Genomic DNA, 144,179 nt, shown 5'->3' on the forward strand with positions numbered 1-144,179 from the left:
AGTAATATAATTAAAAAAAAAAGGATTAGCTGAAGATTTTGAATTGTAATCAAATTGATATTTTTTATCAACTTAAAAATTATAATAAAAAAAGGATTAGATGAAGAATTTGGATTGTAATCAAATTAATATTTTTTATCAATTTAGAAATTATAGGATAAGACGATAAAGACAAAAAAAAATTATATCTATTTTTTTAAAAATTCTAAATTTTTTTTTGTAATTTGGTGAAGTCACTTGGCACAATCACGGCTTCTAAGCCCAACTTTTATTATATATAATATGTTAATATGATATGATATGATATATATATATATATATATATATTGCTTCAATCAAGCATATATTTCATGCTAATTTGTATCACGGCTTCCTTATCCCACCTTATCTTTGTATTAAGTTGTGAAATGGAGTTGTAATAAAGTGTCAAAAGTTGGGAATTAAATTTACACTAGAACACGATCACTAATCTTGATGTTTGCAACCCAATTGATAAATGGGGTTGAATAAAAATATGATGATGTGTAATTTAAAAAAAAAAAATAACATGTTTCTACTAGTCCCTTCACACTCCTGTTGCGAGTACTTACAGTCTTTTTAAATTTTTATTTTTTAAATATTACTTTCCATTCATCTTAATTTGAGGTTTATATATGTTTGTTAGTGAGATTTATGTGTTTTTTAATAATCAAAACACCTAGAAGTGTGATATGATATATGTATTTGTGTGTATGTTAATTTTTTTTGATACATCATATCACACTCTAGGTGCTTCGGTTATTAAAAAACATATAAATCACGATAAAAAATACATAAATCCCAAATTTAGATAAATAAAAAGTAATATTTAAAAAAAATAGAAAAACGTTTGAGCATACACCATTTTGGTGGTCTTTTTTATTTTATTTTTTATAGAGGGATGAGGAAGTTGCTAGATTTCTACTATGATTGTTTTTTTTTTTTTGGCGAAAATGTGATTGGGGCCCTTCCAAGTTGTGTGTGACGCGTTACAGCAAAGGAAAAAGCCGATGAATATCTGAAGACTGAAACGGTGTACCTGGAACGTGTCCAAGAAAAATGTAAAGATATCGTTTTTTTGGGCAACGCCACTCTGTACTTTGTTATTCTTTTTCTTGAGGAAAATTTGATTGCAAACCAATTTCTAACCAAAAACTTTGGAACCCAAACCCAAAAGTAAAAAAGAGTAGCAAGAGAAGAGACCAAAGGCCGAAATATGCTAGACCAACCTTTAATAGTCTCAAAGCCAGGTTTCCAGAGGATGATCACGAAGCAAGAACCAAGGAATAATCCAAGAGGTGGTAGTAATAATAGTGCCGGTTTGGATACACACGTTTGCGTTTTCGAACGCGTTTTTTTTTTATTTTTTTTAGGCCGCAGTTAGTGACTTTCAAGAATAAATTACTGTTCATAAACAGTATATATACTGTTTATGCACGGTACATATACTGTTTACATGTTTTAAAAATATTAAAAATGGATTTTCAAGGGACTATTTACCTATTTAAAAATTATTTTACTATAGTATTCTCAGTTTTCAATTTTCAATTTCAACAAAAATAAATTGTATCTAAAGAGACTCATAACAAAAATTAGTTCTCTCTTTTACTAATAAGGAATATTCGTGAACCATCCCCTTGGCAAGCAACAAGATATCAAGACCTATTTATTCATTTTATGGTACAAAATGCTAAATGAATATTTTTTAAACTAGCCCCAAGTTAAAAACTGGTGACTTCAATTATTTTTCTTTTTTAACGTATCCATCATAATCACTTTGTATGTCAAATTTAATTTTAGATTGAACTAATTGAGTGCTTTAAAAAAAAATTCTGAAAAATAGCCATACTTTACACATTTGCTATAATATTTAACAGGTTCAGAGTTTATATCTAAAATGATTATTCATGTGTAATTTTAGTCATAAAACTTATTTAATTAATCATGAGATTTAGGTTACGTTTGGATTCGGCTGAAAAAGCCAGCGCGTTTATGTCTGACATTTTTTTTTTTTGGCATGCGTTTATGGGACAAATTTTATTGTTATAGCTACTGTTCATAAACAGTAGCCATAATATTTGACTTTTCAACCATTTTCAGCACATAATTGGATCCCGTGCACTGTTAACGAAACCCACAAAACTCACTTTTCTGCAATTTTTTCATTAAAAATAGGTCTCACGGTACTATTTATATATTTAAAAATTATTTTGCTACAGTGTTTTTCAGTTTTCAATTTTTAGCTATATTCAAACGGACCCTTAATAAGCATGAATTGTTTTAGGTACTCTTCACCTTTTGGGTTTGAACATTTATTCAGACATCTTAGTTTTAGTCTTGAAAAAATTCTGACATGATGCATGGAAATAGCTGTTTGTAATATTTACAGAGACTATATATATTACTTATTACAAGGTTGAGACGGTAATCTAGCCAGCTTCCAATTTAAATGTATAGAGTATAGACACATTAATTTGGACAGTTACGTAGCTTTATTATTAATTCTTTAGCTGAAAACATAAATAGATAAATACAGTGAAATGCAGGCCTTGCATGCACCATCAGAGCTTTCCAAAAGCAGGCTTTCTTTTCTGGGTGTATGCTGAGATTGCCTCCGTTAAATCATCAGACAACAGCATAGCCGAGTTCCAAGTAGCAACATAATCCAGCCCTTGTTCCACACTCATATCCCTACTTCTTAGTAACACTGCTTTTGTTCCCGTGACAGCTAGGGGAGACTTGGAAGCAATATCTGCCATAAACATTATTAGTACTTAAAGAGTAAACAAATGCCATTTGCTTAAAGAATATTTTAAAGATAATAATACTTCTGGCATTTTGGGAGAGTGACAGAAAAGTATTTTGAGCACTGAGAACGAAATGCTTAGTCTACTCTGCATTACCATATACATCTGTTTCTATTTCATCTTTCCTTTTCTCCTAAACAATGCAAAATTCATTGGAGTTCTGCTGCCTCAATTTCATCTTGTTCTTCCTATTTGCGAAAATAAATGTGCTACTAAGATTTTGAGTATTGCATAAGAGTATAAGACTAACTCAATTGAGGACAAACAAAATTGAACCAAAAGAACTAGCATGAAACTTGAGCACACAAATATTCCCCCAACAGCCAACTCATTGCCATTCCGCACATGATATTCTAATTCTAAACATCTTCTACTAACTTGAAAGAAGCAATTTGATGATTAGTTAACTTTTGAAAGGGCGGTTGGGAACACTAATTAACCATCTATATACATGGCAGATCACATTCATAGAAGTCCATAACTAAGTTTGTTTGATTTTTGTGTGTGTGTGTGTGGGGATAAAATAACCAAGTTTGATATTAGTCCTAAAGATTCTGTTCCTATCCTAATGTATATAACTATGGACATAAGGGATCTCAATTGCGAATTCATATGGTGCTTCAAAATGACAGTAGTAAGTTTCTCATTCCTTACACTAAGCAAAATTTCAGTAGCTAAAACGTTAATTAATGCCTTTTGCTTAAGATTATTACCAAGGGTGATAACTTTGACAATTGGAGTGAGAAAAGTATCTTGAGCAAGAGGCACCCAAACACATATTCTACCCCTCATTTCTATAAAATGTCTTTCCTTTTCTCGTAATCAAAGTAAAATTTATCAAGTAATGCTGCCCTTTTTCATTTTTTTCTACCTGTTTCTAAACAAAAAATAAAATAAAAAAATAAAAAAAAAATAAAAAATGTTCTAATAGGAGCTCTAGATCAAGCCTCACAGGATGAATTTGTAACTCACAAATAAAAAGAAGTGCTAATAGGATTTAAGTTACTGCAAACTAAGATCAACGATGAAAGAACCAAGACCTTATTTCCTATATTGTCAATTAAGAAACATATCAGAAATTTGCTTCTTTCCTCAATTTTCCAAATAACTTTGAAAAATATCCATATCAGAAATAAACTCGATTTTCTAAGCCACTTGGAACAACCACGGCTTCTAAGCTCAACTTTTATTATATATAATATAACATGAAAAAATTAACGTGTGAACAGAAAATCTAAAAAAAAAAAAAAAAAAGTCACGTTGTGTTAAGAGGAAATCCAAAGAATTTAAGTGTTTTATTTAAACACTAAAAGTAGTTACTTATGTAAAATGGCTTTACCAAATTGCTACAATTTTTTCTAAACACGACTCATTTTCACGTTAGCCACAAAATTGTAGATATGGTTAGATTGTATAGATATGGTCAGATTATATAATGCTTATCTAAATAGTTATTGAGCACAAAATATTATAATAATAACAATAATAATAATAATAATAATAATAATGCTAAGAGGAAATCCAAAGGATTTAAGTGTTTTATTTAAACACTAAAAGTAGTTACTTATGTAAAATGGCTTTACCAAATTGCAACAATTTTTTCTAAACATGACTCATTTTCACTTTAGCCACAAAATTGTAGATATGGTCAGATTGTATAATGCTTATCTAAATAGTTATTGAGCACAAAATATAATAATAATAATAATTATTATTATAATAAGAAAAACCAAAACGAAAACATATCAAGTCCGTTAATGTTTTCTCCAAAAAAAAAAAAAAATCGATTAATGGATAATATATATCTACCAAGTACCAATAGAGTGAAAAAAAAAAAAAAAAAAAAAAAAAAAAAAAAAAAAAAAAAAACCCATAGTTCTCTTCACCCATGAATGTTGAGTATGTGGAAATGAAGTAAATTTATGGCTATCCATAAAAGAAATAGTTAATTTGTGGAAAATCTAAAATTTAACAATAATATAATTTATGTAAAATTTTATCATTTAAATTTTAACAGATTTAAATTTTATTCAAATTAAGGGATAAAATTTGAAAATAGTATAATTATGTAAAACTTTTTCATTTAAATTTAAAAAAATTTAAATTGTATTCAAATTAAAAGTCTTTTATAAATTTTTTTTAAACAACCCACATTTTTCCCCTTCAAATTGTATCTACGTGTAGTAATATAATTAAAAAAAAAAAGGATTAGCTGAAGATTTTGAATTGTAATCAAATTGATATTTTTTATTAACTTAAAAATTATAATAAAAAAAGGATTAGATGAAGAATTTGGATTGTAATCAAATTAATATTTTTTGTCAACTTAGAAATTATAGGAGTAGAAGATAAGAACAAAAAAATATATATCTATTTTTAAAAAAATTCTAAAAAAGTTTTTGTAATTTGGTAAGGCCACTTGGCACAACCACAACTTCTAAACCCAACTTTTATTATATATAATATGAAAAAATTAACGTGTGAACGGAAAATCTAAAAAAGAATAAGAAAGAAGTCACGTTGTGTTAAGAGGAAATCCAAAGAATTTAAGTGTTTTATTTAAACACTAAAAGTAGTTACTTATGTAAAATGACTTTACCAAATTGCAACAATTTTTTCTAAACACGACTCATTTTCATGTTAGCCACAAAATTGTAGATATGGTCAAATTGTATAATGCTTATCTAAATAGTTATTGAGCACAAAATATAATAATAATAATAATAATAATAATAAGAATAATAAAGAAAAAAAAAAGTCACGTTGTGTTAAGAGGAAATCCAAAGAATTTAAGTGTTTTATTTAAACACTAAAAGTAGTTACTTATGTAAAATGGTTTTACCAAATTGCAACAATTTTTTCTAAACATGACTCATTTTCACTTTAGCCACAAAATTGTAGATATGGTCAGATTGTATAATGGTTATCTAAATAGTTATTGAGCACAAAATATGATAATAATAATAATAATTATTATTATTATTATAATAAGAAAAACAAAAATGAAAACATATCAAGTCCGTTAAAGTTTTCTCCAAAAAAAAAAAAAGGGTTAATGGATAATATATGTGGAGTGCAATAATTTGTGGCCCTAGCCCATTTTTGCATTGGGGCCCAAGGCTCGAGCCGATGAAGAGTATAGCCGAGGATAGGTAATAAAAGTCCAAATAGTCTTGAGAGACAGCCGAGGATGATTCTGTCCTCGGCATATTCGAGATCCCCCTGGAAGGAAGGGCAAAAAAAGATATAGGAACAGTGCGGGAAAAAAATCTAAAATATCTATGTCAATAAAGAATGAGACGCTGGATAGTATAATGACCAAGGACAAAGGGAAAGCTGCCATTACTGCCATTCAATACTCTGCACCTGATAGAACCATACTCTTCAGCTTTTACAACCACCCCCAACCACTTTGAGTATGGGCTAATGGGACAAATATCAGTCTTGGAAAGTTGAACCTACACGTGGACGCTGGATGAGGGATATAGGCTAGTATAAAAGGAAAAGTAAGCAATCCAGAGCAGTGGCTGGGAAAAATGGCCAAAAACCAGAGTCTCCCAGCTCGCTTCTAGGAGAAAGACTCCTAGAGCGAACACGATGTAATTATATATGAACACCATGGAAAACCACTGTCTTGTGACCAAGGCCTAGCCTTTCAAACCCACGCTCTATAAATGATATTGTTTGGGCCTTTTTACGTGCGTACCCAACATTATTATGGGTCGTTACAAATTGTGTCCTTACAATATATATCTACCAAGTACCAACAGAGTAAAAAAAAAAAAAAAAAAAAAAAAACCCATAGTTCTCTTCACCCATGAATGTTGAGTATGTGGAAGTGAAGTAAATTTCTGGCTATGCATAAAAGAAATAGTGAATTTGTGGAAAATCTAAAATTTAACAATAATATAATTTATGTAAAATTTTATCATTTAAATTTTAACAGATTTAAATTTTATTCAAATTAAGGGATAAAATTTAAAAATAGTATAATTATGTAAAACTTTATCATTTAAATTTTAACAAATTTAAATTGTATTCAAATTAAAAGTTGTGGGGCCCAATAATTCGTGGGCCAGGCCCATTTATTCGTTGGGGTCCAAAGGCCTAAGTCGAGGAAGGTTACGGCCCAGGCTCGGCAATATAAGTACGAAATAGCCTTGGGATACAGCCGAAGACGATTCAGTCCTCGGCATGTTCGAGGTCTCACCGGAAGGAAGGGCAAAAACGGTATAGGACCAACTTGGAAGAGAATTTAAAATATCTGGGTCAATAGAAAAGGATACGTTGGAAAGTATAACGACCAGGGAAAGCTGCCCTTACTGCCATTCAATACTCTGCACTTGACAGAGCCATACTCTTCAGCTTTTACAACCACCCCCAACCACTCTGGGTATGGGCTGATGGGACAAATATCAGTATAGGAAAAGTCGATCCTACACGTGGACGAAGGATAAGGAACGCATGCGAGTATAAAAGGGAAAGATTAGAATCCAGAAAGGGGGCTGGGAAAAATAGCCAAAAACCAGAACCTCCCAGCTCGCCTCCAGGAGAAAGACTCCTAGGGCGAAGATGACTTAACCATGTATGGATATCACGAAAAACCCACCGTTTGGCGACCAAGGCCTAGCCTTTCAAACCCACGCTCTACAAATGATATTGTTTGGGCCTTTTTACGTGTGAACCCAACATTGTTACGGTTCGTTATAAATCGCGTCCTTACAATTGGCGCCGTCTGTGGGAAAGGCTTGTGTGTTGGCATAGACGGTAGGTCGAGACAGTTCCTTTGTCATTTCTAATAGCTGGTTATAGAGTTCTAGTGTAAAGTTTCACTAGGAGCTGTGATTCTTGACTAAGGGCTGCGCTTTGTAGCGTCAATCGCATGTATGGTTCTAGGGGCTTGGCCGAGGAGCTAATTCCCCTAAAGCCAAGGCCCCATATCAAAAATTACTTATCAAAATCAAGTTTTGGACAGAATCAAGGTATTGTATGGTCCTCGGACTCAAACCTATGGGGAAACCAACTACTTAGATGAGAAAACTGAGTTTTGGACAGAACCAAGGTATTGTATGGTCTTCGGACTCAAACCTATGGGGAAAACCAACTACTTAGATGAGAAAACTGAGTTTTGGATAGAACCAAGGTATTGTATGGTTCTTGGACTCAAACCTATGGGGAAACCAACTACTTAGATGAGAAAACTGAGTTTTGGACAGAACCAAGGTATTGTATGGTCCTCGAACTCAAACCTATGGGGAAACCAACTACTTAGATGAGAAAACTGAGTTTTGGACAGAACCAAGGTATTGTATGGTCCTCGGACTCAAGCCTATGGGGAAACCAACTACTTAGATGAGAAAACTGAGTTTTGGACAGAACTAAGGTATTGTATGGTCCTCGGACTCAAACCTATGGGGAAACCAACTACTTAGATGAAAAACTGAGTTTTGGAAGAAAGACTGAGTTTCGTAAGGTCGGCTACTTAATAAAAATTCTAAAGTTACTCAATCCTTGGCTCAAATACCATAAAAGGTTAAAGCTATTAAAGTTGTTAAGAAGATGGTGAAACGCCCTATTACTCAGCAACCTGGAGGGGTTGTTCATTTTTGGGTTATATGTCTTCGGGTGATTACTTCTTGCACCGCACCGAGCATTCAATTGTCATCTCGGCTATTTTTGGGGGTAAGTGTTGTTTCCGTAGGTCGGCATTGTTGTGCCAAACAACTCTATTAAAGTCGTGATAATATCTTTTCCTTAGCAAGAATTTTGACCCTAAGTGTCATTAATTCAAGTCTGTATTATTGTGCCGAACAGCACTCGTAAGTTCATAATAGCGCATTTTTCTTTGATAAGGGATTTCGGCCCTAAGTATTGTGCTCTAAGGTCGGCGGTATTGTGCCAGGCCGCCTCAATAAGTTCATCATAATGTTCCTTTCTTTTTCTTTTTAATAGGGGTTTCAACCCTAAGTATCACTTATTCGATTCAGTAGTTTTAAGTCGGATAGTGTCTATAAACACAGAGTAAGATCTTTTTATTAACTAGGATTTTGGTCTTAGACATCGGTCAAAGTACAAAAATAAAAAGAATTCACAAAATAGTATGTCTATTCACGACATAACCATTTCAGAAGTAAAGAGATAGAATGTGTGAAATAAAGCAATAACGACTTTTTATTAATATAAAAAGGTATTACAACGTACAAAGAAGGGCTTAAACAAGCCTATACAGAAGGTGGATTACAAAAATAATAAAAGGAAAACAACAATAATATAACAAATAAACAGTCAGATGTCTTTTTAAACTCGTCTCCGAAATCCTTCTAAACTCTGCCCCAGTAGCGCCCATATTGAGAGGAGGACCTTCTTCAGAAGAAGATGGAGGAGATGAAGAGAAAGAAGGAGGAGAAGAAGAGAAAGAAGGAGGAGAAAAAGAGGAAGAAGGAAAAGCGCCAGGATGAATCTAGCGGTGGAAAGAAGAAGAAAGAGAGGTAAAATGAGGTATCAGTGAAGAAAGAGAGGAAGAAGCAGAGATGCTTGGTCCCTGCGTCAGTCCTGACTCCTAACACGCTGGTGCCATGTTAGCTATGCTCGCAAGAGAGCGGCTGGTACTGATAATGGGTGACCCCAGCTCAGTCGCGCCAAAAGCCTGACGCGACGAGCCCCTGCTTCGGATTTTGGCTGAAAGGAGGGTGAGAAGTATCTTGAGTTTCTGCTATCCTTGCCCCGACCGAGCCATTTTTAGCTTCAAAAGAACATGGAATTTCTGAGAAGGGTATGGCTCCTTCATTACTTACTCCTACTTCGAACGAATTACAAATTAAAGTATAACTAGTGGGTAAAGTAAACTCTGGAGGAGTCTAAAGGTTTCAGATTTCAGAGGGATTAAAAGGATTTATGTACAGGAGAAATAACCTCTTGCTTCTTCTTTTTATATGAAGGGCGAAACGGAAGGTATTTAATCTGTTCAGATTTCCAAGAAAATCTGTAAACGAGAATATATCCGTTCCACTTCCCCACACCATCAATAACCATTGAATTTAAATGGTCTCGTAAAGGGAAATTATTAAAGGCACGTTTTGGATAGCCAAACGGTATGAACGCGTTGTGAATAAATTCAGAAGAATGTCTCGTAGACCGGTACATTTCTTGGGCAGATGAAGAAACGCCAACATTAATAAAGGGCTGAGTTAAACGAGCTGTAATAAAAGCTCGGTATTACCAAAACCCTCCTCTCTAACCAAGAGGTTGGACAGCAGGGTTTTGAGGGGCTATTGTGGGGCCCAATAATTCGTGGGTCAGATCCATTTATTCGTTGGGGTCCAAAGGCCCAAGCCGAGGAAGGTTACGGCCCAGGCTCGGCAATATAAGTACGAAATAACCTTGGGATACAGCCGAGATCGATTCAGTCCTCGGCATGTCCGAAGTCTCACTGGAAGGAAGGGCAAAAATGGTATATGACCAACTTGGAAGAGAATTTAAAATATTTGGGTTAATAGAAAGGATACGCTGGAAAGTATAACGACTAGGGAAAGCTGCCCTTACTGCCATTCAATACTCTGCACCTGACAGAGCCATACTCTTCAGCTTTTACAACCACCCCCAACCACTCTGGGTATGGGCTGATGGGACAAGTATCAGTTTAGGAAAAGTCGATCCTACACGTGGACGAAGGATAAGGAACGCATGCGAGTATAAAAGGGAAAGATTAGAATCCAGAAAGGGGGCTGGGAAAAATGGCCAAAAACCAGAGTCTCCAAGCTCGCCTCCAGGAGAAAGACTCCTAGGGCGAAGACGACTTAACCATGTATGGATATCACGAAAAACCCACCGTTTGGCGACCAAGGCCTAGCCTTTCAAACCCACGTTCTACAAATGATATTGTTTGGGTCTTTTTATGTGCGAACCCAACACTGTTACGGTTTGTTACAAATCGCGTCCTTACAAAAGTCTTTTATAATTTTTTTTTTTAAAATCCACATTTTTCCCCTTCAAATTGTATCTACGTGTAGTAATATAATTAAAAAAAAAAGGATTAGCTGAAGATTTTGAATTGTAATCAAATTGATATTTTTTATCAACTTAAAAATTATAATAAAAAAAGGATTAGATGAAGAATTTGGATTGTAATCAAATTAATATTTTTTATCAATTTAGAAATTATAGGATAAGACGATAAAGACAAAAAAAAAATTATATCTATTTTTTTAAAAATTCTAAATTTTTTTTTGTAATTTGGTGAAGCCACTTGGCACAATCACGGCTTCTAAGCCCAACTTTTATTATATATAATATGTTAATATGATATGATATGATATATATATATATATATATATATTGCTTCAATCAAGCATATATTTCATGCTAATTTGTATCACGGCTTCCTTATCCCACCTTATCTTTGTATTAAGTTGTGAAATGGAGTTGTAATAAAGTGTCAAAAGTTGGGAATTAAATTTACACTAGAACACGATCACTAATCTTGATGTTTGCAACCCAATTGATAAATGGGGTTGAATAAAAATATGATGATGTGTAATTTAAAAAAAAAAAAATAACATGTTTCTACTAGTCCCTTCACACTCCTGTTGCGAGTACTTACAGTCTTTTTAAATTTTTATTTTTTAAATATTACTTTCCATTCATCTTAATTTGAGGTTTATATATGTTTGTTAGTGAGATTTATGTGTTTTTTAATAATCAAAACACCTAGAAGTGTGATATGATATATGTATTTGTGTGTATGTTAATTTTTTTTGATACATCATATCACACTCTAGGTGCTTCGGTTATTAAAAAACATATAAATCACGATAAAAAATACATAAATCCCAAATTTAGATAAATAAAAAGTAATATTTAAAAAAAATAGAAAAACGTTTGAGCATACACCATTTTGGTGGTCTTTTTTATTTTATTTTTTATAGAGGGATGAGGAAGTTGCTAGATTTCTACTATGATTGTTTTTTTTTTTTTGGCGAAAATGTGATTGGGGCCCTTCCAAGTTGTGTGTGACGCGTTACAGCAAAGGAAAAAGCCGATGAATATCTGAAGACTGAAACGGTGTACCTGGAACGTGTCCAAGAAAAATGTAAAGATATCGTTTTTTTGGGCAACGCCACTCTGTACTTTGTTATTCTTTTTCTTGAGGAAAATTTGATTGCAAACCAATTTCTAACCAAAAACTTTGGAACCCAAACCCAAAAGTAAAAAAGAGTAGCAAGAGAAGAGACCAAAGGCCGAAATATGCTAGACCAACCTTTAAGAGTCTCAAAGCCAGGTTTCCAGAGGATGATCACGAAGCAAGAACCAAGGAATAATCCAAGAGGTGGTAGTAATAGGGTCCGTTTGGATACAGCTGAAAACTAAAAAACACTGTAGCAAAATAAATTTTAAATATATGAATAGTATCGTTGGACCTATTTTTAATAAAAATGTGACTGAAAAATAAAATTTGTGGGTCCGTGAACAGTGCACACCGTGTACTGTTCACGGAAAAAGTCAAATATTACGGTTACTGTTTATAAACAGTAGCCACAACAGTGAATGAACAGTAAAAAATTGGTCTAAAACGCGGAAAAAAAAAAAAAAAAACTGAAAACGCAAAACGTGTGTTTGGGAATAGTGCTGGTTTGAATACACGTTTGCGCTTTCAAAAGCGTTTTTTTTTTTTTTTTTAGCCGTAGTTATTGACTTTCAGAGAAAAATCACTGTTCATGAATAGTGCATATACTATTTATGCGCTTTTCATACACGGTTCACGTATTTAAAAATATTAAAAATGGCTCCTACGATACTATTTACCCATTTAAAAATGATTTTGCTACAGTGTTCTCAGTTTTCAGTTTTTAATTTCAGGAAAAATAAGTTGTATCCAAAGGGACCCATAACAAAAATTGAGTTCTCTCTTTTTCTAATAAGGAATATTCATGAACCATCCCCTTGGCAAGCAACAAGATATCAAGACCTATTTATTCATTTTATGCCCCCTCAAAAAAAAAAAAAATTTATTCATTTTATGGTACAAAATGCTAAATGAATATTTTTTAAACTAGCCCCAAGTTAAAAACTGGTGACTTCAATTATTTTTCTTTTTTAACGTATCCATCATAATCACTTTGTACGTCAAATTTAATTTTAGATTGAACTAATAGGGTGCTTTTAAAAAAATCTTTGAAAAATAGCTATACTTTACACATTTGCTATAATATTTAACGGTTAAGAGTTTATATCTAAAATGACTATTCATGTGTAATTTTAATCATAAAACTTATTTAATTAATCATGAGATTTAGGTTACATTTGGATTTGGCTGAAAAAGCCAACGCGTCTGCGTCTGGTATTTTTTTTTTTGGCATGCGTTTAGGGGACAAATTTTACTGTTATGGCTACTATTCATGAACAGTAGCCATAATATTTGAATTTTCAACCATTTTTAGTACATCAGTGGATCCTATGCACTGTTCACGAAACTCACAAACCTCACTTTTCTGTAATTTATTTTATTAAAAATAGGTCCAACGGTACTATTCATACATTTAAAAATTATTTTGCTACAGTATTTTTCAGTTTTCAGTTTTTAGCTGTATCCAAACAGGCCCTTAATAGGCATGAATTGTTTTAGGTACTCTTCGCCTTTTGGGTTTGAACATTTATTCAGACATCTTAGTTTTAGTCCTGAAAAAATTCTAACATGATGCATGGAAATAGCTGTATGTAATACAGAGACTATATATATTACTTATTACAAGGTTGAGACGGTAATCTAGCCAGCTTCCAATTTAAATGTATAGAGTATAGACACATTAATTTGGACAGTTACGTAGCTTTAGTATTAATTCTTTAGCTGAAAACATAAATAGATAATACAGTGAAATGCAGGCCTTGCATGCACCATCAGAGCTTTGCAAAAACAGGCTTTCTTTTCTGGGTGTATGCTGAGATTGCCTCCGTTAAATCATCAGACAACAGCATAGCTGAGTTCCAAGTAGCAACATAATCCAGCCCTTGTTCCACACTCATATCCCTACTTCTTAGTAACACTGCTTTTGTTCCCGTGACAGATAGGGGAGACTTGGAAGCAATATCTGCCATAAACATTATTAGTACTTAAAGAGTAAACAAATGCCATTTTCTTAAAGAATATTTTTAAGATAATGATACTTCTGGCATTTTGGGAGAGTGACAGAAAAGTATTTTGAGCACTGAGAACGAAATGCTTACTCTACTCTGCATTACCATATTCATCTGTTTCTATTTCATCTTTCCTTTTCTCCTAAACAATGTAAAATTCATTGGAGTTCTTCCTATTTGCGAAAATAAATGTGCTACTAAGATTTTGAGTATTGCATAAGACTAACTCAATTGAGGACAAACAAAATTAAACCAAAAGAACTAGCGTGAAACTTGAGCACACAAATATTCCCCCAACAGCCAACTCATTGCCATTCCGCACATGATATTCTAATTCTAAACATCTTCTACTAACTTGAAAGAAGCAATTTGATGATTAGTTAACTTTTGAAAGGGTGGCGGGGAACACTAATTAACCATCTATATACTGGGGGGGATGAAATAACAAAGTTTGATATTATTCCTAAAGATTCCGTTCCTATCCTAATGTATATAACCATGGACATAAGGGATCTCAATTGCGAATTCATATGGTGCTTCAAAATGACAGTAGTAAGTTTCTCATTCCTTACACTAAGCAAAAATTCAGTAGCTAAAACACATATTCTATATAATTATTGCCTTCTGCTTAAGATTATTACCAAGGGTGATAACTCTGACAATTGGAGTGAGAAAAGTATCTTGAGCAAGAGGCACCCAAACACATATTCTATAAACTGTCTTTCCTTTTCTCCTAATCAAAGTAAAATTTATCAAGTAATGCTGCCCTTTTACATTTAAGAAACAAATCAGAAATCAGAAATTTGCTTCTCTCCTCAATTTTCCAAATAACTTTGAAAAGTATCCATATCAGAAATAAACTCGATTTTCTGCCACATTCAGCCAAAATACTGGTATTCTAAAATCACATACAAATTTACCAGACAGTAAAAAAGTAACTGTGAAAAGAAGAACTTACCCTCAGCGATAAGTCTCACTGCTTCATCCATTTCCTCCTTGGATCCGAAACTCCTAGAAACCAAACCCAACTGCTTCGCCTCCGAACCCGAGAACCTCCGACCCGTCAGAGCCAGCTCCATAGCGTTACCGTACCCGACTATCGCTGGCAGCCTCTGAAGCGTTCCGAGATCGGCGGTTATTGCCAAATCAACTTCCTTCACCGAGAAGAACGCGTCGTCCGTACAATACCTTATGTCACAGGCGGTCACGATATCAATTCCACCGCCAATGCACGCCCCTTGGATACTAGCAATCACCGGCTTCCGGCACAGCTCGATCGCGGTGACCGCGTCCTGGAGGTACTTGATATTTCTCCGGAGCTTCTCTCCGCCGCGCCCGCGGTCATCGGAGTCGGAATTTTCGGAGATCGAGCCAAGGGTTCCGAGGTCGATCCCGGAGCAGAAGTGGTTTCCGACGCCGGAGAGGACTACGACGTTGACGTTAGGGTTTTGGTCGAGGGAGGCGAGGGCTTTGGGGAATTCGGAGAAGAAGTCACGTGAAAGTGCGTTGCGATGAGATGGACGGTTCAGGTAGAGGTGGAAGACGCGGGAGTTTGGGGTTTTCTGCAAGATTTCTAGGGTTTTGAATTTCTCCATTGATGTTTATTGGCTTATTCTCTGTTTGGAAGGTTGGAGAGGCAAAGGAAGCAAAGTGATGGTAAATCGGAGTAGATAAACGAAAAACAGTTCTGGAAAAAGGTTAAAAAATTTTATCAGAAAAAAAAAAAAAAAAAAAAAAAAAAAAAAAAAAAAAAAAGGGGAAAATTATTATTAAAAAGTGAATAATAAGTATTGAGGTCCTACCGGGAGTCGAACCCAGGTCGCTGGATTCAAAGTCCAGAGTGCTAACCACTACACCATAGAACCTCTCTGTTGAAAACATTGTTTACGTTATTATATTTATCGTAGTTTATCGTTATTCAGTTCTTTTGGTTTTGTTTTGTTTTTGTTTTTTGTTTTTTGGAATAAGAGAAACTCTAAACATCTCCCTTAGAAGCATAGAGATTAGAGAGATGCCAATTAAATGACAAAGTTCTTGGCAATTGTCATTATTGTTGTAGCATTAGTTATTGAATTAAGTTAAGAAAGTTGTGTAGGAAAGATTTTAAGTTGAATTATTTTCAATTATCCTTATGTATCTCATTTATGAGACATCACTTAATTATATATCGTTCTATCAATAAGCCGATTCTTGCCAAAAGTCTTGTAACTCAATGAGTCTAAATCTTCTGTCTCATTCTTCTTGCTCCACTATATACTCTACAAATAAAAATATGCCACATGTCCATCTGATTTATTAAATGCTAAATTTATGCATTCTATTATTTCAATTACCTAAATATGATGAGTTATTTATTTATTTATTTTAGGAAATTGAAATAATATAAGACATAAATTTAGCATTTAATAAATTAGATAGACAAGTAGCATGTTTTTATTTGTGGAGTATATAGTGGAACAGGAATAGTGAGATAGAAGATTTGGACTCTAACTCAATAGACACATTTTGGTGATTCCAATTGAGACATTCAAGATTCAAATCTCCTAACTCTCACCAACTATAGAATTATTAAAAAAAAAAAAAAAAAAAAAAGGAAAGGAGGAAGATGATTCTCACTTTGGGGTAGAGTAGACTCTTTTTATAATCCAAAATACTTCATCAACAAATAATGTTATCATAAAAATATTTTAATAATAGGGTAGTGATACTTTACATGAAAGGTTCGAGGTTCATGGCTAAGGTTGTCAAAATTGGGATCCTACATAGGATTGTGGGAGGTAGATAAAATCGTGAATCGTAAAATCCTACTTATTTTCATATTTAAAGCAAAAAAGAAAAGAAAAGAAAGATAGTAACTTTAATTTGTATGTTGAATAATCACGTAATTTATGATTCATCCATAAAAAAACAAATATTTGCATCATATGATGTAATTTGCATAGCATACATCACTATGTTTACACTAACACTAAAGTTTCTAAATATCTAAATATAAATTAGTATACTAATCAAAATTTTTTTAGTAATATCTAAATATAAATTAGTAATTTTAGTAATATCTAAATATAAATTGGTATACTAATCAAACAAATTTAATAATATTATAGCTTTAAAGGTAGCAAAGTCAACATCAAATTCTTCATTTATAAATGATTAAGCGTAACATGAATTGACAATTACAAAGCACTCCTTCATTTTGATTACAAGTGAACTAGAAACTAAAAATCACTTGCCTATAATAACATAATTTTTTTTAAAAAACAAAAAGATATACCATAGCAACATGAAAAAAATAAAAAACCTTAAAACTTTGTCAAAATCATATACACAACAACATAGAATCAAAGTTCAAATAAATGATAATTAAAAAAAAATTATCCAAACGGTAGAAAGCTCATGGCGACGCCTCAAGGAAGCAAGGGCAGCAGCCTACTCTATTTTATCAAGTAATCCCCCATCGAACTTTTTGTAAGAGGAGATGCATGCATGTGTGTATTTAAACCTTAGTTTAGTTCCCGTTTTAGTTTAATTTTGAAATTGCACAATATGTTGAAATTTGATGAAATGGACTAACATTTAAGTATGTTCTTGAGTGAAACTCTAGCATGATGATTATGAAGTGCTTATTTATAAATTGAGAATATAATGAATAGCATGCTAGGGTTAGGTGATAAATGTTATGATGAACATGTTTAATTTTTCCAATGATGCACGATGTGAGGATGAAAGGAATGATTATGTATTTCGTGAATAATATGGCATGATCATTAATTCCTAATATTGTCGACTGCATAACCACCTTGAGGACTTGATCGCCCATCAGTTTTGGGACCTAGCTAGTACTACTGAATAGTGATTAATTGAATACAACTATGAAAGCTGAAGCTTCCCATATTGCAAAAAATTCACATCATGGTTTCCTTATCTTACCTTATCTTTCCTTTCTCAAAAAAAAAAAAAAAAAAAAAAGATCTTACCTTATCTTTCTACTAAGCCTCAAAAGTTGACTAAAATGTGAACATTTGTCTCTTCAAAAACAAAATAGTGAACTAAATTAAAAGGATCACTCGGCATGCTCTTAGAATCAATGCCAAAGGTTGATACTTGATACCCTCACATGCTGCCTTCGTGGAATTGGCCCGGGAGCCAACAGGTAAGGATTCACCATCTTGTTTGATTGATAATTCTTATCTTGATGTCTCAATGACATCATGACGAAATCAAACACCAATTTAGCAGCAAGTGATAAAATGATGAGAAATATTCTTTATTATTATTATTTTTTTAATGAATATTTCTACATTAATTTGTGAAGGCTTCTACGTATAAACCTTTATTGATAAAAATCAAGCATGGAATTTATCAGATATGATGTTGAGAAAGCAGTAGTTCCATGTTCATCAAAAACGAAAAAAATCATAAACAAGATAATTCCATGTTGGGGTGCTGAAGAATAACACAATATATATAATTCATGTCAACTATATGTATACAAATTAAGGATTAAACAGCGTAGAAAATTATAAGACTCCAATCATACAATGATTGTATACTTCCTCCTCTTACAAGAATATTGAGCTCTTCTATATATTTAATTAGTGAAATCTACTATTGTGTGAAAGAAAAAAATAAGTCATTATTTTACACTACAAAATTATGTGTAATTACTTCTTAAAAAAGCCATGAACAAATATTTTTTAAATAGTAAAAATATGTTCATTCATTTAGACATATGGGCACATGATAATTAATACTTAACAGTGGTTCTATAAAAATTGATACATTGCTGATCCATACAGCTCATCTACATTTTGAAAATGATGTGGCTGTTTGTACACTAGATCTAAAAAATAAAATCTAAATTGCAAAATAGACAAAATGAACAGGATTTAAAATGGAAAGGATCCTGTTTTGTTTCATCCCGCTTTGTACCATTCATTTTTTTAGTTTTACAAATTACCTCTTTACACATAATGTCCATAATTTTATGTGTAATATCTCTAAATTTTATTAATGTTCATATTTAAAACGTAAAATAGATTATGTGTAGGGATGATGTGCAATGAGAAGGATGTGTAAATCAATATCCTTAATTTAATTCTTACGTAAATATAGTTTAGCTCAAGAAGATACTATCGAAACTTTGGCTGACTCAAAAACATGAAATTGAAACTTTCCCAAGCGTCTACGACTTTGTATACCTAGTAATCAAAGAATTGTTTTTTCATTAATTTACATGTTCTTGATTTAATGGTACCATTATTGAAAAAATATCAAAGCTGACGCTTCCTGTATTGCTCAAAATCCTCATCATGGCCTCATCAAAAAAAAAAAAAATCCGCGTCATGGTGTTCCTTATCCCACCTTATCCTACTAATTGGACACTAGAACAAGATCATTATTAATCCAGGTGTCTTTGACTAAAATGTTGTACTCTTCTATAACAGGAAAGTGTACCCTATTCAAAGATCATTGGGCTTGCTGAGCCCAGATAGAATTCTAAATATTTTGAACCCAATCAATGGAAAAGGTTGATACCCACCCATGGTGCCATGGTGAATGATCAGGACCTGGAGGTAGCCGATAAAGATTTATTTTTTGTTGTTGATATGTTGGATTGAATGATTGATAATTATTCTTATCTTTGATCTTTCGAATATATGACAAAATCAAGCCAAAAAATAATGAAAAAAACAATTATGTATATATTTATTGCTTCAATCAGGCATATATTTCATGCTAACTAGAAAATTGATTTAATTAGAGCATTTCCATCGAAGTTTTTAAATTTTTTAGCATTTAGCATTTCAAAAAGCCACTTTATCAATTTTAACAACTCATTTTACAATACATCCAACATCAAATGTTCTTTTTTTTACCATTTCATTTAAAATAATAAAAACTACTCATTAAAATAATAAAAAACAACTACACAATCCACATTTTCCACCACAAGCATTAAAATAATAATATTTTTTTAAAGATTGGAGCTACAGTGAGCTTTCAAAGATGAAAGCTCACTGTAGATCAGTTGCTATTTTTTTTTTTTTTTTTTTTTAAGTTTAGTATGTTTGTTGTAGCTTGCTTTTTGGTGCTCTTTACGAACTTGATTTAAAATTTAGCATTTATAGCATTTTGCATTCTTAATGAGAATGTTCTTACAATCACGTATGACAAGTAATAAAATCGTGAGAACAATTTTTCATACCTTTATTAATGAAAAATTTAAGGGAGATTCTTAACAATTATGATGAGAAAGCAATGGTTTCAATGTTGGGTTCTGATATCACCCTTTACACCAAATATATGCGCAAACAAAATATAAGATTAACCCTCTTTAAAAGTCAAGAAAAGCCATTGTTGTGGACTATTTTTTTGAATGATTTTAAATAATGAAAAATTTAAGGGAGATTCTTAACAATGATGATGAGAAAGCAATGGTTTCAATGTTGGGTTCTGATTTAAAATTTAGCATTTATAGCATTTTGCATTCTTAATGAGAATGTTCTTACAATCACGTATGACAAGTAATAAAATCGTGAGAACAATTTTTCATACCTTTATTAATGAAAAATTTAAGGGAGATTCTTAACAATTATGATGAGAAAGCAATGGTTTCAATGTTGGGTTCTGATATCACCCTTTACACCAAATATATGCGCAAACAAAATATAAGATTAACCCTCTTTAAAAGTCAAGAAAAGCCATTGTTGTGGAATATTTTTTTGAATGATTTTAAATAATGAAAAATTTAAGGGAGATTCTTAACAATGATGATGAGAAAGCAATGGTTTCAATGTTGGGTTCTGATATCACCCTTTATACCAAATATATGTGCAAACAAAATATAAGATCAAGCCTCATTAAAAGGAAAGAATTGCCATTGTTGTCAACTATTTTTTTTTTTTTTTGAATGAATTTCAAATTCCCTGACCACATAAAAAAGGTAAACACATATCCTGTTCAGCTTTGCCTATATGATTCACTAATGACATTAGTGGCTCAACAAATTATACATGTCCATGTCATAGCATTATTGGTGGCCAATAAGACGTGAAAGTGCATATTAATTACTTGGTAAGCAATACATCATAAAAATAAGGAAGTGCATCAGAAAGCATCATATTCACCTAAACTAGCCTTTTAAGAAAATTATATATTGCGATTATAAAAAAAAAGGAAATTATAAATTGCATATACTAGTAATTTGCGTCAGTACCCAAACAACTCTTTAAAAGAAGGTGATGACTCTACCAAAAGGCAAGAATTCATATTGTGACTTGGAAAGAAGAAAGAAGACAGATGATGGAGCCATCCCAAGAGGAAAGAATCCCAAGTGGAATGAAGACAGTTGATGGAATTTAAGTTAAGGTGTGACTTAAAAGAATGGGTAATTGTCTTATATTGTTTAAGAAAATGTGTCGTGTATAGTATAATTTGCCTTGCTTTTCTTTAAAAATTACTACGACTTTTGAGTGGAGTTATGATGTGCTTTTGTGTTAGAACCCTTTTCCCTCTTCCTTTTGTGTGTGTGTGCAGGGGCAGAGCCACATAGTGGCTTGAGGGGGCCCCAGCCCTTGCAAATTTATTTTTTTATTTTTCCATTAGAGTAGGTAGAAAAAAAAATTGGGCCCCCCCAATATCGGACAGCCGTCCCCCCCATGGCCCACTCTCAACTATTCTTCCAAGCCCAGCTCAAATATTCTCCTAAGCCCGACTTTAGTTTTAGGCCTTATCACCTTATGTACTCCAAATAAAACAAGCTGACCCGCTCAAGTCCAAACACAAAAAACAAAACTTCACTTTCTCTTCATCTCAAAAAATCCACCCACTGACCCACAAAATCCCTTTCTTTACTTCTTATTCTTTTGTTTTGTCTTCTTTGATACACTTTCATTTCCACTGGTTCCGTTGCCTACCTACCAGCCCCCAAAACTCCAGTCCTTTGTACTCACAATTCAAAAAAAAAAAAAAAAAAAAATCATGACCAATTTTTTCTTTCTTCATCAGCTTTAGTTTTGGAACTTGGTGACTGGTGAGTTTTCTTCTCTTTCTTAATCATTAGACATTCATATCTTTTTAGTGTCTTTTTTTTTTTTTTTTTTTTTTTTTCTCAACTATCTACACCTAAATATTTACATGCTCTTTATATTTTCATAGATTTTTAGAGAAATACATAATTGAAGGCATGGGGAGATTGTTTGTGATGAGTCTTGAAGGGAAGATCTAAAGTTGGAGGCAGTTAGGTAGAGGCAGTAGGCATTACCACACGGGTGACCCATCTTTGCACTTTGTGAAGACAAAATTTCTAAGGTAAAATTGTTTTGATTTATTATCTATTTTTGATTAGTTAGATATCATATGACTGTGGATGTGGCTGTGGGTGTTGTTAAATTGTTTGGTTTATGTTGTGTACCAATACTTGTGTGTTTAATTTTTGTTTTTGTTTGAGGACTTATTATTAATTAAAGTCATATTAAAAATGGATTGTATGTTTAAATTATAGTGAAAATTTTGTTTTTTCTTGAGTATGAATAACATCCATATAACTAAGTAAAAATTTATAATTAAAATTTTATTTTTTAAACTTCTTTTCAGGTTAATTTTTGAGTCATATTCTTAAAGTTAAAAAAATTATAAGCAAATGAAAAACAATTGATGCATTTTTTAAGAAAAAAGATGTTAGCAATTCAAAAATTAGGACACCTGTGGCTGTAGAAACAAATGTTGATACTTCAATGCCTGATGAACACCCTGACCCCTCCAAATGTTCAAGAATTCAATCTGAAGAGATAGATCGTGATCCAGGATCACATAAACAAATATGTGAATTCTCTATTAACAAACAAGATAAAATCCAACGAGCTTATCTCAAATAAGGTCTATATCAACCTAAAAATATAGACTATCCATACAACGATGATACTCATCGTCGTCGATTTCAACCTTCATGATTCGAATCGGTCCCCCCAAGTAAAAATTCCTGGCTACGCCCCTATGTGTGTGTGTGTTGTTTCTCAAAAAAAAGAAGAAGGTTAATGTGTGACTTGGAAAGTTAATTGGTTTTCCTACTTGAGGAAGAAAAAATTAATTTACGTATTTATTTAAGTTTTCTTGGTGTGGAAGGAAAGGCTATCCTTATTAAAGAAGTAATATATGCACTCTCCAAGAGGGAATAGACAAATACTCTTATAAAAAATATAGAGCTTAAAATTAAGAGAGAAAAAAGTCTTACATTGAATAAAGATTGTTGGGTATTAATTTAGATTTCCTTGGTGTGGAAAGAAAGATTATTTCTTATTAAGAAGTAATATATTCATTGTCCAAGAGGGAATAGACAAATAGTCTTATAAATAGACAACGCCGAAAGAAATTTGATTGTTTTGACCCAATGGTCCTTCCTTTAGGGAGAGTGAATATAGAGCTTAAAACTAAGAGAGAAAAAAAAGTTTCACACAAAATAAAGATTGTTGGGTATATATGTGTGAGTACAGTCTCACATTGAATAATTATGAGAAATTAAATATATTAGTTAATATAATAATATAATTAAACTCATACGTATTGGGTTTAAGCCTTTTTGGTTAAGTGTATCTCTATATGTTATAATTGAGCTTATAACTATTGGGCTTAAGCTTTTGAGGTTAAGTGTATTCCTATTTTTGGGTTTACACATCTCCAAGCGTGGAGCTATAGCAAGGCATGGCCCCCTCCAAATTTAAAAAAATTCTTTTATGCTATGTATAAATATTAAAAGCTTTAAATATTTAGTTATAAAAATATAAGTTGTCCCCCAAATGTTAATACCGAAATTTGGCCCCAAACAAAAAATCCTAGCTTCGCTCTGCACATCTCTCCGACATCAATGTTAACTAGCTATTCCTTTCACCTAGCATGCACATTGAACATTGATAAAAAGAATGAGCAATTAAATCTCTATCTCTAAAAGTGTGTTTGGATACCGCTTCTTTTGCTGAAACTGAAAAATTATTGCTGAAAGTACTGTAGATAAAAGTAAAAGTTAGTTGAAATAGTACAGTGGAGTCCATGAATAGTGCCAAAAAATCTGCCATAAATAGTAACAAAATAAACTAAATAGTGAAATTATTTTAATTTTTCATTCTTAAGCTATAAATATTAAAAGCTTTAAATATTTAGTTATAAAATATAAGTTGTCCACCAAATGTTAATACCAAAATTTGGCCCCAAACAAAAAATCCTAGCTTCGCTCTGCACATCTCTTTGACATTAATGTTAACTAGCTATTCCTTTCACCTAGCATGCACATTGAACACTGATAAAAAGAATGAGCAATTAAATCTCTATCACTAAAGGTGTGTTTGGATACCGCTTATTTTGCTGAAATTGAAAAATTATTGCTGAAAGTACTATAGATAAAAGTAAAAGTTAGTTGAAATAGTATAGTGTGACCCATGAATTGTGCCAAAAAATCTGCCATAAATGGTAATAAAATAAACTAAATAGTGAAATAATTTTAATTTTTCATTCTTAAGCTATAAAATATTTAAAGCTTTAAATATTTAGTTATAAAAATATAAGTTGTCCCCCAAATGTTAATACCAAAATTTGGCCCCCAAACAAAAAATCCTAGCTTCGCTCTGCACATCTCTCCGACATCAATGTTAACTAGCTATTCCTTTCACCTAGCATGCACATTGAACACTAACAAAAAGAATGAGCAATTAAATCTCTATTTTTAAAGGTGTGTTTGGATACCATTTATTTTGCTGGAACTGAAAAATTATTGCTAAAAGTACTGTAAATAAAGGTAAAAGTTAATTGAAATAATACAATGTGACCCATGAATAGTGCCAGAAAATCTGCCATAAATAGTAACAAAATAAACTAAATAGTGAAATAATTTTAATTTTTTATTCTTAAGCTATAAATATTAAAAGCTTTAAATATTTAGTTATAAAAATATAAGTTGTCCCCCAAATGTTAATACCAAAATTTGGTCCCAAACAAAAAATCCTAGCTTCGCTCTACAAATCCCTCCTTCCTCAATGTTAACTAACTATTCCTTTCACCTAGCATGCACATTGAACACTGATAAAAAGAATGAGCAATTGAATCTTTATTTCTAAATGTGTGTTTGGATACCGCTTATTTTGCTGAAATTGAAAAATTTACTGAAAGTACTATAGATAAAGGTAAAAGTTAATTGAAATAGTACAATGTAACTCATGAATTGTGCCAAAAAATCTGCCATAAATAGTAACAAAATAAACAAAATAATGAAATAATTTTAATTTTTCATTCTTATCTAAATGCACACTAAACGTGTTTATGTCACTGACTAAAACATTAACTAGCTAATGCTCCACTTAGCATTCCAAAACAAAGCTCAGCCAGGTAAAAAAATAAAACAAAGAAAGAATAAGATCTGAACATCATCATCATCATCATTGTTAATATCTCATCAATTTTTTGTCCTATACCTCCCTCATATAACCGCGTTGATCACAGGGTCCCATAAGATAAATATCAGATATACTCTACCGCACGAAACCTATTGATTTAAATGCAACTGTGCTATCAAACAAAAGCAAGCACAGAAATATTTAATGAAAATGAAGGAATGTTCATAAACGTTCATAAATATCAGAGTATATCTGACATTTACCTTATGTGAGAGCTTTTATTTTGAACATTTAGTTAATATTTAAATATTAGAAATTTATTGTTCTTTCTTTTTAACATGACTAATTCACCTAACGCTTATTTATGAGTTTAAATTTCTATTAAATTTTTTTTTTGGTTTTTTTAAGAGTAAAGGTAAAATACAATATATATTTGAATTTAAAAAAAAAAAAAAAAACTCATTGCCCCACTTTTAGTGTGCCTAAGCCATTGCATTGAGCATAGTACGGACTTTATACTTAATTACTAGTTATATGTTAGTATTTGATAAGAATTTGTTCTCACGCGACTTGGGTGCATGTGGGTTTGGGGATTGCAGTTAAGTGAATGATTTTGTGCTAGGCTTCCTACTAATGCTCCACCTGTCATGCAATGCAACAATACGCACACGCTCTTATTTTTCTCTCTTTTTGTGTGTATAAATGTGCTTATATATATGCAGCTCCATTGAGCCTATTACTCATCCTCACCTCTCTTATTTTTTCTCTCTCTGCATGACATTGTGGGGTTAGCTGAAAGAGAAAGCTAGAGTTTCACTCGTTTCACTTTGAGGCCCTGCTTTTGTTTTATCCATAGAAAGAGAGAGAGAGAGAGGAAGGTTGGGTTTTTCACTGTTTATCTGGGATTTGGCAATCATGATCAGTCACCCCACATTGGCATTTACCTTTGGGATCCTAGGTAACATTACAATAAACTCTCATAATTTTTGCTGCGGCATTCACCTGCTTGGTTTAGTACTTTAATACCAATCGGGTCATGACCAATATTGTTTATAAGTAATTTCGGTATTTCTTTTATGTTGAGGAAATGAGTTTTCATCTCATTTGTTCCAGATTTCTACTTCTTGCGCTCCTGTTTCTTCTTCTTTTTTCTTTAATTAAAATTTATTGTTGATAAATTATTAGTTGCCCAAAAAATTGAAGTTCTTAGAAAATGTGAATCTAATCATTTAAATTTAAACTAATATTCTCTTTTTAATTTGAGCATGGGTTGCTTGACCTGCCCATATTAAGTTTAAATGGGAGGAATGGTGGTGAGGAGGGATTGAACTTAAAAGTTGTTGTTATGATATTATAATAAATTATCATTTGTTCCAAAAATTTAAACTATTAGAAAATAATAAATTTAATTATTTAATTTAAAAATGATCTATGGTCCTTTACTTGTCTAGCTTTGGTCACCTTCTTCATCTTTAGTGAAAGGAGCTTTCAAAAAGATCTTAAAAGGGAAGAAAGAGAAAAACCTTTTTTTTTTGCTAATATGGTAATGGAATTAAATAATTAATAATATGATTGACTTTGAAATTTTAACATACTCCTCTTCTGAAATTTTAACATACTCCTCTATGAGGTGGGACATGGTTTAAATTTATCTTTTAGGTGTCAAAAAATTCTTTGCCTTTTAAATTTTCGGAGAAAGAGCTGTTGATTAGAAGGAGAGTTATAATATTGTTTCTTTAGTTGTATATAACTTGCAGAATTTGAAATGTTTGAAAGTTGTCACATTCACTATTTATTTTTTTCAAACATGCCATTTTTGCAGGTGCTTTCTTTCGTTCTATTTTTTGTTAAAAAAAACTTTTATTGATCGATGTAATTAAATAAACAATTTTTATATTTTCTCATACTTTGTAATTGTTTTAAAGAATTTTGATAATTAAGAAGTTATGTTATATATGTTGTGACTGGAAATTTGTTTAAATTTTTAGACTTTTTCGTTACTATTTTATTTATTATAAATTTACTAGATTTATTTATAACATTATATGAAGCTCCATAGGCCATTTACCTAATCTTTGGCCTTCATATTTTTAAAACCAAATGTGACTATATATATTCTTCTAAAAAAAATTGTCTAATAGATAATGCTCCATAAGCCTATTACCCCTCCTCACCTCTCTTATTTTTCTCTCTGCATGAGATTATGGGGTTAGCTCAAAGAAAAAGCTAAGGCTTTACTTGAGGCCCAGCATTTGTTTTCTCCATAATGAGAGAGAGAGAGAGGTTGGGATTTTTGAAGTTCATGGGACATGGCAGTGATGATCAGTCACCTCATAGGCTCATAGGTTTCACTGCGACATTCTTCTTGGTTGAGTACTTTGTTTGATACCAATTCGGGCAATGACCAATTTTATTTTTAAGTCATTTCGGTTCAGTGGATGAGTTCTCTTCTCATGTATGTTCCAGATTCTTACTAGTTGTGTTACTTAGGGTGAGTTTGGTTCAGCTTTTCAAAATTGGGTTTTTTGAAAAAGTGGGGGTTTTTAAAAAGTACAGTATGAAAAAGTGTTTTTTGAAAATGCTGAGTATTTGGCTAGTACTTATAAAAGTGACGGTTTGAGTGGTAAATTACCAAAAATGACAATGTATATATAAAGTATTGTGAAAGTATTGTGAAAATACTTTCTAAAAAATTATTCTAAAAAGTACTTTCAAATTTTCTAAAAAAATTATTTTTTTCTCACCAATATTAACTAATAATAACCTACCACTTAAAATTTATTGTGAAAATATTGTGATAACATTTCTCATTCTTTATTTTATTTTCCCTTGTTTCTTTACTTTTTTTTTTCATCCATATTTCCTTTTTTCCCCCCCTCTTTTTTTCTCCTCCACACGCGTACTCTTATCTTTTCTTTTCTTTTTTCCTTCTTTCCCCTTTTTTCCCTACCACTTCCTCCAAAACATTCCAGTGCAGAGCTCTTTTTTTTTTTTTTTTTTCCTCTTCCTTTCTCTCTTTTCTCTTACCACTTCATTTGCAAGTTTCTTTCCCTCTATCCCATCAAAACACATAAACTTATAGCTTTGTTTCACATCCTCTAAACTATTACTACAACAAAGGGGAGAGAGTGAGAACTGAGAAAGATCAACAATGACAGAGTTCAACGATGACTGAGAAACCCAAAGAAAATGCCGCTAGGTGAAAGGTCAGGGGACAAGGAATCCCACTTCTGTGGCGTAGAGACGGAGTTTAACGATGACATGCCTCTGCTCTTGTCTCACAATCTCTCTTCCGTTGGCTTCGACTTTGTTGTCGCTACTCTAGTTCGTATAATCGCCCATAGAGATGAAGTTTAAATTATTACCGTAAGGGATTGATTTTTTTTTTTTTTTTTCCTTAGCTGATTTGAGAATTTGTTATTGATTTTTTTGTGTTTGGATTTGAACACAGAGTCCAACAGTAGGATTTATGAACGCATATGGGCTTTTGGAAAATGCTCTGAACAACTCCAATTTTAGAAAGCGCATTCTCTTCGCATTTTCAAAACGCAACTTTTTCTAAAAAGTTGCTTTTTAGACATCACAAATCGCATATATTAAGTTTATGGTTTCAAAAAGTGCTTTTTGGGTTGGGAAAGTGTAAACAAATAGGCACTTATTCCTTTTTGGAAAATCTCATTTATGATATATTGTCTATACTTGTCCACCTTTCATCATCATCTTCCTCTTTGATTAATCCATCCGGAGTCCCGTTTTCACTTGAACTTTTATAAGTTTTTATGCCACTCTTCCCTAACCCCTTTTTTCCCATATTTTTCAAAATAATTTAACTTGTCTATTGCACATATTTAGCATAAGTGAATAGATTGTCCAAATTGTACTTTTAGTTAACTTAACAGGTGGGTACGAACTAACATTTTAAGTAGCAAGCCTAACTTCTACTACACTTTTGTATGAAATTCGTTCTGATCTATTTGTGGATCCACCTTCCTTATTCTAGGACAGAAAATATTAGTAATTTATTTGTTCAAGTGAATATCATTAACTATTAAACTCATTAGCACAGTATGCATGTTCTTGAATTTTGTTCAGCTATATTGTTGCCAGTGAAAAGTTGTTACCCTTGGTTGTTTAGTTGATCACAAAAAAGCAGTAATAGACATAACGAATTTTACTAATAATTTAATTAACTTTTATTCTTTTTACTGCCAGGTAATATTATTTCGTTCCTGGTATTCTTGGCTCCAGTGTAAGTATTAATTTCACCGCTTTCAACTCGTAATGTTTATTATTGTCACTACACCAAAATAAGTCTATTATACCGAATGTTAATACAACAACATTAGTATAGTGGTATTATACAAAATATTGCATCTATAAGTAAAAAATCGTTGCAGTAATAACTTTAAAGTGATAAATTATCGCATTTACAATAATTAGTTACAATAACTTATAATTATCAGTATTACATTAGGAAAATTTGTTGCAACAACTTAAAATAAAGACACCGTTACAATAATTTGATAATAGTTATTTTTGCAATCTATTATGACAAAAATTTCTAAGTGAAATTTTATTGCAATAAAGTCATCATTGTAATTGTTCGATATCAATTATTTTACAATCTATTTCAATAACAAACATGAAACGAATATATCATTGCAATAACATGATATCAATTATTTTACAATCTATTGCAATGGCAAATATGAAACAATTATTTATTACAACGAATATATCGTTGCAATAAATTATTTATTGCAGCATCATATATATTATTGGATCAAAGTTGTCATTAAAATATCTAGTGATTATTGCAATGAATATTTTTGTTGTACAAACTTATTACCTCAAAATTTATTGCAACAACTCGCATCAATTATTGCAATGACTTTGATATTATTGCAATGATTTTTTGTTGTTGTAATAAACATTTTTTTTCTTGAAGTGTGTTGAACAAAAAATCTAGAATTCAAAACCTATCTACATTAAAAATCAATTGGCGTTTTGATTTGATGATAAAGAATAATCATCAAGAGCAGTGTTGAAATTTAATAAAAAAAATAAAATACATCTATGCTTAATTTTTATTTTCTCAATAATGATAAAAAGTAATGTGTATATAATGATTATTATATTGCAGGCCAACATTTTATCGAATTTTTAAAAAGAAATCAACCCAAGGATTTCAATCGGTCCCTTATGTGGTGGCATTATTCAGTTCTATACTTTGGTTGTACTACGCGATGCTTAAAAAAAATGCTATGCTTCTCATCACAATCAACTCATTTGGATGTGCGATAGAGATGATATATATCATCTTGTATATTACTTACGCGCCAAGGGCTCCTGGGGTTAGTATTAATAGTGTATTAATTGAGAAACTGTATGATTTTATTCACCCAATTATATATATGCTCTAACTTAATTAATGTTGAATTTTGACTGCAGAACTTAGCTCTCAAAGTTTTCGTTTCTATGAACATGGGTTTGTTCACCTCAATCCTTCTTGTCACACACTTTGCAGTGAAAGAAAAATTCCGGGTCGAATTTTTGGGATGGGTTTGCGTTGCCATTTCTGTTAGTGTTTTTGCAGCACCCTTAAGCATTGTGGTAAGTAAAATAATTAAAGAATTTGAACTCAAGAGTTTTGGACACTCCCATTTATTTTTTTAAAATTTAAAATTAAATTTTTTTTTTTTAAAGAAAACTACTCGCAAACATTTTACTTTTCTCTCCTTTTTGTAGGCACAAGTAATTCGAACTAGGAGTGTGGAGTTTATGCCATTTAATTTATCATTTTTCCTCACATTGAGTGCCATGATGTGGTTTGCATATGGTTTGTTCCTCAAGGACATTTGTATTGCTGTAAGTAATCTCCATTTGCAAATTCTCTCACTATTTCAGATACTTTCAGCCATTAAATTTCAGCTTAATTTCTTCTTGTTGTCTTAATTGTCTAGATTCCAAATATCGTGGGTTTTTTCTTGGGGCTACTTCAGATGCTGCTATATGCAATATACAGAAACAAAAAGAAGGTTATAGAGGAAAATAAACTGCCGGATCAACAGCTGAAAAATATTGCGATCATATCCACTTTAGGGACTGCTGAAGTGTTTCCAGTTGATATTGAATCATATGCTAATGGTGAGAGTGTGAACAATGATGCAAAGGAGCATGAACAACTAGAGGAGCTTGAGAAAAGCATGGAAACGTAGAGTGACCTCAACCTAGTTGAAAGCCCAGTTTAATTCACATTTACTTTATAATCTAGTTATTCATTAAGTTTACTGTTTAGTGTTCAGGCCAAAAGTGTCTTCCATGTTGCATTTCTTGTTTTCCTCTCTCTTTGCTTGCGTACATGGCACATGTTGGTATTGTAATAGTATGTATATGAATCAAAGAAATTTGTTCATCGTTGTTGATCTTATTCCACATTAACATGCAATGTCCAATTTTAACATGAACTTTATAAGTCACTACAAGAAAAAATTTTTATTACCCAAAAGAAAAAAAAAAAAATTCATTGCAATAACATCAAAGTCATTGCAATAGTTGATGTGAGTTGTTGCAATAAATTCTAAGGTAATAAGTTTGTGCAACAAAAAATTTCATTGCAATAATTACTAGATATTTTAATGACAACTATGATGCAATGATATATATGTTGTTACAATAAACAGTTTATTGCTACGATATATTCTTTGTAATAAATAATTGTTTCATATTTGTCATTACAATAGATTGTAAAATAATACATGCTTGAATTTTTATTTTCTCAATAGTGATATAAGTAATATGTATATAATGATTATTATATTTCAAGCCAACAATTTATTGAATTTTTAAAAAGAAATTAACCCAAGGTTTCCAATTGGTACCATATGTGGTGGCATTATTCAGTTCCATACTTTGGTTGTACTACGTGATACTTAAAAAAAATGCTATGCTTCTCGTCAAAATCAACTCATTTGGATGTGTGATAGAGATGATATATATCATCTTGTATATTATTTATGGGCCAAGGGCTCTCAGGGTTAGTATAAAAAGCATATTAGTTGAGAAACTATATGATTTTATTCACCCAATTATATATATACTCTAACTTAATTAATGTTGAATTTTGACTGTAGAACTCAACTCTCAAAGTATTCGTTTTTATGAACATGGGTTTGTTCTCCTTAATCCTTCTTGTCACACACCCTGCAGTGAAAGAAAAATTCTGCGTTGAATTTCAAGGATGGATTTGCGCTGCTGTTTCTGTTAGTGTTTTTGTAGCACCCTTAAGCATTGTGGTGAGTTAAATAATTAAAACATTTGAGTTCAAGAGGTCAGGATACTCTCCTTTTTTTTCAAAAAAAAAGAAAAAAAAAAAGAAAGATAAAATGAAAATGAAAACTATGAGTAAACATTTTATTTTTCTTTCCTTTTTGTAGGCACAAGTAATTCAAACTAAGATGATATTTTATTGCAACAAAGACATCATTGTAATTATTTGATATCAATTATTTTATAATCTATTTCAATGACAAACATGAAACGAATATGTTATTGCAATAACTTGATATCAATTATTTTAGAATCTATTCCAATGATAAATATGAAACAATTATTTATTACAACAAATATGATTATTGTAACAATATATATAATTGCATCAAAGTTGTCATTAAAATGCCTAATAATTATTGCAATGAAAATTTTTGTTGCATAAACTTATTACCTCAAAATTTATTGCAATGACTTTGATGTTATTGCAATAATTTTTTGTTGTTGTAATAAACGTTTTTTCTTGTAGTGCGTTGAACAAAAAATTTAGTGTTCAGTCCCCACCTACACTAAAAATCAATTGGTGTTTTGATTTGATGATAAAAAATAATCATCAAGAGCAGCGTTGAAATTTAATAAGAAAAAATTACATCCATGCTTTAATTTTTATTTTCTCAATAATGATATAAGTAATGTGTATATAATGATTATTATATTGTAGGGCAACATTTTATCGATTTTTTTTTTAAAAATCAACCCAAGTTTTGCAAACTGTACCTTATGTGGTAGCATTATTCAGTTCAATACTTTTGTTGTACTACATGATGTTTAAAAAAAAAAAAAATGCTATGCTTCTCATCACAATCAACTCATTTGGATGTGTGATAGAGATGATATATATCATCTTGTATATTACTTATGCACCAAGGGTTAGTATTAAAAGCGTATTAGCTGAGAAATTATATGATTTTATTCACCCAATTATATATATGCTCTAACTTAATTAATGTTGTATTTTGATTGCAGATTTCAACTTCTTTTAATCGCAATCTCGACAACTTCTCGATAGCTCCTCGATCCATCGAGAATGTTTCTGTCTCCTCGAAAGTTGCTCGAGAGCTCCTCGATCCATCGAGCTTTCTTTTTGCTGTGGACACCTCTAGACACCTGCTCGATAGCTGCATCTGTTGACCTATTTAAAGCTCGACACCTATTAATTTGTCGAGAATTACTGAGATTCTATATATTCCTTCAGTGTGATTTTAGATTCATTTCTCTTCGATCTCTCTCGATAGCCTCGTCTCTTCACCTCCCAAAACCTCTCTCTCTCACTCCAAACTTCGTCCTCAAGGATTCTTTGGCCTAGATCAAGTTTTTCTTCACTTGGTAAGGGTCCTAATCCTTCTTTTTTCATGCATTTCACCCAACTTTTTGGGATTTTTTTGAAAATTTTGGGTTTTTTCAAAATTGATGAAGTTATTGTGAAGTTTTTGGGATGAGTTTTGTATTTTTGATCTTAAAACATCATGCATTGCATCTCATTTGCATTATAACACTGTTTCATGCATTCTTCGATGTGTGTTTACTTTGTTGTAAACATGTGTGCTGGTAGGATTGGATTGGGCTAAGCCCATGATGTTTTTACTATTGCATATCACATGCTCATGCATTTTCATGCATACGTACTTTGCATTCTCTATATTCTTATATATTGAACTGTATTGGGACTTTTCTAAGTGTTTCTCTCCCTCTCTCTCTCTCTAGTTTACGTTAGTTGCATCATGGCACCTAACCGTAAGTCTACTCCATCCCGGAACCCTCCTAGTTTTGGGGTATCCAATTCTTCTGACCCTACTTCCTCTCATGTCCGGTTTCGTGATGAGAAGGCCAAATCGGACTTCTTTGAGAACTTCTCTAGATGAGGTGTTCATTTGGAATGCCAAGTCATTTTGTCGGACTTCTACGACACTAACCTACCCACTGTCATTCACAGTAGGGGTTGGGAGTCACTATGTGACGTCTTGGTCACTTGTCCATCCGTGTTGATTCAGGAGTTCTACTCCAACATGCATGAATTTGATTATTCAATACCTCTTTTTGTTACTCACGTTCGAGGTATGCGCATTGTGGTCACATCTGATATTGTATTCGATGTGCTCCATGTCCTGAGGGTAGCGCATCCTGACTACCCCGGTTGTGATCATTTGAGGACTGTGTCCAAAGACGAGCTCATATCTTCTTTTTGTGAGTGTCCATCTGTTTAGGGTGATCGTCAGTTCACCTCTTGTACGGCCTTTGCTAAAGGCCCTAGGTTTCTTAACATGGTCATGACCTTTGTTTTGCATCCTTTTTCTCACTATATCTCTATTACCAAGCCCCGTGCTTGATTTTTGCTTTTTCTGTTAGAGCATTTTACTATAGATTTTCCCTCCCATTTCATTCTTTCCATCATAGATGTATATAGGGATACGGCGACCCGTGATAAGCTCATCTTCCCTTCGGCTATCACGAGAATTTTATGCCATTTTTCTATTCCCTTTCTTATTTTCGACCACTTCCATGTTATGTGTGCCATTGACATCGCTACCATTAAATGGAGCAAGGCGCAGTTACATTCGAGGCGGTCTGGGTCGGCAGCTCCTCCCACTCCTTTAGCTCCATCCACCTCCACTCCCTCTTCTTTTGTGGGAGGTATGACTCTTGATGTGATCATGGCGCAGCTTCAGCGCATGGATGCTTGCCTTGATACACTCATTACTAAGATGTATCAGGTGAACACCTGTATCGGCGTATTGCCAAACAGCAGGCTCGCCTTGGTGGCTTTGTGGAGTCTCCCTTTCCTCCTCCCGAGGCATTCGGGGACGACGAGGCATCCGAGGACGATGATGACTCTAATGACGACGATGATGATGAGGATGGAGATGCTAGCTCTTCTAGCAATGACGAGATGTTTACTCGATAGTCTTACCCTTTTTCACTTGTGACAAAAAGGGGGAATAGTTTTTGATATGAGAGTAGTAATACTCGTAGGGGGAGGGTTAGTATAGGAGATTTTTGTTAGGGGGAGTGTATGTTGAGGGATATAGTGAGGATTTGATGTATTTTTTCTTTTCTCTCTATTTCAGATACATTACATCTTGTATATTGGTCTTGTGACCGTTTTGACATACATTGTACTTATATTTGCTTTATATATTATTGATGCATGTTTTTTCACCTATCTTTACATGTGTTGTTTCTTTTCTTTCTTTATACACATGTTTCTTATATATTGTATGCAATCTATTATTTTTGTTTCACATTAAGATGACTTGATGAGTTTTGTTTAAAGTGTTTCAGAAATACAGGTTGTCAAAGTCTACTTGCTGTAAACTCTCTTCTTGCAAAGTTTTTCAAGAGTTTGTGTTAGGATAGATTTTATTGTATTCAACAAGTGAGTATGAGTTAAGTGATTTATGACTTCTTTCATATGTTCATTTGTTTGTTGTAGTTTTGTCACGGATTGCCAAAGGGGGAGATTGTTAGGACATATGTGATTTAATAATAGGAACATATGTCACTTTTTATGTAATTGGCTAATCCTTTGACAAAACGTACTTTACTTGTAATTGAGGAGATCTAGGATGTGTTTAATGCTTCGAGAAACAAGGTTCAAGTTCAAGTCTTAAAGCCATACAAGTCTATGCAAGAATCAACTCAGAAAGTGTAGGATTTTAAAGCTCAACAGCTAGTATCTATTGAGGTTTAAAGAGAGTTGTTTCAGCCTGAGGCTCGACAGCTACTCGACAGATAGGGTGTCTGTTGAGATTTATGAAGTCCTGATTTTCATCCAATCCGTGAATGTATGTTTGGGCTTTCTTTTTTTACAACCCTAAACATATATAAGGATTATTTTAAGGGCCGTAAAAGGAGACACAAGTTGCACAAGAGCACAATTCAATAGTGTGACTGGAAACCTAGTTTGCCCTAGTTCTTGAAGAAGCTGCTGTGTTTGTACACCATAGGACTAGAAAATCCTAAGAGAAAGGCATAAATAACCATTTCACCACTGTTGCCCACCAATCATCCAATCATGAAATGACATTTGTATGCTTCAGCATAGCAAAAGTGGAATGTCAAATGCTTAACATAATTGGGTATTTCTTTTCTTTCTCATGTATGCCCATGTGTGGTTTGCTTAAAAGAAAAATATGCAAAAAAAAAAAAAAAAGCAAAAATAATCAAAATGCTTTATATATGATTGCAAGCGTGTATTCTAGGAGATGTGGGAGTTATAGGATGTACTTCGAAGGTGATAGTTCCTATCAAACAGTTATGATTGTATGTGAGTTAAAGTGATTTTCTTATATCTCAAATCGTCATAACATGTAGACACCTATGCAATCTTGCGATATTTTTCACACACAACACGCAATATTCTTTGCTACTTCTGATATATGTGCAGGTACAATGTAATTTGGCCATCACAAGGAATACATGTGTTAATGTATGCTCACTAAACTGTCTTAATTTGTTTTTGAAATATAAAATTGGTTAGACTTGTTTAGTGTGTGTGTGTGTGTTTTGGATCTAAATGCATGACATTTTTCTTGATTGAGAGATGATTTTGAGAGTTTAAAATATTGTTTGGATCTTTGGTTGAGTAGCATGCTTGATTGCATTCATATCTGTGTTTTTCTCCTCTTTGAAAAACTATTTTTAAGCATCGAGACTAATCTATCGAGACTCTTCAGCTGCTTTTTATTGCATTCTTGATAGCTCTCGATAACTATCTCAATCCATTGAGGAACTTTCGGTTTGCTCGATAGCTCCTTGACAGCTATCTCGATCCATTGAGCTTCCTTTGTGTAGAAACCTTTGGATAGATCCTCGATAGCTCCTCGTAAGTTGTTCAATAGCTAACACACGCCTTGTTAAATATCGATAGCTTTTGATAGCTCTCGATCGATCGAAGATTATGATGTTTCTATAAATTCACGCCTCGCGATTTCAAATCCATTTTCCTTCAATCTCTCTCAATAGCTTCTTTCTTCTCTCACTCCCAAACACCCAAAACTCAATCTTTTCATCTTCCTCACTTCATTTTTGGTATCAAGATCTTTGTTCCTCATCTGGTATGATTCTTTCTCCCTCTTTATCATGCATTCACATGATCTTTGACCTAACTTTCGCGGTTTTTGAAATTATTTGAGATTTTTCAAAACTTTTGAGTTTTTGTTAAAATTTTGGGATGGGTTTTTGTTCAAATGAACTTTAAACTTCATGCATTGCATCACACTCACATTATAACAATATTTCATGCATTTAGATGTGTGTTTACTTTGTTGCTATGTTGTGTGTTGTCATGTTTGGATTAGGCTGAGCCCATGATGCATTTAATTTAGCGTGTCACATGTTTATGCATTTTCATGCATACGCACCTTTCTGTTTTTATCAATTGAGACCGAGGCAGCCCCAGACACAGATGACAGCTCCTCCGATGTCTACCACTCCATCCACCTCCGCTCCTTTGTCTTCAGCGGGTGGAGTGACACTTGAGGCCATCATGGCACAGCTTGTGTGCATGGATGCTCATCTTAACACTCTCAGAGATGAGTTGTGTCAAGTGAACACCCGTGTCAGTCGTATTGTGCGACGACAGGCTGTGATGGGTGTTTACACAGTGGCTTCCTCTCCCGAGGCATCTAAGGATGAGAGTAACGATCGCTTTGGCAGTGCTGATGATGCTGAGGATGATGATGATGGCTCACCTAGTGATGATGAGATGTCTACTTGATTTACTTACCCTTTGTCACTCATGACAAAAAGGGGGAGTCGTTTTGAGATGAAAGTAGTCATACTTATAGGGGGAGGGTTAGTATAGGAGATAGGGTGAGTGTTTATATTGAGGGATGTAGTGAGGATTTTTGTATCCTTTCTTTTCTTTCTATTTTAGATACATTATCTCTTGTATATGGGTCTTGTGACCATTTTGACATACATTTTACTTATATTTGATTTTTATATATATTGATGTATGTTATTCACCTATCTCTCCATGTTTTGTTTCTTTTTTGTCTTTATACACATGTTTCTTATTTATTGTATGCAATTTATTATTTCTTTTTCATACTAAGATGCCGTGATGAGTTTTGTTTAAAGTGTCTCAGAAATACAAGTTGTCAAAGTCTACTTGCCATAAACTCTCTTCTTACAAAGTTTTTCAAGAGTTTGTATTAGGATAGATTTTATTGTATTCAACAAGTGAGTATGAGTTGAGTGATTTATGACTTCTCTCATATGTTCATTTGTTTGTTGTGGTTTTGTCATGGATTTCCAAAGGGGGAGATTGTTAGGACATATGTGATTCAATGTAAGGAACATATGTCACTATTTTATGTAATTGACTAATCCTTTAACAAAATGCACTTTACTTGTAAATGGGTAGATCTAGGATGTGTTTAATGCTTCAAGAAATAAGGTTTCAAGTTCAAATGTTAAAGCCATGCAAGTTTGTCCAAGAATCAAGTAATGAATTGCTGGATTTTAAAGCTTGACAACTAGCATCTATCGAGGTTTAAAAACTATTAAAGCCTGTGGCTCGACAGCTAGCTCGATAGATGGCTATCCATTGAGGTTTATGAAACTTAGTTTTTCTGAGCTGTTTTTCATCCAATCCATGGGTATATGTTTGGGCTTTCTTTCTCACAACCCTAAACATAGATAAGGATTATTTTGAGGTCTGTCAAAGGTTACACAAGTTACACAAGTGTGAAGCAAAGTTTTGTTTATGCAAAATTGTGAAGCAAAGTTTTCTCACAACCCTAGTTCACCTTTCTCTTGAAGAAGTTGCTGTATTTGTACACCGTAGGGTTTTGTGACCAAGGAGCATCGTGTGATGAACTAAAGAACTTTGTAGCCAACATTTTTCTCAAGTTGGTGATTAAGTTGCGTACTAGGATCCGTGCAATTGGTTAGTCATGTACTGGGAGCCTTGCATTGAAAGGAGAGATTGTCACTACAAAACAAGTCTAATTGGGTATTGTGGTAAGAATTCAACTTTAGGTTGGTATAAGATACTAGGATTTTTTTACTTGTAACTGCTTGTTTTGATAATAGTGGATTCTCGAGAGTGGTGACCTTAAAATCACCCGGTGGAGTTTTTGCCGTGTAGGTTTTCCCCATTCGTAAACAAATCACTATGTCAATTTATTTTTTACTACATACTTTAGTTAATTGGTGATTTGTTTGTGCTGGTACATACAATTGCATGTTAATTTGATTAATTAATGAACTTGGCTAATTAATCAATTAATTCATCACAAGGGGTCAATACGTTTTTGGTCTATCAGTTAGTCACGTACTGGAGGTCATGCATTGAAAGGAGAGATTGTCACTACATTACAAGTCCAATCGTGTATTGGGGTATGGGTTCAACTGTAGGTTGGTATTAGGTATTGGGATTCTTTTACTTGTAACCGCTTGTTTTGATAATAGTGGATTTTCGGGAGCGGTGACGTTAAATTCACCTGGTGGGGTTTTGCCTCAGTGCTTTTCCCCATTTGTAAGCAAATCACCTGTGTCAAATTTATTTTCCATTGCATTTAACTTAGTTGGTGATTTGTTTGTTCTACCATGCTTATTGCATGTAATTGAATATAATAATTTCACTTGGTTAATTAATTTGATTAAGTTACCAAAGGGGTCAATACATTCTTGGCCTATTAGTTTGTTTGTTTGTTTGTTTTAAGTATTTTTTTTAAAAATAAATTGTGGGAAATTTAGACCATGGTTGATAGAATTAACAAGTTTTAAACCCAAGTTGTTAATTAGATTTATTATGAATAAACCTTATTAAAACAAACAAACATTAATATCATGTCAATATCATGCACAGTGGAAAAGTAATTAAGACAAGATATGATGACCTAGGAAAACCAATGAAACAAACTAGTTTTACAGTAAAAATCCTAGGGGGAAATCTTCCCGAAAAGCAATCCACTATAATAAAGAGAAGTTTCAGATTTAGTACAAAACCTTTGTCCCTAGACTCTACAATCCTTGTAGATGAACTTACAGTAGAAACCTTCTACTGCTTTAGAACCTCTGAACTCTTCAATATATGAACGCCACCCTTTTGTACGGATTCTAGTATGTGACTAACCAAAGATGCACAGCTCCTAGTACATGACTAACTCACCAACTTGAAGAAGATGTTGGCTGCAAAATTCTCCACTTCATCAACAATGAAGATCAAGAAGCACTTGGTTGCAAGACCCTAAGGCGTAAAGACGCAGTAACTTCTTTCAGAGAGAATAAGCACTCGATCACCTTTTGCATATGTTCTCCTTCTATTCTCTTATGTGACGGCCTTTAAAATAAGCCTTATATATGTCTAGGGTTGTGACAAAAGAAACCCTACACATACATGTCAACATGGGCTGAAAATCAAATCTGAAAATTCTGATTTCGTAATTCTCGATAGATAGTATCTGTCAAGCAGCTGTCGAGACGTCAATAGATAGTATCTGTCAGGAATCTATCCAGGTTTAATGAACAACCCTTCTTCACTTGTTTCTTGGACAGATTTGCATGGCTTCAATATTAGACTTGAACTCTTGTACTTTGAAGTATTAAACACATCCTAGATCTACCCAATTACAAGTAAAGTGCATTTTGTCAAAAGGATTAGCCAATTCTAATTTGACATATGTTTCTAACATCAAATCACATATGTTCTAACACAAATAAAAAAAAAAAGAAAAATCAGAAAAATACAAAAATAGTATGAGTTTGTGTATACTGGTACTTGTGTACCTTGGATGACCTTTGAAATAAAGTTTCTCAACTTTGTATCTTTTGTAGTTTAGATGAGCATCTTCATGCACAACTAAGCAATGTGAGCTTTATGGCTCTTTTATGTGATTTGTATGATTTGGTTGATTTCTTATCTTTCATATTGTAAATCACTCTTTTTGACAGGAAGGACTAGAAAATCCTAAAATAAAGGCATAAATAACCAACTCACCACCAAAACTCGTCAATCATAAGATATCTGTGTGCAATTCATAAAAGCTGTGCTCGGTAAGGTATAGCACTTGCAAAGCAAAATAAGGATATTCAAGCTTAGATAATTGGGTATTTTCTTTTCTCTCTTATATGCCCATACTTGATATGCTTAAAAGAAAAATATGCAAAGAACATGAAAAGCAAAAGGAATAAAAATGCTTTTAATATGTTTGCAAGCATGTTTCTAGAAGATGTAGGAGTTATATGATGTACCTCGAAGGTGATAGTTCCCATCAAACAGTTATGATTGTGTGTGAATATTTTTTGATCCTCCTATATCATTATTGTCATAAGATGAGACACTTATGCTTTCTTGCAAAAGTTTCACACACAACACGCATACTCTTTTCTACTTTTGATACTATTGTACAAGTACAATGTGATTTGGCCATCACAAGGAATACATGTGGCTGTATATGCTCTCTAAATTGTCTAAACTTGTTTTGAAATAAAATTTGGTTAGACTTGTTTAGTGTGTTTTGATTTAGGAATGCTTTGCATCTAGAGTTGAGGTTGTGTTTTTGTGCTTAACATGCTCTTTAAGTGCTTGCTTTGATGGTTATCTTGGTTGCATTTATCTTCTGTTATTTCTCCTTCTTCAAAACTCTTCTTTAGGCTTCTCGATAGATAGCTTGATACCTTCTTGATACCTGCTCGACACCTCCTCGATACAAGCCTCTTTTATCAAGATTTTTGTGTTTCTTCTCGATACCTCTCGATAGATAGCCCGATCCATCTAGCTTCTCAATACCTTCCTCGATCTATCGAGAATTTTTGCCGTCTATACCTCCTTGATACCTCTCGATCTATCGAGATTTTGTTCTAGATAGCAACTCGATACCTTCTTGATCTATCGAGCTGCATTTTCTATATATACTTCTGAGGTCCGACCTGGTTTTGAATCTTTTCAATTATCTCGATCTCTCCCACTTCTCTCTCAACCCAAAAACCTTATTCTCACCAAAATCCCTCCTCCCATCAAGTTTTCGGCCTATTCCTTGTCTAAATCTCTTAGTAAGTGCCCTAAATCTCTTCTTTTTCCCTTTCTTCATGCATTTCATGCATTTTTGTGACCTAGGTTTTAGTTTTGGGAAATGTTTTGGGGTTTTTGTGTTTTTGTCAAAATTTTTTGGTTGGGTTTTGTTAAAATGATCTCACGTGCTCATACATTGCATTCTATGTTCTTTTTAACAATGTTTCATGCATTCTAGGATTGTGTGATTGTTTATACCTTGTGAGTGCTGTTAGGTTGGATTGGGTTTCTACCCATGATGCAATTTACTTTAGCACGTAACATGTTCATGCATTATCATGCACTGCACATTCCTTTTCTTCTTTCTTGTGCCTTATCTTTCGTTGTGACTTAGTGTCTTTCTTCTCTCTCTCTCTCTCTCTCTCTCTCTTATTTAGTCTCCTTATTATGGCACTTAAAAAATCAATTTCGTCTAAAAACATGATTCGTCGTGGTTCTTCTTCTTCTTCATTTCCCTTTGATTCTGTTCGATTCCATGATGAAAAGGAACAAGATGACTTCTTTGAGAACTTCTCTGATAGGGCGATTCATTCAGTTCGTCGGGTCATTCTGTCTGACTTCCTAGAAACTCCTCTACCCAGTGCATTTAGCTCTCAGGGATGGGCTTCTCTATTTGAGAAACCCTCGAGGTGTCCTGACGGGTTCATACAGGAGTTTATTTCCAACATGCACAACATTGATACCCCTATACCTCGGTTTACTACAGTATTCCATGGTACACGTATTGTAGTCACCCTGAAGCTCATTTTTGAGGTACTACATGTCCTTAGGGTGGATTGTCCAGATTACCTTAGTCATTGTCGCCTTTCTTCCATTTCTAGAGACAAGTTGGCTTCACTCTTTTGTGAGAAGGTCGTGTTGTAAGGAGGTACTCTAAATTTCTCCATAACTGAGTTTGCTAAGGGTCCATGAATCCTTAATATGGTGATGACCTTTGTACACACTCCATGGTCTCACTATAACACTATCACTGAGCCTCGTGCTTGTTTCCTTCTTTCCCTCATGAAGGGTCTTTCTATAGACTTTCCATCACACATGATAGAATCTATTATGGATTGCTATCGAGACATTGCCACATGTGATAAGTTCATCTTTCCTTCGGCTATCATGTGCATCCTCACACACTTGCATGTCACCATTCCTTCTTCTTCTCTCTTCTATGTCATGGGTGCCATTAGCAAAGAGTTTATTCGGAGGAGTGCAGCGCAGCTTGCTGTGAAGCGGCCTCGTTTGGAGCCTTTAGATGTAGCCCCTGCAGACCCTGCATCCCTTTCCTCTCGACCCTCTTCCTTATCTGCCCTTTCTTCCTCATCGAGGGCAGCTGTCTCCCTTGCTGACATCATGGAGCAACTTCAGCACATGCGTGCTGATTTTGGTAGTTGTCTTGACCATCCATCCAATGAGATGTGTAAGATGAACACCAGAATTGGTCGCATCGCTCGCTGCCAGTCTCACCTTGGTGTTTTTGCGCCCTCACCTTCACTTGAGCATTTTGAGGAGTCCTCTTCTGGTGGAGATGATGACGATGATGCTTCTGGCTCTAAGTATGATGATGAGATGATGAACTCTCAGTAATTCACCCTTTCACACTCTTAACAAAAAGGGGGAGTAGTTTTGTAGATGAGACTTGAGAGGAGTCTTTTCTTTGGGGGTGAGCTAGCATAGGATATACTAGATACAGGGAAAGTGTTTTGAGGGATGTAGTAAGGTTTTGGTGTACTCTTTTCTCATTACATGTTTCATGTTCTTTGACCATTTTTTTACATACATTGTATTCTTTGATATATATATATATATATATATATATGAGATGATGTATGCTTTCTTTACCTTTGTCTCACATGTGTTGTTTCTTTTCTATCTTTATGCATATGTTTCTTCTTGTATACAACTTGTCTATGTTTCACACCTGGTGCCTTGATGAATCTTGTTTAGATGTTTTAGATAAGACAGGTTACAAGTCTATTATGCCATGATCTCTCTTTTTGCAAAGTTTTCAAGAGTTCGTTGTAGTGTTAGACTTATGTACTATTGTAAATTATGGGATAGTTGTGTTAAGACTTCTCTCATAATTGCTTTTTGTGGTTCTGTCTCGGATTGCTTTTTAGGCTCATACTTTATTGTAATTGGCTAATCCTTTAACAACTACTCGATCTATCAAGAATTACGATTTCAAAATTTCCAGATCTGAAATTCGATCCAGTCTTGTGCAATTGTGTAGGGTTTCTTTTCTCACAACCCTAGACATATTTAAGGTTTATTTTAAGAGCCGTCACACATGGATACAGAGACCAAGAGACTTATTTTCTCTGTGTGAAGCTACTGCATTTGTACACCATAAAGTTTTGTAACCAAGTGCTTCTTAATCTTCATTGTTGATGAAGTGAAGAACTTTGCAGCCAACAACATCTTTTCAAGTTGTTAGAGTTAGTCATGTACTAGGATCCGTGCAAATGGTTAGTCATAAATTGGAGGTTTGTGCATCAAAGGAAAGAAGGCTACTATAAGATCAAGTTCAATTGGGTATTGGAGTGAAGGTTCAACTGTAGGTTGGTATTTCGGGATAGGCCAGGGTAGTTGGTAAGATTCCTTATATTTGTAACCGCTTGATTGTTGAATAGTGGATTCTTAGGAGTGGTGACCTTAAAAATCACCTAGTGGGATTTTTGCCTTGCGAGGTTTTCCATTTGTCAATAAGTCACCGTGTCTAATTTATTTTCCATTGCAATTAGTATTTTTGGTGATTTGTTGGTGCCTTCACAATTTGCATGCAATTGAGCCTAATTAATAAACTTGGGTAATTGAATTAAGTAACCGGGGTTAAGCTATCTTAACCCAACAGGGAGAATGTTAGCCAAGAAGATCCTAAGGATAGGATACTATTTGAATATGATAGAGACCGATTGTGTAGACCTTGTGAAAAGTTGCCATGACTACCAAACACATGCCAATTTGAATCACATACCATCTAGTGAACTATACAACATGACCTTTCCATGGCCTTTCTCAATCTGGGGCATAGATGTGATAAGGAGAATAGCCCTTGAGACCTCAAATGGGTATGAGTACATTCTAGTGGCAATCGACTACTTCACCAAGTGGGTAGAGGCGGCCTTCTACTTCGTACTAAAAGCCAATCATGTGGCACAGTTCATAGAGAATAACATCATTTGCCAAATCAGAGTACCACAAGAGATCATCTCTAATAATGGCTCCCATTTTGAGGGGGAGGTTTGAAAGATCATGGGGTTATACAACATTGAGCATCACAAGTCTTCACCATATTAACCGCAGACTAATGGAGCCATAGAAGCAGCCAATAAGAACATCAAGAATATCCTAGCCAAGATGATGGTGACATACAAAGATTGGGCCGAAAAGCTTTCATTTGCCTTGTGGGGTTACAGGACTTCTATCCATGCATTGATTGGGGCAACCCCTTACTCTTTGGTCTATTGAAGCGAAATGATACTTCTTGTTGAGGTGGAGATACAATCTTTGAGAGTGCTAGTGGAAACCAAGGTCCTAGAGGAAGATTGGATGAAAGAAAGATATAAGCAATTGGCTTTGATAGATGAGAAGAGAGCTAGGGCACAATACCATGCACAAGGGTACCAAAATAGGATTGCTAGAGCATTTAACAAAAAAGTGAAACCTAGAAACCTTAAGGAAGGGGACTTGGTCCTAAAAGTGCTTAGAGATGAAACTTTTGATCTAAGAGGGAAGATGAAGGGAAGATGAAGTCAAGATGGTCTGGGCCTTTTATTATTGAGAAGATCCTGTTAGGAGGTGCTACAAGAATTATCGATTTGGATGGAGAAGAGATGCTTTGCCCAATCAACATGGATAGGCTCCAAAGATATAACATTGAAAATAAGAAGAAAATAAGCCTGCTAGGTTGAAAACTTGAAAGGGCAACCTAGGAAAAAATTAAGGCAAAAGAACCCTGCTAGATTGAAAACCCAAAAGGGTGGTCTAGGCAAAAGATAGGGGAAAAGACCATGGGCATGGCAAAAATTCCTATAAAGACATCATGGGCAAAAATTACATGGCATGGAAAAAAGAAAAGAAAAGAAAAAAAGAAGAAGAAAGAAAAATAATGACAAAAATAAAAGATAATAAATGGATGATTCTTTTATTGCTCAAATTAAAAAATAATAAACTGTTTCCATAGGATATTTGGAACATTCCAATCATTTATTAAATTCAAAAAGAAAAGACGTGAGAATCATAAAGTGTAGAAAAATAAAATTTGGGGCATATTAGGGTGGTCAATCAGCCTTCTTTCTTTTGTTGGACCTTTCTCATCTATATGAACCCACTTCATGTTAGTCTCTAGCCATTTCTTGTACCCTGAAGTTGGATGAAGGAATTAAGGAAAGAGGATGCCTATGGTTACCATCCTTCGCGACTAAGTCTCACAGATTCTGCCCAAGATCCTCTCAGTAAATACCATGGTATGGAAGGAACCATCATCACTAGGAGCTCCTTCATGGTCACCAAATTGCCTTGTAATATGACATGTAGAGTAGAAAAAACAATGGCAGAGCCCAACCAAAGGAACACAGTTATCTTTAAAGCTGCGATTGACCATGCTTGAAATATGCCACCAGTCCACTACCCATTGAATGTCTGAGATTTCAATACACTTCATGAATTTAGTGAACTCATCAAGTTCCATCTCAGTGCGCTTAGGCCTATGGTCATGATAATGCTTGGGGAGATATTGACTGGGAGGAACGAAGGGTGGAGGAAGTAGTCGAAGACTCTCATATAGCCATATCTAAAAAAGAAAAGAGAGAAGAAGAGAAAAAGATAGCATGAGTGAAAGGAAAAAGAGAGAAAAAAAATATATTCAAAGATGATATAAGGAGCCTTGATGGGTTGAAAATCAAAAGGCAATCCATGCAAAAATTAGAGGAACCCCGCTAGGTTCAGAATATAGGTGAGAATTAGGGATTATACTTGAAGAAGGAGAGGACTTCTTGCAAAGATGTTTGCTTCCTTCCTATGAACCGCGCCAAACCATTGAGAGTTTCAGCCAAGATCATGCCCATAGGGCTTCCCATCCTCAGATCGCTAACCACCTAGCTCATCTTTCGATCTATGCGAATTGTTTCATAAATCAAGAAGTATTTGACAAGAAGACACAAATAGAAAGCATTGAGATAATGAGAACGTGACCTACCAGCCACAGGAACAGTCAAGTGAGAGAAGTACGCAAAAACCGAGTGGATGTTCAACTTGTTAAACACACACTAGTGCTGCGCCATGTCAAAAGGAACCCGCTAAAAGGGCTTGAACTAAGGAAATTGTTAGGATTAGTGCCCTAAAATCCTATTGTATGATGCTATGTATTTTATTACGTATGACTTAATGTTGTGATTAATAAAGTTACTTTATTATTATCTAAAATAATGGCAACATGAATACTTGGACATTATCATATAGTCCAGGAGATGCATAGTATGTGATTTATGTGAAAAGTCACAAAAGATATAAATCACAGGTTCTTTGTAAACTCAGAATTTTAGTTCGTAGTCGATGATGAAATTGGCCATTTCATCTGCGAAGACTATAACATATCAACTAAGATGATTTGTCTTGATCACGGAAGTGGAAACTTCTAGTTGACATGTTGATATGTTTTAAGAGTTAAAACATATTGAACTGGACCACTGTGAGATTTATTATTCTCTTAATGACTGTCAAATGAATAATAAATCTCACAACTCCCTTTTACATGAACTCTTAATCTTGAGAGAATAATGGACCTGATCATGAAGTGTAAGTAGCTTTGATATATTAGGAGTGAGATCTAAATTAACGGTCAAAACCTTAGTATGTTGGGCAGCCACATTTAGTGTTGATGGAATATATATTCTCAAGATGGAATTCATAGTCTTTTAACGGAGATACAAAATATTCCCTTGAGATAAGTTTAATGGGTTTGTTATTCAGAATGTTAGGCCTAACTACTTTAGTAAATAGTTACTAAAGTATATATTTATGAAATTGGATTTCATAAATATATAATGAATAACTTAATGGATTAAACCGGGTACTCAAGGATTAAGATGTAGTAATTTACAAAGTAACAGTCTACTTTCATGACTTTGAATAACTACGAATATAGAGTGCAATTATATTTATATAGTGGTATTAAATATAATTAATGGTAACTTTGAACTTGTCAAGAGTTGACAGAAAAGTCAAAGGCCTATTGGAGCTAGTGTTTTATTTGTTCCATTTTGGTCCCACTTCAAGCCACATACTAAAGCCCAATTGGAAAGGCCCAAAAGGCTAGCCCAATTAGATAATCAGTTATAAGGAGAGAAACATACAAAATTTATATAACACATGAAAAGGTTTGTATGAGAGGGTTAAACACTTTTCTCATTCTCCCTAGAACAAACTGATTGAGAGACCACACTTCTTGGGCATAAGTGGAATTGAAGTGAAGATTGAAAGTATTCTTAAGAACTTTTGATCTTCGGTTTTGAAATTCACCACACCAAGGTACACTCTCTTATTCTTGAACACTCATATTTCCATAAGAAATGAGATCCCTGCCAATAGTAGGAAGAATGAGAGTGTTAACCTCAGGTTCACCCATGATCACATTGAACTCTTCAATAGTGGGGCATATTTCTACACCATTGAAGTGAAAAACATGCCGAGTAGGAATCCAAAAGTTGGCAGCAACATGAAGGAGAGGTTCATCCCCCTTAATTTGATGATATGGGAAGATGCAAGAGAGATCGAAAGGATGAGGGCCTCTTTGAAACTAGGGCCAAGCTTCTTGATCCATGCCGAGACCTCTAAAGGGGAGAATTCTGCCATTGGGAAGCCTTGAGGAATGTTTTCTGAGCTTAGAATATGTTTGGTAAGGGTTTGGAGGCCCCCAACAGCTATACTGAAATAAGGCGGCTAGGGATTTTTTGGCCCATGTAATGCCTACGCAGGGTCAAAGCTGCGCGTACAAGGTCAAAACTTGCACACACAAGTGAGCATATGTGCATGCATAAAGTAAGGCAGGGGCGAGTTCCTTTTCCTATTTGAAGTATAATTCCTTCCCCAAGACTTCTCCTATGATTCCTACAACCTAAGGGACTACTTAAGGCACACTCAAGCTCAGATTTTCATGTACCAAAGACCAAGAAAAGCAAAAATTGCATAAAATTGTGCAATTATCTCCACAAGTTGTAAATTAAGTGCATGTTCTAAATAAAAGCATAAATGTAAAAGGTGTTCTTAAAATACAACCTAATGTCTCAAATCATATTCGAATGCAGAAGTGCATGCTAAAAAGGAAAAATGATAAAAAGCAACAAAAAGAAATATGCTATGCTATGTCTGTGTCTGTCTATTTGTCTGTTTATAGTATCACTAGAAACGCCTCTTCCTTAGCTGGTAGCTTAGAGGGGACTTTGAACCGCCACCGCCATCACTACCATCATCATCATCATCATCACCATTGCCCGGGTAGGCCAACCTTCTAGGACCATACATGCTCTTAGAATACTCAGTCAGCCTTATCTCTTTGTTCCAATGGGTGAGATTGGATGCATCACTGGAAAGCACGTAGGAGGTTTTCTTAGTTTTGGACTTGGGTGCCATTGGAGAGGATGAGAGAATATGGGAGAGGGAGAGAGTTTCAGATGAGAGAACATGAGAGGGAAGGATCAGATAATGAAGAAGAATGAGAGAAATGCAGGGTTTTGTAGAGAAAAGATGAAAGTTAGAGAGTTAGAGGGAATGTGAAGAGATGAGGGAGATTAGGAGAATGAAAAAAGAAACAAATAAACGGTTAGTAACTATTGGAGAGAAATGAAGAGGTTGGAATGCATCTGATGGCTAAGCTATATGTAGTTTAGGCCCCCGCTGAACTACGTGTAGTTTAGGCCCCCACTAAACTGTAAAAAATTAAATAAATTTGTCAAATATCCCTTAATGGGTTCTCGGAAGGTAGGAAGTGCAAAAGAAATTTTAAGAATGCATAAAAAAATGATAGAAATACCGTCAGTTGGGTAAAAGACACAAAGACCCTTAAGGCATCCCCAGTGGATTAAAAGCATAAAAAACATCCCTCAGTTGATCAGAAGTCACCAAGGAAACTCCCCCGTGGGTTCAGATCTTCAACCAAATCTCGAATAGAGTACAGTATCATGGAAGGACTTCCTCACGATTCCACGACACAGAGGCAACCCTCTTGTGAGTTGTGAAGAAAATTTCCCCATGGAGTTGATAAAAGCCCCTCGTGGGTAGAATCAACACAAGTTCCCCAGTGAGCCATAAAGAAAAAGAAGGATTTTCCCTTGTGGATTCCACACTACCAAAGACTTCCTCATGGGTCAAAATCACCACCAAACCACTTAGCAAGTTATCTTCCCAAAGTGAACTACATACCAAGAAGGCTTCCTCGTGAGTCACCAACACACTTCTTAGCAGATTATATTCCCTAGTAAGACTTTCATCATCCCCCGTGGATCTTTCACCTAGGACTTCCTTGAGAGTTGGAACACCAAGGCCACTCATGCACATATCCTATGAGAATTGAATATGCAGGCACGGGCCATATACCAGTCAAGCAAGTCAGAATACAGAATTTGTACACATATACTATGGGAATTGAACATGTCTGCACAAACCCTACATGACACAGAACTTGGGCACATATCCCAAGGGAATTGAGCATGTAGGCATAGTAGAAGAGGTAGAGATAGAGACAAAGACCAATGTCACCTTGAGGCAAGAGCCTCACCAGAATAGGTAAAGATAGAGATGGAGAAGACAAGTATGCCTTAGAGATAGACATGGCAAAACGGATCAGAATTTTCTAACCCGACCTTACCCGACCCTAAAAATACTCGACCCGAACCCGATTTTTTTGACCCGAAGCAAAAACGGGTTGACCCGTGACCCGACCCGTGTTTTTGCGGGTCAACCGGACCCGACCTGAACCCGAACCATTTTTTTAAAACTCTTTTTTTGGGTTAAAAAAAAAAAAAAAAAAGTAAAATTAAGACAATATTGGTTTAATTGTTTGTTGTGAGCTTTAAGGAAACAATTGATACATTTACATAACTGTATGTAAATTAATTGAAAGATAAATGGTTGAGCATTCTGTAATGAGTAAAGATTTTTAAATATCAAATAGTAAAGTACATGTTAAGATAATCTAATTACAGTAGAGTTAAAAACATAGATTTAAAATTGTAGACATGTGTGAGAAACATTCACAAGTGTGAAAATAATGAAGCCAAAATATCAAATTAGCATAAATTATGAATGCTTAGACCTATTTTTTTAACAATTTATGTCCAAAATAAATGGCTTTTCAAAATAAATTATGATATTTCCTAGTGTATAAATAAGTAAGCAATCAAACTTTAATGTATATCTCAATTGAAATAGAGTGCCAACCACAATTGATAATAGATTATAAAATTAATTTTGAAGATAGTAAATTTCTTATATGTTTTTATTCTTTATCAAATGGGTTATCCAATAAGTCATTTGTAATTTTGTTTTATATTTTGGAATGTTGATATTGTGTAGAAATAAAACTTGTGTATTTGTTTTACTTATCTTTGTATTAATGTTAGGATTTTTATAATTTTAAAATTATTGAAAAAGTATTAACGAGTTTAACTGAGTTCATTCTTAATATAAGTGGAATTCAAAATAATGCATTTTACATCAAGTAATTAGTTGCATAACTTTCCAAATGGCAAATACATGTTGTTTTCTTTATATATAAAAAAAAAAAAAAAAAAAAAAAAAAAAAAAAAATGGGAAAAATACGGGTCAACCCGACCCAACCCGATTGACCCGAACCCGTTTTTAACCTGTTTAAAATGACCCGTTTTTGACCCATGACCCGTTTGACTTGCAACCCGAACCCAACCCGACGCCCCCGTTTTGCCATGTCTACCTAGAGACGCAAGCCACTTGGAGAAGTTTGAGGCAAGAGCCCTAGATGCACACCACATCTATCTCGATCCATCGAGCTTCTTTATTGTAGAAACCTTTGGACAGATCCTCGATAGGTCCTTGTTAGCTGTTCGATAGCTAACACACGCCTTGTTAAATCTTGATAGCTCTCGATCGATCGAAGATTATGATGTTTCTATAAATTTGTGACTTGCGATTTCAGATCCATTTTCCTTCAATCTCTCTTGATAGCTTCTCTCTTCTCTCACTCCCAAACACCCAAAACTCAATCTTTTCATCTTCCTCACTTCATTTTCGGTCTCAAGATCTCTATTCTTCATCTGGTATGATTCTTTTTCCCTCTTTATAATGCATTTACATGATCTTTGACCTAACTTTTGGGGTTTTTGAAATTGTTTGAGATTTTTCAAAACTTTTGAGTTTTTGTTAAAATTTTGGGATGGGTTTTTGTTCAAATGAACTTTAAACTTCATGCATTGCATCATACTCGCATTATAACAATGTTTCATGCATTTAGATGTGTGTTTACTTTGTTGCTATGTTGTGTGCTAGTAGGTTTGGATTGGGCTGAGCCTATGATGCATTTAATTTAGCATGTCACATGTTCATGCATTTTCATGCATACGTACCTTTTTGTTTTTATCATTTGATATTAAAAACTGCTTGGTACTTTTCTGATTGTCTCTCTCTCTTTCTCTTTCTCTTCCTCTTACGTTAGTCTACTCTATGGCACCTAAACGTATGTACGTATGTCTACTTCATCTTGGAACCCTCTTCATTCCGGGGAATCTTCTTCTTCTTCTCCATTTGACCCCACTCCATCTCATGTTTGGTTCCTTGATGAGAAGGCCAAATCGGACTTCTTGGAGAACTTTACATGACGCGGCATTCATTCGGATTGCCAAGTCGTTCTATCAGACTTTTCTGACATTGACCTACACATTGTCATCCATAGTAGGGGTTGGGAGTCACTTTGTGGCGTCCCGGTCACGTGCCCTTTCATGATCATACAAGAGTTCTACTCCAATATGCAGGGATTTAATTACTCTATACCTCAGTTTTCTACTCACATTCAGGGTATACGCATGGTAGTTACTCCGGATATTGTATCTGAGGTACTACACGTCCCTAGGGTAGCGCATCTTGACTACCCTGGTTTTGAGCATCTGAGGACAGTGTCCAAAGACGAGCTCGCGTCTCTATTCTGTGAGATACCTTCTTCATGGGGTGATCATCAAAACACCTTATGCTTGGCCTTTGCTAAAGGTCCAAGATTACTTAACATGGTGATGACATTTATTCTTCATCCATTGTCTCAATATAACACTATCATAGAGCCTCATGCTCGGTTTTTGTTATCCCTCATTAAGGATATCTCTATTGACTTCCCTTCACACTTTATACTTTCCCTTATAGATGTCTATAAGGATATGGCGACTCGTGATAGGCTCATTTTTCCTTCCGCTATCACGAGACTCCTTTGCCATTTTTCAGTCTCCTATCCTGTGTCTCCCTACTTCTCGTATATATGTTCCATAGATGTAGCTACCGTTCAACGGAGCACAGCACAGTTGAGACCGAGGCAACCCTAGACACAGACAGCAGCTCCTTCGGTGTCTACCATTCCATCCACCTCCGCTCCTTCATCTTTAGTGGGTGGAGTGACACTTGAGGCCATCATGGCACAGCTTGTGTGCATGGATGCTCACCTTGACACTCTCAGCAATGAGTTGTGTCAGGTGAACACCCGTGTCGGTTGTATTGCGCGACGACAGGCTGTGATGGGTGGTTTCACTGGCTTCCTCTCCCAAGGCATCTGAGGATGAGAGTGACAATTGCTCCAGCAGTGCTAGTGATGCTGAGGATGATGATGTTGGCTCGCCTAGTGATGATGAGATGTCTACTTGATTTACTTGCCCTTTGTCACTCGTTAACAAAAGGGGGAGTAGTTTTGAGATGAGAGTAGTCATACTCACAGGGGGAGGGTTGGTATAGGAGATAGGGGGAGTGTTTATATTGAGGGATGTATTGAGGATTTTTGTATCCTTTCTTTTCCTTCTATTTTAGATACATCATCTCTTGTATATGGGTCTTGTAACCATTTTGACATACATTGTACTTATATTTGATTTTTATATATATTGATGTATGTTATTCACCTATCTCTCTATGTTTTGTTTCTATTCTTTCTTTATGCACATGTTTCTTATTTATTGTATGCAATCTATTATTTTTGTTTCACACTAATATGCCGTGACGAGTTCTGTTTAAAGTGTCTCAGAAATATAGGTTGTCAAAGTCTACTTGCCATAAACTCTCTTCTTGCAAAATTTTTCAAGAGTTTGTGTTCGGAAAGATTTTATTGTATTCAACAAGTGAGTATGAGTTGAGTGATTTATAACTTCTCTCATATGTTCATTTGTTTGTTGTGGTTTTGTCATGGATTGCCAAAGGGGGAGATTGTTAGGACATATGTGATTTAATGTTAGGAACATATGTCACTATTTTATGTAATTAGCTAATCCTTTGACAAAACGCACTTTACTTGTAATTGAGTAGATCTAGGATGTGTTTAATGCTTCAAGAAACAAGGTTTCAAGTTCAAGTGTTAAAGCCATGCAAGTCTATCGAAGAATCAAGTAATGAAGTGCTGGATTTTAAAACTCGACAGCTAGCATCTATCGAGGTTTAAAAACTGCTAAAGCCCGTGACTCGACAGCTAGCTCGATAGATGGCTATCTATTAAGGTTTATGAAACTCAGTTTTTTAGAGCTGTTTTTCATCCAATTCGTGGGTATATGTTTGGGCATTCTTTTCTCACAGCCCTAGACATATATAAGGATTATTTTGAGGGTCGTCAAAGGTTACACAAGTTGCACAAGTGTGAAGCAAAGTTTTGTTTATGCAAAATTGTGACCAGAGACAGATTTTTCCCTAGTTAATCTTTCTCTTGAAGAAGCTGCTGTGTTTGTACACCGTAGGGTTTTGTGACCAAGGACTTTCTTGATCTTCATCATGTGATGAATTGAAGAACTTTGCAGCCAACATTCTTCTTAAGTTGGTGATTAAGTCGTATATTGGGATTTGCATAATTGGTTAGTCACGTACTGGGAGCCATGCATTGAAAGAAGAGATTGTCACTACAGAACAAGTCTAATTTGGTATTGGGGTAAGGGTTCAACTATAGGTTAGTATAAGGTACTAGGATTCTTTTACTTGTAACTACTTGTTTTGATAATAGTGGATTCTTGGGAGTGGTGACCTTAAAATCACCTGGTAGGGTATTTTCCATGTAGGTTTCCCCAATTTGTAAACAAATCACCACGTCAATTTAATTTCTGCTGCATATTTAGTTTAATTGGTGATTTTTTTGTGCTACCATGCATTTTGTATGTTAATTTGATTAATTAATAAACTTGGCTAATTAATCAATTAATTCATCATAAGGGGTCAATACATTCTTGGCCTATCAAGGATGACGGAGAAAGACATTCATTTCACTACTGTCCCGTTTACAGAGAAATATCCTTTGCTAGCCCAGTTGAGCCTGTTGAATTCTTTTCTTGTTTAACCCAGCCAAGGATTACCTTCCACACTGGGGAAGTTTAGATGGTTACAAGAATCTCATGCTAGGTGACCTCCAATATTTGAGTCTATCAAATGAGTCCCTAATTGAAAAAGGAAAAGAAAAGAGCCCAAATCAATCAAATGACAAAGTCATGGGCCAATCAAGTCAAATGAAGCCCCAAGCAAAGAGAGGGAACAAGAAAAAATTCAGCCTATTGAAGTCAAGAAATATGGGCCAAATAAAATCAAATGAAAGCCCAAAAATATGAAAATGGGCAAAGTTCAAGAGATGGACTCAAATTGAGGATATAGCCAAGCATGAGAGGCAAGTAAAAAGATTCTTGATGAAGTGTAATCCTCAACTTTAGGAAACCCTTCAAAGAATTTCATAGCCAAAAAATCCTCCTGTAAGCCTAGGAAAACCATATCCTTACATTACGGTCCTAAGGAAGTCCTTGATTGAGAGCAACTACTTAGTCTATGCATCTTGTGCTAAGGAATCACCCACATGTGGAAAGTTTTGAGTTTGATATCCTTCATTTCATGCTCCCAATTAACCCTAAGGCGACGTTATAACCTAATGAAAGACCTCATTGATCACTGAGGATTGGTTGGTCATGGGACATTGAACATTTGGTCAATAATTGATAACGGAATCACCCGCATATGCCAAGGCATGATGCCTCAAAAAGGGTAGGATTCTCTCCCAACCCTTGCTTCGAACCCGAAGAGTTCAAAAGGCCAAACACATCATTCAAGTCCTACCTTCATGAGATTAGAAAAGGGAAACCCATGTATAATCACTTTGCTAAAAAATCCTTGCTTGTGAACATGTTTCCTATTCAAGGTAAATGGTAGCCATCGAGCACATACACTTATAAACCAAATAAGGAACATGGCCTTATCGATCCTCTCTTATGGTACACATGCAATCAACCAGATTTTTGTGATCATGAATAAATTTCTAGATTTTGAATCTGGTTTTCAAAACCAATTGAAACAGAAAGGAAAAATGATGACCTTCAAAGATTTCAATTGACAAGAATTTTAGATCCTCCAAACTTTTCAAGTCAAAAAAATCCTTAAGGGCTATTCATTTCTTCCCAAGGCATTTCTAGAAAAATGGGGTTTTAAGATTGTAATAGCTTAGGCAAGCCTCTTTTAATCATTACCAGGCATCTTTAGAAAAACCTAAACCCAAAAGATTCAATTGCTTAACCCCAGGATCAGAATACCATTCGAACATCATTGCCCTAAATACTTTCCGAGCCTTTCTAACTCATCCCAAGAGAGGATGTCTGAGTCATTACTTGAAACATAACCCCAATCCCCAAAGATTGGCCTTAGTCTCAATCCTGAAACTAGGGTAGTTTTATTTTTGATATTTTCAAACCGTTAATGATATTCCCTTTATCCAGTGCAATTCAAGATATCCACTAGGAGAAGGAGAAATCTCTCCTCATGAGGGTCTGAATAGGTGCCAAGCATGCACAATTAAGCAAGACCGTAAAGAACTCATCATTAAGGCAATTCTTTATGCAGTTATGACCAAGAGTCTCAACATTTCTAAGAGGGGATCTTCCCTAAGCATTGAATCCAGAATTTAGCAAATCATGGAACCTAAAAAGCCTACAATGGGGCAATTCTTTAGTTCTTTTAAACCTTGGTTGGTGTCTCAATGATCCAGCACAACCAACAAACTCCTTACCTTCGGGTGGTCTTTAAACAAATTTCTTTCGATGAAATCCTTCAACTTCGAGTAGTCTTCGGACGGGTTTCTCTCGTTGAAACACCATCACCTTTGGGTACTCTTTGGATCAGTTTCTCTTGTTGAAACACATTCAGCCTTAACTAGCCCCCAGAGGGTCTCTTTCAAACACTTTCATCTTCGGCCAGTCTTCAGACCAGTTTCTCTCGTTAAAACACATTCAGCTTTAATTAGCCCCCAAAGGGTCTCTTTCAAACACTTTTGCCTTCGGGAAGTCTTCGGACTCATTTCTCTCGTTGAAACCTTTTACACACTTCCACGGTGTAGGAACTGCTCCACGCTTTGACGGCGTAGAAATCTTTTATGGTACCCGATGCATAACAACACGCTCAGTACAACCCTCCTCACTTCCATGATGTATGACCTTTTCCACACTTCTAGAGTGTAGGAACCCTTCTATATCTATCATTTTGAGATTCCAATTTAGCAGTGGTCATCTAATCTCATCAGGATTTCAATTTGGCAGTGGTAGTCTAATCCTATCTATCTTTTCGAGATTCAAATTTAGCGGTGGTTGTCTAATATCATAAGGGTTGAAATTCGATAGTGGTCGTCTAATCCTATCTATCCCATGAGGGTTCAAATTTAGTAGTGGTCATCTGACAGAGGTCCACAATTTATTCCAGGATTCAAATTTGGCGGTGGCTGTCTAATCCTATCCCCCTTTCTCAAGTATCTCTCAGGATTCAAATTCGACAGTGGTCGTCTAATCCTATTTCACTTTTATCTCAAAACATCAAGGCTTTCAAAATGCCTTTTTCAGGATTCAAATTTGGCAGTGGTCATCTAATCCTATCTCTCTTTTATCTCAAAATATCAAGGTTTTTAAAATGCCTCTTTCGGGATTCAAATTTGATGGTGGTCATCTAATCCTATCTCGCTTTTATCTCAAAGTATCAAGGTTTTCAAAATACCTCTCTCAAGATTCAAATTCGATGGTGGTCGCCTAATCCTATATCGCTTTTATCTCAAAATTTCAAATGTTTCAAAATATCTCTCTCAGAATTCAATTTGATGGCGATCGTTTAGTCCTGATTTTTATCTCAAAATGTCAAATGTTTCAAAATGTGTCTCTCATGATTCAATTTGAAGGTGATCGTTTAGTCCTGATTTTTATCTCAAAATGTCAAGTGTTTCAAAATATCTCTCTCAGGATTCAATTCGACGGCGATCTTTTAGTCTTGATTTTTATCTCAAATGTCAAGTGTCTCAAAATGTCAAGTTTTTCAAAATGTCTTTCTTAGGATTCAATTCGACGATGATTGTTTAGTCCTAATTTTTATCTCAAAATTTCAAGTGTTTCAAAATATCTTTCTTAGGATTTAATTCGATGGTGATCGTTTAGTCCTGATTTTTATCTTAAAATGTCAAGTTTTTCAAAGTACCTTTCCCGGGATTCAATTCGATAGCGCTTGTTTAGTCCAACGTTTTCAAAACTACTATCCTTCTTTAAGGTTTGCCCTTTAAATCAAAGTTGCATCATCACAATATTTTAAATCTCCCGAAATCTTATGTTTTATCATGCATAGTTTCTCATATCTAACTAGCATTTCTCCTAGTTTTATTTATTTTTCTGTTTTTTCATAGCATCCAGTATTTGCATGTTCATCTATGTTGTCTAAAAAAAAAAAAAAAACACAAAAAAACAAAAAACAAAAACAAAAAATGCCATACATCCGCGACTATGTCCATAATGTGTTGCAAGTTTGAAGTGAATTGTGAAAGGCAAAGTGGAAGCCAATGGATAAAGCTCAAAGCTATCTTGCCATTTGGAAATCCATCAGTTAATGCCTAGAGATCCTAAGGCAGGTAAAAGAGGTAACCGTGTGTAAATCCATTTGATGATTCTTTCAAAACTTGCCTGATTTTTGAGATGCCAGAAAAATACAACATCTTTATTCTTTATCCAACACCCCTAATTGCAATCGAGGTATTAGATAAAGAAGGGGCAGCTATATATACCATATTTTTTCTGACCTTGAAATTGGTTGGGAACCCAAAGGTCTTGAGGGTTTATTTTAACATGACTTTAAACATGTTGGATTTCTCTTCATTTTAATATTCAAAGGAAAATAATCAGGCTTGAGTTGATCGGATTGTCATGGAAATGAGAAATTTGCCAATTTGGGGTTTGCCAAATGTGCTTTATTTCTTAAATTGAAAATTGTTTCCCCTTTGAGATGCTTTAAAGATCATATCTGACATATTACTAGAGTTTTTAGGATTGCTCTTGTGAGCTTCATTTAAGATGGAAATTATTCTTGGAATGAGCTCAGAATTACCATTTGATGTAGGATATTAGTTGGATTTATCAAGAAATGCTTGTCACTAGATTTAATTGGGTCTGACAGTTTCACATTTATTTTAATTTGGTCCCATGATGTTTATCTCTTGATGAGTTTTTCTAAGTATCCTAACATTTTATTGAGTGTGTTTAAGGTCCGTTAATTATTGGTGAGTATAAAAAATGAATAGTGGATTGATGAGAAAGGACTTGTATTTGGTTCTAGAGTATTCCCCAAGTAGCCAATTTTGGACTTATCTGCCACAATCCATGCTTGGACAGCACACAATTTGTGCTTGGACAGCACGCATACTCCCATACAAATACCCACTACAGGCCTCAATACCTTGGACACACACACACAGCTTAGGCATCCTCTCTACCTCTCCCCCATCTCTTCCCGTCTCCCTTATCATTTTATCATCCAAATTATCCAGAAGATTCCGCAAAAGAAAAATCAGAAACAACTATCCCAAAATGCCCAAAAAAGCAACTCAAAGACAGTCTGAAAAACCCAGATAAACCCATTGAATAAACCAGAAAATAGACAAAAAAAAAAAAACCCTTGAACCCACAGAAAACCCGGAGAGTAAAGAAACCAAAAAGAAGTAGATTTAGGACATCAACAGAGAACCCAAACACGAGTATGAGCCTTTTCTCTTTTATTTCTTTACTCATTTTCTGAGTTTTGCCTTAGATTGAATCTAACTCTTTTATTGTGTTACCCTTTCAGCTAGGCACTAATCGAAGCAACTGGAAGACAGAACCACCAATAACAAGAACAACCATAATCAAGCATCAAGTAAACAGTGAACAGAAGCTAAAAATAAAAGCAGAGAGAGTACATCAAATGGGTAAACCCGAAACCCTCTCCCTCTTGTCTAACTCTTTCCTTTCATAGCATCTCTTTGTCTCACACACACACATACATTTTGTGACTCTGATTTCTACGAAGATTTGACACATACACACTTATATGCTGTCAAAGCCTCAAAACATCGAGCGCACAAACACAGGGACCCAACACTTACTTTCTGTTTTGCACACACTTGCTCATGTGCTGCTCTTTGAGTTCACACGCCACCACTGCCTCAATGTTTGGTAGATCTGTGAGGCCTTTAACTCCCATATCACCATTTTGTGGTTCACGCATCGTGCACGGCACTCTTAGCTTGTAGATCGGAGAGTTGGTTTTGAGATTAAGAGTGAGCAAGCAAAGATTAGAGATTGAAAGACTCGGTGAGATTTTGGGCTTCAGGTTTAAGCCAAAAGAAGGTCGAAGGGATGAAAGGAAACCACCATCGTGGTGGTGCTGGTGTGATGAAAAAAAAAAAAAAAAACACATACCAAGGCATATTAACTCAAAATAGTATTATAAAAAAGATTCATCAACCTAAATTAAAATTGCAATAAAGAATAAATAAATTTCATGTATATATATGTGTATGAGAGAGAGAGAGAGTAATCACCTTATTCGGGAGAGAAATAGAAAATAAAAAATTCACACAAAAATAAAACACAAGAGAGAGAGAAACAATGAGAGAAAGAAACAACTATTTTTGTGTAGGAAATATATATAGAAGGAGATAGAGAATGACAAATTTATAATAACATAAGAAAAATAGATAGATGAAGGTGACATTAAGGTTGAGAGTGGTGGAAAAATGAAAAGGTAAAAGGAACACCATGGTTGGAAATAGTGGTGTGAAATGGTTGAAAATAGGTAGCTGATATGGCCATTGATGTGGCTCAACAGGAATGTAGTAATAATAAATGTTACGCTTCAGTTTTTATATATATATATATATATATATATATAAGGTTGGGTTTAAGTTACACCTAGTGTAACTCTAAGTAATGTTACACTAATCAATATTTTTTAATTTAATGTGAATTTTGACAAATCGACCGTTGGATTACATTATCTTTGTATATTCTCCATGTAAGGTTGAATTTATTCAATCATGTGTTAGCTTTAATTCCACGCCAAATTTGCTTGTAATTTAGCAATTAAATACCTTGTATTTAGGTGTGATTTATGTAAGGGTAGTGTGTGAGAAAGTGTGAAGAAAACTCAAGATGTGTGTACTCAAAGGAGTCTCGCGACTAGATCTCGCGACTGGCAAGTCGTCAAAGTGCCACACGTGTGGAGCATGCAGGGGAGCTAAATTGTTACGATAGCTGGAGCATTACAGGACAAAAATTCCAGTCTGGCCAGGCAGTTAGCTCACGACTCAGACTCGTGACTCGTTCCAGTTGCGAGGTTGAGTCACCAGAATGCCCTGTTTGGATGAAAACTAACTTTTCGCATTCCTCATACACTCTACTATAAATACCTTTATACCCACGAAATGTAGAGATTTTTGAGAAAGAAGCCCTAGGGAAAAACAAGATTGACTCATCCACAATTTTTATCATTTGATTCTCTAAATTTCTCTACTCTCACACTCTTCATTGACATATTCTTGAGAGGTACATTTGCCAAATCCTTATCTCACCATACCTAGATAAGTGAGGAGGTGTTTTGGTGCTTGGGGAAGTAGTTCAGAAGAGACCAATTCATTTGGTTGATGCAATGGGCTTATTGCGGGATCTGGTAAGATAGAGAAGATAAGGTTCAGAGTAACTCTGTTGGAGCAAGAAGCTTGGAGGGCTTAGGTACACTGGGTAGATTAGGCTTGGAGGGTCTTTTTTTATTCATGTATCCCAACTTTATTCTCTAATGGATTATTGATCGCTTGGAGAGCGGTGGAGAAGTCTTTTGCTGAATACTTCGATTTCCTCTTCGATAACACATTGTCGTGTTATCTTTGTGTTTGCATCTCTCTTCCCTTACTCTTTACTTTTTAATTATTGCTGTGATTGTGATTAATTTTGGTTTGGAGTATTTTACCAATTTGGATTTAGCTTATATTCATCTTTCTGCACATATATTGTTTGTGTACAAGCTTGTATTGGTTATTTTGTATTTGGGGGTCTAAACGTTCATTGGTGTTTTATATGCTATTTGAACATTCAATTGGTATTAGAGTGGGTACACTTGTTGTGGTTTAAATACCTAAGTGTGATCCTAAAACCCTTAGCTATGAATGAAGCTATGGAAAAGGCTATGTTGAATTCTGGTTTAAATGTTTGTGATAATGACTCTATGAGTATGTTTGAAGATTGTCCAAACAATGAACTCCTAGGGTTATTAAAAACAAAGAAACATGCTAGATTGTTTTCTCACATGCTGAAATATTTTGAAAATGAGAATCATATCCTACACAATAGTCTATGCGAGTCAAATTCTTTGATTAAGAAGTATAGAAGAAGGAATAGAATATTGTGTGATAAGGTTGATAATCTTAAAAAGAAAATTCAATCTAACAAGAGTGTGGAAAATGAAGACAATTTTCTATTTGAAGGTCAAGAGTGCTTGTCCCATGCTTGCTTATTTATGCACACTTCTTTAAAGGTATTTAATTCGTGTTTATGGTATCTTGATAGTGGTTGCTCTCGCCATATGACAGGAGATAAATAACTGTTTAAGTCACTCAAAGAGAAGGTCGGTGACTATGTGACATTTGGCGATGGAAGTCATGCACAAGTACTTGGCAAAGGGACTGTTGAGATACCGGGATTACTTTTATTGAAGGATATCTTATACATCAAAGGGCTTAAGGCAAATCTCTCATGCATCACTCAAATATGTAATGAGGATTTCCTTGTTCAATTCTCAAAGAAGGGGTGTGTAATCATTGATGAAGAAGGGATTCAAGTCTTGAAGGGAAATAGAATTACCGACAATTGCTACAGAGTAGTTCCTCGTCAAAGATTTCCTGCAGAAGTGCTCATGTTGACATGTTGGAACAAGGTGAATGTGAGCACTACTTCACATTGTTTAGAGCTTTTTCATGTTGATCTAATGGGGCCCATAAGAACTGAAAGCCTAGGAGGAAAAAGGTACATCATGGTCATTGTTGATGATTTCTCAAGATACACTTGAGTGGAATTTCTTAGAGAAAAATCAGAAGCATGTGAGAAACTGGAAATTCTGTGCAAGAGACTTCAAAACAAGAAAGGGGCTCCTATTGTCAAGATACGGAGTGATAATGGCAAGGAGTTTGAGAATGCTAGATTTGAGTCTGTGTGAGAAGAATGGGATCAAAAAGGAATTTTTAGCCCCCAAAACTCCTTAAAATGGGGTGGTTGAGAGGAAAAATTGGGTGATTCAAGAAATGATAAGAGTTATGCTACTCAACAAGCAAATTCCTCAAAATTATTGGGGAGAAGCCATGAACACTTCATGTCACATTGGTAATAGAATATTCTTCCAAGTAGGAACAAAGAAGACTGCATATGAAATTTGGAATGTAAAGAAGCCAAAAGTGAAGTACTTCCGAGTATTCGGAAGCAAGTGTTACATTCTAAATGATCGGGAGAACATTGGAAAATTTGATGTAAAAATTGATGAAGGCATCTTCCTTGGGTATTCTACTACTAGCCGGGCATATAGAGTTTTCAACAAGAGAACAAAAATGGTAATGGAGTCCATCAATGTGGAAATTAATGATGCTATAAAAAAAGTAGAGATTGATGATGATGGAGAAGGACCAAGCTCCAAAGGACCCATTGTTGAGGTCGAAGCCCAAGATATTGAAGGCGAAGGACTTACACTGGAAAAGGGATCGACTCTTGTGAACTTAAGAATGGAAACAAGGTCAATGTCTAGAACATCAAGTCCTCTCACTTCTCTAGAAGTTCATTCTCCTATCTCCCGGAATGATGAAGTGTCCACCTCAAAGAAGCCATAATCAAGAGTGGTTAAAAACCATCTAGACAGTAACATCATTGGGTCACTAGATGAAGGTCTTCGTCTTAGAAAGGGAAACATACTTCTGGCTAATCATGTAACATACCATTGCTACCTTGTCCAATTTGAGCTGAAAAAGGTAGAAAAAGCTCTTTAAGATGAAAATTTGGTTGAGTCAATGCATGAAGAGCTGAATCAATTTATAAGAAATGATGTATGGGAACTTGTTCCTAGGCCTGAAAATGTTCATGTCATCGGCACCAAATGGATCTTCAAAAACAAGACCGATGAAGATGGAGAGATTATACGGAATAAGTCTCGGTTGGTGGCTCAAGGTTACAATCAAGTGGAAAGAGTATATTTTGATGAATCCTTTGCTCCCGTAGCAAGCCTTGAGTCTATCTGCATTCTTATGTCAATTGCATGTACTATGAACTTCAAACTCTACCAAATGGATGTGAAATGTGCATTTCTCAATGGTACTTGAATGAAGAAGCGTTTGTTGAACAACCTAAAGGTTTCCAAGACCCTCACTTCCTTGATCATGTGCTGCGATTGAAGAAGGCTCTTTATGGCTTGAAACAAGCTCCTGGAGCTTGGTATGATCGGCTTACACATTACCTCTTGGATAGAGGATTCAAAAGAGGATATGACGACCAGACTCTATTTGTCAAGAATGATGAGGACTACCTTCTCGTGGCTCAAGTATATGTTGATGACGTAGTATTTGGAACTACCACAGATGCTCGAGCTATAGAGTTCTCTAAGGAGATGAAGAAAGAATTTGAGTTGAGTATGGCGGGGGAGTTTACATTTTTCTTAGGCCTTCAAGTCAAACAAAAGGAGGGCATATTCATTTCACAAGAATAATATGCTAGAAATATTTTCAAGAAGTTTGGATTAGATTCCAAAAAAGCATGCCTCCACTCCCATGAGTTCATCTACAAAGCTTAATCTTGATCCTTTTGGGGTAGAAGTAAGTCCAACTTTGTATAGGAGCATCATTAGGAGTTTACTCTATCTTACAGCTAGTAGACTGGATATTGCTTTTAGCGTGGGAGTTTGTGCTCAATATCAAGCTACTCTGAAAGAATCTAACCTAACTACGGTGAAGCGAATCATACGATATGTCAATGGCACTCCGGATTATGGCTTGTGGCAATCAAAGGATTCTAATCCTTGCCTCGCGGGTTATTCAGATGCAAATTGGGCTGGAAGTGTGGATGACTGAAAGAGTACTTTAGGCGGCTGTTTCTACCTTGGGAACAATCTTGTCTCTTGGATGAGCAAGAAACAAAATTCAGTGTTCGTCTTTATGGCGGAAGCAGAGTACATTACTGCTGGAAGTTGTTGCACACAACTTCTCTGGGTGAAGAAGTTACTTCACGACTACGGGATTTCTCAAGATACAATGTGTGTGTTCTGTGACAACACCAATGCTATAAATCACTCTAAGAATCCAGTTCAGCATTCAAAGTTGAAGCACATAGAGATACGTTACCACTTCATTTGGGATTTGGTGGAAGATAAAGATGTATGTCTTGAATTCATACATATGGACAATCAAAAGGTGGACATCTTTACCAAACCTTTCAATGGTTCATGGTTTGAATCACTCTGTAAGACCATCGGCGTTGGTACAATTCCTTGAATCTCATGTGTAATGTGTGCTTTACTTATTTATCTTGATTTGAACTCACTAGTGTAGAGCACACACTACTTTGTTGGTTTCATGTATAGCATGTTTTGACAAATTTTTGTTTATTTTCTTGCTTTGAATGTTTTTTCTTTTTGATCAATCTTTACTTTTTTTTTTTTTTTTGGTGTCAAAAATCCAAAAACATATAAAAAGTAGAAAATCCAAAAAGTTTGATTGGCATTATTGTGTTTTGTCACATGCATGTTTTGCCTTGTATCTTTGTACAAATGGTTTTGTGCATTTACGAGTGTAGCTTGTTCTTTATGCACTCGTATCATTGTGGAAAAAATCTTGACATCTATGTGACTGTTGTAAATAGATCTTCAAACTTGTCATGAATGATTAGTCAATGGTTTTGTTGATCTTGAGACTTGTATAGACTTGTGCCTATATATCTTCCCACTCTTTTATTTTTTGCTTAAAGAGCTCAACCAATGTAAATCTCAAAATGAAGAGATAATGAGCTGCAAAAGCCGTCGCACATACTAGTATTCGATTAGGAAAAAGGGAAAACGACTAATATGATAAATTTATAATGCCCAAAAAGCCAAAGGCTTGTTCATCAAATTGAAATATCAAAAATTTCAGGCATTAATCTTAAAATGAGATGTACTAATTCAAAATGATCAAATGGTATGCTGTGTATGAAGCCAAATGAAAAGCTTCAAATTTATGTATTCAAGTTTTGTGGGGGGTCATATATGCATACTTCTATAATTGAGATTGGTCACTTTTCCTCGTGCTAATTTTGTATGTCTTGGTTGAATTGATCATTGAAACTTCACATTAGTCTAAGGACTATCTCATCTTTGATACCCACACACATCACACATGCTTATGTTCAATGAATGCCTTATTCATTTGTATGATTGTACTTGATTAAATGTGTTGCACTTACTCAATCATATGTTGATCAAACAAAAAATGATTTTTGAGTGTTTTAATTGTTTTTGTTTTGAAAAATTTCAAAAACTGTGCAACTCTGTTTTGGCAACTCACTCTCACAGGTCAATCCAGTCGTGAGCCCTCAGTCGTGAGCTTACTTAGAAGCTTTTGCGACTCTCTGGCGAGTCAAGCCCCCAGTCGTAAAATATTTCAAAAATCTAGGTTTTTAGCATTTTCGTGACTTAGTTTGGCGACCAGTTCACGAGTGGAAGCTCTAGTTGTGAGTTTTACTCAGAATGCTTTACGATTCCTTTCGCGACTTACTCACGAGTGGACCTTCTAGTCACGAAAAACACTTTGACAATTTTTTCAAAATTTGTCACATGGGATTTTGGTGACTTAAACTGGCGACTTGTTTGTGACTCATTCCAGTCGCGAAAAACGCATGTTTTGCACAATGAGGGTTATTTTCAGGACAGTTTTTAAAAACTTTTCATTTTTCCCTCGCATCTCGTGACTATTCATTGTCTTGTCCGTCTGTCCCTCTTCGAAAATCATCGTTTTCACACACAAAACCCCCCATTTTCTTCATCATTTCTTTACCAATCTTCAAGAAAAGGTATGGGTTTTGTCTCTTTCTCAGTGTATTTCACGTTTGTAGCCCTAGATTTCTTGGATTGTGTGTTTTTGGTGAGATTTGAAAATATGATGTTTGAATATGGTTTACTGATGTTTTTTTGGTTATGTGTTTTTACACTTTGCCCTTTGCCCTAGGGTACACATGGTGACGTTTGCTGCACACACACACTCTTTGATATGATTGAGACCTTAATGTCATGATTTTAGGCTTTTATTCAAAAATTCTGATTTGGGACTAACTTCGTGCTAATAAAGTTTGTTGTCATGTGTGGGTTCTTTTGGTCTTTGATATTACATGATACAGCTTGGAAATGCCTCTGTTCAAGAGATCAGCTGTGAAAGGAAGTAGTAGTAAAGGAAAAGAACCAGTGATTGATCTTGAGAGCTTTACTCCTAATGCCAAGAAGTCTCGATCATTGACTGGATTCTATGATGTCAGCAAGTTCAGATCATATACAGCGTCACAGGCTTATGAGAATTACTTCAAGGATGCTCCCATGTTAGTGGAAAGGGTGCTTGAATAGGGTTCTCTTCTGGATACGAACATTCTGAAATGGTTTGTTGACAAGGATTGGAACTTCCCCCTATCCAGCTTAGAAGAACCGTATGAACATATGGTGAAGGAATTCTATGCAAACGCCATTTCTAAAGGGGATGAGCTGAAATGTTAGGTTAGAGGACAACACTTCACAGTAACACCTTACTATCTTGCTAACATTTTGCACATCAACCGGCCAATGTTTCCAAAGCCACCGGTGTATGATGGCTTAAATCCAGAGGAGGATTTACTTCGGGACACTTTTGGAGATAACTTGGAATTCTCTTCCAATGGGAAATCAATTAGTGTTTCCTCACTATCTCCAGAATTGAGGGTGCTTACAACAATCATGTTCCACAATCTCTATCCTCTATCAAGCACCGGATACATGAATCTCGGTAGAGCCTTGTTCCTTCATGACCTGATTACTGATGAAGAGATCAATATTTGCACTCATATATTCCATATTTTAAGCAAAACTACTGCGAGAACTGCCTCGAGGAATTGCATTCCTTTCTGCTGCCTCATTTCAAAGATTTTGAAACTCAAAGGCATTCATCCATTGGAAGATGAGTCTCCCTACCCTAAGCCAAGTCCAATCAACATTCAAACGCTCAATCCTAGCATTGGTCATAATCGGAAAGGAATCAAGATAGAGAGTCCAGCTCCTCATGGTGGTTCATGCTCTAGCTTACACTTCTATGATGAGAAGTTAGACAACATTATGACATCCGTCCATGACATAAGCACTAAGATGTCTGGACTTGCCTCTCTCCTGTACTCTTACAACATCCGTTGTGATATGAAGTTCACTTTTCTCCAAACTCAATTGAACCAAATTCAAAGAAAGTTAGAAAAAAATGAGTGACTAGTTATTTCATGACAAAAAGGTGGAGATGGTGCGTGATAGGGGGAGTGTATGATAGGGGGAGAAAGAGTTTGATCAAAGGGGGAGTATTGGAGTGGAAGAGCAAGAGAAAGAAAGAAGGCCTACACTTAATTTTTGCTTCACATTATCATATATTAGGGTTTATGTTGTGTATTTAAACCATGCTTCTATGTACCTTTGCTTTGTAGTTTAGTACTTTTAGTTAATATTATGCATTTTCTTTAGTACATTACTTTTGTGCCTTTGTTGGATTTTATATCCTTGATGCAATTACTTTGTGTTTTTGTATTAGTTGAGTGTTGGACATGCAAATGATACTTTGTATTGAGCTTATTAGCTTGCATGTCCTGATGTTCATTCTTTGTGATCATTATTTATAGTGATTGTTCATGTTTGGTCAAGCCATGCTTTATTGTTATACTATTTACTACTTGATCGTATTGTGCTTGCTCCATATGCATTTCAAGATTTCTGCTTACAATAATCGTCTTGTGTTATTGTTTTTAGGAAAAACTTGTTTGTATTGTTCAAGAGCTTCAAAATTTCTAGAGTTAGGTGTGAGTGAGTTTTAGAAACTGTTCCCAACTCACATGTTAAGTCTAGAATCTGCTTTAGGGTTTTGTCATGGAATAGTCAAAGGGAGAGATTGTAAGGTTGAATTTATTCAATCATGTATTGGCTTTATTTCGTGCCAAATTTTCTTGTAATTTAGCAATTAGATACCCTGTATTTAGGTGGAATTTATGTAAGGATAGTGTGTGAGAGAGTATTAAGAAAACTCAAGATGTGTGCACTCAAAGGAGTCTCGCGACTGGATTTCATGACTGGCAAGTCGCCAAAGTGGCACATGTGTGGAGCATGGAGGGGAGCTGAAGGGTCATGACAGCTGGAGCACTACAGGACAAAAATTCCAGTCTGGCTAGGCAGTTAGCTCACGATTCAGACTTGCGACTCGTTCCAGTCGCGAGGTTGAGTTGCCAGACTGCCTTGTTTGGATGAAAATTGACTTTTCACATTCTTCATACACTCTACTATAAATACCCTTATACCCACAAAATGTAGAGAGTTTACAGAGAGATTTTTGAGAGAGAAACTTCAGAGAAAAACAAGATTGACTCATCCATAATCTTCATCATTTGATTCTTTAAATTCCTCTAATCTCACCCTCTCTATTGACATATCCTTGAGAGGTACATTTGCCAAATCCTTATCTCACCATACCCAGATTAGTAAGGAGGTGTTTTGGTGCTTGGAAAGTAGTTTAGAAGGGACCAATTCATTTGGTTGATGCAATGGGCTTATTGCGGGATCTGGTAAGTTAGAGAAGACAAGGTTCGGTGTAACCCTGTTGGAGCAAGAAGCATGGAGGGCTTAGGTGCACTGGGTAGATTAGGCTTGGAGGGTCTTCTGCTATTCATGTATCCCAACTTCATTCTCTAGTGGATTATTGACCGCTTAGAGGGCGGCAGAGTGGTTTTTCGTTGAGTACTTCGGTTTCCTCTTCGATAACACATCGCCATGATATCTTTGTCTTTGCATCTCTCTTTCCTTATTTTTTACCTTTTAATTACTGCTGTGGTTGTGATTAATTTCAGTTTGGACTGTTTTACCAATTTGGATTTAGCTTATATTCATCTTTCTACACATATATTGTTTGTGTATAAGCTTGTATTGGTTATTTTGTATTTGGGGGTCTAAACGTTCATTGGTGTTTTATATGCTATTTGAATGTTCACTTCATGCTTGCAAAATTTCAAGGTGATTAAAGATTAATAGTTGTGTGATCTATCAATTGTACAAATTCGAGTTTTTGTAGTTTAAAATAACGTATAAAAGATGAGTTTATAGATCGAATGGTAAATAACATCCGATTGGTATGAAATTTGGCATGTATGTTTAGAACATATAGAACATGTAATCTAACGATGAAATTTTCAAAATATAAATTCATTAACAAGTTATTGGGCAGTGTAACATTACTTAGAGTTACACTAATTAATATTTTTTAATTAAATATGAATTTTAACAAATCGACCGTTGGATTATATTATCATTGTATATTCTCCATCCTTGCAAAATTTTAAGGTGATTAAAGACCAATAGTCATGCGATCTATCAATTGTATAAATTCGAGTTTTTGTAGTTTATAATAACATATAAAAGATGAGTTTATAGATCGAATGGTAAATAACATTCAATTGGTATGAAATTTGGCATGCATGTTTAGAACATATAGAACATCTTCTCAAAAAAAAAAAAAAAAAAAAAAAAAAGAAAGAAAAGAACATATAGAACATGTAATCCAACAGTGGAATATTCAAAATATACATTTATTAACAAATTATTGGGTAGTGTAACATTACTTAGAGTTACATCAGGTATAACTTGAATCCAACCCATATATATATATATATATATATATATATAATCATTTGGCACGTGATTTAAAATTACAAAAATTGATAAAATTTTATCGTGGTATTATTAAAACAATTACTAGCCATTAAGAATAGTCCACCCTCACTTAAGGTATAAAGTTCTATACAGTTTTCTACGTATTTTTGAAGTCTGTCCATGATCTCGCGTGAGTGGATTGCATTTTGCTCAAGGTAACTATTCAAAAATTTTGATAAAACCTAATACAAAATTTTTTCTTCTCCTCGCCTATAATTTTTCTTAAACAATCACTTCACTTGAGTGAAATGCGAAATACTAAGAAATAGTCCTCTTTATTCTTTGATTCTAAAAAAAAAAAAAAAAAAAAAAAAAAAAAAGTCTTCTCTATTCTTCATTTTTAGACTTAAAAAAAAATGAGACTAACAAACATACTACATTATAGATAAAATAAGCCCGACTTGTTTTAGCACGAAATGCGAATTACCAAGCTTGTTTTTGCATAGATAACTCAACCTCTTATTTTGCGCAAAAAAATGACTTGAAGGTATGATATTTTTGTACGAAATAAGCTTGACTTGTTTTCACAAGATATATACACACACACACACATATATATATATATATATATATATAACACAATTCATCACCAGATTGTAATATTCATTTTCAATTTAGATTAATTACATTAAAAACAATTACTCCACTCCTATTGAATTCTATTTATTGATTTAATGTTATAGGTATATAAATTTTTATTGGTTAAATTGTATCATATTTCTACCCAAATTAATAGAAAATTCCCTAAATACTTCCGAAAAGAATCCACAATTACGTATTTAGCAACTTACTCGGATTCTAAACCATTATTTTTCTCCAAAGTTAATGCAATAATATTCTTAATATTTGCAATTTTTTGTTTGGCAATGCACAAGGCTATAACTTCACATAAATTTTCTTGCCTAAAACACAATCATAGGAGTAAAAAATGAATTCCCCAGTCAAAAGTCACAATGCAAATTCAACTTTCACTTGGAAGTCATCCCACTTTGCTATATTTTCCTTGCCAAAGTTGATTGAAGTTCGATTTTCTTGGTTATGGGATAGACATCTTCACATAAACCAAGACAAGTACGTAACACCTTAGAATCCTTTATTGAAACAATTAAAATAAAGAAATACATATGATTTATTATATAAAATAAAGGAAGAGCCTATGAACACCACTATAGTGCGTGTAAAGATGCCAGTTTTATTTAAAGTCTTTTTAAAAAGCACCGAATAATACATAGAGAATTTACTATAGTCTCACAAACATTAATTTTCAATGCATTTAGACTTCCCATTTTATTCTTTATTGTGGATACATAGAGAAGCCCGAATTCAAAACGTGGAAGCCTCCGTCTATGACAAGATTATGTCCACTCACATATTTTGAGTCATCACTTGCAAGAAAGAGTGCAGCGTCAGCCACATCCTCTGGCTTGAGATCTTTATCCTTGAGGTTGCCATAAAGACGGGCAACTCCACCCTCATCTAGATTAAACAAATCCACTGTCAAAGGTGTAAGAACCACGTAGGGTGACACATTGTTTACACGAATGCCAAAATGTCCAAGCTCAACTGCTGTATTTTTCATTAATCCATCCACAGCATGTTTTGAGCTTGTGTAGGCATGTGGTGCAACCGCTCCTATGATTGAGCATACGCTAGCAGTATTGATTATACATCCTTTGCGAGCTGGAATCATCACACGGGCTGCATGTTTGGTACCAAGAAAAGCACCTACTACGTTGATTCTAAGCACATTCTCAAAATCAGCCTGAGTGTTGTCAAGGATGTTGAATTTGGATTCTCCACCAATACCAGCATTGTTATACATAATGTCTAGCTTGCCGTACGTGGAAACAGCATGGTTTACAGCATTTTCCACATCAGTTTCTTTGGTGACATCACAATGGACAAAAGTTGTGGATTGAGGATTTAGTTCTTTGCATACAGAGTGACCTAATTCATCTTGCATGTCTGCGATTACAACTTTAGCTCCATGTTTGGAGAATAGTCTTGCAGTGGCTGCACCAAGGCCACTAGCCCCACCTGTAATTAGTGCTACTTTTCCTTCTAGCCTGTCACATTTTTACATAATATTATCTCTTAGTTTTTTTATTTGTCAACAATTTGGATATGGCACGACAATTTCTAAAAGTTATGTAATAAAATTTGTATTATCCCTAACACTACTCATACAAAAATTATTTACTTGGAGAGAGGTTTTTTTTCATAGAATATTGTTCTTTAACAAATTAAACAAAGAGGAAAAATAGCTAAAATTTTTTCCATACCTTCTTGCTTCCGGTGGGAGTACTGAGAAACTTCCCATAGTCGGTGGAGTTGGAATATGTGTTGAAAACATGATTTGTAATCTCTAACTTATATAGAGGCAATGTCACACCCCCTTCATTACCAAGTGTGACATAATAATTGTTTGTTTACTACAAATAGCATTGCTTCCCTCAAGGACCGGTTCAAATCAAGTTTATTTGACTAATTCTATAATTCTATCAAGGTTTGCATCATTGACTAATTCTAGTTCCAGCTTTTCACAATTATCTACACAGTCATTCCGCAAAAAAATATTAAGGTCTGATTGGTAGGAGGAATTTTTTTTTTTTTTTTTCAAAACATTATAAAAACAATTTTTTAAAAATTGCACTTGAAACTAATTTTCAGATAAGAATTTGTATATTATACGTATTTGGCTCCCAATTTTAAGAACAATTTTTAAAAGATTAAAAACAAAAAATAATTGTTTGAAGTGTGGGAATTCTTTAAACAAAAATACATATTTGGCTCATCATAAACTTTTTTTTTTTTTCTTTTTTTAATGATAGTTTCATATTTGAAGTGTGAGAATTCTTTTGTGATAAAGATAAGCTCATTAATTTAAGAGATGAAAGAGTTTGAACAAATATGTGGAGTCCAATGTTTTCAATTTATTTACAACTATATCATTAAAAACGTTTTTAGTATCCTGAAAACACCCCTTTAGCTGTTTTTGAAATCCTATTCTAAATCAGGAAAATAGGATACAGTTTTTTGAAAACTATATTTAGAAAATATTAGCCAAACAATAAATTCAAGTATGGAACCTATAGTTTTATGGATTGCAAAACAAAAAATTATATTTAAATACTCTTATCAAACAAGCCCTTATCTACACAGACGTGCATTTACTATCTTTTGCTTGATTTAATATGTTTGATCACTATTTTGACTTACAGAGTTGAGGGTTTCTCTACGCTAGAGTTTTTAACTCCCACTCAAACTCTCTAGCTAGTAGAAATTGTTTTTGGCAAAAACACCATTTTGGTTCCTACATTTTGGGGCCATGGTCAATCTTTAATCTTCATCTCTCCATCTCTCAATTTCTTTAAGTCTTAAATGTCAAAAGTTGAAACCAAAAAGCCCACTTGTCTCCTAAAGAAATAGAGCACAATCAATTCCTTCCTTCGTGGTTATCTTATCTCCCTCTTCTCAAGCCACTCTCTCAAACAAAATCAGAATAAAAAATCCCACCATCAACTAACACCTTCATCCTAGAAGCTAACCATTTGAGACCCACAAGCCACCCACCAGACCTCCATCAACTAAAGGCCCCAAACCAACAATTGAAACCCATCCCTAATCTATTGGGTATAAACCCATCCCAAAAGCATTTCTTGGTGTTTGGAGTTTAGAAACAGTCTAGTACCACGACGTCGTATGACGAATCTACTTGGTACTACAACAAAAGATTTTTTTGATTTGGTTGTGGGTTTGATTTGGATGTGTATTTGAGTGAGCCTCTGTTTGTTTCATGAGAAAACAAGAGAAAAACTAAACGAAATGTCTGATTGATGAGATGTCAACGGTTGTTGAAGCAAACGCTGAAGCTCCTCCACGAAGTTGCTGAAGATGGGTTTGTAGTTTGTAATTTGTGAGAAAGTTTAGATTTGGTTAAACTCTCCAACTATAGATTCTGGGTTAGGGGAAGAAGAACAATGAATGGTGTTGAGCCAAAAAATATTTGGTAAGTAAATGATGGCGTAAAAATTTTGTTTGGTTAGTAATTGCAGATTCTGGGTTCGGGGGAAGAACAATGAAGAACATTGTGTAAAAGTAAAATTAATTATCTTTTGATTAAGAAAATTGTAAGAAAAATAAAAAATAAAACAAAGAAAGGAAAAAATTATTTAAAAAAAAAAAAAAAAAAAAGCTGATGGAGATTTTTTTTGCCATGTAAGCGTTGAGTGGTTTCTAAAATTCAAACACATCAACATTTTATTTAATATTTTAATATTAGGTGTGCCAACAATGCAATCCGTTTGTTATGTGGGCATTTTCTGCTAGTGAGTTAACGGTAAGAATCAAATTAATTGCAAATTGAAAATAACAGGGACTAAATTGACCGCTATCAAACTGTAGGGACCAAATTGACTGTGACCCCAAAATGTAATGACTAAAATGGTGTTTTCACCAAATTTTTTTCTCTTCTCTAAGAGAATAAAATAATCTTTTATTGACTAGTTTGTTCCTCTAGTAACAAGTGTACTAGTAGGCATTGTTGGTCCCCTTTTGTGGGGTTACCGGAAACACTTTAGTATTGGGGATGGAGGATATTACTCAAACGTGGAGTAAGCTGTCACTATCGAATAGAGAAGGAAAAAATGTCGTTTTAAGATTCAAGAAACATAGTCAAGAATTTGTGTTGGCAGCGAAGTTCCTTACTAAACGTTTTCTAAAAATTGATGCGGTTGCTCGAACTTTCAATCCCCCGTGGCGATCAACTAAAGGCTTTCATATTAGGGATGTAGGTAACAAAAACTGCTCCTCTTTTTTTTTTTTTTTTTTTTTTTTTAATTGAAGCCGGACTTGGAGAGTTTTCCAAGGCCAGCCATGGTCATACAATAAAATCTTATCCTCTTTCAGAAGACATCTAAAACTACTCCCGCCGAGAGCCTGGAGCTTAGCTCAGTGCCTTTCTGAGTACAAATTCACAATCTCCCAATCTAGTATTTGGAACTAGAGGTGGCTTTGAGTTTGGGTGCTACGTTGGGACAGGTTGATAATAGGTGCGAAGCTTTTGAGATGTGTGGGCAGTGACGGCTCCAGGAATTTTTTTCAGGGTGTTCCTGGGTGGGCTTGCCCAATTACAATTTTTTCTTTTTTAGATTTTAGTTGAAATTTTTTTTTTTTAGTTTTTTCTTTTTTGCTTGAAAACAATGTTATGAATACCGTTTTGGACCCTGTTTCGATTTGTTTCGTGGAATGGAATATTTTGGTATCGATCTATTTCGATGTACAGTTTCAGAGTGTTTCGGGGTTTCTAAAAAAAATTAAAAATAATATATATTTATATTTTCTTATACAACATAAAATTATTGAACCAAATAAGTAATCCTCAAATAAAACAAATCATTTAGTTTTTCTTCTTTGACACTCAAATCATTTAGTTATTACATAACAATTACTATTTTAGAATATTAAAACATAAATATGTAATTAAATAATGAAAAACAACAACTAAAAATAGTACAATAAAAGTGTATATCTATATATATATATATATATATATATATCAAGTATCAACTAACATTGTTTTTTATTTTTTTTGTCTTTTATAATGTGTATTCACTTACTTTTTAAGGGACCATATACCACAACTACACTAAAAGACAAGTGCCGAACAGCAATATCAACAAAATTACATATTTTTATATTTATATACACTTACCCAAACAGTAAAAAACTAATCAATTTATATTGTCAAAAAGAAGACAAACAGTAAAAAACTAAGCAATTTATATGGTCAAAAAAGACAAAAGCAGAAAAGTTAAGCAATTTATATAATTATATCGTGAAAAGATAAGTCTAAACTCCAAACGGACCAAACACACAAGTCAGACACTCAGACTGAGAATCGAGCATGAGAGAGAGAGAGAGAGAGAGAGAGAGAGAGAGAGAGAGAGAGAGAGAGAGAGAGAGAGAGAGAGAGAGAGGAAGGAGAAAAGGAAAGAGAACTGAAATACCGTCGCCGATCTCGCTTATGACGTTGCCGATCTCCGCGTAATGATCAAGCTAACGGTCCAGAACCGTCAGGCCAAGGTGTGAGGTGTCCGTGGTGCCCTCCGCCACCGCAGCACTAGTCATCAAGGCGGTGAAGGAGCTGGAGCGCGACCGGAAGAAGACGAAGAACATCAAGCACAACGGTAACATCTCGCTCGACGATGTCATCGAGATCGCTAAGGTGATGAAGCCTAGGTCTATGGCGAAGGATTTTTTTTTTTTGACAAGTATGGCGAAGGATCTCAGTGGACTGAAGGAGATTCTGGAGCTTAGGGTTTGCTTTAGCCTTTATTGGGGTTTGGTTGTTTTTTTTTTTTTTTGAGAATCCGTGGGTTTGCTACTGTTGGGCTTGCTGTGGGCTTGATGTTGGTTAGGCTTGCCGTCCATTTTTTTTTTTAAAATCCGTGGGCTTGCCATTTGATCTGTTACAATATATATATATATATATATATATTTTTTTTTTTTTTTTTTCAGATTTTAGTTCAAATTTTTTTTGGGCTTTTTTTTTTTTCCTTGAAAGGGAACAAATAATTTTTTTTTTTTAATTGGAGAGTGTTCCTAATTTTTATCAGGGTTCCTTTTTTTTTTTTTTTAAGGATGAACAAATAAAAAAAATTAATTATTATATATAATTTTTTTTTTCCAGGTTAGGGTGTTCCTGGGAACACCCTGACCATAACGTGGCGCCGCCACAGTGTGGGTGAACATTTCTACATGTACGTGTGGAGATTGATATTTCAAAAGCACTTTGTAGAGGTCAACGAGTGGATTTCGATAAGGCATAACCATGGGGTGGTGTCCTTCAAGTATGAGTGTCTCCCTATAATTTGTTATTGGTGTGGTGAGATAACACATGATGACAGGGAGTGTGAGGTTTGGTTGACTAGCAAGGGTTCCCTATAGATCGAGCAACAACAATATGGTCCTTGGCTGCGGGCGTCGCAATTTAGTCCATCGAGAAGGTCCATTGTTCAAGTCGTGGGCTATGAAGTTTTTGGTTCACCACAGTTTCGGAGTTTTGATCATTTTCCAGCTATGTTAGTGTTGCATGAGGATAAAGAAGTGCTCCCTCAAAGGGAAGGAGACACTGATTAGGGTGGAGACGACGGCCACAAGTCAGAATATGGAATATGCGAAGATTACGCAATTGTCAACCGTGAATAAAGTGATGACGAATTCTAAGGAAAATTTGAAAAAGAGTGAGCTAGAAACAGATGGCATATCTGGGAATTTTCCTTTCTTGGATATGGTTCAAATTTCAAAAGCGGCTGAAAAAGGGAAGTGTGATTCTCATAATGGTCTAGGTGATAAGTTAGTTGACTTAGGATCTATTTGGGATCCATTTATTTTGCTAAAACTTAAAACTTTTTGTTGAAAGTACTATAGATAAAAGTAAAAGTTAGCTGAAATAGTATAGTGGGACCTATGAATGGTACCAAAAAATTGAGTGGGACCTATGAATAGTAGCAAAAATAAGTTGAATAACAATAAGTTGGTAAAAATAATCTTTGCCAAACAGATACTTAGAGGGTGTTGGATTTAATTTAGGAGCTGGTGTCTTGCTTTCCACGAGTCAACAGTCGAAAAAAGAAAATCCAAGGGTAAATCGATATCACAACGTGGGTCTTCCACAAATTCTTTTAAGCCCAATATCCATTCTGGGGTTAGGCCGAGTACTAGTTTTTGGACTCGCTTGAGCTCTAGGCCCAATTCAAAGTTGGTATTAAATGGAAGTCCTGCAGTAGATGGATCAAGACATAAAACTTTTAAGGAGTCCAGTGGTATAAAACTCCTATCTGATTTAGATAAAAGGTTGAAGCTAGCATCTCTAGCTTGCGATGAATCTTCTATGAATGCATTATCGAGGAGGCTACTTCACAGTGTGGATGCAGCACACATTTTGGAGAGGGGGCATACACCTTGGTTGAGTGGACTGGGGCGGTGAAAAGATAATGGAGTCGCCACCTAGTTTAGGTCTAAGAACCATATATATAGCGCCCTTTTTTGGAAAGACTAATCTTACTACCAGAGTATGGGTTTGGAGTTTAGGTATGGAGATGGGAAGGTGTTAGGCACCCAACTCCACCCAACCCCACCCAACCCATGTGTTGGCTTCCACACATTGTGTTTTACGTCTTAATCTCATTAAATGCATGTTCAATATTGCATACTGTAAGGTTGAATTTAATCAACCATCTTGTTGGCTTTATTCCATGCCAAATTTGCTTGTATTTCAGCATTTAGTAACCCTGTATTTAGGTTGGATTGTTGTAAGGGTAGTGAGTGAGATAGAGTGTTGAAATGCTCAAGAGTGTGCAAAAAAACGAAGACTCGTGACTAGATCTCGCGGGTGACTCGCAACTTCAAGCCACTAGAAGCAGCACACGTACCAAGCATGCCAGAAGTTGAAGCGTCATGCTAGCTGGAGCACTACAGGACAAAATAGGACAACTGGCCATTCTGTTATCTCGCTGCTGGATCTCGCGACTCAGTCAAGCCGCGAGGCCAAGCCGCGAGCCAGCCCTGTTTTGAAAATCCTGACTCTTCACATTCCATTCTCACCCCAGTATAAATACTCCTTATACCCATAAAAGAAAGAGAGCTTCTAGAGAGAATTTTGAGAGAGAAACCCTAGAGTAAAAAAAGATCGATTCATCCACAATCTTTACATAAGAGACTCTTCAAATTCCTCAACTCTCTTCCTCTCCATTGTTAAACCCTTGAGAGGTATTTTTACCAAAACCTTTTCTCACCATATCCATTACTGTGAGAGGGTTGTTTGGTGTTCTGGGAAGCAGTTAGGAAGGAACCAATCTACATTGGTTGATGCTATGGTCAAGTAGCGGAATCCGGGAAGCTAAAAAAGAAATAGGTTCGGCGCAACCTCGTTGGAGCAAGAAGCTTGGAGGGCTTAGGTACACTGGGTAGATTAGGCTTGGAGGGTCTATTGCTGTTCATGTATCCCAACTACATTTTCTAGTGGATTACTTACCGCTTGGTGGGCGGCGGAGAGGTTTTACGCCGAGGGTTTCGGTTTCCTCTTCGATAACACATCGTGTGTTGTCCTTGTGTTTGCATCTTCCTTCCCTTTTATCTTTGCCTTTTATTATCTGCTGTGGTTGTGTTTTTAATTGGCTTAGATTGTTTACCAATTCTATTTATAGCTTTTGTTCATTTTCCACACACTAGTTGTTTGTCATAAAGCTTGAATTGGTTATTTTGTAATTGGGGGTCTAAACGTTCAAGGGTGTTTTATACACTATTTGAACTTTCACATACTAAACTCACACACACTAGCATACATCTAAGCATACAACATGACATCAATCATCCCAAAACCCTTACATTTATTATGGCAACTCACATCAAGCCTAGCATACTTCTATCATGCATATCATATTAGCCCATCCAAGACAACAAATAAACAAGATATCGCAAGGGTAGAAACATAGGCCGGTTAGAATCAAACAAGCATGTGATAGGTATCCCAATATTAAAATATGTCATTCAACCTAGCATGTCTATATCCATCATCAAAGCATAAGATAAATGCATGCTCATGTGAATGCATGTCTTACCTCACTCACCTTATTGCATTATAGCACCTATGCATTAATGCATGCTCTCCTTAATCCTTCTTGTCACACACTTTGCAATGAAAGAAAAATTTCATGTCGAATTTTTGGGATGGATTTATGTTGCCATTTCTATTAGTGTTTTTGTAGCACCCTTAAGCATTGTGGTAAGTAATATAATTAAAGCATTTGAACTTAAGAGGTTTGGATGCTCTCATTTTTTTTTTAAAGAAAACTACTCACAAGCATTTTACTTTTCTTTCCTTTTTGTAGGCACAAGTAATTCGAACTGGAGTGTGGAGTTTATGCCATTTAATTTATCATTTTTCCTCACTTTGAATGTCGTAATGTGGTTTGCATATGGTTTGTTCCTCAAGGACATTTGTATTGCTATAAGTAATCTCCATTTGCAAATTCTCTCACTATTTCAGATACTTTCAGCCATTAAATTTCTGCTTAATTTCTTCTAGATTCCAAATATCATGGGTTTTGTATTGGGGCTACTTTAGATGCTGCTATATGCAATTTACAGAAACAACAAGAAGGTTATACAGGAAAATAAACTACTGAATAACCAATTGAAAAATATTACGATCACATCCACTCTAGGGATTGCTGAAGTGTTTTTAGTTGATACTTAATCATTTGCTAATAGTGAGAGTGTGAACAATGATGCAAAGGAGCATGAACAACTAGAGGAGCTTGAGAAAAGCATGGAAACCCAGAGTGACCTCAACCTAATTAAAAGCCCAGTTTAATTCACATGTACTGTCATAATCTAGCTATTTATTAAGTTTACTGTTTAGTGTTCAGGCCAAAAGTGCCTCCCATGTTGCATTTCTTGTTTTCCTCTCTATTTGTGTGTGTGCATAGCACATGTTGGTATTGTAATGGTACATATATGAATCAAAGAAATTTGTTCATCATTGTTGATCTTATTCCACATTAACGTGCGATGTCCAATTTTAACTTGAACTTATATAAGTCACTACAAGAAAAAAGTTTTATTACCAAAAAAAAAAAAAAAAAAAATTCATTACGGTAACATCAAAGTCATTGCAATAGTTGATGCGAGTTGTTGCAACAAATTATGAGGTAATAAGTTTGTGCAACAAAAAATTTCATTAAAATAATCACTAGATATTTTAATGACAAATTTGATGCAATGATATATACTCAAGGTCAACCTTGCATATGCGAAGTCAAAGCTGCATACGCAAGCCCATCCCTACGTACGCACAGTGCTTGGAAAAAACTCATTCTCCCCTATTTTAAGCAGGGTTTTTCCACTCCAAGGCATCCCTAGGGTTCCTATGACCTAAAGGATCGTTCAAGGCATATTTCAAGCATCAAAGAAGCAATATTGTATGGAAACATACAATTAACCATATATCTTGTAAATTAAGTACTAGTCCCAATTAAAAGCATAAATGTAAAAAGTTGTTCTTAAGTACAACCTTTTGCCTCAAACTGAATTCAAATGTCTGCTAAAAGAAATAAAAAATAGTAAAAGCAACAAAAAGAAAGAAATATGTGTGTTGTATGCCTATGTGTCTGGACTGCACGTAATTAATTGTGTTGCCTCTTCCTTGGTTGGTAGCTAAGAGTCGCCTTCAAATCCTCCTCATCACCACCATTGCCCAGGTAGGCCGCTCCTCCAAGACCGTACAAGCTCCTTGAATAGTTGGTTACCTCCAGCTTGAGATTCCCAGCCAACCATACCAACTCTTCATGCTCTTGGATGGTGGGTTGCAGTTCAAAGAAAGAAAGGTTAGGGATTGGAAAAAAAGGAGAGATAGCAAAAAAAAAAAAAAAAAAAAAAAAAAATGGAAAGAAGAACTCACTACCTGGGTGTTGGGAGGAAAATGGTAGCCCATAACATTGGGATTATGAGGCACGGCTCAAGCAAAGCCATCAAGGCTGTAAGCATAGGCCGTCTAAGGGAGATGTAGGGGATCAATTGGCTCACTAGTAGCAGCTTCCTCTTGCTACAAGTTTTCCACAATTAGAAGACATGACAAACAAGGTAAAGGAAAAGGAAAAGAAGAAGAAGAGATTGAGCATATACTTGAACAGTAAGGGAAGGCATGAGGTGCGTGATGTTGAATTCCTCATAATCCAATCCATCAAGGAGTCGCTCGTGTGGGCGTAAGGGAAAGGAAAAATTAAAGTTGGAGTTGCCACCTAGTTATATGGTCTAGGAACCACGAATATAGCGTCCTTTCAAGGAAGGACCCCTTTGATCTTACTACCAGAGTTTGGGTTCGGAGTTTAGGTACACTCTTGTGAAGGTGTTAGGTACCCAAGATCGCCCAACCCTAAGGTTAGCCTCCTATCATCATGTCCTATATCTTAACCGTATTATAAAAAAATTCAAATACTTGTACTCTAGACTCACACACACACTAACATGCATCTAGCAAACTACATGGCATCTTTAATCCTAAACACATACTTATCGATCTATCCAAACAAAAGAGAGACAAACATATAAAAGAAAACCCTAGCATTCATCTAAAACAAAACAGCAACTTAAACATGGTAGAAAGCGTATCATCAAACAAAACATATAAAAAAAAATGTTAACATACTAGAAACCCTAATCATACATCTAAAAACCCTAACACAAATGCATGAACATTGCTAATGCATGGCTTATACCCTTTACTTACTTCTCAATAACACAGCACTTATGGCATCAATGCATGGAATGAATGGCGTAGCATTAAAACTAAGAAAAACCCTAATCTAATCATGTGGTACAAACAAACATGTTAAAAGGCAAACAAATAGTCATGGGGCTTGAAATATATGGAAAAAAGGGCTTATACAGAAAAACATGTGAAGGCAGAACAAAACAAACAAAGAATTAGGGTTTTCTAGCTAACAAAATCACGCATGCTAGAATAGGTCTGCGTACGCATTAGTTCAGCTTGCATGCACAGGCTAGATCATGCGTATGCATATCCTTACCCAGAAACCCTAATCAACACAGAAACAGAGCATAAACCAAAAACGTAAAATCTAGCAACCTATCATGTGTAAAGACAAAAAGAAAACCTAAAGCTAACCTAAGCAAACAAACATAAACATAAACTAAGCAAAAAAAAAAAAAAAGATTAAAGTAGAAAAGAAAAAGAAAAGTTTTTAAAGCATACCTTAAAGCAAAAGCTCCTAGGCTTGATTTTTGACCGTTCCCCCTTAGTCAAACCTATCACAATTCAATGATATAGCTGCATACGCAAGAATGTTCCTGCATACACATGCTTTAGCTCATGTACACAGGCGGCGACTCACTACGTAGGCCGAGGGCCACTTTGGTTGTTTAATTTTTCAAAAATGGATTTTTGCTCATTTAAAAGGCTACATTTTCCATTTTAACACTTCTCAAGTCAACTTAATATCTGATCAGGCTTTAAACTGGCCTTGGGCCTTAGAGTTCGAGCATCATCGGGGAAAGGGTCCCCGAGTCGTAAGGGTTACAAAATATGATGTCTACAAATGCCTCTTTTTTGATTCGTGAGCTTCACTAATAGAATCAAAAGAATAAGAGATAAAATATTTTGCTTCGACGTACGACTCAAGCCCAACCCACACACACGACACACATCACACATACATGGGGTGGGGTGCAACTCCAAAGAGTTGCGTGAGATTTGTATGTTCGAAGTCCCACCTTTGTTGTTCGGGAAACGAGCATTAACTGGTTCACTATCCTAGAAACTGTTTTGCCACTTGCAAGCAAATGACGAGTGACTCACTATCCTAGAGTCACTAAAAAGAAAAAAGAAAACAAACAAGGGTGCTCTTATGAGCTAACCCAACAAACAACAAAAGGATATAGTCTTTGTGGTGTCCATCTGGGGCTCTTGCCTCAAACTTATCCGGGTGACTTGTTCCTCTTGTCTTCTTCACTTTTTTCTCAATCTTTTCTAGTGAGGTTCTTGCCTCAAGTTGGTTTTGGCCTCTTTATCTATCACTTTCTCTACCTTTTTCTACCATGCGTACATGTTCAATTACTAGAGAATATATGCACAAGTAGGTTCCACTAGGGATGGTGAAGAACTCGCTGAGGAGTGGATGTGCATAGGGAGGAATCTTCTGCCTCTTATAAATTGTTAGGAGATGAAAAACTCGATGAGGAGTAATATGGATGGACTCACTGAGGAGTAGTGTAGAAGTGTGATCTACTAGGGAAGAATCTTCTGCTTCTCATATGGTTCATTGAGGATTTTGAGGGAGAATCTTCTACTTCCTCGTTGGGGATTCTTTTTTTTTTGGTTGTACATGGGACTTACAGGGGAAGAATCTTCTGCCTCCTTACTGGTGATATTTTGGGGAAGAATCCTCTGTTCCCTCACTGGGGATTTTCTTTGGTGTACTTGAGTCTATTGGGGAGGAATCTTCTGCCTCTTCCATAGGTATGATGCTTGATTTGCTTAAACTATTATGGAAGAGTCTTCTGCTTCCTTTTATGAGGATAATACTTGATACATTTGGGAAGAATCTCTTGCTTCCTTCACTGGGGATACTTTGCTTGAGATGCTTGAAACGTTGAGGAAGAGTCTTCTACTTCCTTACTGAGGATGATCTTTGACATGCTTGATTCGTTGAGGGATGGTTCTTGAGGTGTTTGAACCACTGGGAATGGTTCTTGATGGGCTTGATCCACTAATTTTTTTTCTTTAATGCTCTTGATCCACTAGGGAATCTTTTGACAATTTATGTCTAATTGTGGAAGTCTTGAGATGTCCTTTTATTTATTTATTTTTTAATGTTCGTGACTAAACTACACGTATTTTAGTGGTGAGGCCTAAACTACACGTAGTTTAGCCATCAGGTGTGTTCCCACCTTTTCATTTTCTCCAATGGTTATCAACCATTTCTTTTCTTCTCTTCTTCTTCACTCTCTTCATCTCCCTCACATCTTCATATTCTTCATAACTCCTCTCTCTTTTCTCTCTACAAAAACCTTTCTTCCTTCTTTTCTTCACTTCCTGACTCCCTCATCCTCTCAAACTCTCTTATTTTCCCATTCTTACCCTTTTTCTCATCATCCTCTCAAATGGCACCCAAGGCCAAGAAATCCTCCTATATCCTATCTGCTGATGCCTTCCATTTCACTCGTTGGAATGGAGCCACGAGGTTGGTGGGACCTCTACCATTGACATCCGGCCAGAGAACCACATCCCCATGGGTGAATCTATAAGTTTTTCATTTTTTTTCTTATTTTCAAGTTCTTCTCTAATCTTTGGTTTGAATGTGTTTTTGGTTATCTAAATGCTTGGGTTTTGTTGTGGGATGGGTTTAGATGAAAACCTGATGCCTTAGGAAGGGTAGGAACATGTCTAGGATGGATTTTTGATAATGCTTTCTTGGAAATGTTGAAGAACTGCTTCTGTTTGTGTTCTTGCGTACGTGGGCTCAGGCCTGCGTAGATAGCTTGCATTCATGCGTATGCAGCCCTATTCTTGCTTACGCAGGTATGTTCTTGAGATTTTGTGTATGTGGGAATGAACCTGTGTCCGCGGGGTCTTGTTTCTGTGCGTGTGCCTTGACGTATGTATGTGAGATGCCTGGCAGAAGCCTTGCTTTACCCGTTTTCAATTATTTTTCACCTATTTCACTTCCCTATGCAATGCTAGCACACATTTTTGTTATTTAAGCATCTGAATATCACTACATGATTATTTTTACCTTCACTTATGCATCATAATACCATTTTCTTCAAATTTCACTTGAATCGTGAATCTAATGACACCTTTTCCTTTTTTGCAGTCATTATCTCCTTATGTTGGGAGGGGAAGCACCAATAAGGTGGTGGAGTGGTTCAACTTACTCACCCCCAAAACTAGAGGCTATGTCTAGGAGGCGAGCTTTGAGCCTATTATCATCCTTCTTCTGGAAAAGTCTGTGAGTGCCACCTTGGTGCAGTGCCTTATTGAGAGGTGGTGGGACACTACCCACACCTTTCATATCATTGAGTGAGAGATGACGGCAACTCCCTTTAACTTCTTCCGCATGACCAACCTCAATTTCGAGGGGGCCATCATTAGTTTGGACGGTGTGTCGGGCATGTAGCTGGGCATCAACATGTTAGGGAGGAAGTACTCCACTGAGACCATACGCTACTTTGACTTGGTGTTGGATTACATGTTCCTCCCACAGAGGACCATGGTGGAATGTGTCCGTATGGCCAAGGCTTTCCTTCTCCACTTAATGGGGGCCTATCTCTTTGCCAATGATAGGCAAACGGTGTTTTTGAGGTGGCTAACCCTCTTCTAGGATTTTGGGGAGGCTCGAAGGGCCAACTAAGGGCAAGCATGTCTTGCTTATCTTTACTCCACCTTAGACACTCTCAGCCTGGGCACTTTGCGACAGCTCGTGGGGCCTTGGAAGCTCTTTGAGGTCAATTCTCTTTTTTACTCTTTACACTTCCACTTGTAGCTTATCATCTTGCAAACTGTACAATCTTGAGAACTGTCATCTTGTATATATCATCTTGCAAACTGTCATCTTGCTTATAACCTGTGACTTTTTTTTTTTTTTTTTTTTTTGTTATTGTTTTTGTTTGATAGGCCAAAAACGTAATGACCCCTTGTGATGAATTAGTTGATTAATTATTCAAGTTTATTAATTAATCAAATTAACATGGAAAGTGTGTGGTAGCACAAATAAATCACCAATAACTAAAGTATGTAGTGGAAAATAAATTGACATAGTGATTTGTTTTCGAATGGGGGAAACCTATAAGGCAAAAACCTCACTGGGTGATTTTAAGGTCACTACTTCCGAGAATCCACTATTATCAAAACAAGCAGTTACAAGTAAAGGAATCCCAGCACCTTATACCTACCTATTGTTGAACCCTTATCCCAATACCCAATTGGACTTGTTCTGTAGTGACAATCTCTTTTTTTCAATGCACGGCTCCCAGTACGTAACTAACCAATTGCACGAATCCCAGTACGTGACTTTAATCACCAACTAGAGAAGGTTTTTTGCTGCAAAATTTTTGAGTTCATCACACGATGAAGATTGAGAAGCTTCATGGTCACAAAACCCTACGATGCACAAACATAGCAGTTTCTTCACAAGAAAGATGAACTAGGGAAAATTCTGTCTCTGGTCACAATTTGCTTGAGCAAACTTTGCTTAACACTTGTGCAACTTGTGTCACCTTTGATGGCCCTTAAAATAATCCTTTTATATGTTGGGTTGTGAGAAAAGAAAGCCCAAAAATGCAATCACGGATTGGATGAAAAACAAACCAGAAATTCTAAGTTTCATAAACCTCGACAGATACCCCATCTGTCGAGCTACTGTTGAGCCACGGGCTGGAACAACTCTTCAAGGCTTAATAGATGCTAGCTGTCAAGCTTTAATGAACAACATTTTTCACACTTGAATCTTGGATAGACTTGCATGGCTTTAACACTTGAACTTGAAACCTTATTTTTTGAAGCATTAAACACATCCTAGATCTACCCAAATACAAGTAAAGTGCATTTTGTCAAAGGATTAGTCAATTACATAAAATAGTGACATATGTTCCTAACATGTGAAACACATGTCCTAACATTGTTTTTTGGTTTTTTTTTTTTTTTTTGTTTTTGTTTTTTGTTTTTTTTTTTGTTTTTTGTTTTTTGTTTTTTGTTTTTGTTTTTTTTTTTTTGTTTTTTGTTTTTTGTTTTGTTTTGTTTGTTTTTTTTTTTTTTTTTTTTTTTTTTTTTTTTTTTTTTGGGACGATGGTTGATTAGGTATGGCCTTATAACTTTGGGCACTGACCTAGTCCTGAACAACTTCCACCAAGTGAGGGCCCACCTTGTTGGGTTGACTTCTAATGAGGTAAGTTCACTAGTTGTAGTCTTTCATGCTCCTTCATGAATTATTTTAAGGATACTGTTCTTCTAACCTTATGTTTTTATAGGTTAATTGGACCCCATGGGCCGGCTGGCTATTCCTACTTCTTGAGACTTGGAGCCTACCACTCTCATCACTTTAGAGATCACCTAACCTTTTGAAGGAGCAGGCTTGAGGGCGCTATACCTGGTAGAGACAGTGCGATGCTAGCTAGTGGGTAAAGATGAACAATAGATTCTAATGGTCCCTCTTGAGTTTATGCTTGCCCTACACTTCATGACTGATGCTAAGTACAACTCGTGGGGGAGCGATGTTTCCTATGCCGAGCAGCTTCTTGAGGGGTTGGACTATAAGGAATTCAACATTACTCGCCTCATGCCTTCATTTATTGTTCAGGTATATGCTCAATCTCTCTTCTTCTTCTTCTTCTTTTAATTTTTTTTTTAAATTCTTTTTATGACTTCTAATGTAGGAAATTGTAATAGGAGGAACCTACTGCCGGTGAGCCCATTGATCCTCCACACCTCCCTTGGATGGTCTATGCTTATGGCCTGGATGGTTTTGATTGGGAGCATGCTGTGCCCCGTAATCCTAATGTCATGGGCTATCCTTTCCTTCCCAACACTCGAGTGGTGAGTTCTTTTTTCCTTTAGCCCTTTCTTTTGTTTCCAAATTTCTCTTTTTGTTTCAGTCAGTAATCCTTCCTTCTTTGAATTGCAACCCACTATCCAAGAGCATGAGGAATTGGTGTGGCTGGTCGGGAATCTCAAGTTGGATGTGACTAACTACTTGAGGGAGTTGTACGGTCTTGGAGGAGTGGCCCACCCAAGCAGTGGTGATGATGTTGATGATGATGGTGAGAAGGAAGACTCGGAAGCAACTTCTAGATATCGGTTAAGGAAGAGGCGGCACTATTGATTACCTGCAGTTTAAGACACATATAGGCATACAATACACAACCTTTTTTTTTCTTTTTCATTTTTTTCTTTTATGGTTTTTTATTCCCTTTAGCAAACATTTTGGATTAAGTTTGAGATAGAGGATTGTATTAAGAACACCTTTTTACATTTATGCTTTTGATTGGAGTTCAACACTTAATTTACAAGTACATGATAAATTTTATGTTTTCTATACAACTTTGCTTCTTTGATGCTTGCAATCTTTTGCTTGGAACATGACTTGAATGATTATTTAGATCACAGGAACCCTAGGAGTGCTTGGGAGTGGAGAAACTCTGCTCAAAACAGGGGAACATGGGCTTTTGCCAAGCGCCATGTGTTCATAGAGGTGAGCATGCATGCGCATCTTTGACTTTGTGTACACAGGGTTGACTTTGTGCATGTGGGTTGTGAATCAGAAGAACCCTAGTCGACTTACTAAGGTATAAAAGTAGCTATTTGGGTCCAAAACCCTTACCAATGTATTTCCAACTCAGAGAACACTTCTTTTGGGTCCCTCAATGGCAGATAGCTCTCCCCTCGATGTCTCCACTTGGATTAAGAAGCTTGGTCTTGATTTCAAGGATTCTATTGCTCTTTATGGCCTTTCTTGCATCTTCCCTTACCATCAAATTAGGCTGGATGAGCTTTTTCTTCGTGCTGCTGCTAAGTATTAGGTTCCTTCTCGGCATGTATTTCGCTTCAACGAAATAGAATTGTGCCCCATTATTAAGGAATTTGCTGCTATCATGGGTGAACCGGAGATTGATTCCTACCATAGGTGGAGATCTTCCTTCCTTTATGCGAGTGGTGTTGGGTGTCCTTGGAACCACGGCCAATAGGTGGTGTGTTTTTGGAAAACTTAACCTTAGGTTAGTCTATGATTACTTTTCCGGTTCAGGCCTCCCTAAGGGTGAATGGCCAAGATCAGACAACCTTTGTGCCTTTTACTTATGTGCCCTTGCAAGATATTTCTTGGTTCAACAGTCACATTGTGTGGACCTTTGGATGTGTATGGTGGCTTATGAGCTAAAGAGAGGTAATCCAGTGGACTTGATCTTGGCAGAAACCCTCAATGGTTTGGATGCCTTTCAAAGGAAGGAAGCGAGTTTCTTTATGGGAAGTCCTCTTCTTCTTCAGGTATGATCCCTAACTTTTGCCTAGGTTCTCAACCTAGCAGGATTCCTCTAATTTTGCATGGCTTGCCTTTCGGGCTTTGAAGCATACATGGAGCTTATGGGTTGCCTTAAGGAGACCGACATTCAGTGGGTCGTGGAATGGTGACATATATCAAGCATAGTTCACAGTTGCTACAAGGACCATTGTGTGACTTTAGTTGGGCTCTGTTGTTGCTCTTACTACTCCACTTGTCGTATCTCAAGGAAATTTGGAGAACATCAAGGAGCTCCTGGTGATGAGAGTGTCTTCCACACCACAGTGTTCACAAGTAGGATCTAGGGTAGGATTAGTGAAGCCTGGCCATGCCGTAGGGTGACGAAAAACATTGTTCCTCACAAATATATCTACCCCACTACAAGTTACAAGCAATGGTTGAAGGATGACATGAAGTGGATTTTGAAGGATGAGAAGGCTCACATGAAGACTAGCAAGAAGATAAGAAGGACTAAGTAACCACCTTGATATGCCCCATGTTTTACTTTTCTACACTTTTATGATTCTCCTATTTTTGTTTTTGAATTTAATAAAAGATTGGAATGTTCCAAATCCCCTATGAAAGCAAACTTGTTATCTTTTAATTTGAGCAATGAGAGAATTTCCCTTTTTATTATCTTTACTTATTGTTATCTTCTTTATTCATTTTTCTTTTTCCTTTTCCTTGTAATTTTTGCTCATGACGTCCTTTGAGGAATGTTCGTCATAGCCATAGTCTTTTCCCCTAGCTTTTGTCTAGACTTCCCTTTCGGGTTTTTAATCTAGTGTGGTTCTTTTGCCTTAATTTTTGCCTGGACAGCCCTTTTAGGTTTTCAACCTAGTAGGCTTTTTTTTTTTAGATGTGTTATTTCTGGAGTCTATCCATGTTAATAGGGTGAAACATCTCTTCCCCATCCAAATCTGTGATTCATGTGGCACCTCCTGACATGATCTTCTTAATGATAAAAGGTCCAGACCACTTAGGCTTCATTTTTCCTCTTGGATCAAAAGTCTCATCTCTAAGCACCTTCAAGACCAAGTCCCCTTCTTTAAGGTTTCATGGTTTCACTTTCTTGTTGAATGCCCTTGCAATCTTTTTTTGGTGTCCTTGTGCATTGTATTGTGCTTTGGCTCTCTTCTCATCTATCAAAGTCAATTGTTCATATCTCGCCTTAGCCCAATCCTCTTCTAGGACCTTAGTCTCTACCAATACCTTCAAAGATTGTATCTCCACCTCAATAGGAAGCACGTGTTGCTCCCATTGATGCTCAGATAGAAGTTTTATAACCCCATAGGGCAAAAGGAAGCTTCTTAGCCCAATCTTTGTATGTCACTACCATCTTGGCTAGGATATTATTCACATTCTTATTGGTTACTTCCATGACCCCATTAGCTTGTGGTTGGTATGGTGAAGACTTGTGATGCTCGATACCATATTCTTCCATGACCCTTTGGACTTCGCCTTCAAAGTGGGAACCATTATCGAAAATGATCTCTTGGGGTGCCCCAAACCGACATATGATGTTGTTTTCTAAAAACTAGGCCATATGCTTAGCCTTCAACACAGAGTAGCAGGCTGCTTCCACCCACTTAGTGAAGTAGTCAATTGCCACTTTGTTAGGACATATATGATTCAATGATAGGAACATATGTCACTATTTTATATAATTGGCTAATCCTTTGAAAAAACGCACTTTACTTATAATTGGGTACATTTAGGATATGTTTAATGCTTCAAGAAACAAGGTTTCATGTTCAAGTGTTAAAGCCATGCACATTTGTCCAAGAATCAAGTCAAAAATTACTGGATTTTAAAGTTCAACAACTAGCATCAATCGAGGTTTAAAGAGAGTTGTTTCAACCCAAGGCTCGACAGTTGCTCAACAGATAGGGTATTTGTCGAGATTTATAAAGTTCAGATTTTTAGTTATGATTTTTATACAATTCGTGAATGTATGTTTGGGCTTTCTTTTCTCACAACCCTAAACATGTATAAGGATTATTTTAAGGACCGTAAAAGGTGACACAAGTTGCACAAGAGCACAATTCCATAGTGTGAAGAAGAGTGTGATTGGAAACCTAGTTTGCCCTAGTTCTTGAAGAAGCTATTGTGCTTGTACACCTTAGGGTTTTTTGACCAAGCAACTTCATGATCTTCATTGTGTGATGAATTGAAGAACTTTGCAACTAACATCCTTCCTAAGTTGGTGATCAAGTCACGTACTGGATCTGCGCAATTGGTTAATCACGTATTGGGAGCCGTGCATTGAAAAGGAGATATTGTCACTACAGAACAAGTCTAATTGGGTATTGGGGTAAGGGTTCAACTGTAGGTTGGTATAAGGTACTAGGATTCCTTTACTTGTAACCGCTTGTTTTGATAATAGTGGATACTCAGGAGTGGTGACCTTAAAATCACCCGATAGGGTTTTTATCGTGTAAGTTTTCCCCATTCGTAAACAAATCACCGTGTCAATTTATTTTCCACTGCATACTTTAGTAAATTGGTGATTTGTTTGTGCTGCCATGTACTATTGCATGTTAATTTGATTAATTAATAAACTTGGCTAATTAATCAATTAATTCATCATAAGGAGTGAATACGTTTTTGACCTACCACACTAAAATGTACTCATGCCTGTTTGAAGAATTAGGAGCTATTCTTCCAATCACATCTGTGCGCCAAATTGAGAAAGGACATGGAGAAGTCATGTATACAACTCACTAGGTGGTACATAGTTCAAGGTGGTGTGTGTTTGACAATCATGGCAACTTTTCACATAGTCCACACAATCGGTCTCCATTTTACTCCAGTAGTACCCCATCTTTAGGATCTTTTATCTTACATCCTTCTATTCATGTGAAGGCTACAAATTCCTTGATGAACCTCTTCCATTAGCCTCTTGGCCTTTTCTATTTTCAAGTAATGAAGGTGTACATCATCATAGGACATTCTATAGTGTTTTCCTCCACATAGGATGTATTGGGATGCCATCATTCTAATGGAACGATACTCTCTCTTGTCAGCACCATCTAAATATGCCCCTAGTTCCAAGAACTTCATGATGTCGTAGTACCAGGAGCTTCCTCTTCCTCTACTGCGATTACTGAAGCTTCGGTCTTCTTTCTATGCACTTCCTCACCACTTTGTTTAATTTCCAATGGTCGTGTCCATACTCCTTTGGGTATTTCAATCGTGGAGGCTAAAGTAGCTAGGGCATCCACAAATTGATTATGAGCTCCAGGGATGATTGTGTACTTGATCTTGTTAAAGGTCTTGGTTAAGTCTTCCAAGTATTGTTGATAAGGTTTCAAATGTTCTTCCTTCACTTTCCACAACTTTTGTGCTTGAGCTATAACCAAAGTTGAATCCCTAAAGACTTTGGCTTCTTTTACCCTCAATTCTTGAAGGGCTTCCATTCTGCCGATGCAAGCTTCATATTTAGCCATGTTATTAGTTGCTTCAAAGTTCAACTTGATTGCCAAAGTTATGTAAGATCCCACGAAAGTGATCAAGATTACTCCTATCCCATTCCCATATTGGTTTGCGGCCGGCTCTGTCAAAGTACATCTTTCATGTCCCTAACTCAACATCCAAAATGCCTTTATCTAGAAAATCCTCTTTACCATTGTAGACACTCAATTTTGCACCCATGATTTAATTAAGGAGAATGACTTGAATGACCATCCATGTACCCCAAAAATCATAATTTGATCACATGCATCAATTTGCTCTTGCATTACATGCATCAATTTGTTTTTGCATTACATGCATTAAATCATTCATTGCATATCATAAAAATGATCTTGACGTTCTAATGGTCGCGATGGTGTGTCCGGTTTCCAAATCGAACCGCCAATTGAAAGATATCGCATGATCAAGTTTGCACAGTCTACATGCATTGTATGGGGTGAAGCTGATCACGTGTGATTAATTGAAATTAATTTTGATTGGTTATTAATTAAAATTAATTAAATGAATTTATGTGATTGGTGGAGTATTTTTCTTAAAGTGAGATTTGTTGCATGGGATTAAAACAAATAAGCTGATAATATTTAAAGATTGTGGATAATGTGGCTTTTAGGATAATTACATTCAAAATAATTATTTTAAAAAGTCATAATTATCACTTTGGAATGAGGTTTATCATGAAAATAATTCTGAACTTTGTCCAAATATAGTCTTAGAGTTGGAAAACACCTTAAAAACGTGCTAAGATTCACGTTCTGAGGCACTTTTGGCATAGTATAACTCAAAATTATGACTAGGCTATTTCTGGAAAAGTTGTATAAAATCGAATTTTCCTTCAGCTGACAAAATTTCAGCTTAATCTGAATTTTGACAAAAGCGATATGATCAAAATACGAAACTGGTTCTAATCTGAAAAATCAGCTTACTCTTATCCAAATCTCCTTTTTTTTAGGATTTTCCCCCAAAATTTTTTTGCTTATTTTTTTCAGAATTCCAACCATTATAAATAGAGGAGGCATCTCATAATTCAGCACACTCTTCGCCCCCCAGGGACCTTTTTTTTACGCTCTGAGAGGCATACATTTTGGGACCCTCAAATTTCTGATATTTGCTGATCCTATCTGAGACTTGCTGCTTAAATTAGGGTTTTTAGGTTTCAAAGATAACTGAATAAGTTTCTTTGAACCCTAAAACATCCTCTCAAGAACAAGGAGTGCTCATGCAAGAGGTTGTTTTCAATCACCCTACTCTCTTTTATATTTCATGTTTATGATGGTGAATGTTTTTTTTTATTTTATTTTTATTTTTATCTTTGAATTATTAATCATTTTTTTGCTTAAAGCATGATTTTTTTTATGCAATTGTTATAATCTCTTTCCTGAATATCAATAATCTACATGTGAACAACTCTTTTTCTTAAAATAAAAACAAATTTACATCTTCATTAGATGTAGATTTGAATTTTTCTTAAAATAAAAACAAATATGCATCTTCATTTGATGTAGATCTGACTTTTTCTTAAAATAAAAACAGATCTGCATCTTCATTAGATGTAGATATGACTTTTTCTTATAATAAAAATGGATCCGCATCTTCATTAGATGGAGATCTGAATTTTTCTCAAATCAAAAACTGATTTGTATCTTTCTTAGAAATAGATCTGACTTTTTTAAAACAAAGAAGAGGATTCATTCATAAATAAATTTGTGTGATTTAATTTTTTTGTCAGATATTCAACATATCATTCATAGCATATATAAAAAGGGTACATAGGTTACAAAAGTCTAGAGGACCAGACTCTATCTGGGCAGAATGGGTGCCTAACACCTTCTCATTCCGTAACCTAGCCTTCGGATTTAAGTTATTGGTTAAGTAGATCTAGCCCTTGCTTTTATTTTTATTTTAGGTAGAATGTAACTAGGACAAAAAGCCATATATTTTTGGTAGATTGTAACTAGGACCCAAAGCCATGAAATTTCAATTTTTCAAACATGTATTTTCTTATTCAATCAATGAGAATAGTACAATTCAATCATGTAAATTTTTATTTAATTTTTTTCTTATTTTTTTTGTATAAAAAAATAAGTTGCGACTCCACACCACTTACCCAAAAAGAGAGGTGCCCTAAAAAGCACTCCAAAAAATCTCTCTTTTTTGAGAGGCACCCAATTTTGGCGGTCTCTCATAACCGTCCTCCCCCTTTATGGGATTCTCGGCATAAAAATCCGACACGACACTTCTCTTGATAGTTTTCCTAGCCACATTCTTCAAATCAAATTCTACCAATAAGATCAACCATCTTGACAATCTTCCACTCAAAGCGGGCTTCTCAAAGAGGTACTTCAATGAGTTCATTCTTGCTACCACCCATATGTGTAAGGGTCAAACAATGTGCCTCAACTTTTGTATGGCCCAAACAAGTGCAAAGCATGACTTTTTTATGGGAGGGTACCTAGTCTCGTAATCATGGAATCTCTTGCTTAAGTAATATATTTCCCTCTCATTATTCTCATCATCTTCTTATGCAAGCATACTGCCCACCGCATCCCCTATGATGGAAAGGTATAGGATTAAGGGTTTCCCATGTTGTGGAGGTACTAGGATAGGTGGGTGGAGGAGATATTCCTTGATGAGTTCAAAGGATTTTTGGCACTCATCATTCCATGTGTGTGGTATTCTTCCTTAAGAACTTAAAGATGGGATAACAAGTGGAGGTGAGCTTGGCAATGAATTGACTAATGTATTGTAATCGACCCAAGAAACCCCTAATCTCTTTCTCACTTTTAGGTGGAGGCATCTCCAATATAGCTTTGATCTTGGATGGGTTAACTTCTATTCCTCTATCACTCACTAAGAACCCTAACAACTTTCCAGTAGTTACTCCAAAGGTGCACTTTTATGGGTTCAATCTCAATCTGTATTCTTTGATCCTCTCGAAAAACTTTCTCAAGTTCGTGGTGTGGTTCTCTCTATCCTTGGATTTCACTATCATATCATCAACATACACCTCTACCTTATTATGCATCATGTCATGTAGCAAGGCTGTAACCATCCTTTGATAAGTTGCCCTAGCATTTTTGAGGCCAAATGACATTACTATGTAACAATAAATTCCCCTAATCTCTTTCTCACTTTTGGGTGGAGGCATCTCCAATATGGCTTTGATCTTGGATGGGTCAACTTCTATTCCTCTATCATTCACTAAGAACCCTAACAACTTTTTAGCGGTTACTCCAAAGGTGCACTTTTATGGGTTTAATCTCAGTCTGTATTCTTTGATCCTCTCGAAGAACTTTCTCAAGTTCGTGGTGTGGTTCTCTTTATCCTTAGATTTCACTATCTTATCATCAACATACACCTCTACCTTATTATGCATCATGTCATGTAGCAAGGCTGTAGCCATCCTTTGATAAGTTTTCCCAGCATTTTTGAGGCCAAATGACATTACCGTGTAACAATAAAGTTCCCATTCGGTAATGAAAGTGGTTTTGGTCATATCTTTAAGAGCCATCTTAATTTGGTTGTATCCCATAAAACCATTCATGAAGGACATCAAGGAGCTTCCTGTAATGTTATCCACCAAGACATCAATGTGGGGGAGGGGGAAGTCATCCTTAGGGCATGCCTTATTCAAGTCTCTAAAATCCGCACACATTCTTACCTTTCCATCCTTCTTAGGCATGGCACGACATTGGCTATCCACTTGGCTTGGTTTATGGGTTTGATGAATCCTACCTTTAGTTGCTTGGTGACTTGCTCTTTGATTTTTAAGGGCCATTTAGTCCTCATTCTTCTCAATTTTTGCTCGATAGGCACCATGTGGTCATGAGTATCAATGTGATGTTGAGCTATCTTGGGGTTAATTCCAGGTATATCTTCATAGAACCATGCAAATATCTCTTGAAATTCTATGAAGAGTTCTTAAAGATCTTTCTTTTCCATTCTAGCAGTTGATCATCTCATCATCTCCTTCTTCTCCATCATTCCTTATGAGGTGTTGGTCGTCGTCAGAAGAAGGGTCCAAGTTGCGTTCAAGTATGAAACAAGCTGGGGTGACTTGGGTTGTCCCTACCTTCGAGGTCCATTCGGGCTAGTCGTGGTCCTCCTATGATCTTGCGTCTCCTGATTCAAAAAAGTCGTTGACATGGGACCTCTTAAAGGTCCATGGTCTCGGAGAATCCTTTAGTTGCGACTTGAAGTTGGGTAGAGGTAGGCAGACCTTCCCTTCTGCCATCACGAGATAAATGCCTTCTTGGGTTAGTTCATTTGGTTCATGCTTAGCCTTGCATTTCTCAACTTCCACTTTCTCTATTTTGGAAAGGTGACCTATTATGTTCCCGAGGGCCTCAGCTTGTGCCTTTACACATTCGAGCATCTTTTGCATGAAGACCTTTTCACTTGCAGCGTCCATCCTTCCTTCTCGATAAGCCTTCAATTTGGACTTGGATTGGAGTGATGTCTGGAAAGAAGCCCCATTTTCATTAAGTTCAAGTCCCAATTAAAAGGTTCCTTTTACTCTTTAGATGTTCTTGTAAAATTCTTACGTTCATTTTAATGAAGGCCTAATCACCGTATCACTCCCTTTCCTCTCATGGATCCTTGCCCCATGTTTCATTGGGCTTTGGTCCATTTACAATAAAGCTTTCACCTTACTCTCATGGGCTTTCATTAGAATGTACTTAGGAATCTTCAATCCTTTGTCTCAAACTTAGGCCTACAATGTATTCATCATCTCTTTTCATTCTTTATTCATTATTTCATCACTTTTTTTTTCTTGCAATAGCCCTTTAGCTAGAATATTTTGTAGCCTTCCTTTCAAAGTCCATGAAATTCTCATCATTTTGGGCCTAAGCTTGCAACAAGGAGGCCCAAGATTAGGGAAGTTTATATTGCCTTTGTAGGATTTTGGATGCTAAGTTTATAGCGTATTTGTTACCTTAGGCCCAAAGTTCTCATTTTCAAAAGGGCTTTTTCCACTTGGGCCTATGATAACAATTAGGTTGTGGTCTTATGAACCTTTCAAGTTAAGATATACCTTTGGATTTAGGGACAAGCCTCTTATATGTGAGAACTTCTTTTCTTTTATCCCATAACATCTTAGGGTATACCATAACTTTAGGTTCATCCTTTCCATTTTCATACATTTTATTTATCCTTTAGGATTAGGCGAACACATGATACATGGTTGAACAAACAATAGATATATAAAAGGTACCCTTCATGGTAGGATCTAGGATCTCTCTAGTATGGGTAGGCTCCTTAAGGCTAAAGGGATGGATAAGTAGGTCACTCACAACTAAGTGGGCTATAATTCCAATCAAGGGCCTAAGTGGACCACATAGTGGATTAGTAGCTTAATGTACTCAAGGCCAATTATAGGCGATGGCACCAATTGTGAGTTGGTGGGATGAACTTTGGAAAATTTGGGCCCGAATGGAGCCTTCCATCTTCCCACTCATCACCAACCAAGGTTAAGGGACAAAGAGAACAAGTGATGTGTGTGTAAAACAAGTATCAAAATTTTTTTTATTAAAGTTAAGACATAGGACTCATAGGAATTAAACTCTACATCCCAGTGGAGTCGTCACTATGGGCGCAAGGGAAAGGGAAAATTAAAATTGAAGTCACCACCTAATTATATGGTCTAGGAACCATGAATATAGCATCCTTTCGAGGAAGGACCTTTGATCTTACTAATAGAGTTTGGGTTCGGAGTTTAGGTATGCTCTTGGGAAGGTGTTAGCACCCAAGATCTCCCAACCCTAAGGTTGGCCTCCCATCATTATGTCATATATCTTAACCCTAATTAAAAAACATTCAAATACTTGTATTCTAGACTCACACACACATTAACATACATCTAGCAAATAGCATGGCATCTTTAACCCTAAACACATACTTATCCATCTATCCAAACAAAAGAAAGCCAAACATATAAAAGAAAACCCTAGCATTCATCTAAAACAAAACAGCAACTTAAACATTGTGGCAAGCATATTATCAAAAAAAACATATAAAAAATAAAAAGTTAACATACTAGAAACCCTAATCATACATCTAAAAACCTTAACACAAATGCATGAACATTGCTAATGCATGGCTTACCCTTCACTCACCTCCTAACAACACAGCACCTATGACATCAATGCATGAATATGTGAATAAATGGTATAGCATTAAAACTAAGAAAATCCTAACTTAAACCCTAATCTAAACATGTGATAACAACAAACATGATAAAAGGCAAACAAACAGTCATGGGGCTTGAAACATATGGAAAAGAGGCTTATATAGAAAAACAAGTGAAGGCAAGAAAAAAAAAAGAAAAAGAATTAGGGTTTTCTGGGTAACGGTATCATGCATGCTAGAATAGGTCTATGTACGCATGAGTTCAGCCTGCGTGCGCAAGCTAGATCATGCGTACGCAAATCCTTACCTAGAAACCCTAATCAACACAGAAATAAAGCAAAAACTAAAACCGTAAAATCTAGCAATCTATCATGCTTAAAGACAGAAAGAAAACCTAAAACTAACCTAAAAAAACAAACGTAAACATAAACTAAGCAAAAGAAATAGATTAAAACAAAGATTAAAGCAGAAAAGAAATAGAAATTTTTTTAAAGCATACCTTAAAGCAAAAGCTCCTAGGCTTGATTTTTTACCGTTTCCCTCAGTTAAATCTATCACAATTCAATGAAATAGTGATTAGTAATCTTGAGGGTGTTATGTGAAAAACTTCCTTTTATTCACTATTTTCTAGTGAATCTTAGGTTTTTCATGTGGAATTTCTGTGTGTTTTGAAAATGTACCACGTAAGGCTTTTTATATTTGAAAAAATGGGGTTTGGAATGGCTCCCAGACGATGTGGGATTCATTCCAAACTTTAGCCATTATTGTAGAAAACTTGCCTTTCATATTCTTCTGAAACCCTAGCTATATACACAAGAACGTGCCTATGTAAGCATGCTTTAGCTCGCATACGCAGGCTGCGACTCACGTATGTAGGCCGAGTGCCACTTTGGTCATTTAATTTTCCAAAAATAGATTTTTGCTCATTTAAAAGGTTATATTTTCCATTTTAACACTCCTCAAGTCAACTTAATATTTGACTAGGCTTTAAACTGGCCTTAGGCCTTAGAGTTCGAGCATCATCAGGGAACAGGGGCCTGAGTCATAAGGGGTACAAAATACGGTGTCTACAGCTCGGCATAGGGAATGCCACTCCTCCACAAGTTGTACTCAACATCGATCATGGAGAATAGGGCAAGCATGAACTCTGGAGGATCCATCAGAATCTGTGGGTCATCTCTACCCACTAGTTGACACCGCACCCTTTCTGCAAAGTAGAGTGCCCTCAAGCTTGCTCCTTCGAAGGGCTGAGTAATCTCTGAAGCAATGACGGCAATAGCTTCCAAATCTGGAGAAGCAAGAAGGAGCTGGCTGGCCCATGGAGTCCAGTTGACCTATAATGATACAAGGTTTGAAGAACAGTATCCTAAGGAAAATGCATGATGAAGCATGAAAACTGGAACTCTTAAACTTACCTCATCCAAAGTTAACCTAGCAAGGTGGGCCCTCACTTGAGGGAATTCCCTTAAATTTAGATTGGTGCTCGGAGTTACGGGTCCATACCTAACAATCCATCACTACAAAAGGAAGTACCAGCCAAAGGTTAGATACAAGATGGTACAGTTCACAAAATGGTATAGTTTACAAAATGGTATAGTTTGCAAGATGACAGTTTGCAAGATGATACAATTTGGAAGACTACAAGCTACACATGAAAATACAAGAGATAGAAAGAGAGCTAAGATCAAAGAGCTTCCAAGGCCCCACAAGCTGCCATAAGATGCCCTGGCTAAGAGTGTCGAGGCTAGAGTAAAGGTATGCAAGACATGCCTGCCCTTAGTTGGCCTTTGTGCATTCGCAAAGTCTTCAAAGAGGGTCAACCACCTTAAGGACACCGTTTTTCCCACCATTAGTGAAGAGATAAGCTCCTATCAAATGCAGAAGAAAAGCCCCAGCCATCCGAACGCTTTCCTCTGTAGTCCTTTGTAGGAGAAGCATGTAATTTGACACCAAGTCAAAGTAACAGATGGTCTCGGTGGGGTACTTCCTCCCCAACATGTCAAAACCTAGCTGGATGCCTAACACACTATCCAAATTAATTATGGCCCCTTCAAAGCTAAAGTTGTTCATGCAGTGGAAGTTGTAGGGAGTCATCGTCATCTCCCGCTCAGCAATATGGAAGGTATGAGTAGTATCCCACCACCTCTTGATGAGGCATTTCACCAAAGTAGCACTTGCAGACTTTTCCAGTAGAAGGCTAAGGATAGGCTTGAAGCCTGCTTCCCAGATGTAAGCCCTGGATTTGGGAACAAGGAGGTTGTACCAGTCCACCACCTTGTTGGTGCTTCCCTTACCAGCATAAGGGGATGAGGATTGCAAAAGAAGAAGATAACATTAGATTCTTGATTCGAGTGAAAATGATGAAAAATGATGTTTTCGATAAAAGAATAAAGATAAAAAGAAGGATGCAATGATGTTCAAGTGCAAAAATGACAAAAAAGGGTGTTAAGATTGCATATAGAAGTGAAACAGTTGACAAAGAAGTGAAAATTGGCAAAGTAAGGTCTTTGCCAAACGTCTCGTGTACGTGGGTCAAGGCTTACGTTCACTGACAGGACCCCGGGTACGTAGGCCAGAATCCACGCATGTAAAGCCTCAAGAACAAAGCTGCGTATGCATAAGTCCAAGCTACGTCGGCAGGCTCAAGCCCATGCATGCAAAAGCACAATAAAAAAGTTTCCTTCAACATTTTCAAGCATATATCATCCAAAATCAATCCTAAACATGTTTATACCTCTCCTACTGTGTCAGGATTTCATCTAAACTCATCCCACAACAAAACTCAAGCATTTACATGGTTAAAAACACATCAAAATGGAAGATCAAAAAGAAACTTGAAAATAAGAAAAGTTTGAAAAACTTACAGATTCAGCCATAGGGATGTGATTCTTTAGCTGATGTGTTAATGAAGGAAACTCCGTCAGTCTCATTGCTCCACTCCAGCGGGTGAGGAAAAATGCATTGGAGGAAAGGATGTAGGAAGACTTCTTGGCCTTAGGTGCCATTGAAGGAGATAAAGAGAGTCTAGAGAGAAAATGAGAGAATGAGGGAGTTTTGAGAGAATGAGAGAATCAAATGATGTGAGGAAAAGAAAGAAGAGGGACGTTTTTGTAGAGAAAAAAAATGAGAAGTTGAAGAGTTATAAAGAATGTAAGGAGATGAGGGAGATGAAGAGAATGAAGAAGAAAAAGAAACGGTTGGTAACTGTTAGAAAAAATGAAGAGGCGGGAACACAGCTGATGGTTGTGTAGTTTAAACCTCACCACTAAACTACGTGTAGTTTAGTCATGAACAATTATAAAAAAAATCTCAAGATTGCCCCAAGCACTAAAGGAAGCAAAAGACTCTTCCCCCAATGAAGCATGTACATCCTAAAACCATTTCTAGTAGATCATATAAACTCAAGAACACTATCCCCAGTAAGGAAGCAAAAGATTCATCCCTAATAAATCAAGCATATCTAGAACATCATCCCCATGGAGGAGGCAAAAGATTCTTCCCTGATAGACCCAAGCATATTTAAACAATCCCCAGTGAGGAAGTTGAAGATTCTTCCCCAGTGGATCAAGTACAGCTAAAGTATCCCCATTGAAGAAGCAAAAGATTCTTCCTCAATGTCCTTAGCATACCATGAAGGAAGTAGAAGATTCTTCCCCAGTGGATCATACATCTACAAAAGTTACACTACTCCTCAGCAAGTCCTTTTCTACTACTCCTCAGCGAGTTTCCCATCCTCGAGTAAATCATGAAAGAGGCATAAGATTCCTACCCTTACATACCTACTCCTCAACGAGTTTTCACCACCCTAAGTGGATCTAACATTCAAGACTACTCATGCACATATCCTCCGGGAATTGAACATGCAGGCACGATAGAAAAAGATAGAGATAGAGATAGAGAAAGAGACCAAGGTTAACCTAAGGCAAGAGACAAAAGTGAAGAAGATAACAGGAGCGAGTCACCCGGAGAAGTTTGAGGCAAGAGCACTGAATGGACACCATAGAGTCTATATCCTTTTGTTGTTTGTTGGGTTAGTTAGAAGAGCACCCTTGTTTGTTTTTGTTTTTCTTTTTAAGTAACTCTAGGATAGTGAGTCACTCTCCATTTACTTGCAAGTGGCAAAATAGGTTTTGGGAAAATGAACTTGTTGTTGCTCATTTCCTGAGCAACAAAGGTGGACTTCAGACATACGAGTCCCATGCAGCTCTCCAGAGTTACACCTTGCCCCATGTATGCATGATGTGTGTTATGTGCGTGGGTTGGGCTTGAATTGTACATCGAAACAAAATGTTTTGTTTCTTATTCTTTCAATTCCGTTAGCTAAGCTCACAAATCAAAAGAGAGGCATCTGTAAACACCGCATTTTGTACCCTTTACGACTGGAGCCCTCGTTCCCCAATGATGCCCAAACTTTAAGGTCAAAGGCCAATTTAGAGCCCAATCAGATATCAAATTGACTTAAGGAGTACTAAAATGGAAAATATAACATTTTCAATAAGCAAAAATCTATTTTCAGAAATAAAATGACCAAGTGGTCCTTGGTCCACATACGTGGGCCAAAGCATGCGTATGTAGGCACACTTCTATGTAAGTAGTTAGGGTTTCAGAGACATTAAAAAGGTAAGTTTTTTGCAATAATGGCTGAGGTTTGGAATGAATCACACACCGTTTGAGAGTTGTTCCAAACCCCATTTTTTCCATTATGTAAAGTCTTATATGGTATATTTTCAAAACACATAAAAATCCCATAAGAAAATACAAGATTCACAAGAAAATAGTGAATCAAAAGGGAGTTTTTCACAAAACACCTTGAAGTCAATTTTGTTTGATTGGGGCATTTTCTGGCCCCAATCCTTTTAGTTTAATGTTGGTAATCACATTTTTGTTGAATTATAATAGATTTGACTGGGGGGAACGGTCAAAATCAGCTTATAAAGCTTCTTATTTGAGGTATTGAGTCTAACTCTTTCTTTTCATTCCTTTTTCTTTTGTCTTTTTTTTCAGTTTTAATTTTGTTTGTTTGCTTTATTTATGTTTTATATATATATATATATATATATATATTTATATATTTTAGGTTAGTTTTATAGTCTTTTTTCATATCCTGAGCATGTTTGGTTATTAAAATTAGGGTTTTTATTTGTGCTCTGTTTTTCTACTTCGCTGTTTTTGGGTTAGGGTTTCGAGCAAAGCTAGACATGCATGCCTTATGCATGCGTACATGGGCCTTCTCCTGCATATGTAGGTGCTTGGCCTATATACGCAACCTTCGGTATGCGTACTTAGGCCGCTCCCCAGATACCCTAGTTTAGTCTTTTGCTTCTGTCTTATTTTATTTTCTTACCTCACAAGTTCCTGTTTAAGTTTCTTTTTATGTATATTTGTATTTGATTCCTTTGTTTCACATGTTTTTGTTGTTATTTACCTTTGATATGCTAGATTAGGGTTTCATCTTTTGTTTCTTAGTTTGATACCATGAACATGCATTTACATGCCCATGCATGATGCCATAGGCATAAAGTTACTGCAAGGTGAGTAAAGGTAAGTCATACATTCACATTCACATGAATATGTGTAGTTATGTTTTGTTTGATGAACATGTTCATGTGTTGTTGTGTTGAATTTTGTGTTTAATTGATAAATGATGTATTTGTTGCTAGGATTAAGTTACCACCTTATATATGACATGATAGGGTTTTCACATGTTATATGAATGCTAGGGTTAATATGTGTGGTTTTGTTTCTTATGCTTTATGGATGGATATGTATGTGTTTTGGGATAATGATGTCATGTTGTATGCTTAGATGTATGTGTGTGAGTTTAGGATGTAAGTGTTGAACATGGATTTATCGAGTTTAAGACGTAAGACACAATGATGGAAGGCCAACCTTAGAGTTGGACGTCTTCCTCAAAAGGATGCTATATTCATAGTTCCTAGACCATTGCAAAACTAGGTGGCGACTCCTTTGTTATGTCCATGGTTTTCGAATGTAGTGATGGTCAAAAAGGAAAATGGAAAATGGAGGTTGTATGTCGACTTTATCGACCTAAACAAAGCCTGCCCGAAGGATAGTTACCCGCTTCCATGGATTGACCTCCTCATGGACTCAACAGTTGGACACCAACTATTGAGCTTCATGGACGCTTTCTCTAGCTACAACCAGATCAGGTTGGATGAACTCGATCAAGAGAAAACTTCATTCGTTATGAGCTAAGGACTTTACTGATACAAGGTTATGCTATTTAGGTTAAAGAACAAGGGAGTGACATATTAGAGGCTTGTGAACAAGATGTTCGCCCTATAGATCGGATGAAACATAGTCTTATACGTAAATGACATGTTGGTGAAAAGTAAGAAGGAAGATCACCACCTGGACAACCTTTGGGAGACATTCGAGACCCTTTGTCTTTACGACATGAAGTTTAACCCTAGCAAGCGTGTGCTCGGGGTATTGTTGGTAAAATTCTTGGCTTCAAGTTGTCCCAAAGGGGTGTCGAGGCCAACCCTAACAAAATTCAAACCATATTGGAGATAACACTCCCAAAGAACATCAAGGAAGTGTAGAGTTGAAATGGGAGGGTTGCTACTCTCTATTGATTCATCTTTAGAGTGATGGATACGTGTTTTCCATTCTTCAAAGCACTAAAGAAGGTATTTGAATGGACCAACAAATGTCAGAAGGCTTTCAAAGAGCTAAAGGCGTACCTAGCATCCCCGCTGCTGCTCAGTCTGTCCAAACCTAATGAAGATCTCTCCCTTTACCCTAGTTGTATCCCTTACGACCATCAGATCAGCTTTTATTCTAGAGGAAGTCCACGTGTAGTTACCTATTTACTAAACTAGTTGAGCGCTCAGAGGAGCGGAAGAAAGATATATCCCCATGGAGAAATTGGCCGTTACATTAATCACAGCCGCCCACAAACTTAGGCCATACTTTCAAGCACACACCATAGTAGTTCAAACAAACAAACCCCTAAGGAAGACAATGAACAATCCAGAGGCAGCAAGATGATTGGTTTTATAGGCCATTGAGCTAAGTGAGTTTGACATACAGTATCAGCCAAGGGTCGCGATCAAAGCACAAGCATTGGTTGACTTCGCCGCTAAGTTCACAATGAAGAGGGACAAAGGTTCCGAGGCAATACCACGGGTAGTCCAGACAGATGGATCGTCCAACTGACATGTTAGTAGGGTTTGAGTAGTCTTACAATCTCTACAAAGGGACGAGATAGAGTGTGCGGTCCACCTCCAATTCCTAACAACCAACAACGAAGTCAAGTACAAAGCTCTGTTGATAGGCCTTAACTTGGCTAAAGCAGCAGGGGCTTCATCAATAGTCATCCATAGTGATTCATAAGTCATCATCAGACATGTTCACAGGGATTATGAGGCCAAAGGGGAACATATGAAAAAGTACCTTAGTCTTGTGAAAAGGAAAAATATATCATAATTTCATAGTAAAATTCTTGTAGATCCCGAGGGAAGAGAACGAGCAGGTGGATCGCCTAGCTAAAGCAGCATCCATAGGACACATGACCATCGGCAGTCAAGTACTATCCTTCACACAGCACTCCCCTGTTATTAAAGAAACAAAATTGTAGGTAATACCCAACGGAGCTGATTGGATTGCTCCAATCATCGCTTACCTCAAAAATGAAATGCTACCAGAAGACCACAACGTTTCCCGAAGGATAAAGGTATGGGCATCGCCTTTTACGCTAATAGGAGACGTGCTTTACAAAAGAGGTTTCTCATGCCCGTACCTAAGATATTTAGTTCTCGATGAGGCAAACTATGTCATAAGGGAAGTCCATGAGGGGGTATGTGGAAACCACGTGGGGGAAAGATCACTAGTTCACAGACTTATACGAGCAAGCTACTATTGACCTACAATACAAAAGGACGTCCAATCTTACGTAAAGATGTGAGACAAGTACCAATGTTTCCACAATGTTATCAAACAACCATAGGAACAGCTTACTCCAATGAATGCCTTATGGCCCTTCGCCCAATAGGGACTCCACATCTTGGGACCTTTCCCTACGGCAATGTGGCAACTCAAATTCCTCGTCATAGGGATTGACTAGTTCACCAAGTGGGTGGAAGTAGAGGCACTAGCCACCATCACAAAAAAAAAGTGTTCAAAGCTTTTTCTGGGAAAGCATAGTTTTTCGATTCAGAATCCCTAGGGTCTTTGTCTCTGACAATGAGAAACAATTTGATAACGAAGCCTTTAGAGACTTCTGTTAGCAACTAGGGATTAAGAACCATTATTCTTCGCCTGTTCACCCACAGGCCAATGGACAGGTTGAGGTTACGAACCAATCCTTGCTTAAGATAATCAAGACTCAGCTTAAGGGGGTAAAGGGGATATGGTCAGATGAACTATGAAGTGTCTTATGGGCATATAGAACAATGGCACAAAAGCTAATAGGTGACACACCCTTCCACGCTGCGTTCAGAAGTAAGGCCGTCATTCTAGTAGAAGTCAAGCTAGCAAGCTACAGGATAGCTCATTACGATGAAGAGAAGAATGAAGAAGGGATATGTCTACATTTAGACCTGCTAGATGAAGTTAGGGCAACGGCTGAACAACAGTTGGCTCTCTACTAGGACCTAATGGCCAAGCACTACACTACAAAGGTAATAGGCCAAGAATGTATTGACCCCTTGTGATGAATTAACCAATTAATTAGCCAAGTTAATTAATTAATTCAATTAACATGCAATAAGCATGGTAGAACAAACAAATCACCAACATGGAAATGCACGATGATGTAGCAGAAAATAAATTGACACGGTGATTTGTTTACGAATGGGGAAAACCTACATGGCAAAAACCACACCCAGTGATTTTATGGTCACCACTCCTTGAGAATCAACTATTATCATAACAAGCGATTACAAGTAAAGGAATCCCAGTACCTTATTCTAACCTACAGTTAAACCCTTACCCCAATACCCAATTGGACTTATTCTGTAATGACAATCTCTCCTTTTAATGCATGACTCCCAGTATGTGATTAACCAATCTATGGTACACATCTATAGCACACATGACCGAGAAATGAGGAGACGCGGGATAAGAGACAGAAAAATGGCTAAAAAGCCTCGTGATAGCAGAAGGAAAAATGAGCTTATCATGAGTTGCTGTATCCCTATAGACATCTATAAGGGATAGAATGAAGTGAGAGGGAAAATCAATAGAAAGTCCCTCAAGAAGGGATAACAAAAATCAAGCACGAGGCTCTATGATAGAGTTATAGTGAGACAATGGATGGAGAACAAATGTCATCACCATATTAAGGAATCTTGGACCTTTTGCAAAGCCCGAGCAAGGGGTGTTTTGACAGTCACCCCAAGATGAAGGTGTCTCACAAAATAGAGATGAGAGTTTGTCTTTGGACACAATCCTCAGATGATCGCAGCTAGGGTAGTCAGGATGCACTACCCTAGGAACGTGTAGTACCTCGAATACAATATCTAGAGTAACTATGATGTGCGTACCTCAAACGCGAGTGATAAAATAAGGTATAGAGTAGTCAAATCCGTGCATATTGGAGTAAAACTTCTGTATGATCACAGAGGGACAAGTGATCGGGATGCCACACAGTGACTTCCAACACCGACTATAGATGATAATGGGACAGTTAGTATTGGAAAAATTCGATAGAACGACTTGGCATTTCGAATGAATGTCTCATCGTGAGAAGTTCTCCGAAAAGTCCTTACAGGCTTTACCATCACAGAACCATACGTGAGAAGGGGTAGAATTAGAGGGAGAAGAAGAAGATATCCTAGAATGAAGAGGGTTCTAGGTCGGAATGGATTTGCATTTAGGTGCCATGGAGCAGACTAACGCAAGAACGTGAGAGAATGAAACATGCAAAAAAGCACCAACATAGATCAATATCAAAAAATAAAGAAATGAAGGTACGTATGCATGAAAAATGCATGAACATGTGACATGCAATATTAAAGATATCATGGGCTTAGCCCAATCCAATCCTACTAGCACACATCAGTTCAACATATATTGCACACATCTATAATGCATGAAAAAAATGGATCATTTAAACAAAACCCATCCCAAAAATTTTGCAAAAACCTCAGTAATTTGAAAAAAAAAAAATCCCAAAGATTTTCTAAAACCCCAAAAGTTAGGTCAAAAGATATGAAATGCATGATAAAAAAAAGTGAGAAAGCATCATACCAGAGAAGAAAAAGGATCTTTAGGCCGAAAACTTCTGTGTTTGAGGTTTAGAGTGAGAGAGAAAGGTTTTGGGAGGTGAAGAGACAAGATCTGTCAAGAGAGATCGAGGAGAAATGAGAGAAATGCTGCATGGACCCTATTTATAGAAATCCCAGTTTCTCGATGGATTGAGAGGTGTCGAGATCTGTCAAGAATTAAAAAGTGAGAAATAGCTATCGAGCAGCTATTGAGAGATGTCCACAGCAAATAAACTTCGATGGATCAAGAAGCTGTCGAGCATCTATCGAGCATACAGAAACTTCCTCGATGGATCGGGAAGTTGTCGAGTAGCTATCGAGATTGAATCTCAAGAATCCCGATGGATTGAGATTGCGATAATAGCTATCGAGAAAGGAAGTTGAAGAGCTTGATAGATAGCCTAGCTATCAAGAGGTATCTAGAAGCTGTTGAGTTGCTTAAAAACGGTTTTTCAAAGAAGAGAAAAACACAGACATGAATGCAATCAAACATGCTACTCAACCAAAGATCCACACAACATTTTAATCTCTCAAAAGCATCTCTCATCAAAAAAATGTCAAGCATTTAGATCCAAAACACACACACAAACTAAACAAGTCTAACCAATTTTATAATTCAAAAACAAGTTAAGACAGTTTAGTGAGCATACATTAATGCATGTATTCCTTGTGATGGCCAAATCACATTGTACCTGCACATGTATCAAGAATAGCAAAGAATATGGCATGTTGTGTGTGAAAAAATCACAAGATTGCATAAGTGTCTACATGTTATGACGATTTGAGATATGAGAAAATCACTTTAACCCACACACAATCATAACTGTTTGATGGGGACTATCACCTTCGAGGTACATCCTATAACTCCCACATCTCCTAGAAGACACGCTTGCAATCATATATAAAGCATTTTGATTTTTTTTTCTTTTGTTTTCCTTTGCATATTTTCTTTTAAGCAAACCATACATGGCCATATAAGAGAGAGAAAAGAAATACCCAATTATGTTAAGCTTTTGACATTGCACTTTTGCTATGCCGAAACATACAGATGTCATTTCATGAATGGTGGGTTACAATGGTGAGATGGTTATTTATGCCTTTCTCTTAGGATTTTCTAGTCCTTCTCGTCAAAAAGAGTGATATGTGTGTTAAGTACAAGAGATTACTTAATCTTACTCATTACAAACATGAGCCATAAATCTCACTTGCTTAGTTGGGCATAGAGATGCTCATCTAAGCTACAAATGATACAAAGCTTAGATAACTTGTTTCAATGGCCATCCAAGGTACACAAGTACCAATGTACCCAAACACACATTGTTTTTGTATTTTTCTTATTTTTCAATTTTTATTTTATTTTTATGAAAAACAAAATAATCCGAAATTGAAAATAAACAAACAAAAACATGTTAAACAAGCAATTCATAAAACTAGACTGACTTAAAACAAGAAAGCAAAACACACAAGTAATGCAAAAGCAAAAATAAGAAGGGGATAGAAAGAAAAAATGACTAAATCACTTAGAGTCTTTTTCCTTCCACACCTTGGAAGAACCTTTCCTTTTTGTAAACCCTTGATCCGGCAGTGAGGGGGAAGAATTGAAACCATTCAACATGAGAGCTTTAAGAAGATCTCCAAGAGAAGCAAAGGAGGATGGAAACTGATTCGGTTTCCCGATGAGATCATATTGTTGCTCTGTTGAGTGGCTAACCACTTGTAGCAATTAGGTCGAGTATGTCCAACTGCTCCACAGTGGTGACAGAGATGTTGCTTCTTCTGTTTAGGCTTTCGAGTGTTTCCCTTCTTAGCCCTAGGGTCTTTAATCTCTTTCTTATCAAGCTTAGGGGGTGCTCCTAAGATAGATTTACCCTTGTCTATGTTCTCACTAGCTAACACATTTTTCACATCATTGATCTTAGATTCAACATTATTACTAGGAGGAAAAAAAAAAAACAGTATTGCTAGTAAAAGCATTACTAGGAGAAAAGAAATCATACCCTAAACCGGTTTGATCGAAACCAAATTTCTAAAGACTGAGCAGCTCATCAAGCTTTGCACTTGAAGTCATTTCCAACTAAGCTTTGACTTGGAATAGCTATGCCTCAAGTTTTTCAGTCTTCTCAGCTAGGAAGTTGTTCTCGAATCGTAGTGCTCCAATGGTCTAATTGGCTTCATCAAATTTTGTGGAAAGCTCTTCTTAATCAAGTTCCAAATCACTCAGCTTCTTGGTGGCCAACCTCAACTTCTCATGCTTTTCCAAGACTTTGTATAATTTTGTATAGGCAATGTGGATGTCATCTTGTTCATCCATCTTCTCAAATTTAGACTCCACCAAGTCCTCTTCTTCATCCACATCTTCAACAATCCCCTCAGTAGGATTTATAGTGGCAATGAAGGCATTTAGGATTCCATCATCCTCATTATCAAAATCATCCTCAGGCTCGGTGTCGCTTAACGTAGTAGCTACTGCCTTGCTCTTCCCAATGGTCTTGAGATACATAGGGCACTATTGTTTCATTTGATCGAAGCCTTAACACCCAAAGCATTTTGGTCCTGAGGGAACAGTGTATTGACCTCCATCCCTAGCACCCTTCTTTCCTTTGTCTTGGTTCTTAAACTAAAACGAATTGGACTACTTGTAGTCTTTATTAAATCCTCTAGCATTGACATTCTTCATAAAATTTTTGAATCGCTTGGTGATATAGGATTTCATCTTAGAATTTTAATCGTCTGAAGACTCATCAGTGTCACTACTCTTGGCTTTTAATGCCATGCTCTTTCCCTTACTAGATTTCCCTATCCTTGTCAAACCCAATTCATAGGTCTGTAGATTTCCAACTAGCTCTATCAAAGCAATTTTATCAATATCCTTTGATTCCTCAATTGTAGTGATCTTGGCATGAAATCTCTCGAGTAGAGATCTGAGCACCTTTCAACAATCTTGGGTTCGGGAATGGTTTCCCCAAGATTAAAGGTTGAGTTCACTATGTCCTTGTGCTTGGCATAGAACTCATCAAATGACTCATCCTCTTCCATCTTAATCTCTTCAAAACTTGTAGTAAGCCTTTAAAGCTTCGAATCCTTGGCAGCCTTAGTTCCTTCATAGGTTGTCTGGAGGATGGTCCATGCTTCCTTCACAGTTTATTAGAGGATATCTTCTTGAACTCTTCATTCGTGATCACACTGAATAACGCATTCAATGCCCTGCTATTGAAATTTGCCGCCTTGATCTTAGCATCATCCCAATCGGTCGGCGCTTCCTTTGGCTTGGTCCAGCCTGTCTCCACAGCTTGCCACACCTTTTCATCTAATGACTACAAGAAAGCTCTTTCTAGTATGCATAGTTAGTGCCATCAAATAAAGGAGGTATAATGAGAGATTCTCCTTTATCTATAACAAACAGGGGTCAATGGATCACATAGCAAAGATTATCCCTAATCAGAGTGTGCCTGCTCTGATACCACTTGATAGTCCAAGAATGTATTGATCCCTTATGATGAATTAACCAATTAATTATACAAGTTAATTAATTAATTCAATCAGCATGAAATAAGCGTGGTAGCACAAAAAAATCACCAACTAAGTTAAAATGCAGCGAAAAATAAATTGACACAGTGATTTATTTATGAATAGGGAAAACCTACAGAGCAAAAACCTCACTGGGTAATTTTAAAGTCACCACTTTCGAGAATCCACTATTAGCACAACAAGCTGTTACAAGTAAAGGAATCCCAGTACCTTATACCAACCTACAGTTAAACCTTTACCCCAATACCCAATTGGACTAGTTTTGTAGTGACAATCTCTCCTTTTAATGCACGGCTCCCAGTACGTCACTAACCAATTCGATGCACGGATCCCAACACGCGGCTTACTCACCAACTTGAGAAAGATGTTGGCTGCAAAGTTCTTCAATACATCGACACAATGAAGATTATGAAGCTCTTTGGTTACAAAAACCCTACGGTGTACAAACACAGCAGCTTCTTGAATAGAAAGATGAACTAGGGCATATGTCTCCGGTTCACAATATGCTTGTGAAAAACTTTTGCATTAATGTGCATCAACTATGACGGCCCTTAAAAAAAAATCCTTATATATGTTTAGGGTTGTGAGAAAAGAAAGCCCAAACATCTATTTACAGATTGGAGTGAAATTAGATCTGAAAAACTGATTTTCATAAACCTTAATAGATATCCTATCTATCGAGTAGCTATCGAGCATCGAGCTTGAACAGCCTTTTAAACCTCGATAGATACTAGCTGTCGAGCTAGCTATCAAGCTTTAAAATTCAACACTTCTTCACTTGATTCTTGGATAGACTTGCATGGTTTTAACACTTGAACTTGAAACTTTGTTCCTTGAGCATTAAATGCATCCTAGATCTACCCAATTACAAGTAAAGTGCATTTTGTCAAAGGATTAGCCAATTCTATATTGACATATGTTCCTAACATGATTCACATATGTCCTAACAAAAGGTTAAACCCCGATGCTTCATCATAGGAGACCTTGTCCTGAGGAAGGTGATGATGACCACCAAGTATCCCGCACAAGGTAGGCTAGGCCCTAATTAGAAAGGACCTACAAGGTTGTTGAGTGCTACATAAAGGGCACCTACCACCTGGAAACACTCAACGGGCAAAGACTACACCACCCTTGGAACACCGAACACCTAAGGAAATACCAGTAGTAGTACAACAACTGCAAACTATGTTATTGCTTTTCTTTTTCATAAAAAACAATTCGAATTCTTGTTTTTATTTATTTTATTAAGGTTATTTTTAATAAAGAAACTATTCTTGAGAAATGGTGCTTTCAACAAAGAGTTTGAAAAAAATGATAAGTCTTACCTACAGGATGGACAAACGACTATGGTCACCGACGGGTGCTTAAGTCTCGATAGCAGGCATCTGTCGAGCTATCATTCGAGACTTAATGAACATATTTTCTTCACTTATTTCTTAGACCAATCTTCATGTGTTTAATACTTGACTTGAACAACATGTTTTTTGAGGTACTAAACCCATCTTAAATATACCCAATTACAAGTAAAGTGTATTTTATGAATAGATTAACCAATTACAATAAATTATGACCCTAACACAAGTCCTACCTATGGGATGGACGGACGGTTAAAGACACTAACGGGTGCCTAACCATTCCAAAAATATAATACAAGTCCTACCTACAAGATGGACAAATGGTTAAAGGCATCAATGGGTGCCTAACCATTCAAAAATATAGTACAAACCTTACCTAAGAGGTGGACGGTTGACTAAAGACACCGAAGGGGGGGGGGGTGCTCAGTCACTAAAAATCAAGTCCTATTTTACAAAGTGCACAACGGACAAGGTCCTTAACGGGTACCCAGTCATTCGAGACATGTCAAGTCCTATCAACCAAGTCCTATTTATGACAAACAACCAACCAAGGACTATGATGGATGTCAGACCCTCAAAGTGAAAACGACGGGCAGTTGGCCCCTGAGGGTCCCCAGGCGCTTGACGGGATCAGGAGAATGGGCAAGCATTTGATTCAAACATAAACAATAGAAACATAAAAAAGAAACGATAAATCAGAAAAGGAAGGGAAAAACCCGACGATTAATTAAACATGGTATTCATGCCAAAACAAGGCACCCTGATCGTTCTCAAATTAAAAACATAAATAGAAATTACAAAAATGTACTGAGTAGAAGAGGCGTCAGCTATAGGCCGACCGTTGGTAGGATTGTGACCGTCAAGTGGGGCTTGGCCGTCAATCAGCATCGTCCTTAAGATCAACAGCTTTGTCACCTTCGTGAAGGGTCAGTGGGACAGATATATCAATTTGAACAGAGGAGAAGACCAAATCAGGGTAAAGGAGGTTGACCTGCTTATGAAAGTACTCAAAGCCCACATCATACTGAGCCCCTAGCAAGTTGAAGAAGGGTTAAGAATCCTTGAACCCCTTGACGATGTCGGCCCTAGCCTTGTTAACTTGTTCTTGGAAAGTGGCTACCTCAATCATCAGGTTGGTGTTGGATTTGGTCAGCACTTCGACCTAACGGGCAGCACCTTCAAGCTGGCACACTTTGACCTTCTAGACATTAACCTCCCCATTAAGGGAACAAATGGCCTTCTTGTACACCTTCAACTAGTTTGCCCCCTCAGCCAAACGAGTCCTCAGACGCTTAACAACTGCCTTTTAGAAAACGCACCTAATTTGAAGGGTTTTTATCCTCACTAGAGGCTGAAGAACAAGGGATGGTTAGTTACACTTGGAAAAGACAAAAGAGAAAGTAAATGAATAAAGCAGAAGGGCTTACCCTCATCAAGTCAAAGAGACTAGCATCCCTCAAAGGCTCCATCTAGTGCTTGGTGCATTCGTTGAGGTCTACATCCCTAACAAGGGATTGGACTATCGAGATGGCATGTTGGTTGTCCTTCACAAGTAGGGGGACGGGTGGGGCAGCCATGGTTTCAGCGTCGACAGTCGAGAGAGCGACGGGGACCTAGGAGGTCATCAAACTTTTACCCACTTCGTGATGAGGGGGGTTTGAGGTCTTCCATAAGGGGCCTATTCCAACACCTGACAAGAGGACCATCATCCTCTTTGGAAGGCACTCTCCATCACCCAAATTTTTTCTCTTCTACCCTTCCTTAGTCGAAGGGGCAGACAAGCCGCTAGGCTTGAGCTAGAGGGCCACTGCCTTCTTTACCTCCGAGGACCTTTTCTTCCCTAGATCCATCTCTAGAACGTCAACACAAGTCAACAGGTCAGATAAACCCCGACGGTTTAACTAAAAGGGATGAGTGACAATAAACTTTCATAAACGAGATTAAGCATCTAATCTTCTGGCCTCGTCCATCGGGACCGGTTCGCCACAAAACATGTGCAGGGTGTCGAGCATAACTACCTTCTTCCAACTCCTTTCCCCTATAGGAATGGCAAGAATATGCTGCAAGAAGTCTTCCTAGTCCCCGCTAATCGTTAGGTGCACCTGAGTTAAAAAAGAAAAGAACGAAAAATTAGTAAACAAGAGATAGACATCGATGGACCAAGCCCTGCATAAGTTACGACAGATCGAACTATGACAGAAGACTCACTAGCCTCTTCTAAAATGCCCCATATGTTATCATACTCCTCTCCTATGCTATCACATTCATCGGGCCTACATACCCAATTCAAGTCTTGAACAAAAAAGTACCTACTCTTCCAAATACGGTTGGAATCAGGCACATCTGATACCAAATTTAGTGATGGCTTATAAATGACGAAATTAAAGAAACCTTTCAAGCTCGTGATCTGATGAGGCTTATAACAATAGAAAAACTCTTCAAGGGTAAGCTAGTGGCAACCCCCACTCATTTGCCCCGGTAGCACCTCAGCCCCAATGAAAATCCTCCATACATTGGGGTAGATTTGACTGACGGATACACTTAAGTAGTCAACCAATTATTGGCGAAGCTCAGTTAAAGGTAACCTCAAACTTGAAATGAAGACGGGTTCATAAAAGCTGACGTCTGCAGTTCTACCAGAATAGCAATTCTCTTTCTTTCCTAGCTTCCTCAAAGGTATATCCTTGGGTATTTGAAACTGAGGACGAAATCTGCCAAAACTTGTCAAACATCTTGGAGAGAAAGTCATTCACTGACCAAATCTTAGGGAGGATAAATGGCTTATAGTCATTGCCAAACGACCCAAGAGCCTCATCTTCCTACTTTCCCTCTCCTCCTCCTTCACCTTCATCCTCTTCCTCATCATCTTCTACACCTTCATCCACTCCTTCATACTCATCACTATCATCCCCTTCCCCGTACTCCTGCTCCTCCTTAGAAAAATAGGTTGGAGGTTCTCTCTCTTGGGAACTCGTCAGGTACTTCGTCCTTAGGGTGTAACTCGATGAACGAACCTCATCATCACCCACATCCAAACGAACTGACAATGGGCAGTCACTCATCTATCGCCTATTACTAGACATCCTACAAGCGACGAACAAAATCTAAGCATTCACTCACGAAGGCTATGTACTAGATAGACAGCCCGATTAAAAAAAAAAAGGGGGGGGGGGAGGACGAAAAGCAAAAAGATTCAAAGGAAACTTACTTGGAAACTGACAATATGATTGCTAAACCGACGTATGAGAGCACAGAAATGAAGGACAAATCACGGAAGCAGACGATCAAGCGAGATATGTAATGAATTCAGAATAAAACACAAACAAAAAGGTCTGAAAAAGGCATCGACCTATTTATTGGACGAAGGGATATGAGAAACGAAGTGATGTGATGCTTCGCATCGACCAATTAAAGGTCACCACATGTCATTAGCCTTAGTTAAAAGACATCCATGCCCCTATTTAATAGAATGAACTCTAGGATAGGATCATTAAATAACCATTAATACTTATCACGAACTCCGAGGTCCGTCAGCAGTCCCGACAAACGACGAAGTAGGAGGCAGCTAATAAGGGCATTTTCGTCTAGTAAAGCCTTCCTCATCCGTCAAAATGAACGAATGTCACTCAAGGTTCTTCGGCCGACAATTGTCCATCCCCTAAGCAGTCCGCCAGGCATCACCCAATTAAACCGACAGTTGGCTCATGTGTAAAGACCATCCGACGAAGGGCTACATGTGCCGCGTTAGGCCCTATGAAACCCTTGTATAATGAGCACTCACATACTAGCAGATGAAGCGATCATGCCGATGGATGGATGGCCACATCGACGAATGAATAACCATGCTAATGGTTGAACATAATAGGTCCCACCAGTCTTTACTTATTCCTCACTCATAAGTCTCTACAAGGAAATAACTTTCACACTATGCCTAAAGACCTTACTGCACACTTGTATCTTCTCTATATGGTAAGAGGAGCCCTAAGATTTGGAGGCCTTAACTCTTGGATCTTCCCCGTAAGGAAAGATCCTACATGTAAAGGATCTTGATTTGACCCTACACCACTATATAAGCACTAGAGCTCCACCTCTTCAAGGTATGCGGAAAATCTCTGGCTCTCACACTATTGAGTACTTGGTGATTATTCTTTCACTAACTTAACCTTTGGAGGGTCTTTGGCCTGCACCTCATCGGTGCTCTTTTTTGGTTCTTGGTTTTCTTGTTTCTTAGGCACTTGGAGTGCTTGTGGACAATTAACTCACTAACGATTTTTGTGCATTATCAATTCTCATCTAATAAAAAAAATATTGAATAGTGTAATATAGTTTAGAGTTACACCAGGTATAACTTGAACCTAACCTATAAATATATATATATATATATATATATATAAAGTTTACCTTTTGGTTGACCACATAATATCGTGCCACATAAAATTGTGAGACTTTACAATTTTCCACATTATTTCAGTACATTTTATTATTTTTTTTTTAGTTGAGAAAAATAGTACATATTTTTTAATTGAATGTAAATTTCATTCTATATTTTGAATTCCCGTTAAATCTTGACACATCACATTTTGTTTAGATAGTAGAATATTTAATTCTATATACAAATACAATCATAATAAATGTTTAATGATATAATATTTTCCATATAAGTATACTCATAATAAATGAAAATTAATAACAATAATGATTATCTAATTTCATATTTACACAAAAGTGAGATGCTACGTCTATAACATTTTTACAACATTTCTACAGCAAATTACAGATGGTCAGTTGTTATTGGTTCAAATTTGAAACTAACACTAAGATTACTCTTTTGCCCCAACAATAACAACCTGCCATTTAGGATTTGTTGTAAAAATGTTGTGGACATATCATTTCTCTACACAAAATAATACTACTATGTTTGTGTGTGTTCTAATAAGTATTAATTATAGAGATACAAAGACTTTGCATTTAGAGCATTAATTAATTGTGATGTAATAATGAAATAAATACATTCATTTTTATTTATTATCTTTAATAAAAATTAGTTACAATTCTTTACACATATTTATAAGTTACAAAAAAGATAGACGTGAATAAATAGAAAAACCGATAACTTTCTATGGCGAGTGCTAGGCTAAGAGTTACTATGGGTTTATATCACTTACTAGTCTAATGTCTTTGTTTGCTTTCTCAAAAAAAAAAAAAAAAAAAAAAAAAAATGTCTTTGTTTGGGCTACGACGCAATTGGAGAAGAAACAACCACAATAGAGCAAATTCAGGTACTCACATTTAACTTTTTAAAAATTACTCACTAATCACTAACTAGCTTTTATGATGTCTTGCAAATAAAAAATAAAAATAAAAATAATATGATGTCTTACCAAAAAAAGAAAAAAAATACAATCATAATAAATTTTTAATAATATAATATTTTCCCGTGTGTGTTAATACTTAGTATTCTAAATATATATATATATATATAAAATATAATATTTTCCATATAAGTATACTCATAATAAACGACAATTAATAACAATAATGATTATTTAATTTCGTATTTTCACAAAAATAATGAGGAAAATTCTAAAGCTACAAAGACCTTGCATTTAAAGCATTAATTAATTGTCATGCAATAATGACATAAATACATTTATTTTTATTTATTGATTATCTTAAATAAAACTTAGGTATAATTCTTTACACATATTTATAAGTTAGAAAAAAGAGAGATATGAATCAAAACAACTGATAACTTTCTATGGCGAGTGCTGGGTTAAGGTTTACTATGGGTTTATATCTCTTACTAGTCCTATGCTTTCGTTTGGGCTACCACGCAATTGGAGAAGGAACAACCACAACAGAGCAAATTCAGGTACTCATATTTAACTTTTTAAAAATTACTCACTAATCATTACCTAGCTTTTATGATGTCTTCAAAAAAAAAAAAAAAAAAAAAATTATATGTCACATATTTTGAGAGTATTGTAAAAAACACAACGTTATTGTTCTTAGTGAAGCATTGGGTGGTAATAAAGAGAGGGAAAAAAAAACCCGTAAATAAAAGTATGTATAACAATAACAAAATATATATATATATATATATATATACATGTTTCATTTGGATAAATGTTTTAAGGATATGAATATATCTCCCTCAAAAAAAGTATATATATATATATATATATAAAAACATATAAAAAGATTGAAGTTATACTTGGTATAACATTAAGTAATGTTATATTACTTAATATTTTTTATTGGATGTGAATTTGACAAATTCACCGTTAGATTACTTTTTTTCTAACATACTTTATGCTTGCATATTTTCAAGATTATAAAAAATGAATAGCTATATCATTAATCAAATGTTTAAACTATAAGTTTATGTATGTTAAAATTATCATAAAATATGATTTTTGGATTGAATGGTAATTAATATTCAATTGGCATGAACTTTGATATGTATGTTAAGAACATATAATATGTAATCCAACAATGTGATTCACAAAATATGAATTAGGGGTGTCCACATGTTAGTTTGGGTCTAGTTTGTGCCTAACCTACAACAGGCCCTACCAAATAATGTTGAGAAGCTTTAGACCCACTGCCGACTAGTGAGGGATTCAGTTCGGACGGGTTGGATTATGCATCAGATGGTGGTTGGTTCGTTCAAAACTAGAAATAATGGAGTAACAACAAAATTTCCCAAATCCAGTAGAGGTCTCACCGGATTTGGTGAGATCTAGCTAGATTCGAATAAAGATCTCTGCCATATCTAATGGATATCTTGTCACATGTTAGTTTAGGTCTAGTTTGTGCCCAACTTGTAACTAGCCCTACCAAATCTTGTTGAGAAGCTTTAGACTCGCTGCCAACCTGTGAGAGATTCAATTCGAATGGGTTGGATTATGCATCGTGTGGTAGTTGGTTCGTTCGAAACTGGAAATAATGGAGTAACAACAAAATTTTTCCTAGATCCGGCAAAGGTCTCACCAAATTTGGTGCAATCTAGCCAGATTCAAATAAAGATCTCTACCAAATTATCGCCTAAAAACACTTAGATGTCATTGGATTTGGTGGTTTTCACTATTAAATTGGGTGGTTCAGGTTTTGGAAGAGGAAACATGCCAAACGACCCACCGATGCTGGTTTGTGGCAAGGACTTGCTGCAGACCACTGAGTAATTGGTTTGAGTAGTGGATAGTTTGGGTTTGATTGAGTGTAGTTGGGTTTGATTACTGGGTGGCTCGGATACTCCTAAATGAATTTAGTAAAAATTTATTAGGTGATCTAATATTGCTTAGAATTAATATGAGGGCATGAATTTGGTGTGAGTGAGGCTGGGTTTCCTCATTGATGAATTGGCTTTTGGCTGCACTCTTACAAAACAATACACTATTGAGATATTTATATTGAATTGACAAAATAGCTTTGGATTAATCAAGTGAGAATTTTTTAATTTTTAGGTCACAATTGATTCTCTTTTAACCCAAATTGGGGTTTCAATATATTTTTGATATGGATGAAAGGTAGTTTCATAAAATATTAGATATAAGTATTTTTTTAGAAACCAAACCCACATAACCCAAATTAAGTCAATTTGGTTCAATCAATCTTCGTGTTTACCCATATTAATATAACATTATATTTAGTTTTCTAGTTTAGAAGTCATTTTTGCATCAAAAGCAAGTATTGGTGCTTTGTCAGACTAGCAATATGCCAAAAGAGTATATGGTTTTGGGTTTTTTAAAAGAGTCTAAATTTGGTAAGGATGGGGTGTAAAACCAGTGTTTTACACCATCCAATAAGTGATTGTCACATCAGCATTTTACTTGAAATTCAATACATCCTACCATACCTAATAATATCTCAATAAATTTTCAATTTGGTTGAATTTATATATGGATATTAGAATTAATTGGGTGTGGTTGTGCTTACTCTTAAATATGTGATAAGATGATGTGGCATATTAGGATTGGAGGGGTAAAACATGGGTTTTACACCATGTCCTTACAGAATTCGATCTCTTTTGAAAAAGGATGGAAGAAGGATATAGAAATGGAGAAGAGAGTCAAGAGACGTGGGGAATATGAAGTGAAGACAAAAAATTGGGAAATAGACATTAAAAGAGCACGAAAATTCTAGGTATAAAAGTGAGAATAGAAAATAGTTTGTTTGGGATGGATAATTTATCAAAATTTGTTAAAAAGTATGTTTGTTCTGTTTAGACCCCTATAAACTCAGATTGTTTAACCTAATTAATTAACCAATTAGTTACTTTGGTTGATTTTTCAGATTTAGGTTAAACTCATGCAACCATATTACTAGTGCAGAAAAGTAAATAAGACAGCAATATGATGACCTAGGAAAACCAATGAAACCAACAATTTCAAGGTAAAAAACCTGAGGAAGATTTAACCTAGCTATCCTCAAGGTAAACAAATTCACTATGATAGAATGGAAGTTTACAATAGATTTTCTCCCTAAAATATAAAACTACCTATTGTAGAACTTACTCACACGACCACGTGTAGCTCTAACTCCACGAACTCTTCTATTTGAATTTGCTGAACACAAAAACTCATGTTTGTGACTTTGAGATCCTATTCAAATGTTTTAGATCACCATTAGTAGCAAATATTTATGTAGCAACTTGTTTCCACTAGTTCTTGATTGTAGATCTTGTTCTAGTAGATGCTTGTAGAGTTAAAAGGTTGCAGAAATCTCATAGATCTCGTTGGAGTAACTCACAAGACTTCCAAGAGTTTCTAAAACGTAATTAGGGTTTTCCTTTTATACCTAGTATTGTTGGACTGAAACCCTAAATGTTTTCATAGGCTTTGGGCCTAATTTAAAATCTGCAAAATACAACTTTCAATCGGTCAAACCTTTTTTTTGATCAATTGAACTTCACAAAATCTAAACTCTTCTTTTTGCAGCTTAATAGTTCTTGATATGTTTTTGTTCTTGGTTTGCCAACATACATAAATTTAGAAACTAAACATTCAATCCTAAATATTTAGAACCTAACAAAGTAGATTGAGGAAAAAAAGTATAATATTATTAACTTAAAGAAGGAAACAGTCATGCTTGTTTCTAGGGCAAAAATCAAAATGAGTTTTATTGCATTAAAGAACCAAGTTATGTTGAGTAGTGAGTGTTTTTAAGCTAGAGTCAACAACTAAAGTTAAATATTTAAGTTTGGCATGAGCTCTAACCAAGCCTATAAATGATGTTCAAGCTTGAATTTGTTATAAAGACTAAAAGCTTGAGTATGGTTTGATTCATTAATCAACCCAAGTTCAAGCTCAATATCAAACTTTTGAGCTTGAGATGTAACACAAGTACATTATGAAGCTCATATCTAGTTTATTATCAAGCATATTTATTTTGGAAGAGTGGTCCTAATGCTTGTTTGTTTTATTGAAAAATTTTCTATGAAGACAATTTTTGCATTTTCCCATATTTGGTAGCATTAGAAAAAATAAGTCAAAGAAAAATTATCTTTGTTCAATGGAAAAATCTATTAAAAATATGACTTATCTTTTAGAGATTGTTTTTCACTAAAATTTTCTGAATAACAACACTATGTTTCACCATTCTAAATAAAGGAAGTTAAGAGGCAATATAGAAACTATTGAAAACAACTCTATCTCATTTTTAAGGTCATGACCAAACATATGAAAATGAGATAGAAAAATGACTATTTAAAAAAGAAGAAGAAGTTAATAATGAAATAAATTGTGCATAAGTCCTAACTTGTAATTACTTAAAGTCATAGTAAGATATATGTTTATTTGTCGGGCTCATATAAAGTTTATTACCAAGCCTATAAACAAGTCTTGACTCAGTTTGTTTTGTATCGAGCATTAATTTTTATGAACTTGTTCGTAAAATTTTATTTTAATTTTGTATTCACTTGGCTCGTTTATTAAAAAAGCTTGAACTAAAACTCAATCTTAGCTTATTTATAAACAAACATGAACATATTTTGTATTGAGCCAAGTCCAAACTATTTATGATCAATTTGGTTCATTTAGAGCCATATTTTCATTCTCACAACATCACCACCGTCTCAAAGGGAGAGAAAAGAGGACAGTGGTGCTAGGTGTTAATTTCTATGGTAGTAGTCAAAATGAGTTTAATGTTATCACCGTCTAGGAATGAGGAAGTGAAAAAAGTGGAGATTAATGTTATTGGTAACGAGGGTAAGGGAGACAAAAGAAAAGATAATAAGAAAAAAGTGAGTGATGTGGAAACAATAATTTATACCTTTTGATTTTTTGTAATCAACAGTGTTAAAAAGTGTGCTGGGCCTTTTGGCACTTATTGGCTGGACTGCTTCCTGCTGCGTTGTGACCCAATAGTTCTGGGGTAAGAGAGTCGGGACTGGCCTGATTGAAACTCACATCAAGCTAGCTTGTGCGCAAGCTAAGACCCCTTTGCTAAGATCATGGTTACGTGCTCATGGCAGAAGATGATGTCATAAAAATGTTATAGCAAAAGGGCATAATATATCAAGGCGAGAAGAATATATTTGCTGACAGTGATTAAATCACTTTCCTAGTAAAGAAAACACAGTAATATCAGTACGACAGAAATAGGTTAGTGACAATAATAAAAGGAAAAGAAACAATGTTAATGCTTGATCAACTTAAAGAAAGGAGTGGTTAGTTTGCCATGCTTGGTTCCTTAGGAGATTTAAATCTAGAAAGGGAACCACTCTTCAATATGGGTAATCTCATAAGGAAATCTTGCCATGGAAATTACCCACTTTGAGAGAATGGACCTAAATGGCTTATCCTCGAATCCTTTTAATCTTACTAGAGAATAGGATGTTGAGAGGGAAAGAAGGGAATAGCCTACTGGTGCAAGCCCCTATCACACTCTTGCTTCCTCGCCTCACTTTTTTAGCCTCTCTACTTTTCTATACTCTCCATTTTCTTTCTTATTCCTATGTTCTCCCTTTTCTTCCTTATGCTTTTTTGTTTCTTTTCTTTCTTGCTATTCTTCTCACTTGTCTTTCTTTACTTTTTCTGATTGCCTCTCCTTCCTTTCGTTGTTGTCTCCATTGTGCACAACTAAGGCCTTTTTATACTACTTGCCATGATAAGTTTTAGTATTTTACTCCTTAACTACTTTTGGCCTGGTGTGAGTGTCCTTCCTAGACTACCCATTGGCTGCCTAGCCATCACCACTATCCTATGCTGGCTGTGAGATGTTCCATTCCCAGACAAAAGAGTTATGTTTTCTTGCTCTCCGTGGCATTCCCATCCAGATAAGGGTTAGGTATTCTCTCTTACTAACTCTTATGAACTCATCTTTTCCTCTTTTGGGTGGTATGTCATCCTAGTAGGACATTTCCCCTAAAAGAGGTTAAGTAGAAACCTTAGAATAACCTTCCCCCTTCTCCCTACTGCCAAAACCCCTCTCTTACCTCTAACCCATGGCCCATCGCCTATGTATTGGTTGGGTACAAGTGGGTTGTATCTGAGCCTTGTGCGTGCTCCACTTTCATGTAAGTCTATGGCCTGTTTACTGTTCATGCGTTTGCCATGGCCTGGGGGCTTGTTTGGCCTTTGCTGCATGTTCTACTACTCATTCTTAACCTCTTCTAGCATGAATGAACCACTCGGTCTTCATCCTTTGCACCTCATTTCACTCTTTGGGCTAGGCCTTGTTTGGGTATGGGCCCTTCTTCCTTTAGTTCGGCCCTTATCTTTCTTTACTTTTGGTTTATGGTTCAACTAGTGTTCCTGCCATGCCATTTCGTTGCTTTTGCTATGTTACCACTTAGCTTGTGCTTGTTGGGCCTCTTTTGGGCTTGCCATCCACTTTTCCTTTATTCAATTCACGTTGCCTAGTGTTTTCTGTTGGGTTAATCCGCATACCATCTTGGGCTTCCTTGGCCCATTTTATTTTTTGGGCATCCATGACCCATTCCATTCTTACATTCTCATGGGCCTTTGCTACGTCTTTTGGGCTTTCCTAACCCAATTACCATATTCTTTACTTTCGGGGCTTGTTGGCCTTTGTACCAACCCCATTTACTAATTCCTTTCTTTCGGCTCCTCTGGCCCCTTTTTGCTTGCTTTCCACTTCTTATGATTCTCATGGACTTACTACTTCCTTCTTTGGGCTCCCTTGGGCCCGTTTGCTTCCTTTGGGCCTTTCTACTATTTTGCAGGCCAGTGGACCATTATTCCTGTCATTCGAGCTTAATGGTTTTCTTTTCACTTTCCTAACTCTTCTTTCTTACTCCCTTTTATATTGTTGGGCTTCTGCTTGTTATTAGGTCTTCTTGCCAAAGTATGCGTCAACAAAAAGTACATAACTCTTAAACAGTTATACTTAATGTGTAACTTTGAACTAATGTCATGGAAAACAAATGATTATAAATAAAAATATAAAAATATTGATTTTTTTTTTTTTTTGTTTTTTTAAAAAAGTGGTAGCTAAGACTAATAGATAAGACATTTCTTTGGGCAACTATGGTGAGCAATCGAGGACTGAGGTAGTAGATATGGACGGAGCCAAGATTTGAGTTAGAGGGTGACTGTTGTTGGTTTTGTGCAATGATTCTAACCTCTGACTCTACTGCTACTTAGCCACTTGAGGGATTTGTTTTTTATTTTTTGGAGTGTGACTTTGATGCTACTATTGGATAAGGATAAAATAATTTTATTTAAAATTTTTTAAAGGGCCGGGTTGTTTGTTTTGGATAAAATTGGTTAATTGGTCTTAATTTGTTTTAGATTTACTATTGGTGATTTTTGTTGTAGTACTAATTTTTTGGGCTTGTATATTTTGTTTTAGATTTTAGATCTATAGTTATTTTTTAGTCTTTACAAGGAGGAATGCTAGAACTACAAACTTTTTTACAAATTGCTAATGTAATGAGTGGTTATTAATAAGTAAAAAAGTGGTGCAAGTGGTGGGCCAAGTGCAAACCAATATAAATTTATTACGTCAATAGTTTATAAAAATGTTGTAAAAATGTTTGTGACAATATAATTACTCTAGAAATGTTTGTAAAATAATTAATGATATTATTAAAGGGGGGCAAAGTATAACTTTATCGAACAAAATTACTAAAATTAGTGCTGAGTATGTACTAATACTTATATATATAAAATTGGTACCGGTGCGGTATCCTTAACCACGATGAAAAAGATTGCCACCTCTGGACAGATGGTAGTGCAACTAAGAGAACTGAAGACCAGCAATACGACGCGTGGTTACGTGCCCCCACCATCAATCTTCAATAGTCCTAAGTGGTCAACGGCAACACTCCGAAACACAAACCACCTAGCGGCCCACCACGACCCCCTCGCCCATCACCAACACCTACTTCTACAACTGCTCCAACGGCAAACCCCACCAACCTGATAACCCACAACACCCCGATACAACCCCAAGCTCACACCGACACAGGAAACTTTAAACACATGCCATCCCATCCCGATATGGATCCACCCACTTTCTCGGAGAAAGTTACGCACAGTACCTCAACCAATAAGGAAATTCTGGCTGACAAGAATCTCTTCGACACACATATCGCGGACATTGATAAGGCTTTAAATACCTACCCTTTCTCGTCACAGTCAACCACTCCTCAAAAGGAAACTACATCACTAAACCATCCCGTGATTATTTTCTCCGACCAGACATAGCTTGTCCCACCAACACCTCATGTAAGTGACAGCCACCTTGGTGATAACCCAATCATGCACGTGTAGGATTCTAACCACGTGCCTCTTCATGGGCTTAAAAAAACTATTGACCCATCTCAAGGAACATGGAATAGAATTGGGCCTCCAAAACAAACATTAGACTTACAGCTTCACTCACCCCCTGTTGGACCCAAACGAAAGCCCGAAAGTCAACCTTATTCCCATGCAACGTCCATTGATAAGAAACTGAAACTAGATGAAGATACACATACTTTGGGAAAGCTCATGGCAGACAATTTAGGATCGGCGGTGGCTGCTTGGCAGCCCCACCGGGCCCAATGAGTGTACTAAGCTGGAATTGTCGGGGCTTGAGAACCTCCGAACACTTAATACTCTTAAGAGAGCATGGAAGAAAGAAGCTCCCACCTGTGTCTTCTTAATGGAGACAAAATTGTCCACGAATCAGCTGAACACAAAGAAACAAAACTGGGACTACAATCAAGGCCTCATGGTTTCAAGTGATGGTCAAAGTGGCGGTTTAGCTCTTCTGTGGAAACCGAATACAAAGGTACACGTAAAAATTTCTCACGTTGGTTTATTGATGCTCATGTGTTTTGTGAAACAACAGGTTTGTGCTGGAGATTGACGGGTTTTTATAGACATCCTGAAACTAGCAAGCGTGAGGAAACTTGGACTCTCCTTGAGTCTCTCGAACAATCTAATCACCTTCCTTAGCTGTACGTTGGTGATTTTAATGAGATTACAAGTTAGTCCGAGAAACAGGCGGATGCTTACGTCTAACTCGCCAAATGGATCGATTCCGCACTGTCATCCATAGCTGTAATTTCATGGACCTTGGATTTTTTGTCTCTCTCTTCACTTGGTCTCACAACCACCCTACTGAAGGCCGCATTCACATATGGCTGGACAGCACTCTTGCCAATCCGACATGGAAATTACTATTCCCTAAGGCTGTTGTCCACCATGTTTCGATGTCTTCTTCGGATCACTCCATGCTTGCCATATGTCTGAATCAGCCCAGGTCTCAACAACCACACTCTAAACCTCTCTTCCGTTTTGAAGCCATGTGGCTTCAAGATCCTTGGTGTGCCGAAATTGTCCAAGATGCATGGCATGGAGGTCTTTATAAACCGGATGGTGTTGCAATCATCAACTATCATTCTAGCTGCCATGATCGTCTCTCAGTTTGGAATAAAACTGAATTTGGCCAGTTTGGAAAACAAATTGAGAGACTAAACCAGAAGCTTCAAACACTGGAGCAACACCCTATCCGTAATGAGTCTACAATCCAGGAGGTACGAAGGGCTTTGAACCGATGACTAGACGCTAAAAATACTATGTGGCTCACTTATGGGGATTGAAACACCTCCTTTTTCCACCAAAACGCATCTAACAGGAAGGATAGAAACTCCATTCGTGGCATCTGTGATGAGGCGGGGCAATGGCAGGAAGATGCTCAAACTACTAAGACCGTCATTTTGAACTACTTTGAGCCTATCTTTCGATCCAATGGACCTCCAGATTCATCACTCCTTGTTGATGCGGTCCAACCTATGGTAACAGAAGAGATGAACAACTTTCTTACTTGGCCTTTTACAGTTGAAGAAGTTCATAAGGCACTTAAACATATGCACCCAAAAAAATCCCCGGGTCCTGATGGTATGCGCCCTCTCTTTTATCAACATTTTTGGTCTCTTACAGGTGATTGTGTCTCAAAAACTGTTCTTGATTTTCTGAACTTGGGTATCATCCCTCCAAAATTCAATGAAACACATATTTTCCTCGTTCCCAAAACCAAAAATCCCACGAAGGTGGCTCAATACAGACCGATAAGTCTATGCAATGTTATTTCTAGACTCACATCCAAAGTCATTGCAAATAGGCTGAAGCGTTTTCTGCCACATATTGTAAGTGAAAACCAGAGTGCTTTCATGTCTGACCACCTCATCCCTGATAATATTATTGTTGCTTTTGAAACTATGCATCATCTTAATCAAAATAGAAGTGGGAAAGTTGGGGAGATGGCCCTAAAACTAGATATGAGTAAAGCTTTTGATCATGTTGAATGGGGTTGCTTGGAAAAGATTATGTATAAGATGGGTTTTAATGATAAATGGGTAAATCTTATGATGCAATGTATTATATCTGTTACATACTCTATCAAGATTAACGGGCAACCCCGAGGTCACATACTCCCATTTAGGGGTTTGAGACAAGGGGACCCTATCTTTCCCTTTCTATTTCTTTTCTGTGTAGAGGGACTATCCGCTATTCTAAACCAATCTATGGCTACTGGTCAACTTAGAGGTGTATTAGCTTGCCCACTTGGACTGCGTATCTCCCACTTATTCTTTGTAGATGATAGCATCATTTTCTGTCAAGCAACTCTGGAACAATGCAGCCACTTGGAACATCTTTTGACTATATATGGGCATGCTTTAGGTCAGCAGCTTAATAAGGAAAAGACTGCTCTTTTCTTTAGCAAAAACACCACACAAGCCACACAAGTTGAGATAAAAAATCGCCTTGGAGCGGAGGTTATTCGACAGCATGAGACTTATCTAGGCCTTCCATCTTTAGTGGAGAGATAAAAAAAAAAAAAAAAAAAAAAAAAAAAAAAAAAAAAAACACACCTTCAAGGCTCTAAAAGAAAAGCTTGACAACAAACTTTCTGGCTGGAAAGAGAAACTTCTATCCCAAGCCGGTAAAGAGGCTCTCATCAAAGTAGTAGCGCAAGCTCTACCCATATGCACGATGAGTGTTTTCAAGCTCCCTGATTCACTATGTGATGAGTTGACTAGAATGATTCGGAGATTTTGGTGGGGCCAAAAGGAGGGAAAAAATAAAATGGCATGGTTGAACTGGGAAAAAATGTGTGCACCAAAAGACAAAGGAGGGTTGGGATTCAGAGATCTCAAAGCTTTCAACTTAGCTCTTTTAGCTAAGCAAGGATGGCGACTACAGATGAACTCTCATTCTTTGGTTCATAGAGTACTTAAAGCCCGTTACTTCCCAGAAACAGATTTCTTACATGCAGAGTTGGGTACAAAACCATCATTCGCTTGACGAAGCACCTTAGCCGCTCAACCTATTGTGAATTCAGGTTACCGCTGGTAGGTAGGAGACGGCAAATCCATTGCCATTTGGACTGACCAATGGCTTCCAAGGCCTTCCACTTTTCGGGTCCTAACACCTCCTGCCCAACTTCCAGCAAATACAAGGGTAGAGTCTCTCATTGACCAAGAGAATGGGGATTGGAACCTTGACCTAATCCACCAAACCTTTCTCCAAGATGATGCCACCTCAATTCTTAGCATTCCATTAAGTCGCCACAAACCACAAGACCACATGATCTAGGCATACACACTAAAGGGGTGCTTCACTGTCAACAGCGCCTATAAAGTGGCAATATCTATAACTCGAACCTCAGGGTTGGCAGAAACATCCCATGACAATAAGCAGTCTCGATTTTGGCACAAGCTTTGGGACCTCCACGTGCCAAACAAGACAAAGCTCTTTGCATGGAAAGCATGTAAAAACATCCTACCTACCAAAGCCAACCTCTACCATAGAGGAGTCATCGATGACCCCACCTGTGAGGCCTACGCTCTTGCACCAGAGACCGTTGGGCACTGGTTCTGGGATTGCACTATGACTAAAGAAGTATGGAACCTCGGACATACCACTTGATAAAAATGGACTCCACCGCAAGGACTTTATGGACTTCCTTTGGCATTTAATTTTCAAGCAACACGTTGACACTAAACTGGTTGAATTGGTCATCATCACGGCATGGAGTGTATGGCTCAGTCGAAACAATGCTCACCTGGGGAAAGCTCGCCAATCTCCGCTTGAAACCACATTACGAACTCGGTCATTGCTACACGAATACCAGTTGGCTCACACTCGGCCCACCCAGCTCAAGAAAGCCATGGATGGTTATTGGGTCCCACCTACATTCCCATGGTACAAGGTTAACGTGGATGCTGCTGTTTTTTCCCACCTCAGCGTAACTGGAATCAGTGTGATCATACGAGACCATTTTGGATCAGCCATTGCTGCCCTCAGCAAGTGCCTCCCACTTCCTTTGGCTCCTTTAGAGGTAAAAGCTAAAGCACTGGATGAAGCTATGGTTTTTGCATGGGAGATAGGAGTCAAAGATGTGATTTTTGAGACGGATTCTACCACTGTTTGTCATGCTATAGAGAGCCCCATGGATGCCCCAGTTTCTATCTCTACTGTAGTCTCCGGACTTTGCTCTAGATTACGTGAGTTTCGAACATTCCAAGCCTCACACGTAGGACGCCAAGGGAATAAGCCAGCTCATATTTTGGTAGCTTTTGCTAAAAATATTGATTCTTTTGTAACATGGATGGAAGAACGTCCACCTTTCCTTACATCTGCTGTTTCTCAGGATGCTATGTTATTTTATACTTCTTAATGAAATGAAAGTATTTCTTATCAAAAAAAAAGTTATCAGATTACAAAAAAGTTGGATTAGCCCAACTTTGGTGAATTGGCATTTTGACTGCCAGAGATGCAACATTATATACAAAATCAAGTATAATCCTAGGAACCTCTAATAGCTTACAAAACAACCCATTCTGATACAAAACATCCAAATCAGCAATGAGAGACCTCTCTTGCTAAGTTGGTTTCTCGGATTTACTAACAAGTTAGATTAGGTCCTCGCTATTGGTCAAAATAAGGATCCTTTGAAAACAATGATTTCTGACTGTGATGACAGCTTCCATCAAAGCCTCTTGTACAGCCCCATTAGGTGTACTTGCTTTGCTGCTAGCCACACCATAAAATCTGATAACTCCTTGCTGATCTTTAGCTTCATAAGCCCAAGCACTCCTGTTGAGCCTTGAGCTTCTAGTCCCTACAATTTTAATCAGGAGCTACCACTGTCTAGTGATTGTGTTGGGTTCATTGCTTGGCTTGCTACATCTAATATGTGGACTAGGTTGACTGGAGAAGACCTCTTTCTACCTTCAAGACAAAGTTTAGGCTGTTAGGATTACTTCTATGGGGTTGGGCTGTTTACCTTCGTGTACCACCATGTTCCTATGAAACCAAAGAGTCCACAAAGTGGTAAAAATGTTCTGCATATATTCTAAAACCCTTCTTCATTCCAGTTGTGAGAAATAATCAAATTACTTAACCATTGCTACACTGATGTGTCAATAATATCAAAAGTATGAACAGCCAAAGGTGAACCATGCCAACAAGCTCGAGCAAAGTGGCAAAGCAAAAACAAGTGAGTAATGGATTCCTTTTCACAATTGCACATAGGACATAGCCCATTATTAGTAATTCCCCTGTTTTTTAATAGTTACAGAGTTGGAAGGCTATCATGTAATAGTTTCCAAACAAAGGTACAATTGGTTTCCAAACTTTACTTTTAACATGATTCACCCTATGACAAACAGCATCCCCACTCTTTGAGTGCTTCCACAACAGTTTGTCACCTCTAGTATTAGTCTTGGGCAGGGGGAGTTGTAATATCTCCTCATAGACTGGAAAAGGGTAATAAGCTCTAACTAAATCAGCTTTCCAAGTGTGAGTCTCTTGATTAATAAGATCAACTACAGAGCCGTTAGTTATGTAGGGATTATTCAACACAGTAGGCTGACACCTAAACCACTCATGATCCCTTAAAGGGATATCTAAACCCATATTGACCCACCATCTCCCTTCCTTGAGTTTAGGGTTATTAGATTTAATAATATTCCTCCAAACTCATTAATTAAATTGGTACCTAGGTTTCTTCATTTTTAATTTTAATTTTTTTAAAAGAAACAGATTTAGAAATTATTTTTATTATTATTATTATTATACAATTAATGCAAGTTAGATAAAATAATGAATAATTATAAAAATGTAAGATTTCCATGACATCTTAATCCTAAAATCAAAAAATAGGAATCAATTACTTATATGACTATAATAGTTTTAATTGCGTTTCAAAAAAAAAAAAAGTTTTAATTCCAAAAAGGAAAATGATGTTAATATTATAGTTGGACTCTTGGAAAACAGAAACATGCATTATCCCTATAATTTGCCAGAAATATGGCATTTCTTACAACAATACCAGGGAAATATAATAAATTAGAATACTTATATGAAATTTCTAATCTTTTAACCATTTCTTTTTTTAAAGAATTAAGATTTTTTTCGTTCACATGTACAGGAAAGTGATGATTGCGAATTTGATTGTGTGGATATATACAAGCAGCCGGCTTTTGATCATCCTTTACTTCGGAATCACAAAATTCAGGTACTTACTAGATGCCAAATATTTTGGTATCCTTTTATTTTTTTTTAATTTGTAAATAATTAGGATTCCATTCTTGTACTATAAATAATAATTATAAAAAAAAAAAAAAAAAAATCCACAAAGTTTAAGGTTAAAATCCATGATAAATATTTTTCTTTATATATATATATATATAAAAATAAATACAAAATAAAATTTCAACATCTGGAATTCGCCCACTCTATGATAATTGTTTTTATATCACTAGGCCAAGACACTAGTTGATTTTTTGTGCAGAGATGTTTTAAACATGAATCTCTCACTCAATTTCTTGATGACATGAGTCTTTACGGGTGAAGCTAACTATAATTTACCATGATAATCCATTTTACAAATATGATAATGAATCTAGAACCCTGCTACAGTGTCACTAGATGCATTAGAAAAAGTCTAAATACACAAAAGTATTTGACAACAAATTTCATAGTTGTTGAGATAGCAGTTTATAATTGGTGTGCAACAAAGTGATAATAGTGGTGGCCTAGATGAAATTGATGTTGCCAACAATTATATTTTGCCAAATCAACAAGTTGTGAAAAATATTTGTGAAATTTATTGTGTTTGTAACATTGCTCTCTATATATATATATTTTATGATAACATTCGTTTCTAAAAATATTGATCTATTTATTACCTCTATTTCAGGTATATCTGAAATAGAGGTAATAAATAGATTAATATTTTTCCAAGAAAATGTTATTGTATAAGTAAAAAAATAAAATAAAAATTCAATGATTTATATATTGCTCACTCTCTCTCTCCCATATGTAGACGCTCTATTTTAAATAATTATGAATTTAGATAAATATAAGGGTTATCGTTTTTTATAATTCGATAGTCAAGAGAAAGGAGATTTAAACCCTGAATATATATTCATTGAAACAAACAAGCATGTATCAACTAAATTACAAGACTCTTGACATGATTATCATTTAATATATGATTGAACTAGCTTGTAATCATTGCATATGCACAAAGCTGCTTTTATTTTTATTTTTGATAAGTAGATATTGGTGTCAATGTTTGACCCAACTCGCGAACACGACATGGGTTTTTGCGGGTTAGGGTCAACCCTTAGCATGTTTGGGTCAGGCTTAAGCAGGTTTGGGTCATAAACAACGATTCGAAAGTGACATGATAAGAAACGTGTCATAAGCGAGTCAACCCACATGACTCGCAATAGACACATTTGACATGCCAATATATTTGTGTCAACTTGAAATGACCTTTTTAACACAACCCATTTAACACATATAGCAAATAAATATTCATTTTATTTTAGATTTCTCAAATATCTCTTATATTCAACCTATATTTTAAACATAAAAGAAAAGGGAGTACTTAAAAGTAAACATCGGATTTAAAATATGTATATTTTGTAGGTTTTAGTAGCTCAACTGGTAAAGTCTATTTAGGGTTTAAAACCTGCCTACACTAAAAATCAATTAGTTTGTTGGTATGATGATAAAGAATAATCATTATGGAGCGTATATCAAAAGCTAAATTTTGAAATGCTATCATATCTATTCAAAAAAAAACTTTAATATTTTTTGTGTTATAAAGAAAACTACACATGCATGTCAAGAGCCTTACCAAGAGTTTATGAAAAATTGTAATATATAGTTTTTACTTTTTATATTGAGTACAAACCATTTTTATGTCTGCTAAGCGATTAAACACTACATAAAGAAGAAATTACACTTCACAAAAAGAGGATTGTGTTCGGTACAACCTAATGTAATAGGACTTTTTGAAGAAAATACACAAGTTAACAATGAGAACAAAGAACACAAAATATATTTTATTGGTAATAATAACAAGATTACAATGCCTAAGTTACCAAGCCTACCCCTAGTTTATGCAGGGCAATGACTCATGCTTACAAGCATGAAGTAAAAACCTCCGAATTCCAGGAATGAGAGAATTGATATCTCTAATTTGATAAATGAGTGGGTGTATGTTTTGTAAAAGATTATTTTTCTATTAACACGTGTCTTGACAGTAATCATCAACTTCCACATGGCTCTCACTTGATTAAGGCCTTGCAAGGTGTTTTCTCTATATATGCACTAATATTTGGTACTTTTAATATTTCCCCATGTACCATTATTCAAAATAATTGGCCCAACAGTACTTTCATTGTTTTCTAAACTAATTAACATGAAATAAGTTTAACTTTGCAGATGACTCCAAGTTTTTCAGGAAAAGTGCTAAAAAATTACGACATACCAATTGGAAAATTTTCGGAAATTGGCATTCAGGACGAGGGTTGCCCACCAGGAATGGTACCTATTATGAAGATTAAATCTAATCAACAAAGAAATATAAATTCTTTAACAAAATCTCATTCAAAAAACTTTCGCCACTTAGATGCCATTTACCCGTATTACCAAGTAAGTTTCTTGTTTATATGCACTTTCTTTTTTTTACTATAGGTAATACATATTATTTTTGTGTGAATTATTTCGTGCTCAAATTCTTTTTTCTTTTTCCTTAATAATGGCTTCATGGATTTTGTGGCACTTCTATATTCTGTCACCTCTCAAAAAGATGAGTTTGAAACGTCCTTTCAAGCTTAGTGAGACAAATTATTTTAAGTGTGGACTTAATCTAGATCTCTTAAGTGTTAATGTCGTTAATTTCAATACCGAAATTTTCTCAAACCTAACCTTAATCATTTTCATATTATCTTTATATATTAAGAGGATTCAAAATGTTGGTAATGGTTTCAAAAATGTCAAAAATACTCCTAATTTTATTAGATAATCCTTATTTCTTAAAAATAAAAAATAGAGTTGAAATTGTAATTTAACAAAATTCAAAAGAAAAAAATTACCAAAGAAACTATTTTCCTAAAAATTAGCACACATTCTATTTAAATATATCTCACACATTCTCTCCAAAAAATATATATTGACATATATAAACCAGTTTAAAGACTAAACTTAGAGGTTCACTATCACGGCATTATTTGCTTCTTGTATTATTCACAACATTTGAGTTTTAGTTAAAAGAAAAACATTTGAGTTTGTGAACATACTTTAAATTTTACACAACATATATCATTTACTGAGTTGCTTGAGGAGTTCCAGTAGTCACAGGACAGTTTACAAGCTGAGGAGGTGTTGGGTGCGACTCGGCAGGTACTACAGAGACGGGCTGGCAACCTCCACCACAATACGTGTATAAGCTAAATTACGACGCAGTTGTGTTTGCGGATTATGCCAGCTCTGGGTTTGGTGCTGTGATTAGAAACTCTAGTGGTGAAGTCATGGCAGCAATGACAGCGAAGGGTCCGGCAGTCCAGGACAGTGACAAGGCTGAACTGCTCGCGTGTCGTAAGGCGTTGGAATTTGCAATAGACGCTGGCTTCACGGTGCTCATAGTAGAAGGGGATAGTGTCAACGCTACGAGGTGTATTGCTTTAGGAAAGGACAACCAGTCAGCTCTTGGGCACGTTGTTGGCGACATTAGGCATCTGATGGGAGCTGTGGAGTGGAGTTCTGTGAGTTGCACTAAGAGAAATGGTAATAGGGTGGCCCATGTGCTTGCTAGATATGCCCAACATGTTAATTCTGATTTATTTTGGATGGAAGAGGTTCCATCAATTGCGTTTGATTCTGTAAACTCTGATGCTTCCTTGATTTAAATGAAAGTTTGATTCCAGTTTCAAAAAAAAAAAAGTGTTATAAAGAATATTAGATAACCTCTCTCTCGACTTCTAAAACGTTTCTCTGCCTACGGCTCTCTAGAAACCTTGACGGATAGTAGAATTCAGTGCCTACTTTCTGGTAAGGCTGCCAATTTTCTCTTCTTCTTTTGCTGTAGTATTACCGAATGGACATTGGGATGGAGCGTCTAACAGAATTGTGGGAAGGCTTCTCACTATCTAAGGCAGAAGGGAGTAGATACCAAGTTCAAGAGAACAAGATGGAAGGGTGGTACATGCTTGCAGCGAGATTCTTCACAAGGAGAGTGTTGAGTATGGAGGCCATAGCCTGAACGTTTAAGCTTCTCTAGCACACCAAGAAAGGGTTTGAGGCAAGGGACATGGGAATCATAGGGTATTATTTGTGTTTGCAGAGTAGTCGGATGTGCAGAAGTACTGATGGGAGAGCCGTGGAGTTTCAATAAATACTTAGTTGCACTAAAGAGGGTGGAGAGGAGCTCAGACGTGAAGAACCTAGTTTTCGATAGGACAGACTTTTGGATACAAATTCATGACCTCCCTATTGGCAGTCTGAATGTGAGAATGGCCAAGGATGTAGTTTGGATTGCGGGGGTGGTTGTGGGGATGGATGCTGGTAGTGATGAGTATGAAGAAAGCTATTTAATGAGAGTAAGGGTGGGTATTGACGTCATAAAACTTCTTTGCAAAGGTAGGAAGATTGTGTTGCGGAGTGGTGAGGAGAATTGGGTCAATTTCAAGTATAAGCGACTGCCTAGTGTTTGTTATTGGTGTGGTCGTCTCACCCACCATGACAAGGATTGTCTCGATGGTTTGAGAAGAAGGGGGCAGCTAAGACAACAAACCAATAGTTTGGTTCATGGTGTAGGGAATTAACCTAGAATTCCCAAACTTGTGAGAAACAAAAAATAGAGAAAACACACGCCAAAGAAAAATAATCACATGTACAAGACAGTATTTACGTGGTTCGGCAATTTGCCTACGTCTACAGAGTTGTAAGAATTTCACTATTATCAGGGAAAAATACAAAGTGTGGCAGTACAATTTTTCTCACTCTCAAAAACCACGCAACATTATTCGAGTCAAGTCAGGTCATTAACCGGATCAAACACAACTAGCCTCCACAAAACCCAACAAATCTCCCACTTGGAGACTAGTTCAATCACCAACATCAACTGCAATCCTCCAAAAACAATCCCTCATCCTTGCAACTCATCCTCCTGTCCTTAAGCTAGAAGACCAACTGAAGCTACATATAGCTTTAGCTTCTTAATAGTGACACCCTTAGTCAACATACCTATCGGGTTCTTAGATCCACAAATCTTCTCAAGTATTACCAGCTTATCTTTAACAAGGTAACAGATAAAGTGGAATTTTGTTTATATATGCTTCGACTTTGAATGGAAAGCCGAATTTTTGGTAAGAAAAATTGCACTCTGACTGTCACTATGTAGAATACCCATCTTCTGCTTCTTACCCAATCCATCTAAGAAGCCTTGTAGCCAAATCATCTCCTTTCCAGTTTCAGTTGCTACAACATACTCAACTTCTATAGTAGACAAAGTAACAATCTTTTGTAGATTTGAGGCCTATGATATAGCTGTACCACCCAAAGTAAATACAAACCCAGTAGTATTCTTTCTACTATCAATATCACCAGCAAAATCAGCATCTACATAACCCTGCAGCTTCAAACTTGCATCTGTGAAGCAAAGACATGTATCTAATGAACCCTTCAGATATCTCAGAATCCACTTGACTGCCTCCTAATGCTACTTTCCTAGCCTACTCATGAATCTGCTCACAGCTCCCACTGCATGTGCAATGTCTGGCCTTGTATACATCGTAGCATACATTAAGCTGCCAATAGCTAAGGCATAGGGCACCTTGCTCATATGGTCCCTTTCTTCTTCTGTCTTCGATGACTGTTTTTTGCTTAGTTTGAAATGACTATCCAAAGGTGTGCTCATTGGTTTAGCTTCATTCATGTTGAACCTGCTGAGAACTTTCTTCACATACTCTGACTGTGAAAGCTTCAATGTACCATTAGTCTTGTCTCTAATGATTCTCATACCAAGGATTTGGTTTGCAGCTCCCAAATCCTTCATTACAAACTGTTTTGACAATTGCTTCTTTAGATCATTAATCTCCTCAATGTTAGACCCTGCAATGAGCATATCATCCATATACAACAGTAAAATAATATCAGAATTGTCAAAGAACTTAACATAGCAACAGTGATCAACTTCACATCTCTTGAATCCAATTTTATTCATAAAATTGTCAAATTTCTTGTACCACTATCTAGGAGCTTGTTTTAGGCCATACAAACTCTTTCTCAATTTGCAGACTAAATTCTCTTGTCCCTGAACAATAAACCCTTCTGGCTGAATCATGTAAATTTCTTTCTCCAAGTCACCATGAAGGAATGATGTCTTCACATCTAACTGCTTAAGATGAAAGTTTTATGCAGCCACCATTCCCAGTACCAGTCTAATTGTTGACATCTTCACAATTGGAGAAAATATTTCTGAGTAGTCAATGCCCTTCTTTTGCTGGAACCCTTTGACAACTAATCTGGCCTTGTAACGCTTGCTGTCATCATGCTCATTCTTTATTCTGTATACTCACTTGTTGCATAAAGCCTTCTTTCCTACTAGCAATTCAGTCAATTCCTATGTTTGGTTCCCTAACAAGGAATCCATCTCATCTTTCATGACTAACTCCCACTTACTTGAATTTTCATACTGCAAGACTTCTTCATAACACTCTGACTCACCACCATCAGTCAACAAGAGAAAATTTAGAGTGGGTGAATAACTCTATGGAGGTCTAATGGTTTTGAAATATCTATGGACTTCAACTACAGGTGTATTCTGATCTACCTATGAATCTACATTCTCTTTATCTTCTTCACCCCTTTTCTAGACAATACTTTCAGTTAATTCATCTAAGTTGACAAACTCAGATTTCTTTTAATTTATCTCTATAACATCTGACACTACAGTTGACCTGTCCTTATACATAACCCGTTTATTAAATATCACATTTCTACTTCTGATGATTTTCCTGTTTTGTTCATCCCAAAACCTATAGGCAAACTTCTCATCATCGTAACCAATGAAAAAACATATTTTAGACTTTGTATCAAGTTTACTATGAGCATTAGAATCAATATGAATATAAGAAACACAACCAAAAACTTTTAAATGTGAAAACTTTACCTTTTTACCACTCCAAACCTCCTCAAGAAATCTAAACTTCATGGGAACTGATGGCCCTTGGTTTATCAGGTAAGCTACAGTGTTAACAGCATTAGCCCAAAAAGTTTTTGGTAGTCTAACATGTAACCTCATACTTCTAGCACGCTTATTGAGAGTTTTGTTCATCTGCTCAGCCACACCATTCTGCTGTGGTGTCCTAGAAATGGTCTTCTCCATCCTAATTCCTTGTGCAGCACAATACTCACTGAACCCTCCATCTATGTACTCTCCTCCATTATCTGACCTCAAACATTTTACTTTCAAACCTGTTTCAGTCTCAACCATGGCCTTTCACTTCTTAAAAGTTTTAAATACATCAGATTTATTTTTCAGAAAATAAACCCATACCTTTTCTACTTGAGTCATCAATGAAAGTGATGTAGTACCTTGAACCTCCAAGGGATGCAATCGAAGAAGACCCCCACAAATTAGTGTGTACTAACTCCAATTTTTCAGCCTTTGGTGTCCTGCCAGTTTTCAAGAAGCTCATTTTTTTATGCTTTCCTAAGATGCAGCTTTCACACATGTCAAAATCAACGGACTTCAATTCTAGTAGTTTCCCTTTTAACAACAATATCTTCATCCCTTTCTTACTCATGTGACCAAGTCTACGGTGCCATAGGCTTTTATCAGTACTTGTTTCAGCAACTGCAATTATGTCTCTTAGACTTGAGGTCATATATAGAGTACTAGTCTTCTTTTCACGAGCCAATACTCTGGCATTCTTTGTAACCTTCCAAGTACCATCAATAAATAATA

General features: G+C 36.1%; 4 protein-coding genes, 1 long non-coding RNA gene, 1 other non-coding gene and 1 pseudogene across 8 annotated transcripts; 3 read left to right on the forward strand and 4 right to left on the reverse strand.

Moving 5' to 3' along the window:
- Nucleotides 1-2,426: 2,426 nt before the first annotated feature.
- On the reverse strand, nt 2,427-15,651 carry LOC115979050 (delta(3,5)-Delta(2,4)-dienoyl-CoA isomerase, peroxisomal). 2 transcript variants are annotated; one of them, XM_031101004.1, is made up of 2 exons: nt 14,914-15,637; nt 2,427-2,770 (listed from the first exon to the last, which is right to left on the reverse strand). In XM_031101004.1, the coding sequence occupies exons 1-2, from the start codon at nt 15,548-15,550 to the stop codon at nt 2,580-2,582; spliced, it is 828 nt and encodes a 275-aa protein (XP_030956864.1). In that variant the 5' UTR covers nt 15,551-15,637; the 3' UTR covers nt 2,427-2,579. The 2 variants fall into 2 exon arrangements, with proteins under 2 accessions (XP_030956864.1, XP_030956863.1); XM_031101003.1 differs by lacking the exon at nt 2,427-2,770 and adding an exon at nt 13,534-13,909 and having other exon boundaries at nt 14,914-15,651.
- A 97-nt stretch (nt 15,652-15,748) lies between these two features.
- Nucleotides 15,749-15,820, reverse strand: TRNAQ-UUG. Its single transcript has one exon. It is a non-coding gene; the product is annotated as a tRNA-Gln (tRNA).
- A 10,266-nt stretch (nt 15,821-26,086) lies between these two features.
- On the forward strand, nt 26,087-31,762 carry LOC115979693 (bidirectional sugar transporter N3-like). The gene is made up of 6 exons (XM_031101756.1): nt 26,087-26,297; nt 29,552-29,588; nt 30,483-30,693; nt 30,791-30,952; nt 31,088-31,207; nt 31,303-31,762. The coding sequence occupies exons 1-6, from the start codon at nt 26,255-26,257 to the stop codon at nt 31,555-31,557; spliced, it is 828 nt and encodes a 275-aa protein (XP_030957616.1). The 5' UTR covers nt 26,087-26,254; the 3' UTR covers nt 31,558-31,762.
- Nucleotides 31,763-32,186: 424 nt separating this feature from the next.
- Nucleotides 32,187-82,425, forward strand: LOC115981023 (annotated as a pseudogene).
- On the forward strand, nt 60,637-66,785 carry LOC115979367. 2 transcript variants are annotated; one of them, XR_004089042.1, is made up of 3 exons: nt 60,637-60,909; nt 60,999-61,119; nt 63,778-66,785. It is a non-coding gene; the product is annotated as an uncharacterized LOC115979367 (long non-coding RNA). The 2 variants fall into 2 exon arrangements; XR_004089043.1 differs by lacking the exon at nt 63,778-66,785 and adding an exon at nt 62,295-62,588.
- LOC115979366 (momilactone A synthase-like) lies at nt 73,247-74,536 on the reverse strand. Its single transcript, XM_031101389.1, has 2 exons — nt 74,447-74,536; nt 73,247-74,230 (listed from the first exon to the last, which is right to left on the reverse strand). Exons 1-2 carry the CDS (start codon nt 74,515-74,517, stop codon nt 73,459-73,461), a joined length of 843 nt encoding a protein of 280 aa, XP_030957249.1. The 5' UTR covers nt 74,518-74,536; the 3' UTR covers nt 73,247-73,458.
- Nucleotides 82,426-94,797: 12,372 nt separating the features above from the next.
- LOC115981024 lies at nt 94,798-95,187 on the reverse strand. Its single transcript, XM_031103215.1, has one exon. It carries the CDS (start codon nt 95,185-95,187, stop codon nt 94,798-94,800), a length of 390 nt encoding a protein of 129 aa, XP_030959075.1.
- Between the last annotated feature and the right edge of the window lie 48,992 nt (nt 95,188-144,179).

This window comes from Quercus lobata, chromosome 3 (genome assembly GCF_001633185.2).
Source record: "Quercus lobata isolate SW786 chromosome 3, ValleyOak3.0 Primary Assembly, whole genome shotgun sequence".
NCBI lineage: Eukaryota > Viridiplantae > Streptophyta > Magnoliopsida > Fagales > Fagaceae > Quercus > Quercus lobata.

What these genes read in the sequence shown, in the direction of transcription:
- LOC115979050 (XM_031101004.1), bottom strand. Translation starts at nt 15,550, where the DNA reads ATGGAGAAATTCAAAACCCTAGAAATCTTGCAGAAAACCCCAAACTCC. An exon ending in AGTGAGACTTATCGCTGAGG is followed by an intron (nt 2,771 to 14,913) that starts GTAAGTTCTTCT and finishes TGTTTATGGCAG; the next exon opens with ATATTGCTTCCAAGTCTCCC.
- LOC115979693 (XM_031101756.1), top strand. Translation starts at nt 26,255, where the DNA reads ATGATCAGTCACCCCACATTGGCATTTACCTTTGGGATCCTAG. An exon ending in CTGGTATTCTTGGCTCCAGT is followed by an intron (nt 29,589 to 30,482) that starts GTAAGTATTAAT and finishes ATTATATTGCAG; the next exon opens with GCCAACATTTTATCGAATTT. An exon ending in CAGCACCCTTAAGCATTGTG is followed by an intron (nt 30,953 to 31,087) that starts GTAAGTAAAATA and finishes TCCTTTTTGTAG; the next exon opens with GCACAAGTAATTCGAACTAG.
- LOC115979366 (XM_031101389.1), bottom strand. Translation starts at nt 74,517, where the DNA reads ATGTTTTCAACACATATTCCAACTCCACCGACTATGGGAAGTTTCTCA. An exon ending in CTCCCACCGGAAGCAAGAAG is followed by an intron (nt 74,231 to 74,446) that starts GTATGGAAAAAA and finishes AAAATGTGACAG; the next exon opens with GCTAGAAGGAAAAGTAGCAC.
- LOC115981024 (XM_031103215.1), bottom strand. Translation starts at nt 95,187, where the DNA reads ATGGCTAAATATGAAGCTTGCATCGGCAGAATGGAAGCCCTTCAAGAA.